At 36.6% G+C, this 125,967-nt stretch overlaps 5 protein-coding genes across 6 annotated transcripts; 3 read left to right on the forward strand and 2 right to left on the reverse strand.

The window, feature by feature from the left end:
- Window positions 1-24,895: 24,895 nt before the first annotated feature.
- On the reverse strand, window positions 24,896-42,179 carry LOC125178260 (collagen alpha-1(VIII) chain-like). The gene is made up of 4 exons (XM_047881598.1): window positions 42,174-42,179; window positions 40,028-40,144; window positions 39,058-39,233; window positions 24,896-25,400 (listed from the first exon to the last, which is right to left on the reverse strand). The coding sequence occupies exons 1-4, from the start codon at window positions 42,177-42,179 to the stop codon at window positions 24,896-24,898; spliced, it is 804 nt and encodes a 267-aa protein (XP_047737554.1).
- A 2,788-nt stretch (window positions 42,180-44,967) lies between these two features.
- LOC108672980 (ceramide synthase 6-like) lies at window positions 44,968-61,264 on the forward strand. Its single transcript, XM_018160748.2, has 3 exons — window positions 44,968-45,082; window positions 57,092-57,276; window positions 57,541-61,264. Exon 3 carries the CDS (start codon window positions 57,996-57,998, stop codon window positions 59,082-59,084), a length of 1,089 nt encoding a protein of 362 aa, XP_018016237.1. The 5' UTR covers window positions 44,968-45,082; window positions 57,092-57,276; window positions 57,541-57,995; the 3' UTR covers window positions 59,085-61,264.
- A 2,175-nt stretch (window positions 61,265-63,439) lies between these two features.
- On the forward strand, window positions 63,440-69,264 carry LOC108672974. The gene is made up of 6 exons (XM_018160743.2): window positions 63,440-63,696; window positions 65,757-66,494; window positions 66,810-67,111; window positions 67,582-67,722; window positions 68,211-68,306; window positions 69,106-69,264. The coding sequence occupies exons 1-6, from the start codon at window positions 63,621-63,623 to the stop codon at window positions 69,247-69,249; spliced, it is 1,497 nt and encodes a 498-aa protein (XP_018016232.1). The 5' UTR covers window positions 63,440-63,620; the 3' UTR covers window positions 69,250-69,264.
- A 2,733-nt stretch (window positions 69,265-71,997) lies between these two features.
- Window positions 71,998-95,929, forward strand: LOC108672971 (serine/threonine-protein kinase PLK1). The gene is made up of 10 exons (XM_018160740.2): window positions 71,998-72,171; window positions 78,000-78,224; window positions 79,248-79,406; window positions 80,128-80,253; window positions 81,337-81,565; window positions 83,011-83,122; window positions 87,807-87,885; window positions 88,807-88,974; window positions 90,570-90,683; window positions 90,922-95,929. The coding sequence occupies exons 1-10, from the start codon at window positions 72,070-72,072 to the stop codon at window positions 91,090-91,092; spliced, it is 1,485 nt and encodes a 494-aa protein (XP_018016229.1). The 5' UTR covers window positions 71,998-72,069; the 3' UTR covers window positions 91,093-95,929.
- Window positions 95,930-113,240: 17,311 nt separating this feature from the next.
- Window positions 113,241-124,601, reverse strand: LOC108672969 (dyslexia-associated protein KIAA0319-like protein). Of its 2 annotated transcripts, none has more exons than XM_047881606.1 (9): window positions 124,291-124,601; window positions 123,137-123,301; window positions 121,980-122,061; window positions 120,302-121,143; window positions 118,235-120,043; window positions 117,498-117,599; window positions 116,257-116,511; window positions 114,540-114,720; window positions 113,241-113,395 (listed from the first exon to the last, which is right to left on the reverse strand). In XM_047881606.1, exons 1-8 carry the CDS (start codon window positions 124,565-124,567, stop codon window positions 114,557-114,559), a joined length of 3,696 nt encoding a protein of 1,231 aa, XP_047737562.1. In that variant the 5' UTR covers window positions 124,568-124,601; the 3' UTR covers window positions 113,241-113,395; window positions 114,540-114,556. The 2 variants fall into 2 exon arrangements, with proteins under 2 accessions (XP_047737562.1, XP_018016227.2); XM_018160738.2 differs by having other exon boundaries at window positions 113,241-113,396; window positions 114,533-114,720.
- Between the last annotated feature and the right edge of the window lie 1,366 nt (window positions 124,602-125,967).

Genomic DNA, 125,967 nt, shown 5'->3' on the forward strand with positions numbered 1-125,967 from the left:
AGAAAGGAACGAAGATTCAAGGAAAAATATAAATTATATATTTTGAGGAGAAAACGAAATATTTCCCATAAAAGTAATCGATTATTTACAAGTAACTAACAATTCTTCATGGAAGTGATCAAGTGATCCCATTAAATGCCAATTACTAAAGTAACTTAACCATTAAAGGTTTCGTAGACATAAACAAGAATTTGCATACACACTTGAACAATCATCCTAGAAACTTGCACATTAATTAGTCTCCAATAAATTATAAATCAAAATGCAACAAACTCAATATATCATTTCCAAAGAATTGACGTATGTCTAATCTAAAAAGATATTAAACCTAAAAATTTTCGAGAACGAACCGATTATATTCGCGCCATTTTTAAATGAATTCCGGGATAATTCAGCGTCGTAATCTTACACAAACTTAGCGCTGTCTCATCCGCCGATCGCAAAATAACGGAAAAGAAACGGAGATCCACGCTTCACGGGAGGCTGGTCCGGTAAATTGCACAAATTGAGCCCGCTTTGCGGACTTCGCCGTCTTGCAACGGAGGAAAAAAGTGTTATAGCTGCGTCGGGAAAAATCGACATCATTTATCGAAAATGAACTATTCAGTAAATAACTCCTATATATAAGTAAGCAAATTATGTGTTATTTTTATAGATAAGCTATTGTCTAAATGTTCTAAAGATATTTATTAACATACATTTGTATTCATTTTATTGACTAAATACTAAACAAATTTTGTTTGGATTTTTAGCAGGAAAAAAGCGTTAGCTGCGGCGGAAAAAATCGACATCATTTATTGAAAATGAACGATTCAGTAGTTAACCCTCATGTGAAAAAATTGTGTTTATTTATGATAAATAAGCTATTATCTAAATGATCTTAAGATATATATTATAATACATTTGTATTCATTTCACCATCAACTGAATACTTAACGAATTATCAAGGAAAAAGTGTTGGCTGCGGCGGGAAAAATCGACATCATTTATTGAAAATGAACTATTCAGTAGATAACTCCTAAGTGAGCAAATTAAGTGTGTATTTTTATAAATAAGTTGTTATCTAAATGATCTAAAGATATATATTAACATTTATTTGTATTCATTTCATCGACTGAATACTAAACAAATATTGCTTGGATTTTTAAACGTGAGAATAAACGAATAAAAATTACCACCAGCATGAATATGATGCGAACATGGATTACCTGTTAACAGTAAGATCAGCATCATCAGTATATATCACTATAAGAACATATCAGTAGCAGGATATATCATCAGCAGTATATATCATTAGCAAAACACTAAATTATTAGGAATACACTATATCATTAGGAATATACTATATCATTAGGAATAAACTATATCATTAGGAATATATTATATCATTAGGAATATACTATATCATTAGGGATATACTATATCATCAGCAGCATACATATCAAGAACGTCAACAACAGCGGTTAAAAGAAGTAACATCGCCAGCCGCGGCCGTGCTAGCGAATTGACATAACTGATATAGCGATGCAACAGGAGCAACAGCAATACAACAGGAGCAACAGCAATGCAACAGGAGCAACAGCAATGCAACAGGAGCAACAGCAACAGCAGTGCAACCGGATCGACATCAACAGCAGTGCAACAGGAGCAACATCAACAGCAATGCAACAGGAGCAACAGCAATGAACAGGAAGGACATCAACACCAGACTCATCATCAACAGGAGCGACATCAACACCAGTCTCATCAAAGCAAATTCCCAAATCAGCAGCAAAATCATCACCCTACTCACCGCGTCATTAAACATGGCAGTGAAGGTGTCGGGTTACGTAATTACAGCTCACGATGTGTCATCAAATCCGCCGCAGTTTTCAGATCTACGGATCAGGGGCCATACTTTCATCGCTAAGTGAACGTAAGTACTTACGCTCAATTTTCTTGTCTATGATTGGTGGATTTTGCTTGAAAGGCCGGCAATGATTGGCTGATGAACTTACGATCTCTTAACTTTTTTTTGAAAGTATGGGCCCATGCGTCGTTAATTTTCTACGTACAATGAAAGTAAGTGTACACGCTTGAGAAATACACGTGATCTAAACCTTTGCACGTCTCTGTCTAACCTTTGGAAAAACCGAGCGTGAAACTTAACCGTGCGGAACGGTTGGAGAAGTTCGTTTTGGTAGAAATTTAGCCTCTTGTTGGAATTTGGTCTAAATTGCAGAAATTTAGTGTAACTTTCGACGGGTTCGCTAGTGCAAACTATCCAAAGAGTTGATAATTTCTTACTCGAATATTAGAAGTTTTTTCATAACCAAAGCCAACAACTAAAATTCTATAATACCGATCCAAGTTACATAATTATCTCAGTCAGTTTACTTTGCTTTGCGGCCAATAAAAATTAAACGTAATCGCATCACGTATATAGTAATCAAAACCGAAATAATTCATATTTTACGGAAACGGCAATAAAATTGCTAAAGAATATAACACAGAAGTGCTTCCGTAAATTAGAAATCTAAGGAAATATGAGTGAAAAAAGTTCAATTAATGGTAGTACAAAAACAGCTTTTAGTAGATTTTGATAGCTCCCTAGTACAACTATAAAGAATTTGTTAATATAAATTTGTTTTTAGTGTCTTTGCTTTAGACGTAGTCAAGAATCGCTCAATGAATCACGCGCTGATATGTAATCGCGTTAACAGGTTCCCATGCCTTCGTCTTGAGGTCACAACCTGTTGATTAACTTGATATTAAATTTGTCATCTATAATTACCTCTCAAAACGCGTCCACCAGCAACCGAGCGTCGAACGCCATCAGGGATCATCAAATGCTGCGCACGCTTCAATGGCGCTAATTGGTTCCCATGCATTCGTCATATAGGTTTACAAACTGACGACTAACTTGAAATTCAGGTTTAAAAAATATAACTCAGTACTCACTGCAGTGATTGACAGAGAGCGCATTTTCTCGTCGACGAAAACGTGAAGTCACGGACGGACGGACGGACGGACGGACGGACAGACAGACGGACGGACGGACGGACATGACGAGTACAATAGCTCCTTTTTTGCCATAAATTAGAAAATGCGCTAAAAAAATACCTTTCCAAAACACGTCCATCGCGCAGTAAAGATTTAAACGCAGGCGAGAAAAGCTCAGGGTTTTTAAAAGGTTCCCATGACTTCATCTTTAGGGTCACAGCCTCACGAATAATTGAAGATCGACTGCAAATAGAGTAATTACGTTAAAATACAGGCCTAACAAGCAGACATAAGCATTGAATAATGCGCATTGCAATAACGTTAGAGGTTCCGGGCATGTTTTCAGGTTAAATTATGACTATAATTGCTAAATTAAGGACTATAATTGCTTCAGGTTAGGGTAGTTAAGGACTAATTGCTTCAGGTTAGGGTAGTTAAGGACTAATTGCTTCAGGTTAGGGTAGTTAAGGACTAATTGCTTGAGGTTAGGGTAGTTAAGGACTAATTGCTTCAGGTTAGAGTAGTTAAGGACTAATTGCTCCAGGTTAGGGTAGTTATGGATTAATTGCTTCAGGTTAGGGTAGTAAGGACTAATTGCTCCAGGTTAGAGTAATTAAGGTCTAATTGTCTCAGGTTAGGGTAATTAAGGTCTAATTGCTTCAGGTTACGGTAGTTAAGAACTAATTGAAGTTCCAGTATAATAAGTAGAATAATTAACAACAAAGAACAGCACGAATTTCGACATATGAGACAGGTTTTTAATAATAGCTAAATAACATCGTTTCAATGTACATTGTGAAACACTTTCAAGTTACAAATATTTATAATTTTTTCGAAAATTACCTAAAATTAAGGTCCTTCGTTTATGAGCTAGGAAAAATTGGTAAATAATATAATATATATAACAAAGACATTTTTAACTCAAGTTCATATACTATAAAGCTTGTCATTTTTGTTTTTAATTCGTGTTTGAGTCAAGATGCTCCGTATTTGAATTAATTTCAATTCTCCTTGCCACTATTGGACCCTTACCACTATTGACCATTTTTTTTCAGACCATCGTCAAAAAAAGATATAATGTCGATATGAAATTACTCGTATTAATCTTAAGTCCTCGTTCAATAAATAATAACTATAATATAACAATGATCGTGTATTATCCGCACCAGCGCTCTGTTTCGCGGACGCAACCAACCGCGTCCAGTTCCGCTTTCTTTCCTTCTCTTGCGGAGGAAAAACAACAGGAGTCCCTCCAACTGACACCCAGACAAATGAGTGAGACTTTGTCTAAATATCGATGCACTTTTTGCCATTGTCTGTGTTATCCCGACCCAGTTTGGAACGATAAAAAGACGGATATGTTACATACGGAGCATGGATATGTTACGTACGTGGCATGGATAAGTTACGTACGTGGCATGGATATGTTACGTACGTAGCATGGATATGTTACGTACGTAGCATGGATATGTTACGTACGTAGCATGAAGCATGGATATGTTATCGTACGTAGCATGGATATGTTACGTACGCAGCATGGATATGTTATCGTACGTAGCATGGATATGTTACGTACGTAGCATAGATACGCTAAGTACGAAGCATGGATATGTTGCGTACGTGGCATGGATACGCTAAGTACGTAGCATGGATACGCTAAGTACGTAGCATGGATACGCTAAGTACGTAGCATGGATATGTTATGTACGTAGCATGGATACGTGTTGCATCACATGCCTAAATTTGGGAATACGTGAACATTTTACTTGTGAATTTGTAAAAAAAAGTAAAATGACAGTTTTTATTATTCGTGAAAATTTGAGAGCAGGAGTAAAATCCTGGATGGTATTATGCACTAATAAAATCCGAAAACAAACATGTTTTTCGCCCACTCTAAAGTATTCACAAGAAACGAGAGTTTACAAGAAAAACAGAGCACTTTTATATCCTAGTTTAAACGTGGTAGTTATTTTACCGCAATTCCCAAGCATTTTACGTATAGTAAACCAAGCGAAACGAAGCTGAAAGATTGGACGCAAACAACAATAAAGCTTCCTTAATGAAAAAATACCGTCTGTCTTTTAAACTACAATGTACTTTTTACAGTGTTACACTCGTGACACAGCACACCTTGATTCTGGCGAAGTAATCGCACACATAAGATATTGTATAGACAAAGGGTAAAAGAATCGGCAATACAAATACAAAAATACCTAATACTTAAGGTTAATCATAATAAGCTTTATTAGTTTGCACAAAGCTTAAACCCGATCAAACTAATATTTTATTTTGTTCACAGGAACTGCGCGTTGCATTCCAAGATATCTTGGAACAAATCTCTTTCTGTGCGTCCAATGATGCATTAAAATGGATGCATAAATACCCCATACATTTATGTGAATTGGGATTGACGTTAAAATCATTCGTGACTGTTCTTGCAACCCTTTACATAAAACATTTCTGCTGGCGCTCGTGGAAACGCTAAAGGTAGCTATATAAAAAAAGTTTTTTTGTGCTGGCGACCATCCACTCGCGATAAGATGTCATCTTTTGGGCGAGATAATAGATGTCCACTCACCAAGATGTCCACTCACCAAGATGTCCACTCACCAAGATATCCACTCACCAAGATGTCTACTCACCAAGATGTCTACTCACCAAGATGTCCACTCACCAAGATGTCCACTCACCAAGATGTCCTTTACACGACAACAATAATGTTGGTACTAACAATGTCCCTACAGTTGTTTTCGGACGCGCGATAACAGTAGAAAATTGGCTCATCAAAAACTGGGGGGCTACGACATCGTCAGAGAACAAAGGCCCAAAGATACAAGAACTTTTTGCTTGTGCAACATTGCCGCACAGTCATTCGCAGGGAAACAATTACGTTATATTTTCTTGTGTTATGTTTTACTCATAATAAGAATATCGTCAAGTGCTAATGTTATATTATAAGACAAAAATGTATGGTGCTATCGATCAAAAGTATCGAATAAAAAAAGCGTTTAGGTGAATTTGATAGCCACCTGCCCTTTTTCAAAAAATCGGCATAGCAATATGTGGATATTGGAAAACTTCGACAAAACGAACGGTGACACAGCACCGGGCCAATAAATTAACGGGAAGAAATAGTGAAGGACTTCCATTCATAAAAATTAGAACTTCGATTTAAAGAATTGAGCTATATACAGGGGCCAAAGCAGCATCGGTAACACATTTAGAAAGTACTTATTACATTGACACTACTGGAAGAAAATCGGAAATTATTTGTGAAACTAAAATTAATAAAAAGTACGATGACGTACTTTACATTTCAACATAAATTGATAACTGTAACAGAATGCAGTCGCTTAGCCAAATCATCTTTATTAAATCAAATATTTAACGTACCTCATATTTTAACATTGATCGCAGTAAAAACACCATATATATGCCGGGGCAGACAAAAAAAAAATAAGGTACGAAACGAGGTCGAATATCTGCTTCTTTGCTAATACAAATAAAAACCCGTTATAATCGTAGGTCTTTGCACGAGACCCTGCCATACTGGGACAAACATATAGCAAGATATCTGTAAAACAAACAGTTATCAAGACCCACAAGCTTTGTAGACAGCAATCATTGCTGTCTGCAATGATTGTCTGTCTTGCAGAGAACGATTGCGTAATTATTGCATCATGGTAAAACAGGACGCGCGCCTGAGAAGCCAACGGCTGCTAAACCTGAGGCGTATTGTACAGCAAGAACATAAATTATTATTTTTGCTGATAATTCACATGATTCTATACAAATGTGTTAATTTTCGTAAGGAAAAGGATTTATGAAACTAAGCGAGTATTCCACTTGATAGGTTGTTGTGTTAAGACTCATTATTTTAAAAGAGTGCGGAAAGTGAGTTAGTAAAATTAATAAACTATAAGCGTGAAAACAGCATTGCGTCATTACATACAAGATAATAACTCAATAATATTCCAAGCCAAGCAACGCCGAATGGGAACTAGTTTGCGTACAAGATTGGAGAAAAATTCAATCACAATTTGTCGCGTTAGCTTATCACTAAATAATCACTAATTACTTTTTCATCATCGTACCGGTCATACTCATGCACCTGTCTCGATCTACAATTTCACTAGAAAATTCAGAAAATTCCGTTTAAATAATCACGAATGTGACTACAGGTATACACGATATAAAAACCGGTCTCGATCCACAATTTTACAAAATTCTCGTCCGGGTAAATAGAAATGAAAATAATGCACTCGAAAACCCGTTTAAATAATCACGCATGAGACTGCAGGTATTCACGATATAACAACCGGTCTCGATTCGCAATTATACAAAATTCTCATCCGGGTAAGTAGAAAGGAAAATAATGCACTCGGAAACTGGTTCAAATATTCACGAATTCGTGTGCAGGCAATCTGCGCATGGATAACTCGATTCGTTTTGCGTAAGTTGGATGTCAGCCACGCAAGATCGGCCAGAAGCAGCGGAGCAGAAGAAGAAAGGCAGCCGAAACGAAACTGCATTCGGTTTGGCGCTCCAAGTATGAACGCGTTCAAGAACAGACTAGATAAAGCTATGGAAAAATATATGTTCAGATTTGAAATGCCTAGCACCATATCGAACCCGGTGGAAGTCTAGTAGCTACTTCAAACTATCGTCAGTCATGAAAATATCCGGTCAAATGACACGATTTTAGATCTTCTGTGAACAAGGCACGAAAAAGAAAAGAATCGGCGACAGGTCACATCAGGCCTACACTGCAGCGCCGACATCACTATGTTATGTTATGTTATGTTAAAGCCAACGCGCGGTGGAACAATGCATCACGCTTCATGGAATTGACCGAGACATTGAGGGATCTATACCACTATCAGTTCTGAACCCGGATTTACCTCTGCAATTCATAAATAGATTTCAAAAAATTGGAATACGTGTCAAGATAGCGAAAAAAAAAGTTTGACGATATTAACCGAAATTTTGAGAAAATTATTTCACTATCCTGATTTATTTTATTTGTGCACGCGGGAAATTTTTTAATTGGGCAAGCATACGAGTGAATATTGTGAATAGAAAGAGTTCGATTATATTAAATGAATAATCAATATGAAGAGGTGAAACGTTTTTGCTCGTACAGGATAAGTATACAAATGATACGAATTTCACAACCATGTATAAAAGACATAGCAAGCATGGCTGTGCATAAAATGCACAGTATGCCCGCATGCGAGTACAGCTGTCACGACTGTTCATAGAATGCATACCAAGCTTAGCTGTTACGACTGTGCATAGAAAGCATACCAAGCATAGCTTTTACGACTGTGCATAGAAAGCATACCAAGCATAGCTTTTACGACTGTGCATAGAATGCATACCGAGTATAGCTTTTACGACTGTGCATAGAATGCACAAAGAGTGCCTGTAAGCGAGCACAGCTGAAAGAATTGTGCCTAAAAGGCACAGTATGCCTGTATTTAGGCACAGTTATCACGACTGTGCATAGAATGCATAGGTACCAATCTTAGCTGTCACGACTGTGCATAGAATACACGAAGTATGCCTATATCCAGCACAGCTGGCATGACTGCATGAAATGCACGGTATGCTCACACATGCAAGCATAGGTATGCACAGAATGCACGCATGTCGTGCAATGCTAGGTTCGCATGGTCGTTCAGACGCCCCTCTAAGCTGATAAGAAAAGATAACTTAACTGCCTCTGGCATATGCATGGCCTGTTGGGCGACGCTGCTAGTGACGAGACGGTGGTGCGAAACCAACGTTTTTTCACGAAAATTATAACTTGCTAATTCATAATCACTTTAATTACTTAGATCACTCATTTCAAGTCTGAGCTGAATATGAAACTAAATGAAGTAGTAATAAATTGAAGATCATTCAACAAAGGTATACGGGCATCGTATGTGTCCGTAAATATACAGGTAGGTATCGAATAACATGCAGGTATCGTAAATAACAAGTATCGTAAATAACAGGTATCGTATAGATCAATTTCGTCCATAAAAAAAACCTGCAACAGACTATTACAGCGAGGGTTTTTATCAGTGGGATGACAGGACAATATTTACCTTCATACCCAAACTGCATCATGGAACAAAAGCACGTTTAATTTAAATGCAATTTAAACATGCGATACCAAACTAGTTTCACCGAGTTTATTGAAACACGGGCTTCTATATCTCGCTCGAGTGTGCGCTTATATAGACCAAAAAAATATAACTCAGTAAGTACTCACTGAAGTGAGTGACAGAGAGCGCATTTTCTCGTCGACGAAAACGTGAAGTCACGGACAAACGGACGGACAGACGGACGGACATGACGAGCACAATAGCGCCTTTTTTCCATAAATGAGAAAATGCGCTAAAAAGTAAGTCTTCTTGCTCTACGAAACTAAAATTGGATTTTTGCCATAACCCGAAACTTCACCGGCCAAACACCAACAACTTTAACCAAAAAAATAACACAAGACTAACAAATGCTTTTTCTAATACAAGTTAGAACCTGAGCGAACGCGTACGAAAACAATTCTGATTTCTTCATCAGACGGACTTAATGTCGCTGGAATATTCATGAAACTTATTAAGCTTGCATGAACAGCCAGCCAGGAATACGATTGAATTATAAAATCACTGCGCTATTATTTAAGCTCGGAGAGCAGAAACAAGAACGAACCTAATCAGCTCGAAATGAACGAGAAAATTTTTCAACATTTCTCGAAATAACAAAAATTTGACAACGATTCACAAAAGAAAAATCAAACTAAATTGCAAAAGTTTGAAGCTTCATAAAATATTGTATAATATGAATAACATTCAGTGATGTATCAAAAATGAAAAATACTTCATTTCCGCGGGAGAAAAATTGTTTCTGTACGCCGGAAACCACTTCAGTTTCTCGCTCATCGATATTTTTCACAATTAATTAAGCACGGTAAAAATTATGGAAGAAAATAAGAAAAAATTACGAATTAGAATATATAAAATTACTCGTTAAAAACACGCATTTTATGCCCCCGTCACACCATTTCTACAATAAATCAAAAAGAAATCCAGAGAAGATTTGCCTGAAGAAATAATTCAGGTAAATCATTGCTGTACGCTTCGCCGACGGCTAATTGACAATTATATCGCGGTCAATTAATATTATATCTGACACCGCTATAACGGCCGCGTCAGATCAGAGGCAACCTATAGCCTGCCTATATAGTATATAGAACCTCCTAAGCCGCACGTTCAACGGCGTTTCACAAGGAAAAAATTTACTGTATTTATGATATTCCTTACTTTTAATGCAAATTTTGCCTTCACGAGTTCACAAACAAAAAAAATTTCAAAAATTTTTTATGACAGTCTTTGATTTAAATTTCTGCTACTAGCATCCATAAGCAAAATTTTCAGAATTTTATAATAGTCTTTGATTTAAATTTCTAATTTTAGCATCCACAAGCAAAATCTTCAGAATTTTACTATATATAGTCTCTGATTTAAATTTCTACTTCTAGCACCCACAAGCAAACTCTTTAGAATTTTATAATAGTCTTTGATTTAAATTTTTACTTCCAGCATCCACAGCAAAATCGTCATAATTTTACGATAGTCTTTGATTTAAATTTCTACTTTTAGCATCCACAAACACAATCTTCAGAATTTTATAATAGTCCTTGATTTGAATTTCTACTTCCAGCATCCACAAGTAAAATCTTTAGAATTTCATGAAATTCTTCAATTTAATGTTCCGCTTCAGGTCTTCAACAAGAAATAATGCTTCGGAATTCAAAATTTTCTCAGCGCTATAACTTTGAATTGGGGTCATTTTAATACACACTCGCAGCAGCGGTATTTACGACCACAGAGTTACATATTGATCCAGCAGGATAAGTGCGAATGTAGCTTTCGAGACTCAATAATGAAAGCTATAATCTCGATTACTGCAGCTTCTGGTACGCTTGTAGCAGCTTAACGCGATTATGAGAACTTTATTAATGATTATAGCAGGTTTACGCCGCATCTTATACTAAAAAAACGCTCAATAAACGAGAATGAAAGCTATAATGCCGACTGTTATTACTGCTACTCGATCGTCGCGTCAAGCCGCTCTACATCTCAATAATATCTTATTACCATGCATTATGTTTTCATTATATATAAATCTTCCTACAATGCATTGTTTTCATTATATACAAATCTTCCTACCAATGTCTTCGTTATATTTAGATATGATCGAGTAACACTTTCGGGGCCCATTCGATAAATAAATAATAAGTAAATAAAGCCGTCATGTGGCCCAAGACACTGCAGAAATACAGCACCGATGACATAACATAAATAAATGAATAATATAAATAACACTAAAATAACCACGACTAAAAGAACCACGTACCTTTCTTTCCATGTAGAATTGCCAGCCGGCAATTCAGATTAGTGGAATCACTTATCAGAATAAGTATTACGGATTCCTAATAGAGGTCTTGTCAAAAGTGGCCATTAAAAACCTTAATGAAAAATACTAATCTAATATTTACAAGAACATCGCATGTCCTCAAATACGTGTGTAAATACACTGTTAGAAAAATTCCCGTTAACGGTATTACCGGCGTTTCAGTGGCCGATCGGTACGTGAAAAGAAACACCGTGTCACCGTTTTTATTCCAATTTTACACTAAAAATCCGTAAAACATCTGATAAAAACGGCGAAACAGTTTATTTTCACTGAACGACCGGCCACTAAAATGCCGGTGGGACCGTTTTTTCACCGTTTTTTCTAACAGTGTACTCGATTATTATTGTATATGTCAGCATGACTGTGTGCATACATGTGTAGCAGTGAATGTGCATACACGAGTGTGTATACATGTGTAGCAGTGAAATCTGAAGCGGCGTGTGGGTAATGTGGCAAGCAAAGCCAAGTCCTAGCTAGCAAGGTCCAGGGTAATATAGGATTGCTCTGCTGCTAACTTAATTTGAATTTTAGATGCAAGAGCACGCAGCAAAGTAATGTAAGCTGCTTTTCAGACGTACAATGCGAGACACGCGAACAGACCATAGCTAATTTCACTTTTTTAAATAATTTCGATAAGCTTTTCTACTAACAATTCGTCCCATGTAGATTTTTCTCGCAGATATGTTTTTTTCTATTTTCTTTTTACTGGGAAATGCCGTGGCAAATTAATCGTTAAGTTTTCGAAGCCCTAATTCGAGTTAGTCGAGTCGAAACCTTCAAATGAAAAATTTACAAACGGAAACGACATATAAAATTAACGCAACGAGAACGACATAAAACCGCGACTCATGAAGGAAAAATATACAAAAAAAAATACATTTTCCGTTTTAACGCCAGTTGTTTCCCGTCAATAACCACTGAAACCTTTCATGGGTCCTGATAATGTTAGTCAAAGTGTTCGTGCGAATAATACCCATTAATTGTTGTTTACTTGCATGAGAAAGAAGCCATTGATATCTGCGTCTAAAAAATGCATGTAGGTCAAGCTGGAATTTGCTGACTACGGTAGCGTTCCGCCAACTGCTTCAAGATATTGCTTGGCACGATAGGCTTGATGACAGCCACTTGATGGTCCGATTACATCAAGCCACTTGATGGTCCGACACGAAGGCAGCCACTTGATGGTGCGGCTTGAAGGCAGCTACTTGATGGTCCGATGACATCAAGCCACTTGATGGTCCGATGACATCAAGCCACTTGATAGTCCGGCTTGAAGGCAGCAACTTGATAGTCCGGCAATTGAAGGCGGCCACTTGATGGTCCGGCTTGAAGGCAGCCACTTGATGGTGCGGCTTGAAGGCAGCCACTTGATGGTCCGGCTTGAAGGCGGCCACTTGATGGTCCGGCTTGAAGGCAGCCACTTGATGGTCCGGCTTGAAGGCGGCCACTTGATGGTGCGGCTTGAAGACAACCACTTGATGGCATTTTTTGCAACTATAGAGGAATTTGTAGAATCTATCACAGTCGAAAGTATGAGTTAGCAAACGTCATGTCATTAAGTGCAAGCGTCAATAACAAATCGGTTTCAAAATATAATTCATGTGAATACACTCGAGATGATTACACATTCGCCATATGTATTACAGAGGCTATTGTCATCATTGTGCGACCACGAATATCCGTTAAAAATATTCTGGCTCTTAAATATTATAGAATATGAAAGAAAGTAAACGGATCATATAAACATATCCTCTCATCACAAAATCTATTTTAAAAAGATTTTAGAGCCTTTTTTCAAGTATTTCACCAGCGAAAAACATAATATCATTTCAAAAATAGAGTTAGAAGTTTAAGTGCGAAAAAAATGCATAAATTTGCAAACAAATTTCGATACAAATCGAAAACAAAAATTCTTAAACTTCAAACAAATATTCTGAAGTCTCAACGACCATGGTCACCGGATTTACAATCCATTTCTAAACTGCCCCAAATAAATCGGAGCCATGACAGCGATATTCACCACCCTTATAAAGTTGAACAAATGTTTTCATGCGTTCCGTGGGTTCATTTCTTAACTGCCTCCCAATAAATTTAAGCAAGAATACTAATACCTGCCTCCCTAATAAACATTAACCTATATTTTCAGTATTTCAAGGATTCATTTCTTAACCGACTCTTAATAAATCGAAGCCAGAATATCAATACCTGCTACCCTAATAAACATTACCCCATATTTTCAGTATTTCAAGGATCCAAGTCTGCGTATTACGACAGGAAGTTCGTATGGAAGAGGTAGCGTGGAGGGCGGAACTTGTATTTGCCCTTGAAATACTTGAGCGCACGTGGCGACCGAGCAAGACTGTGGTGCTAGGGCGGCTAAATTGGAACAGAAAGACGTTTGAATAGCCAAAACTGCAATTAGAAAAACGAATGGGTCATATTGTCCAAATAGTGACGCAACTTCTTACGCAAATTCCCGAATAGCTACGCATATTCTCACGCAAATTCCCGAATAGCTACGCACCTTCTTACGCAAATTCTTTAATAGTTACGCACCTTCTTACGCAAATTCTCGAATAGTTACGCACCTTCTTACGCAAATTCTCGAATAGCTACGCACCTTCTTACGCAAATTCTCGAATAGTTACGCACCTTCTTACGCAAATTCCCGAATAGCTACGCACCTTCTTACGCAAATTCTCGAATAGCTACGCACCTTCTCACGCAAATTTCCGAATAGCGACGCATTTTCTCACGCAAATTCCCGAATAGCTACGCACCTTCTTACGCAAATTCTTTAATAGTTACGCACTTTCTTACGCAAATTCTCGAATAGCTACGCACTTTTTACGCGAATTCCGGAATAGCTACGCATTTTTTTACCCAAATTAAGGAATAATGATGCACTTCCATATACGCAAAAAACGGTACAAAACAGACTGCAAAATGGCCTACACTATAGGATTAAAAGTGCATTACTACTTGGACAATAAACGTCTTATTTCTCTGAGTGTTAGATACAATCGAGGGTCGAGACAAATTCATTATTATCGTCATTTTTATAAAAAAACAATTTAAATACGGGATTAGATTACAAATTACTGTAAACGATCCACAGAAAGATTTTCGCGTGAAGTAAAGTAAATCAAGAAGTGAAGTAAGATCATGAAGTGAAGTAAGATCACGAAGTAAAGTATGATGATGAAGTAAAGTAAGACATGAAGTTAATTAGATCATGAAGTAAAGTAAGATCATGAAGTAAAGTAAGATCATGAAGTGAAGTAATATCATGAAGTGAAGTAATATCATGAAGTAAAGTAATATCATGAAGTAAAGTAATATCATGAAGTAAAGTAAGATCATGAAGTAACGTAAAATATGTAAGCGAAGTAAGATTATGAACTAAACTAAGATTTTTTTCTCTCATTAAACACAGCCAATATACGTAGTAGCAATATTTCATCAGCATTAATGGCTGATGAGATATCGCATCGCAGTCAGGCTGATGTTTAAGCACCGATATGCATTTTACGAACACAATAAGCGCTTGGATTCTGCCAACGCCCTCATGGCGTGCAATCGATGCGTATACGCGCGCCGACGAGAGGGTTACGCTGGTCGATCGGCGAGGGATATTGACAACGCAACACTGCAAGGCAGCAACAAAATGTGCGGGATATTGACAACGCAACACTGCAACAAAATGCGAGGGATATTGACAACGCAACACTGCAACACAGCAACAAAATGTGAGGGATATTGACAACGCAACACTGCAACACAGCAACAAAATGCGCGGGATATTGACAACGCAACACTGCAACACAGCAACAAAATGCGCGGGATATTGACAACACAACACTGTAACAAGAGGACAAACCAATATACGTAAAAACTTTGGCGACAATACTTTGTTTAGTGAAATAAATTCGAGTTTATTTTTGGAGACGCTTCATTTTAAAAGAAATTTCATAACAAACCGAACATACGGTAATCAATTAATTGTGGCAAATAATAATACTTGCGATAATAATATAATAAAATAATAATAATAATGATAATAATCAATAAGTTGCGACAAATAATAATAAAAAAATTCATTAAAGTCTGAAAGTAATCAATAAGTTGCGACAAATAATAATTAAAAATTAATAAAAGTCTGAAAGTAATCAATATGTTGCTGCATATAGTAATCAATAAACTGGTGCACGAAGAGACGATATCAAGCGAGGTGTATATGGCGTTCGGTAATCCGTGTCGATTATACGGTTGCTTAGCAACCATGCGTTGAACGTCGATGAATTAACGTTGATTCAATAAAACAAAGGTTCAATTCAAAGTCCGATGTATGGTGGATACCGGCGTGTAATAGGATTGAATAGCGATCAAACTAAGTTGTTTACAAATATATAAAGATATAAAAAAAATTACTGTAGTTTCATACAAAGATTTTTTCGTGATATGCGCTTGTTAGCGAAGTATTCAAATTTAAATAACCTCGCACAACGATTTCTGTACGAAAATTTAATATATAAATATTCTGAATAGCAACATAGGAAAATTTTCTACCGGCATAAGATTGAAAGATAATCACTTCAATAATCTTGCACAACGATCATTTATAAGTCCATGTAGAAACGAGCTTACAAGTAAATGATTATCTAAGATTATAAATGCCGCACCATACAATATTTTAAGTTAGAAATATTTTTGTTTCCTCGAGAAAAGGTCCACTTAATATTGAGTTTTACCATGCTCAATTTTCAGGGAAGATTTAAATTATATTATTTTGTACTTGCTAAGACCACTGTAAGTTCTCTGTACGTTGAAATAGAAAACGTTTATCATTAAAACGACCACGTTATTAAGTTCGGTCGTGGATATGGTTTCGTAATCCCATAATGAAAAAAATATAACTCAGTACTCACTGCAGTGAGTGACAGAGAGCGCATTTTCTCGTCGACGAAAACTTGAGGTCACGAACAGACGGACGGACAGACGGACAGACAGACAGACGGACGGACGGACATGGCGAGCACAATAGTGCATTTCTTCCATAAATGAGAAAATGCGCTAAAAAGACAAGTCGCATTAGTGATTACACAGCCACACACTCGGGCCGAGTTATTAATGTGTCTGTGTGGGAGACCATACATGTATTAGCAGCCTACAAGATGAGATAGGCCGGAAGGCATGCACCTACTTAGGCCTATAAGCCTAAAGCCGAAACCATGGGTCTCCCAGAGATGCCAAAGGTCTCTTTAATTATTAAATGCCCATAGAAAAAAACGGTAATGGATCGTGGCAAAAAATTACAAGACATCTGTAACATTAATATGTAAATAAATTTTTAAACAGAACAACGAAAATCGTGCAAGATAATAAATAAATATAATTCATTGAATAAATTCATTGTAATTGAATGGTATAATGAAAGCCGAAATATATTCGATAACTAATAGAACAACTGAGCCCAACTGACAAAACGTGGCATTCAAAGACTATAAAGTTGTTAAATGAATCACGAATAGAAGCGGTTTTAATACTAAAATTATGTTATTAATGAATAAACATTGTAGGTATATTAAGGTTTAACTAACACAATAAAGTATAGGAGCTGAGAATACGGAATGAGCATCGAATAAATAAGTTGTAAAAATATCAAAATATTAGGAATGTGGCTGAAGCAACCGTAGACAAGAAAAATGTGGTATGGGCCTATATATTTTATAAATACGTCATAGGCCTAAATAAAGGCCAAGATGAATTATAGCTAAGCCATCTTATAACACAAACGCCATTACAAAAAACAAGAGCTTTATGATCGAACAGCATCTACTCAGAGCAACGAAGTTAATCATATTAATCAGATATTAATTTATATTATTAATCAGATAATATTAATTAATCAGATATTAATCAGAAAATTTAGTGAGACTTTGTTCAAGTGGCGATGCGTTCTTTCTTTTCTGTGGGTATCAATATAAAGACTAGGAAAAGTGCGCAAAAATTTAGTCAGCTTTTTCATGAAAAATGCGCAGAATAATAGCTAGCTTTTTACAGACACAGAACGAGGTAGACGTAGAACGCAGCAGAAGTAGAACGAAGCAGACGTAGAGCGAAGTAGGCGTAGAGCTAAGTAGACGTAGAACGAAGTAGACATAGAACTAAGTAAACGTAGAACTAAGTAGACGTAGAACTAAGTAAATATGGAACCAAGTAAACGTAGAACTAAGTAGACGTAGAACGAAGTAGACGTAGAGCAAAGTAGGCGTAGAGCGAAGTAGGCGTAGAGCGAAGTAGGCGTAGAGCGAAGTAGACGTAGAGCGAAGTAGACGTAGAGCGAAGTAGACGTAGGACGAAATAGACGTAGAACGGAGTATACGTAGAACGAAGTAGATGTAGAACCAAGTAGACGTAGAACCAGGTATACGTAGAACGAAGTAGCCGTAAAACGAAGTAGACGTAGAACGAAGTAAACGTAGAACGGAGTAGACGTAGAAGTAAGTAGACGTAGAACTAAGTAGACGTAGAACTAAGTAGACGTTGAACTAAGTAGACGCAGAGCGAAGTAGACGTAGAACGAAGTGGACGTAGAGCGAAGTAGACGTGGAACAAAGCAAAGGTAAAACGAAAAAAAAACATACCGGTAATGAAATAGGCATATAACGAAATAGGCATAGAAGGAAAAAATTATATCAGTACTTACTGCAGTGAGTGACAGAAAAGCGCAATTTCTCGTCCGTCCGTCCGTGGAGTCACGGACGGACGGACGGAAATGACGAGCACAATGGCGCCTTTTTTCCATAAATGATAAAATGCGCTAAAAATGTAAAGCAGCGCGGGAAAATAATTGATGTTGCAGTCTAAATTTCCTACGGATTTGCGGTCACAAGACGTATTATGAATGATAAATTCAACGATAATGAGTGTCTGGTGGCAAGCCACTCGCTTGGTGTGGCAATTGCCACGGAGTGCCTGCCACGAGGTGGGGCTGGGTCAGTGGCAAGTGGCAGTTGCCACGGAATGCCTGCCACGAGGTAGGCTGGGTGAGTGGCAAGTGGCAGTTGCCACGGAGTGTCTGCCACGAGGTGGGCTGGGTGAGTGGCAAGTGGCAGTTGCCACGGAGTGCCTACCACGAGGTGGGCTGGGTGAGTGGCAAGTGGCAGCTGACACGGAGTGCCTGCCACGAGGTCGGCTGGGTGAGTGGCAAGTGGCAGCTGCCACGGAGTGCCTGCCACGAGGTCGGCTGGGTGAGTGGCAAGTGGCAGTTGCCACGGACTGCCGGCCACGAGGTAGGCTGGGTGAGTGGCAAGTGGCAGTTGCCATGGAGTGTCAGCCACGAGGTAGGCTGGGTGAGTGGCAAGTGGCAGCTGCCACTAGGTCGGCTGGGTGAGTGGCAAGTGGCAGCTGCCACGAGGTGGGCTGGGTGAGTGGCAAGTGGCAGTTGCCACTGAGTTGGGCTGGGTGAGTGGCAAGAGGCAGCTGCCACGAGGTCGGCTGGGTGAGTGGCAAGTGGCAGCTGCCACGAGGTCGGCTGGGTGAGTGGCAAGTGGCAGTTGCCACTGAGTTGGGTGTGGCAGGAAGGTCGGCGGTCAAGTAATTTTTCTGCCTTCAGGACCGCTTTTAATAATCCATGTAGGAAAGCCTGCCTTCCATATGACCGATGCTATAATGCCTACATAATAATGATAACGCTTGTAAAAATACTAAGTAATAACGCCATTACAATGAAAAAATATCCAATCAATTAAACTTATCCATCTACAGTGGGGTTAGGCACGACTGAAATTAAAAACAATCAGGCAAACTAAACTTATTGAATTTCGTTTCATATTCAAATTAAATTAATGGTACCTATTCAAATTAAAATAAACTTATTATGATATTCAATTAAAAAATAAATGCTAAAATCGCACCATATTTAGATGAGTAAGCAACAAGCGCATAAGCACACAATGTTTATATTCAACACAGAGAAGCATGTGCCATGTTTTATACACGAGCATCCGTTCACACAGGGGGACCATGCAGCAACTAAGCAAAGTAAACACTTCATTGTTCATAATATTGATCGTAAAGTAATTATGGTAGATGTATTTCTTGCTGTAAAACATGGCCACGCTTATGCCGTCAAAAAAAAGTTTGTGTTATATGGAAGTAATCAAGCTTATTCTCACGTAACTTTCACACGCTGTAACTTTCTACCAGCAATCACAGCCAAAAGAAACATAAGTCCTTTAAACTCTATTATCTACATTTATTACAGGGTGCACGTGATTCTACATTTTATTTATCGCAAAATAAAGAAATTTATCAAGTTAATAGCCCCTATACACACAATTTGGGCCGTAGCATTTTTTTAGAGCCCGGCATGTTAGTTTGCAGTTCCACAGCGTAAGCAAGTAAGATGTAAGAAAAGTTCTTAGTAAGCGTAAAGCAAGTTTATGATTGCCCAAACGTTTATTGTGCGTCAGAGACCGCGAAATACGTTTCCCGACGTTAGCGACAATGAAGCACGTTTTTAAGGTTATTTTATCATACAGAAACGTTTTTAGTCACGTAAGTTGTCATAAAACACACTTTCCATTTGCGTTCGTTTCTGTAAAATGCTTCTTTAAACCCAAACGCTGCGTTCTGAAAAAAGGAGCTGTCAAATTCTAAGTTCTTACATGAACATTCTTTAATAAATTTTTCCGCTTGATGCGCATGCACGTGTCGTACGCAACTTATAGTTGCGTACGACGTATAACGTATATAGTTATAGTTATATAACTGATAGTTATATACCTATAATGATGTGATAGTTGACGTATAGTATATAATTATAGTTATAACTATAACTATAAGATATAGTTATAGTAGATTTTAATAAACATTAATTTAATCTAATCTACGTGTTAGATTTAGTTCGATGCTGGCACTCGACTTGCCTGGTTGAAGGGAATATTCGGTACGTGTTTAGTTAGGAAGCTCGATCTAAATATTTACACTTGCTTCAAGTTTTTGGTGTGTTTTTATTCGAAATAAAGTATATAACTTATCTTATTTGCGCTATGTGCAGTACTAATTTATGAGCAATTATATTTATATCGTAGTATGTTTATTTTGCAGATTTTTTTCAAGTTCAAGAAAACTCGCGATTTCAATCCCTTCGTGAACCAATAAACTTTACAGGAGCCGTATGTTATATCATATAATATGATCAAATTATATAATATAATGTATTAGAGTAATATGAAGTTAAAAATTAATAATTACTGTCCGTTAAAGTAATATGTCAAGATTACATTTCCTTCAGTTGCTCTCAACTAAAACGCGAACGTTTCAACTTTCGCGAACATTTGCTTTTGTTGAAATTAAGGAGCAAATCTGAAGAGGTTGGACAGTCTCGCGCTATCTCCCATCACCGGAAAACGTGACCAGCTACACTGCCTCATTTAGACTTAATTAAAGCGTGTTAACACGTTGACTACGATTGCTTCATCTTCATCATTATTTCATTTTTTTGTACGTACTGTTTTTAAACAGGGTTGCCAGACGGTCATTTTTTTCCGGACAAATTCCGTGATTTAGTTTTTCTCAATTGCGTTGGCCGGCTAAAATTTATGATAGGGGTACTTCCTAATTAAATTTTAAATACTGCAAAAAGAAAATGAATGGAATTTTTATAGTGGAACCTACAAAAAAAAAAACTAGTATATTTTGAGTCATCGGCCTTTTTTGGCCTTTTTTGTTCTCGGATTTGGCCAATTTTAGGCAACCTGAATTATATACCACTACGTCCTGGAGAAATACATTTCGTGGTACGTATATGTACCACTTCGTAGTCAACGTGTTTGCTAATATGCTAAACGATACGTTATAATTAAGAAATTTATGGAACAAATTGAAAATCAATTTTAGAATTTATTTTGTTTTAAACGCTGCAGGGAGGAAGCTTATAAATAATATTTTGTATGTGGTACGTCATTTCTGAATTTTCAGAAGATGGGTAAAAATTTTAATAAAATAGTGATCGCTTGTGAGAAGGAAATTACCAAATAAGGTTCAAATTACATCTATTTTATTCGGGGTTGAAAATGGTTCGATCTTTAGACAAGGGACGACTGCGCGAGATATACGAAGAAACTGTTACTGATGTTTCACGAAACGCATTAAATTATTCAATTTTTGCACTGATAAAGCCTATACTCGATAGGCTCAGAACATTATTGTGTTTGTAAAACAACGTTCACGCGTTTCCGGATTATGAACATCAAACAAATTGCACGTGTATCAAAATCACCAATGCAATATAATGTATGCGCGTATAACGATTATTAACAAAATAAAATGGGAGAGTATCCTGATATTATGAATGTTGAACAAAATGTACGCGTATCAGGATTATGAATGTGAAACAACGTGCACACGAATCAAGATTAGGAATGTGAAACAACGTGCATACGAATTAAGATTAGGGATTTCTAACTGCGGATAGGGATTATGAATGTGTAAATCAGGATTATGAATGTGGAAATCAGGATTATGAATGTGGAAATCAGGATTTGAATGTGGAAATCAGGATTATGAATGTGAAACTACTTGTATGAGAATCCGGATTATGAATGTAGAAATCAGGATTGTGTACGCGATAAAACGTATCAAGACAAATCATGTTTTTCCCGCGCGATTCCCAAACCCAGGATGTAGATAGGGGATGTGAGGGAACATTACAATTAAAGCTACAAGCGTCGTATCGTCGGCCGGTGAATGACCGTAAACTGGCCGTAGAAAACCCGCCTAAAATTTGCGGTCACATACCACGGCAAGGAAATTCTCCCCGACAAAAGCCATGTGTAATTGAGAAGCGGGAGGCCAAAGCGATGCAAGTGCTGTGAATAAGCATTGAAGTTACCCGACTTTAGGTAAAGACATCCTTGAATTGAGGTCCACTCAGCAATAGGACGGGAGTGAGTAACATGATCGATGGTGCATATATATAGGTTATCCTTATATTTATAAGGGTACATTCATAGGTCTTCGATGGTGCATATACATAGGTTCTCCTTATATTTATAAGGGTACATTCATAGGTCTTCGATTGTGCATATACATAGGTTCTACTTATATTTACACGGGTACATTCATAAGTCTTGCTTATATTTCTATGAGCAGATCGATGGTGCATATACATAGGTTCTCCTTATATTTATATGGGTACATTCATAGGTTTTGCTTATATTTCTATGGGCATAAACGAGGAACTACTTATATTTATATGGTTATATTAATAATTATACGCCTTACATATCTATGGGTATGGTAATAAGTTGTATTTTGATTTCTATTGGTATATTTATAGAAACTAATTACTTTTTATGTGTATATACAGAGGTACTACCTACATTTCAATGGATATATTCCTAGGTACTGATTACATTTTTATGCGTATATAAGTATAGTTTACTACTTATATTTCTATGAGTATATACGTAGTTACTTCTTATATTGCTATGCGTATATACGTAAATACTACTTGTATTCCTACGGGTATATACGTAGTTAATACTTATATTTCTATGGGTACATACGTAAATACTACTTATATTCCTACGGGCATATACGTAGTTACTACTTATATTTCTATGGGTACATACGTAAATACTACTTATATTCCTATGGGCATATACGTAGTTACTACTTATATTCCTACGGGCATATACGTAGTTACTACTTATATTTCTATGGGTATATACGTAGTTATTACTTATATTTCTACGGGTATATACATCATAAATACGTCTTCAGAGCCCCAAACACGAACTCGTTTTCTGAACAAGAAGCCTTCACAGAACGACATCGAGAGAGACCATCTTACCATAGATGAAATATCACAGTCTAGACATCATAATTACTTTAAAATTATATACAACACAGTTTGGGCTTCATATTCAACGATCCTATACGATAACTACCGGACATATATTACATCATGTCTCTGACGAGGAGTGAGAAGACTCTTCTCATTAGACAGTTAAGCAGGAAGAAATTTAAGAGATTTATTTTAAAGAAATTATGATAATGTTAATGAGGAACTGCAGGATATAAGACATTACTTGTATAATGGCAATAACAGAATGTCCATGGAAATTCTTTTGCTCCATCTAAATACAACTTAAAACGAGCACAACGCCTTTAAATGAAACAATTTTTTTTATTTTGGTGCACTGCTTCCGAAATTCATAACAATCACAGCTGAGATATACAACAATATAAGAGATCGCAACTCGGAACTCCTATCTTGAAAAAGGTTAGTATTGTGTAAAGATACACTACAAGGTTAGTATTGCATAAAGATATGTAAAAAGGTGAGTATTGCATAAAGATATACAACAAGATGAGTATTGTATAAAATATGCAAGATGGGTATTGTATAAAGTATGAAACAAGGTGAGTATTGTATCAAGATTTATGTAAAAAGTATTGTATAAAGATAAGCGACAATTTATTCTCTCACAAGGAAGAGTGCCTAGATCGTACAACTATTTTGCATACGCATTGTAAACCTTAAATTTATCAAAGTGTACTGCAAATTTTGTCCAATACTGCCGAATTGGAAGGAATATCACGTAATTAATTAGTAATAACCTCCCTACGAAAATAAAATAACAGTTCTACATAGTATAATTTCTCTACAGTAAACAACAATTATTCTTAATAAAGGAAGCGCATCAGATATTCTAATATACGTTAAGTTAGAACGAAGAAAATTAACGTGAAGTTAATTGTAGTTAATAGTTAATAATAGTTAAAATATAATTGTAATAGTACAATAATATTAATAATAGCACAATAGTTAATTGTATAGTAATAGTAATAACGAAAACGCGAAGTCACGGTCGGACAGACGGACATAACGAGCACAATAGCGCCTTTTTTCCATAAATGAAAAAATGCGCTAAAAAGCTAAGTAAATCAAGAATAGTTCGGAAATAATAACCATTTCTCCCAAGTATGACTTTGAGTGCCGTACATTTGCTAGGAAACAAGTAAATGATTTCTGTGCTCAGTGCTGAGGCAGACCTACGGGTCTACGAGGGTCTACGAGGGGCTTGGGAAGAAGGGTCTGCGAGACCCAAGCTGCCGGGAGGGTCTACGAGACCCAAGCTGCCGGGAGGATCTACGAGACCCAAGCTGCCGGGAGGGTCTGCGAGACCCAAGCTGCCGGGAGGGTCTGCGAGACCCAAGCTGCCGGGAAGGGTCTGCGAGACCCAAGGTGCCGGGAGGGTCTGCGAGACCCAAGCTGCCGGGAAGGGTCTGCGAGACCCAAGCTGACGGGAGGGTCTACGAGACCCTAGCTGACGGGAGGGTCTACGAGACCCAAGCAGCCGGGAGGGTCTGCTAGACCCAAGCTGCCGGTAGGGTCTACGAGACCCAAACTGACGGTAGGGTCTACGAGACCCTAGCTGACGGGAGGGTCTGCTAGACCCAAGCAGCCGGGAGGGTCTACGAGACCCAAGCTGCCGGGAGGGTCTACGAGACCCAAACTGCCGGGAAGGTCTACTAGACTCAAGCTGCCGGGAGGGTCTACGAGACCCAAGCTGCCGGGAGGGTCTACGAGACCCAAGCTGCCGGGAAGGTCTACTAGACCCAAGCTGCCGGGAGGGTCTGCGAGACCCAAGCTGACGGGAGGGTCTGCGAGGCCCAAGCTGCCGGGAGGGTCTGCGAGACCCAAGCTGCCGGGAGGGTCTGCTAGACCCAAGCAGCCGGTAGGGTCTGCGAGACCCAAGCAGCCGTGAGGATCTGCGAGACCCAAGCAGCCGGGAGGGTCTACTAGACCCAAGCAGCCGGGAGGGTCTGCTAGACCCAAGCTGACGGTAGGGTCTGCAAGACCCAAGCTGCCGGGAGGATCTGCGAGACCCAAGCTGCCGGGAGGGTCTACTAGACCCAAGCAGCCGGTAGGGTCTCTTTAAAACATGCAAGGATGGAGCGGCGACATCCACGCACTCGCTCTAGATCTCACCTTCAAAGCCAGCAATATGGAGGGCAATGAATAGAAGGTATTTTTAATACGTTTTTCTTAGCTTAGCTTCGCGTTTATTTGTTTGTTTGTTTATTTGTTTGTTTGTTTGTTTGTTTGTTGTTAACATTGGCAACGAAAATTAGCCCACTTCTGATTGTTCTAGAGATCTGAAATTCGGCATGCAGGCTATTTTCGCCTAACAATTTCAGATACAATCATAAAAACTAGTAATTAGAGACCGAAATTTGTTTAATTGAGTAAAGTATATATATAGTATATATATATAGTATGACGTGCGGGCGCTCACGTTATAGACGAGCAGGCGCTAACGCTGCGTATCATCGATACGTACCTCAAGTCATACTTAATCAAGTCCTAATCGTTTTTCTTGTGGACTAAAAAGTAGAAAATAAAATACTTGAAAAAACTTTTTAAAAAACCACGTTTTTCTTGTGGACTAAAAAGTAGAAAATAAAATACTTAAAAATACTTTTTAAAAAACACGTTTTTCATGTGGACTAAAAAGTAGAAAATAAATTATGGCTCGTCCCAAAAAACGTGGGTCGGGCAGATTTATGATTAAAGCGAAAAGCACACAACACACGAATTTTGGAAATTTGATGGTGAACGTACAGCCCGACCCACGTTTTTTGGGACGAGCCATAATTTATTTTCTACTTTTTAGTCCACATGAAAAACGTGTTTTTTAAAAAGTATTTTTAAGTATTTTATTTTTGTAAAATACCGTCACTACATTATTGACAGGAATAATATTATAATATTGATATTATAATATTAAGAAAGGAGGGGATACCTCACGAACAGGAGGAATACTATGCCAGGAATGAGTCAGTCAGGAGTTTTTCTTTTAAATCAAATCTTAAATCTTTTAAATCTTCCAACATATCTTATTAAAAGAAAAAATAATGAAACGGCATAGAGTTACGCATTACTAACTAAATATTGCTAGCAAACCCCATAAACTCAGTTGCACGTCATATACAACACTCAAGATCAGTAACTATTGACTATTAGAGGTCGGTGAAAGTGACAAACAATGGTTGAGAATGCCGAGTTGATCTTTTGTCGCCGATTTTGAGACTGTTAATAACATTTAAATTTTTCAAACGTCCTTGAAGTTTCAACAGCCGCGACGATGTCGTTTAAATGCATGGATATCCCTACATAGTTCAAGTGGAACAAATATGTCATTATAAATGCAGGGAAGTTTGGACCAATACCATCAGTTTGAACTTTCCTGGCTGGCATTGGTTACAAAGTAGAGCAATTACTGCAGGCTTGATACCAGCAAGTTGATAAAATAAATATATTAAAATAAATAATATTAAAATATAAAAAAATATAAATATAGAAAATATAGAAAGACTAGAAGGGCAGTTCTAGTCTTCTACCTACGACGCAAGTTGTCGAAATTGCACAGAGCATCCAACACGAAAAGAAATAATTTTATTCAATATAAAATTATATTTAAAAATATAGAAAAGGTTTGGGGGCAATGAAATGTTCCGGGAGCAAGCAAGCAGCAAGATGTTTCTGGAGTACCTACATGAAAATCGTGTATAAAATTTAATTTGATGTTTGACAATGGAACTTCTCATTTGACGCACATAATTCCAAAATAGTTAAATAGTAACATAATTTTAACGTTCTGGTCTCGTGAGATGAAAATCGTGTTTCAATTTCAAGCTGATGTTCAGAATAAACATTCGTATTTGCTGCACATGAAATTCCGATATAGTTCCAAATAGTACCGAAATTTGACCATTCTATCAAAAACCTAAAGCGAGGAAAAAATTTGCCTATTCATTTATTTTATTCATATTTATAATTAAATTTATTTATTTTATTTATATTTATCGTCTGACCAAATATTGTGTTGTGTGCCTCCTTACTTTAAATTGTGCTTCCAAAGAGCACGGTTACTTAGAGGGAACGATGCAGAAAAAGATTTTAGCACTCAGAGACATTCACTATATTTCACACCAAATAGTATTTTAAATTAATACATTCGGGAGTTCAGTTCGAAATCAGGTCGCCCGTTCTAGAATACGGGACCGGCGATTTTGCCTTGTAGAAAAAATTTACATCTTGAAGATTTATACAAAATGTTAGCAATATTTTTAAGAAATTAATGATATAAAGAAGTAAATCTTCTAGGCCATGCCAGAAAACCATTAATTTCAAGAAGTGCAGCGATCAAAGAAGGCTCCAATTAAGATGTTATCGTAAAATAGGTACGGTCCCGACCATAGCGATCCAATCTGATGTCAGGATAGATAAGCCCTGAAGTAATTAAGATGTCCGAGAAGTGCTTGTCTTTTGTCAAACATTAATCTGTCTCCTTATCTTCGCGTACTGGCATTTCAGAATAAAAATAATCCATAGACTGGGACATAAATATAAAAGGTGCACTTGAGCATGGGATATAGAAATAAAAAATGCTACATAAATATAGATTTAGAAAAAAATATGCACCTGAGCAAGGGACGTCGAAACTATTAACTATATAAAAAGTATAACCGACTATTTAACGTTTAGCAAACAATGTCGTCTCTAGTCTCAAAATTTCCAAGAAATTGCTAGGTTTGTTAATAAAAGATACATACAGAGCTGTTTCAACCAAATTAACATCTAGACGAGATGGAAGCTTATGAGGTACTGTACAAATTACATAGATTGAAACTGAAGGGGAGAGACAAGGCGAAGTTCGTGAACTATGTTGGCCTTGATTCTATATATACTAATGAAAAAAAAACATTGCATTGGAAAACCGAACTGGATGAGAGACGGAAAATTAATGTAATTAAGTTTCCATGTGATTAATGTCAATTGTTTAAATAAAAACAAATTCCTGTTACAAGCTGGTTCAGAAGAGGAGACCGAAAATTTTAATAAGCTTTAAATTCTGAAAAGCTACTTACAAGTTACATTTCGGATTGATAGGTAAAATGTCCATACAATATATTTTTGTAACATAAACTTAAATGGAGCGTATACTACCTTATAGCCTATGATGAACACTGCAGGCTTGGTAAGCAACATCTATACATATAGGGCGGACTGGTTATTATAACATATAACCGTCATTATAGGGAAAGCAACATATATAACCGCTATTATAGGGAAAGCAACATATATAGGGCGGACTGGTGGTATAACATATAACCGTCATTATAGGGAAAGCAACATATATAGGGCGGTGCGTAACATCTACAATGTTGTAGGAGGAATGGTTAACATTGAAAATGAATTATAACCTTTTTCACAAACGTATAGCTTTGATAATCGAGGGATCAAGCTAAACACAAAATTTGCGATAAATTTATTGAACGGCGCAGTTTCGAATTCAAAATTTCGAACGGCGAAATATTTTGAACGGCGGAGTTCCAAAACATCAAGATTGAGCAACGAAAGTATATTTTTAATAGCGTTGTAGCAAATAAATTCAAATACATGCAACTTCTTTCCAGTCGGAAACTTATTTATACTTCTCAGTGTTACAAATTATACTTTTACCAACTTCGTTGCCCAAAAAGTATAAATTTTTAGCAAATTTGTTACTCCGTAACGTAAAGAGAAATAAATAAAACAATAGTTAATTAAATAAGTGTTTTTAAGAGTAAGAAAAACGTTAAACGAAACAATATGATTTAAGAAGTGTTTTTATTATAGTCCCTCGACTCCTTGCCTGCGTTCGGGTTCCCAAGTCGACGTTTCAAGTTTTCATTGAAAACTCGAATCTACAGGCGCTCAATAAAATTCACTGAAGTATGCCGGAGAGGTTTAGCACCCCATCCACATTTACATAAGACATCGAGTCGCCATGATAAGATTAAAGCATTTCAGCTGGGCTAGGGACCGTCCGACACGGTGAACATGAGCTCTTAGAAGCCTGCCCGCAAAAATCGATAGAGCCGATCCAGAAATCTTACTCCAGCTGGAATAGTATTTCTAGTTAGTTCAAACAGTGGGTTTCTACGTAAAAATCGTAATTTTTAACAAGTATAGTAGAGAAATAGTAAAAATAAATAACTGTGAATAACATCAGGTTAATATATAAAACTTTTCAGCCAATAACAGCAAGATAAACCCACCTCTAGTAGTCAGTGGCAGAGACAAACGCTACTCGGCTACACACATCCTCACCTCACCAGACTCATATCACTACTGAGCGCTGTTCTAGAATTGCGGACCCCGAAGACTCAAATCAGCCGCTCTCCTCCCGCGCAAAATTTCAGTTTCAGGGCTAAACTACTGCGCACTTTTATTAGTAGTATATTAATAATTTAATAGTATATCCTTACAACGTGGGAAACAGAACTAACAACCTGTGGTATAATTCATGTATTTTATCCTGTTTTTGTGATCGTGAATAAAAGGAAAATATAGTTACACAGAATTTGCAGATTTAGCTTCCCAGTTATAAATAAGATCGCTTACGAACATTTGACGGCGCAGTTCTGTTTAATTATTTTATATATTCAGATTTTTTTTATCTATAACTTATATATCAATACGTTTGATTATTCATCGCAATGGATCACTTCAACTATATATGGACTAAGATCGACTGCAGCTGATGAGTGGTGTAAAAATATTACCCTAATTATTACGCTGAATTGGTTGCATTGATTTCATTTTGCACACAATTTACAATTCTGTTAAAAATATACGATTAGATGACTGAATTTCTACATATGAAACTTTTTATTTTATATGTTTTTTTAAAATACAGGAAATTATTTTAATCTGATTTGCAGGGATAAACACGTAGTTAAACTATGAATAGATAAGTAAACCATGAATCCTGGCGAAACAATCGACACGTGAAGAAGCTTCCACGCCCGGCGCCCACGCATGGCTCGTCTGTAATCTTGCTTGCTTGTTTCCTTCAATAATTTGTTCTAGTAATCTTTATCCCGCGTCAATACTTACAAATTAATCTCATTTTATTTTATGTTAAAACGTTCATACTTAATTTTCTTTACCCAGCTTGCTTGTTTCCTTCAATAATTTGTATTGTTCTAGTAATCTTTATCCCGCGTCAATACCTACAAATTAATCTCATTATATTGTATGTCAATACGTCCTAACTTATTTCTTTTTACTACGTTTTTAGGTTTTTTATGACTTTTTCTCGTTCTTGCATTTATATCAAGGTTTTTAGGGGTGTCGGGAGTTAACGCTAAACCTACACTCGGGTAAATGATTAGGTCATGTTGTCCGAATAATGAAATACTCTCTACGTATCTTTGATACGACGTTTTGTCTGGGTGAGGATGACCGACAGAGGACAAAAGGTGCATCGGTATTTGGACAAAGTTCCTCTAATTCCTCTGAGTGAGGCTAAAGGCACGATGAAGTATTTTAATTATCAGGAGATGAATCACTACGGCTTTTGAAAAGGTCCTATCAAAATAAGATTCATATCCAATGCAAACATAAGATATTAGGATATTAATCTTTTGGTTATAATTTTCCTTAACGTAGTTTTTCTATAGTTATGGTTAAGGCTTGTGGTAACAAATGCACCAACCAGGGGGCCATACTTTCAAAACTGGCTAAGTGAACGTAAGTACTTACGCTCTATTTTCTTGTCTATGATTGGTGGATTTTGCTTGAGAGGCCGTCAATGATTGGCTGATGAACTTACGATCTCTTAACTTTTTTTAGAAGTATAGGCCAGTCTGTCAGAACTTTATCGTGATGCTCGTTTGTTCGTAAGAGTTGCTTCAGATAAACACAATCACGGATGGTAACCGATGTAAATAAAAAAAATTAATTCCGTATTTCGTTTCAGATTATTCGGGTAAAATTGAAAAACTGTTTTTTCAATCGTAGAAATAACCGGTAACCGATGTTAATGAAAAAATTTTATTTTTATGACAGTCACGTCATCACTTAGGTTGAATATATCATTATTATTATTATCATAGTAGTGTCTCGCGTTCAAATCATCCATATAAGACAGGCGTTCACATCATGCATATAAGACAGGCGTTCACATCATGCATATAAGACAGGCGTTCACATCATGCATATAAGACAGGCGTCGACTCAGTCACGATGCACAACAAAGGATCAAAGTCACTGCAGGATCACGTATACGTAATATAGTGAGCGTATAAAGTATCATGCATATACTACATTAATATATTACATTAATATATATTACATTAATATAATCTAATACTATTAATATATTACATTAATATTACAGCATCACATATTACATCATCATTAATATAAAAACGTAATATAAAGCATCATATAGCATGATATAGGACACGTGGGTGCCTGCTATGCATATAACTTGTAGGTGACATCATCGCAGCGTCGGGAAACTGCTCTCGCAACATGGCTTTGAACACAAAGAGGTTGTACATATTGTATGTCTGCCGCAAGTATACCTTCAATATATAACTATACCCTCAATAATACCATAAACATATAAGTATACCCTCAATAATACCATAAACAGACGAAGCTATGCAGGAGCATATGTTCAGTCTTAAAAGGAACAGACTAGACGAAGCTATGCAGGAGCATATGTTCAGTCTTAAAATGCCTAGCAAATTACGGACCAGGCAATAAGTCCAGCAGCTATCTCAATCAATCGTCAGCTATAGAAAGATCGGGTTCCAAAGGCCGGATCCCTTGTGAATCAAGTCTCGAAAAGTTCAAGAATCGGCAACAGGCCATGGGCCTATTTCTTCAGTGCCGACACTTCTATCCTATTCTATTCTACACTCAATTTATAAGTATACCCTCAATATATAAGTATACCCTCAGTTTATAAGTATACCCTCAATATATAAGTATGGCCTCAATACATAATTATACTCTCAATATATAAGTATGGCCTCAATATATAAGTATACACTCAATATATAATTACACCCTCAAGAAGAAATTATTCCATAACAATTTTTTGCAAAACCTCTGTGATGAATAGGCCCCAATTACAGTGCGTAATGTGTACAAATGGAAATTGTTCACTACAATGACTGATTACTAAATAATATGCGTTTAAAAATTACTTTTTAAATACAGCACTTCTAAAGAATCCAGTGTCTCTGATGTTGCACATGGACAATGAATTTCTAATTTTATTATCAAGTTTAAAAAAATTAATTTTTCAATTTTATTTTTAGAATAATTTTTTTTTCAAAATTTTCAAAATTATTTATTCTGTCAATTGATTCATGCATTGTCTCCGACTTTACGCAAGTGTGCAAAATTTCAGATCGATTGGACAGGTAGAAGTGTGTTAAATATCGATTACAAGATTTGTAACAGACAAACAAACAAGAAGTGAAGTTAAAGAGAAGTGTTGTAAAAACAACGTATTTTTATGGCTATGAATATAAATCAGAGAATTGAAAGTAGGAGGCAAGTACAGTAGTAATTCATTGTTCAATGGAAATTTATTTGTAAAAAGAATCAAGTAAACCCAATGTATTTTTATTGCGATGAATTTAAATCTGAAATATAAAGTGTGTCATTTGTGTATAATTCGTGTAAGATTCTGTGCAAAATAAGTCTATAGAATATTTTATTGAAGACATAATTTACGAAGAAAAACAATGCAATTTTTCGTTTAATTACCAATAGTTTACTTATTTTTTTATTAGTGTAGTTAGGCAGAAGTTCTTCATTTATACAGGTTTGATTGAAGACCAGAGCGTACTTTTTATTAACAATTTTCTTATTGTTTTTTTTTTTCGATGAGCCGAACGAAATTTCTTGCAGGTGCTTGGATATCAAAAAGCAGTTTACCAAATGACATTTTACTGGATTTATTTATTATTTATTATTAATTTTTTTATATATACTGACGCACTATAATTAACGACAGTACTTGCATCCTCAAAAATTGAGGATGAACGACCAAGATTCGCAAGTAGTTTATTTTCTTTCGAAGTTTTAACAAGTTTAATGAAAATGGAATTTTTAAATGTGCATGAATTTGTGAACATAAATATGTGAACATAAAATGAGCATAAATATGTGAACATAAAATGAGCATAAATATGTGAAAATAAAAGGAGCATAAATATGTGAACATAAATGAACATAAATGTGTGAACATAAAATGAGCATAAATATGTGAACATAAAATGAACATAGATGTGTGAACATAAAATGAACATAAATGTGCGAGCCTAAAATGAACATATATATGTGAACATAAAAGGAGCATAAATATGTGAACATAAAAGGAGCATAAATATGTGAACATAAAAGGAGCATAAATATGTGAACATAAAAGGAGCATAAATATGTGAACATAAAAGGAGCATAAATATGTGAACATAAAAGGAGCATAAATGTGTGAACATAATTTCATTCTGCGCATTCACGGGTGTAGGTGGAAGGTCAAAGTTCACGAAGCTTAGGAGACGAGATATCAGTTGACGTCGTTTGAGTTTCGTAGGAAATTCAGTGTATAAACTGTTAACATTAATTGAGAAACCTAAAATATTATGTACTTTTCTATAAATGCATGTTTTTTTTCGTTTATATAAATGTTTGTAGCCTGCATGGCACCAGAAATGTATAGGAGCCATTGGGATGCATATTAAAGATACTTTAATAAGGTCCGCGTCGGGACATTATTAGGACCTGAAATTTTATTCAAAAGTGGAGAACAGGAAAAAATTGGAGGAAAAACAGGAAAAAATTGCATAAAATATTGAAATTTGCTGTACCTGGCAAATGTACGTTCAATTTGAAAAACGCAAAAATAATCTTTTTTCGTACTCTGAATTAATAGTCATAGAGTTTTGTGTAAAATCTGGGTTTGAACTGGTTTTGTCTTCAGTTCGCTGACATTAGCTATATTATTTTTCATGGGATTAAGATTATTTTTTTCTTTTCATAGACTTTTAACAGGAAACCTTAACACTAAAAATTATGCAGTTTACCGGAAATTTTTTAGACATAGAAAATGCGGGAAAATATAGACTAAAAGAATTGCAAACAAAATTTTGCCTTTCATCTCGATTACTTCAATCAATTGTTCTGAGATTTGCCATTAAGATTGTAGAGACCGATAGCTAATGCAGGATCGGAAGCTGCCAAAATACACAGCGATTAAGGAGAAGCTAGATTTTTTATTCGGGTGTGAACCAAATTTTATTATTTTCGGTTATAGAGTTGGTGATGAAATGTCATAGGAGCAAATTTTTCTGACAAGGTTTACGCGGAACACGAGCTATTTCTTCCGTAGATTCATTTAAGAATGATGGTTGCTAGCCAGGATGCTACATATATACATCACTTCCCCACCCAGCGGAGCTGAGATATTATGTTTCAATAGTAGATAAAGTCTTTATCTTTTTAACGCATTTTCTCATTTATGTAAAAAATATATAACTCAGGACTCACTGCAGTGAGTGACAGAGAGCGCATTTTTTCGTCGACGAAAACTTGAGGTCACGGACGGACGGACAGACAGACAGACAGACGGACATGGCGAGCACAATAGTGCATTTTTCCATAAATGAGAAAATGCGCTAAAAATGCGCTATTGTGCTCATGTCCGTCCGTCGGTGACCTCACGGATTGGCGGACGGACGAGAAAATGCGCTCTCTGTCACTCACTGCAGTGAGTACTGATCTAATTTTTTGAAAGTGATTTTCCGTCCACTTCGAGAGTAGTGTTCTTGGTTGGTTGAAGGACTCTGTTCGCTAGACCAGTGTAAGGCGTTTCCAATTAAGGCACGTCTCACTCGGTCGCCCCGTATCCAAACGTAACTTGAAGCATCGAGTTCAGCCAGAATGAAGAATTTTGGGGTGGAGTTGATTTGGCAGCCGGGCAATTAGTAAAAATCAATTCTAGACATTTGTAAAGCTAACTTACGAATAGAGTAACTACTGCACATGGAATTACCAGTAGATACTTAAGGATCGGGTAAAAATGAGGATATTCCGGTAACAGTAACAGCGGGGAAAATCCTGAATCATTTGGAAAATTTTTAATGCTTAGCTCTACAACTGGCACTGCGTTTAACTAATTCTATTGCCGAGCCATGATAGCCGTTTTGATTATTCTATGGACACGTTTTACCATGTAGTTTGTTCGTGGTAAGCTGTCGTCCGAAATCTCTCAAATCCAACTAATGAAGAAAGTTCACTTAACAGTTCTGATTCAAATTGGCTAACCCTTTCTGATCCAATTCAGATTGTCTAACCCTATCTGTTACAATATTTATCGGTACACCAGAGCAAGATATTGAAAATTTTAAAGAAGAAGCAGTGAAGCTTCTTCTGTAGCAGTGAAGAAAGTTCTTCTGTAGCAGTGGCTATACAGAAGAAGCAGAGAAGGCAACAAGGGGTATGGCTTCATTCCATCTTGTAGATCTATCTATACATGTTGGCAATTATCGGTAATAAAACTAGGATACATTTCATTTTCGGGTACAACCAAAGGCAAAGTACCAACAATTTATACATGCACAGTTTTAAATCTTTCAGATAATTGATCAAAGGTTTTAACATTAGATTTTGTATGCCTAAGAATTTTGTTTTGCTGACAAGAATGACATATTCGCGCACCCAAGCTCTAATGTTTCTATCCATGTCCGGCCACTAAAATCTCAATATAATTTTACTGAAGGTAGATTTAATACTAGGGTGCCGAAGACTATGTAACAATTAAAAAATTGAAAACCGGGACTGTTTAGCCACATATAGGCAGCGAAGCTGGTAAAGATGTATCGCACCAAATGGCAGTTTAGATTAGAATAGAAGTGCCGGCATTCAGGAAATAGGCCCATGGCCTGTTGCCGATCTTGAACTTTTCGTGACTTGATTCACAAAGGATCCGGCCTTTGGAACTTGATCTTTTCATAACTGACGATTGATTGAGATAGCTGCTGGACTTATTGCGTCCGTAATTTGCTACGCATTTTAAGACTAAACATATGCTCCTGCATAGCTTCGTCTAGTCTGTTCTTCAAGGCGTTCATACTCGGAGCGTCAACGATGCTATCAAGGAGGCTGTTCCACATGTCGGTGACTTGAAGCGAGAAGAAATGTTGTCGCATCGATGTGTTCCAACGCTGTTGTTTAGTTTATACCCGTGGCCCCTGGTGTTGGCTCTTGTTTCAAATTCTAGTAATCCTTCTGGGACCTTGTATAAGCCAAGAGTATATTTGTATGCTTCAATGAGTTCCCCACGCAGACGTCGATAACTGAGGCTTGGAAGCTTCATAATCTTTAATCTTTCCTCATAAGACTTGTCTTTCAAGCCCGGAACTATCCTTGTTGCGCGTCTTTGAACACTATCTACTAAATTTTTGTCCTTTTCAAATTTCGGTGAGCACACGACGTTTTCAAACTCTAGGTTCGGGCGCACGACAGCAACAAACAACTGCTTTATCGCTTCTGCATCTAGGAACTCGAAAGAGCGACTATTTCAGTTTCGTTTATTGGCTTTATTAACTTGACCTTCAATATGCTTACGAAATTTCAACTCATTGTCGATATTAACTCCTAAATCTTTTTCCATTGTAGACTTCGGCATCATCACTCTGTCGTTGCAACCGTGTCTTCTCAAACTGTAATCTTGCTGTTCATTATTCTTGCCAAGGTTGATAACTTTACATTTGTCAGCGTTAAAACGCAGCTGCCACTTATCAGCCCAGTCAACCAGCCTTTCTAGATCACCTTGCAACTGTACTTTTTGCGCCGTATTCTTCACTGTATTATAAATTTTTGTGTCGTCAGCATACATCGAGCACACGCTAGACACAGCTTCTGGCAGATCTTTTATAAACGCAACGAATAAAACAGGCCCGAGAACGCTTCCTTGTGGCACGCCACTGCGCACTGGAGCCCAGTCTGATAAGGACCCATTAATACTGACACGTTGTCGCCTCCCTACTAGAAAATCTCTGTTCCATTTGAGTACATTACTCTCAATTCCAAAAGACATCAATTTACGCAACAGCCGCTCATGTGGGACACTGTCAAATGCCTTGGCATAATCGAGGTACACTGCATCTACTGGCTCCCTTTCGTCCTGCAGGCGGGTACATTCGTTCAGAGTAGACAAGAGAACGCTTGGCAGGATCAAGAGAGAATTTGGTGCAGGATCTCCCGGCAATAAAGCCATGTTGACAGTCTGATAGGAGATTATTAGCAGTCAAATGATCTATCAATCGATCCCTCACAACAGATTCCATTACCTTGCAAACGACACTTGTCAAACTGACAGGGCGATAGTTGCCCGGGCAGCTTTTGTCACCTTTTTTGAACAATTGTGTCACTTCAGCTTCTTTCCAGTCAGCCGGCAACATTCCTTCGTTCAAAGTTTTTCGAAAAAATGACGTCAGAGGGTCATTTCGGCCGCTAGGACAGTTGCTACCTCTTTGAGTAATCTGGGGTGGAAGCCGTCTGGTCCACATGACTTGTTTGGATTTACAGCGATAATGCGCTTGAGAACCTCTTCTTCTTGTATTTGAAAGCTTGTTAATTTAGAGCCGACTGGGCGCTCCTCAATAGCTGGAATACTGTTGAAGTCCTCTTCAGTGAATATGCTACTGAAAAAATGATTAAGTACGTTAGCTTTGCCCTCATCAGAGGATATCTTTCGTTGATCTACTCTCAAATCAGAAATACCGTCCTTCATCTTGCACTTCGAGCTAGCGTACAAAAAGAAGGCTTTCGGGTTATTTTTTGCATTTTTAGCAATACTTTTTTTCTAGGGTTTTTACTGCGGTGCGACAGCTTTCTTTAGCTTGATTTCGAGCTCTTGCGTATAGGTTATTGTCAGCATCGCTACGAGTCTATAAATAACGCTGGTATGCTTCCTCCTTTGTTTTCAGCTATGCTAAAACTGTACTGTTCATCCACAGAGTTTTTTGGCACCACCAAGCTTAATTGTAGGTACACACGCATCAACTGCAGACATAACCGTGTCCCTGAGAAATGATTAATACGTTACTACGTAAACGTTTGATTACTAGTATTAAACGGTTTAAGTTTACTTTTAAATGACGTAATTTCATCGTCCTGTCTGTTGCATTGAAAAAGCATTTAAACAATCTGCAACGACATTTTGGCTACCTATTATATATCCGTTACAAATTCGGTTATCAGCGACACGTAACGTTGCTGTTCATCAGTTTTGAGAGGCGTTTGTTTTTGAAATGCATGGGACTAAGGTTTATTATCAGTAAAAATGGTTACACATCTTCCCCCAATTTGAGCTGTGAAATTAATGACGGCAAGGTAACAGGCAAATAACTCCCTGTCGAAAGTTAAGAACTTTCGTTGCGCTTCGGTTTATTTCCTCTAGAAGAAGCCAATTGGTATCGACTCTGAATTAACCATCTGATGCACTGCGGCACCTACAGCTGATAAGAAATTCAGACCTACCAACCTTAGTTCAGAGAAGCTGGAAAATTCCAATTATGGTCTAGTCTAGAGTTAGTTCAGCCATAGAATCTACTGTGAACGCACCAACGCAACCGGGCCTCGTCACGGGATGCAATTCGAAACACGTAAAACTTACTTAGCATTTAATAAACAATATGAATTGAGGAAGGAAAAGTAGAAGGAAGCCGGGTTACAGGTGTCCTGTAACAGCAGGGGTAGAGAGATCGCCGGGGTTGCAAGGTCCCACCGGGTTACCTGTACTGCGACTGACTTCAGAGCTTATGGCGCTAGGGTAGGAGGATGAAGAGCCAATATGTGTTGCTCGTGGTTGAGCAACCCCCTTTGTGGACAGTAAGGGGGTATACTGTATCTGCAGCAGGGAGCGCGGGGTTAACAATCACCGTTAACCCCGCCCCCTGAAGTCCGATGTAATGCTTCCACGTAATAAAGGGGATCCACGAGCTGTCTTAAGAGTATCTTGCGCACGCTTTCTGTGTTTTGCTAACAAAGTATTGGAACAAGTGATCACTCAGTCTGGGCCAAAGTACACGGCAACTCCCACCCACCTCTATTGAAATCCGACATCGATAGTGCCCGTCCGCTCTGAAATTCCACAGCAAAATGAATGATAACACGGCTGCCCCTGCAGTCAGGGCGGACGGTTTTCCTGCCCTTGCACCTGTTGACCTGTGTCCAGAGTGCGAAAGGGCATTTGCATCAGCCCGTGGTCTTGCTACGCACCGTCGTGGGGCTCATGCAAGTGAGTACCACGCGGAGGCGACCTTGGCTCATAGATCACGTGGTTCGGTAAATTGGACTGAGGAAGAGAAAGCCATGCTGTCGTGATGAGCAGACCATTGTTGCCACTGTCGTGATGAGCAGATTATGGAGCATATATTCAACTGCTCAATATTAGGTTATTAATTAAATTCCATAGAATAATTTCCATCAAACTTCTGTATAATTTAATCATCTTTTGAAAAAACTGGAATTCCTAATCCATATCGCATTTATTACATTATTAGAGATTGGTGAATTTCTTTTTTGCAATCCATCGGAATCCTTTCCAGCATTCTTTCCGCACGGCGGACTATTGCAGCACTAGCAGGTGATTTGCATGCGAGAGACAGTGTCTCAGTACTTCTGTCTAACCATGGCACATACCCGAAAAGTTGCCAATACGACACCCTTCAGGTTACGCAGGGCGTGCTTGGCAACTTCTGGGTGAGCGAGGCGTGGGTATTGGGCACCAGAGTTTGTCCTGGCATTGAAGAGCTTGTCCTAACCAAAGGGGACCTATTCATTATAGTGAATGGCGATCTAAATCTTAACATGGACTGAAGGCATGCACAGGGCCTGGACTCTTCCAAGGTCGAAGGGGCCCGCCAGGCTGATTATGGTAATTTGCCACACTAACAATTGCTGGCGCTGACCTAGTACGGCCTCCGGGCTGAAGCCAGCGCATTCAAGAATGGGCATTTATTTCTCTCAGCTCTTGACGTTGTTTCAATTGGAAGAATTAACTCTTACGCCTACGCTCAACAACTATGCTCACTCAGATATTTGATTATCCCCTCCTAACAGAGGATTCTACAATATCTCAGGTGTCTGCAGTCCTCCAAAGCATTTGCTGTACCCTTCTTGCCAAGAGTGCAACAAACAAATTTGAGTAAAATCGTAGAGGACACAGAGTGCCCAGCGGCTCAATACAGGCTGCTTGCAATCATTGTGTCCATGAAGGCACCGAAATCTGAGGGTGCCAAAAAGAAGAATAATTGCCAACAAAAAGCTCCATTAGGAGTGGCGGGATCAACACTCTGACTGGCGCCGTGACCGGTGGCCAGGGAGACCCCCGGAGAAGGTACGCCAGCCCGTGTGCCCTACTTCCCTATCCCTACACATTGCTCGTGCGAGGATGCGCCAATCATAAGACCCGGGGCGGGTGGACTTTTAACAAAGCCTTCGCGAGCATGTCACCTGAGGCATCTCCTTGCTGTGGCTTACCAGTAAATGGAAGCAAAAGGTCCGTGTTCCACCTCCCACCAGTTCCACTGAGATAATGTATGATAGAATCTATACGTCTACTAATTAGCTACGTAACTGACGTGGCGCAGCGGAGCAATGAAAGTTTAACGCTGTTGTGCTTGTCGTTTGCCTCAATTGTCGTTTGCCGCTGTCGACAGTCTGCCGCTCCACTATAGTCGTGCCTATCCAATTGTGGATTGGATATTCACATTTAGAGAGATATACGCAGGTTATGGTCAGCAAGAATTTTGAGTACGAATTCTAAACTTCAATAATTTTGCTCAGGGCTGGACGAAAATTCACGTAGGTCATCTAAATATAAAAAAGACAGTCACATTGAATGAAGAAACTTACCTATTTCGCATTAAAATGTGGCACCAGCATTCCGTAGTCCAAGCTACATTTTTTAGGACTTCATATTTACCGAAAGGAGTGGTTACTGCGGTTTAGCAAAAATAGTCACGGTGAATAGGAATTTGATGGTAGGCCTGAACTAAGTCTATTTTAGAAAAAAATAGATTAACATTCTAGGTTTGCTTGAAATGGTATAGATGTGTGGCACTGGGTACCCATGGTTGAACTATACAAAGTAGACCAAGAGGATTTCCGCTTTCAGTTCAGCTTTGTTACGTCACTGATATCGAGAAACGTAAACAATCTTGTCATTCCCATGACGGATTGGTTGACTGGTTTGATCGCTTATCAGTGATTGGTTAATGCCCGAGACATCACCGAGATCAGTGACCTCACTGGCGAACAACGGACCACATCCGTAAAAATGTAGCTTCTCATGGGTTAACCTTGTGCTAGTAGCTAGTTCAACCTTGCGGGTCCCTGTCGAGCACGGTCAGCACGGTGAGGGTCCGGTAGTCCCCACAGATGCGATGTACGCCAGGTCTGCTTTGGGTACGAGGTGAATGGGGTTGGACCAAGGGTGTCAAGGAAATTCATCAAGCATGGCTATCCATAGGTCGCTGAGCCACGTCATCGGCTACCTAGCTAATTAGGTATCGACTATTATGGACGATAGGTACCTAACCTAACCTGCCTCAAACGTCGTTGAAATATGTCCAGTCAGACGAGCACTTACTATAGTAGTTCACTTTTGATTGCCTCGAGCTTCTCTTCTCATGCCTACAATTTAAACTCTTAATATGTTCCAAACGGCGATTGCTAACCTCGTGCATTCTACGACAGATGGATCCACTGACTGGCCAGTCCAGAGGGCTACTCAGCCACGAGTAACATGCACTGGCTCCTCTTCCTACTTGGCCGGTCGCCTCACCTGCATCCCGGAGCCATACCTACATCTCGGTGGCAAGGCCTTCCCTATGTCGTCTCAATTTAGTTCCGTAACATTAAAAACATCTCTAAGACTCCATCGAGTTTCCGTCGCATCCCTTGGCAAGGTTCTATTGCGTTCGAGCGGAGGTGGGCCCATTGGCTGGACTAACTCTGCAACCGTAAATGGCATTTTTCAAGCTACACTTGGATCACTAGTTCTGGTCCTAATTCCTTCACAAAGGGGAATTAGACAATCTCACGTTTCCCGACGACTGTAGATTGTATATAAGGTGCTTGTACACAGGGATAGTGCAGACGGCTAGTAAATCTGGCTAGTGTCGGTCGCTTGGTGACTATCCGGCTAGTAAGCCTGTACACACGAGGAGAGTATAAGGTGCCCCTATCTTCTCGTTCGCGCCCGCCAGTGAGTCGTTAGAAGCCGTCGAGTGAGGGAGGTATGGGAAGATGGATAGTGTGATCACCTTCAACAACTCGAGTCTGTACGTCTTTTTAAAACGTTTTTCTTAGCTTAGCTTCGCGTTTGTTTGTTTGTTGTTAAAATTGACAACGAAAATTAACCCACTTCTGATTGCTCTAGAGATCTGAAATTCGGCATGCAGGCTATTTTCGCCTAACAATTTCAGATACAATCATAAAAACTAGCAATTAGAGAAATCTGCCCGACACACGTTTTTTGGGGCGAGCCATAATTTATTTTCTACTTTTTAGTCCACAAGAAAAACGTGGTTTTTTAAAAAGTTTTTTTTAAGTATTTTATTTTCTACTTTTTAGTCCACAAGAAAAACGTGGTTTTTTAAAAAGTTTTTTTTAAGTATTTTATTTATACTCCATATTCTAGCCCTTAAAAATACAGCGTCGGGAACAACTAAACCCTGATTAATAAGGTCTTCTTTCAGTTTCAAAATACTCGTTTCTCTCTTCATTTTGTTGGAGTAACCATCATTAAAAACATTATACTTTATTTCATATTTTTGGACTATTTCAAAGAATAATTGAATATCGTCTGGAATCCACTTTGTTGGATTCCTCTTAGAAACATTATCGTTCAAACAAGCCATGATTTACGTGACCCAAGATACTTCACAGGAGCGGCACAGATGCTCTCTCCATGGCTTCATCAACGCTACTAGCCACTTCTCCTGCCAAGATATCAACACATCGTTGTCTCTCTCGGCCGCGCCTCGAGCACTTGCCGGCGCATGCCTCTGAAGCGGCTGAACCCCTTATACACGAGGCTAGTAGCGTGGATAGATCAAGCGCCGGATTAACTAGCGGTTAGTACTATCCCTGTGTACAGGCACCTTATGCTTTCTTAGCAACTGGATACTTTCCAGTCGAACGTTGTCGTGGTTAGCAAAATGCGGGCGCAGAGCTTCCGGTATAGATGCGGTGGAGATCGCGTCAGGCAACATAAAAAATATTTTTCTAGCATCATCAAAAGATGAAGAATTAGTTCTTTATATAATTGATCTTCATAACGAATGATATCTCATATGGAACCATTATACCCAGTTATTATTGCGCTCACGAGTTTCGCGATCGGCAACAGGGCTTATGACGGCTATGTCCAGGAGTGCCAACTGCCTCTAAGCCAGCAGAAGGACTGGGAATCAAAATTCAAATTACTTCTCCACGGTACGACCTACGTCGCATAAATTTTCCAAGTAATAGTTTTACAAAATTATTTACAGATGCATAAATACTAGCAGACAATTTCCTCATGGGTCAAATTGGAAGACCACATCCGCACCACCCAACAGGACTATTCCAACACCGCGTGGGTGCTTGCAGGATGCATCAGGCCTCCATAACCTCTCACAGAGCAATACATTCGTGTTCAATCTACCCCAGAATATCAGAGCAACGACCAGTAGCTAATACTGGATAGGAAGCGGTGGGTTTAAACAGAGGTAAGGGAGAAACTAAACTTGAAACACGTGTGATTCAAATTTGAACGTTTTCGGTTGGAGAGCTGGTGATGAACTGTCATGCGTGCAAATTTATCTGACCAAATGACACGGCACATGAGCTATTTCTTTAGTGGATTAATTTGAGAAGTACGGATGGTTGCTAGCTAGGATGCTACAGATATCATGTTATGGAAATTAACAATTTAAATGCATTCTTACAATATGAATTGAGTTCGCTATCATTTAAAAACTAACATTAACGTTCATTTAAGCTTCAACGGGAGCAACTCACCAACTTGATAAACAAGTAATATTAGAATCCAGAGACACTCCACAGTCAATGATACCTACTGCCTAGTCTGACGAGTCGCACGAGAAGTTGTTTTCCTACTGAGCTCTAATTAGATATGAAAATTCCGAATACCCACGTTATTAATTACGAGTATAATTGTATTCATATTACGTTTTATAAATCTATTACTTTTTCATGAAGCCGGAAAAGTGTTTGCGTAAAAAGATTCATTGAATTTTAAACCGTTGCAATGAATAAAATTCTTTGATGAAGGTTACAAAAGTCTGTAAACAGCAATCAAGGTTTGCAAGAGTTTATTGATTGTTAATTCAAATCTAAAACAATCTATTCTGCAAGAAATTTTATCAGCTTCCTTAAACTCACACTAACTAAATTATAGATTCAATTGTAAATATCTTCATGTAAAGGCTTCTTGTTGTATGTAACTGAGTAACGCCGATGGCCTGATTTCGTGGAAAGGAATATTTATCTCAGTCTCCGCTCGCGTGACTCGTGCCGCATGGATTCTCGTTCTCTAGTCCCGACCCGCTGCAGCCGCAGTGAAGCTCCAGTCGTGGTCTGAGTTGGTGGTGCAGTGTTGGGCGCTAGAAATTCTATGTAAACAAACTCCAAAGACCGAGCAATAACCTCGGAATCTGAAGTGTCAGGTGTCGATAAATATCACAGGTAAATATTTCTAATTGCCTAATTATTGCTATTCGGATGAAATTACTTACTTTGCCCTCGCGGCTCGCCCAGTACTCAAGTAGCCACTTGCGCTTCGAGGGTTGATCTGGATAATTGATGAACCCTCTAACTAAATTTAGAAAAGGGCCATAACGCCCTTTAATGCTACTTGATGACAACTGTAATTTAAAATTTGCTACACTCTAGTAACACGATAACGTGCCGTGTTGAAGATTAGGATCGGTAAATAAATCCGATTGAGCTTGTCTGAATCATCTGTGTTCCAGCGTCATGGACCATCGTGTAGCGATTCTGACAACTAATTTTGGATTACTACAATACAGTATTCAGTGAATACAGAGCAAAATGTTTTTAAACTGCTTTACTGCAATGTTTGCGTGATTTGGTATTTCAGTCCCTAATTTTAATCTTTTAGGTTAAACGTTCGCTAGAACATTCGTTGTTATTTTACCAATTTGAATTCTTCGAACTAGAGGTGCGTTAGAACTTCACCTTTTAGCATTTCTCCTAGATTAGATTATGACCGTTAATTAATCTGATTGTAAATTTATAAAATACCATTTGGATACTGATATATCTATACTTCTGTATGTATTAGTGTAGGCAGGCAGAATTTCTTCTCTTAAGCAAGTTAATTAGTTTTATTTATTCGCTTCTTGTTAGTTTTTTTAATAAAAAAATTCCCATACATACTTCTGTATGTATGGGAATTTCTCATGCATTTCTTTGAAGATACTCCGTTTTTACGCGTGCGATATGTAAGTATATTTTTGAAGCATTAAAATTACCGCTATGGTCAAATGCTAAACTAGCCTAACCTCCATTGAGCTACGCTCGACATCGCCGCAGCTATACTTTCAGAAAAAAGTTAAGAGATCGTAAGTTCATCAGTCAATCATTGACGGCCTTTCAAGCAAAATCCACCAATCATAGACAAGAAAATAGAGCATAAGTACTTACGTTCACTTAGCGAGTTTTGAAAGTATGGCCCCAGGTCGGTTATCATTACATGTGTTCGGACGCGTCCGTTAATGTTAGGATTGATATGAATTCTTGGATTAAGATAAATTTTGACGGCAAATGAATTACTTTTAATTAAAATCAGCGCTGGCAGTACATGAATAACTTTTTTTATAAGCTTTTCCTCGACCGATATTGCAATATAGGAATCTACTACGAGTAACTAATGTTTATCTCTAAAAACTTCGCAAAGAATGGCTTTAGTTCTCCCTGATAAGAGAATAGCTAACAAGCGTAAGGCTGAGATTGATCTTGTTGTTTCAGGAAGAAATGAATTGCTAATCCTGGCAAAGTAAGGTTTGTAAACGTGTCAGAGAATTTATTAAAGATGAATGGGAGTGTAGTATAAAGCAGCTTTATTTGTTGAGAGAGCCAAACCTCCTCTGAAGGAAGTTCTATAAATAGCGCCCTATTCGAAGTCTTTTTCGAAGTGCGCCTCAATTAAATATTTTAATTATATTTATATGTTTTCTGCAACTGTAAAACCATAAATCTTTGATTCAAGAATTTCATCCTGCTTTATCATCATATTAAATATTATTTCTGACAATATGTTGCTGCCTAATCCAAAATTCTATGTTGAACATCATTAGTCATGAAATTTACGCCAATAAGAAAAATATATCTTAAGTTTATAAATTTCACTTATACGTTAACAAGAAAATGCAAGTAAAATTATCATCAGATAAGTACGGTAATCATAGGCAAACGATAGATAACGCCATCTCCAATGCCTAATAGCGCCATACGGGCTCTGATTCCTTTTCCAATTCTGAGACCGTGCTATCAGAAATAGATAAGAGTTTGTTACTCCGTACGCCAATCACTGATGGCTCCTCAAGCTAAACCCACCAATCACAGACTAGAGACCGGCCGCTACGTGTACTTAGGCCGCTACGTGTACTTGAGCGAGTTATGATAATACGCCCTCGTTTCTTACGATGCTTGCAGGAAATACCATATATAATAATGTTACGACTTGTTACATGGACTTCGTGTTACTATTAAATATTGTTACTATTAAATATATTATTTAATAAGTGATGCAGTCAACATGCAACCTCAGATCTAGTATGTCGTTGTGTGCCAATAATAACCTAATTAATTACCTAATTCAATAACCAATATGAGCCTAATTAATTACTTTTGATTACATAATTAAAGAACCAATAAGAACCTAATTAATTACCTTTAATTACTTAATTAAAGAACCAATAATAACCTAATTAATTGCATTTAATTACCTATTTAAAGAACCAATAATGACCTAATTAATAACCTTTATTTACCTAATTGAAGAACCAATAATAACCTTATTAATTACCTTAAATCGCCTAATTAAAGAACCAATAATAACCTAACAAACTACCTATAATTGCATAATTAAAGAACCAATAAAAACCTAATTAATTACCTTTAATTGCCTAATTAATTAATTAATTAGGTTATTGTTGTAATTAAGCGCCTCTAAAAGACATAGCTTTATTAAGCCTAATTAAGCTATGAACCGCTTCTGAAAAATACATCTGTGGCTAGTAATGCACTCTTGAGAGCAAATCTTCAAACGAAAGTTGAATGTTTCACTACATCTATACGTAAACAACGAGCGAGTATAAGCTGGTGTGTGTCAACATTGTGTGAATACAATACAATGTTCGTCAACAATGGGCAAGTAAAATTCCACGTACGTTATAATAGTGTGCAAATAAAAGCTAAAACTCATGAACGTAGGTGCTTCATAAGCATGTGATTGCATATACATGACGATGTATGGATATCTTACATGCATTTGCACATTTTCATTAATTCGGTATGTCATTTCGTGAAGCTGTTATAATTGACTCCCATTCCTATAATTAATTTTAAAAAACGACGCTTATATTGTGCTTCAATAAAGTATAGAAAAGTTCATTGTATTTCTCTCCCCCTTAATAAAATTTAGCCACATGTCTGGGCTAATAAATTGAAATTAAATTCATGTATATCTTTTTCGCCCCCTTTTGTTCCTCAACGTTCCCATAACACCAGGGGCGTTCGATTAAACTTAACAACGGTTCGTTTAGAAATAGAAAAAAACGGTACCGTTTTTAATTGTGTCAAATATTTTAATGAATTGCCAGATGAGTTCAAAGAAGATTGCTTCAAAGTATTTTTGAAAATAGAATTACGTGATTTTATCCTTAATTAACCAGTATTAATTTGATTTAGACTATCCTGTAATTTTTAAGCACTTTGGCTACATGTTTTTAGTTGTACCGTGTTTTACTCAGTGTAATGTTAGTATTGCCTCTTTTATGCTGATGTTTTTTTTTATTATGACATGTGGTTATCAGTTTTCTTACGGCTTTTGTCAATGGGTGTGATTATTTTTAAAAAATGTCACTTATTTGTTCTCATCGTCATCTTATTATCATTAGAATAGAGTTTTATACCTATTATATTGCCGGCGAAGCTTTCTTTAGCTTATATGGGCATTCACTTGGAAGCCTTGCTATTTTATTTCACGTTTCTTATATATTTCATTGTAACGTGTTTCCCAGTGTGAATAAATAAATCAAATCAATAAATCAATTCAGAAATGAACGAGATGGAACTTCGAACTACTCATGACTTATACAAGGTCCCAGAAGGATTACTAGAATTTGAAACAAGAACCAACACCAGGGGCCACGGCTATAAACTAAAAAAACAGCGTTGTAACACATCCACGCGACAACATTTCTTCTCGCTGCGAGTCACCGACATGTGGAACAGCCTCCCCGATAGCATCGTTGAAGCTCCGAGTATGAACATCTTCAAAAACAGACTAGACGAAGCTATGCAGGAGCATATGTTCAGTCTTAAAATGCCTAGCAAATTACGGACCAGGCAATAATTAAGTCCAGCAGCTATCTCAATCAATCGTCAGCTATGGAAAGATCGGGTTCCAAAGGCCGGATCCCTTGTGAATCAAGTCACGAAAAGTTCAAGAATCGGCAAGAGGCCATGGGCCTATTTCTTCAGCGCCGACACTTCTATTCTATTCTAACTGTTAAAGCTAAGGATAATACTATTCGATAAGACTACAGCGCATTCAAATTATCAGTATATGTGACAATATATAAAGGGAAAAGTAACAACTTTCTACTAAAACATTTTAAAGAAGCTTCTACTCCATGTAAGAAAGTATTCATTGCAATTGAGCTTGAAACAAAAATTAAAATTGTAAAACACCGGTATATCTGTCGCAGTCTATCGTACGGAAATTCAAATACCATATTAATCATTAATTGCAAAATAAGGAACTGGAATTCTCTCGAAACATGAAAATGAATTACTAAATGTACCACGAGGAAAGTACTGTAGCTTTCGGTCTGATTCGAAAAGTACATCGGAATCAAGTCACGAAAAGTCACGAAGTTTACTTGTGAATCAAGTCACGAAAAGTACAAAAATCGGCAACAGGCCATGGGCCTATTTCTTCCGTGCCGACAATTCTATTCTATTTTATTCTGTTATATTCTATTGTATTGTATTCTATTCTAGTCTATTCTATTCTATTTTATACTATTCTATTTTATTCTATTCTATTTTATTCTACTCTATTCTATTTTATTTCTATTTCCATTCCGTTCCATTCTATTCCATTGTATTATATTCTAACAGAAGAAAAAAGAACGAAAGCACAGCCACAGCGTACGCGAGTCGGTGATGCTCCGTTTGCTGGTCCAGCTCGTACGGTGACGCCGCGTGTGGTGGCCCGCTATGCTGGTAATTTGCCTGTGCATGTGCCGTGACTAGCTGCCGTGGAGCATTTAACGTGTGTCCTTACTTAATGTTATACTCCTTACCCAACGCTGTACTACTTACCCAACGCTGTACTACTTACCCAACGCTGTACTACTTTCTCAACGTCAAACGGCATTACCCAACGCTGTATTTCTTACTCGACGTTATACGGCATTACCGAACGCTATCTTGCTTACCCATTTTTTATACGTCTTATCCTACGTTATACGTCTTATCCTACGTTATACATCTTATCCTACGTTATACGTCTTATCCTACGTTATACGTCTTATCCTACGTTAGACGTCTTTTCCCAACGTTATAGTCCTTGCTACACGTTGTACGTCTTTACACCAAAGCTGTGCGTCCGTTCTCAACGTTGTATGCCCTTTCTCGGCCCTGTACCTCCTTGCTCAACGTTGTATGCCTCTAGAACGTTACTCGCCGGTCGAACGTTGTACGCCTTAAACCGTTACTATCTTCCACAACATTGTACAACGCTAGAATGTTGCTTGTCTCTAGATCGCTGCGCATTTCTAGAACGTACGTTGCGCGCCTCTTTAACTCGATACGTACCGCCTGACATGAGTAACCGGAGCAATATTAGTAGTATATTAATATTACTAATACAATATAATAATTTTAGTATTATTTATAATATTAGTAACCTGAGCAATATTGTCACGCGCCTACTTCCCAAAAAGGAGACGTTCTAGTGAGCGCAAAATGACTTGCACTGATGGTTGCCGCCACGTACGACAACTTTAAAATGTTCTCTGTTGCGTACAAACGTCCTCAGGTTGCTACACGCAATAGTTTACGTATAATTTGCCGCCACGTACGACAACTTTAAAATGTTCTCTGTTGCGTACAAACGTCCTCAGGTTGCTACACTCAATAGTTTACGTATAATTTGCCGCCACGTACGACAACTTTAAAATGTTCTCTGTTGCGTACAAACGTCCTCAGGTTGCTACACTCGATAGTTTACGTATAATTTAAGTTGAAAGTTACTTTAAAATGTTCTCTGTTGCGTACAAACGTCCTCAGGTTGCTACATTCAATAGTTTACGTATAATTTAAGTTGAAACTTATGTATCCGGAGAGTGACATACGGCTTTAGAGGGATAACGTTGCGCTGCTCCAGAACGTGTCTCTTTTCGTCTCGTTTTCCGAAATGACTTGCATGCTTTCAGTTAAGGTGTAATTTCCCATACATTAACTTGCGCAGCATATAAATGCTCCCCTTGTGCACTATTTAAATGGTCGCCTTGTACACTATTTAAATGGTCACCTTGCGCACTATTTAAATGATCGCTTGGGCACTATTTGAATGACCGCTTTCCACACTATTTAAATGTCTGTCTTACGCCTATTTAAGTGGCCTTCTTACAAACTGTTTTATGTAGCGCTGGCAAATAAAAAAAATTTCAGTTTTTTTAATTTATTTGGAGCTCAGTAAACACCGTGTCTTGATTTAGAAGCTTCACTGGTGCAAAAAATCTGCTTGCATAAAGTTAGCTCTTTTGTTCTATTATTGAGCTGAAGTGCCTTTTGCCAGCAGCAACCTTTAAGTTGATTGATTATATTGATTGAATCTTTATTTATCATTCCTCGTTATCAACGTTCCACTTCGATTCAATATTTAATCCTGCACCACAGTAAGAATGTGAATAAACAATAAAGTTCACTACTTATCTCAACTTTAAATCTTTCACTAAAAAGAGTCTATTTCAGATCATAACTGCCGAAACTCAAGCAAACTTTTCGATAAACTTATTTTCCTTTGTTTTCTAACCTGTAAATTTTGTTGTTATTTAGCATTCAAGCCAACAAAATAGGCCAATAGATTTAGATAGAAATTTGTATTTGGTCGCTTAAGATCAATTAATTGAACTCTAATTAAAGGCATTTTAGGTCTATGTATTTGACTTGTGCACTTATAAAATTAATGGATAATATTATACATTATAGCGACAAAGTTTTATACCACAACACTAGCTTATAGTGCTGACGTAGCACTGATATGCTCCTGACAGGTCAGGATGACTCACACGAAGGAAAAAAGTACATAGAAATTTAGACAGAGTCACACTCATTTCTCTGACTGGTGTCTAGGGAGAGGTTCTCAGCCAGGCGCTGGTCTGGGTCTAATTGAAGACATTTGGGTCTATGTGGCTGACTGATGTCTAGGGAGAGGTTCTCAGCCAGGCGTTGGTCTGGGTCCAATTGAAGACCCTTGGGTCTACGTGGCTGACTGATGTATAAGGAGAGGTTCTCAGCCAGGCGCTGGTCTAGGTCTAATTGAAGACATTTGGGTCTATGTGGCTGACTGATGTCTAGGGAGAGGTTCTTAGCCAGGCGCTGGTCTGGGTCTAATTGAAGACATTTGGGTCTATGTGGCTGACTGATAACTAGGGAGAGGTTCTTAGCCAGGCGCTGGTCTGGGTCTAATTGAAGACATTTGGGTCTATGTGGCTGACTGATGTCTATGGAGAAGTTCTCAGCCAGACGCTGGTCTGGGTCTAATTGAAGACATTTGGGTCTATGTGGCTGACTGATGTATAGGGAGAGGTTCTCAGCCAGGCGCTGGTCTGGGTCTAATTATTGAATAAGACCCTTGGGTCTATGTGGCTGAATGCTTCAGTAATTCCCTCATTGTACGCGTTAAAGCCCTCACGAGGGCAGACGTTCGCATATGCACGCATGAGTAGCTCTTGTGTTTGTATAAAAAACTTTATTCATGATTAATAATAAGCTTTTTTTATGATTCATGATGAGCTTTTTTCATGATTCATGATGAGCTTTTTTCATGATTCATGATGAGCTTTTTTCATGATTCATGAAAAGCTTTTTCATGATTCATGAAACGCTTTTTCATGATTCATGAAAAGCTTTTTTCATGATTTAGATTTTAATTTTTATTATTGCGTATTACAATTTCATTTCGATCCTGGATCTATAAGGCATCATCAAACCTAGAAACCAAGGTATCATTTTGGTTGAAACTTTAAAATCTTTTTAAATGATCGAAAACTTAATTTGGGCCTCTTAAGATTTATCTGATCACTCAAATTGCACTTTAATCACCACTAATTTTACTTCAGTCACGAATTGCATCACTAATCTTGCCTCAGTCACGAATTACATCACTAATCTTACCTCAGTCAAGAATTACATCACTAATCTTACCTCAGTAAAGAATTACATCACTAATCTTACCTCAGTAAAGAATTACATCACTAATCTTACCTCAGTCAAAAATTACATCAATAATCTTACCTCAGTCAAGAATTACATCACTAATCTTGCTTCAGTCAAGAATTACATCACTAATCTTGCCTCAGTCAAGAATTACATCACTAATCTTGCCTCAGTCAAGAATTCTATCACTAATCTTACCTCAGTCAAGAATTACATCACTAATCTTACCTCAGTCAAGAATTACATCACTAATCTTGCCTCAGTCAAGAATTATAATTTGATTTTTAACTTTTTTTATGTTAGTCGTTAAGCAACAATCGATGTCATAGACAAGTTATGTACGCTAATGTTGGTTAAGTATGTGTATGGTGTGTAGTCACTGTGTTGGCATCTGTGTCGAGTGTGTGGTTGTGTTCGTATCGACTGTGCAATGTGTGAATTTTTCCTTATTGAGCAGTTATTATTTATTCAGTTAATTTGATGTTTATATTAATTCAGTTAATATAATGTTATTGTTATTCAGTTATTGTCAATTCAGTAATTCCCTTATTGTACGCGCTAAAGCCCTCCCGTGTTAATATAATAAATAATCATTAAAGATTAATAATTAACATAATAATATTATGTCTAATTATGAAGCTGTGCGTGACATTAAACTATGAAACTGAAATAACATGTCTGATTTATTTCTACCACATGCTTATTCTTAGATTATCCATTCATAGCATATGGACCTTCAACGCTGCATAATTCAGGGGATTCAATTTATCGTATTTCATGATCCATTTTAACCTCAATCAAACGAAGCCTAAAATCGGTGTGGCGCGAACGCTGTACAGATTTTCACTTACCGAATAGTACCTTTATTTTTCGTATCCTTTTTTTAGCAATTAGTTGTTACAATATTAGTGCTCACGTCGTTCTGAAAAATTTCCCGTTTTTTTAACAAAAGTACTGAAAGAAAAATCGTCAATCATATATGTAGCGATCGTGTCAATCAATACCTAGCGACCATGTCAATATGTAGCGACCGTGTCAATCAAAATGTAGCGACAGTGTCAATCACTATGTAGTGACAGTTTCAATCTATATGTAGCGACCGCGTCAATCAAAATGTAGTGACAGTGTCAATCAATATGTAGCGACAGTGTCAATCAATATGTAGCGACAGTGTCAATCAAATGTAGCGACAGTGTCAATCAATATGTAGCGACAGTGTCAATCAATATGTAGTGAGAGTGTCAATCAATATGTAGCGACAGTGTCAATCAATATGTAGCGACCGTGTCAATCACTATGTAGCGACAGTGTCAATCAATATGTAGCGAGAGTGTCAATCAATATGTAGCGACCGTGTCAATCAATATGTAGTGACAGTGTCAATCAATATGCAGCTACATTAAATGTAGATTACATATATATGTAAATTATAGCTACATAATATGTAGCTACAGATATGTGTCAAAATGTAGCGACAGTGTCAATCAATAAGCAGTGACAGTGTCCATCAATATGTAGCGTCAGTAGCGACCGTGTTAATCAATCTGTAGCTACAGTGTCAATCAATATGTAGCGTCAGTAGCGACCGTATCAATCAATGTGTAGTGACAGTGACAAGCGTATTAGCATAACTTCCGTACCCACACGTTTAACTTAGCATACAAAAATGCTCCTAAATATAGTCCAGCATGTGGGGGGGGGTGTCGTAGGAGAGGGGGGCGTGTCGCCGTGCATATTATTTCTGACCTCACCCAGAAAAATCAATGAGACTTTGAACAAATAGCGATGCATTATTGCCCTTATGTCGGTCATCAGCACCCAGTTCAGCCCAAGAGAAGGACGTATCAGTGTTACACGCAGCAAGTGTTTTTTTTTTGACAATTTGACCCATCAGGTTTTGTGAGTGCGTGGCCCAGCAATTTATTTCTGACCTCACCTGCTGCATCGACCGTCCGCTGATCGATTACTTAGTGTGCTGTGCATGTGGTTGATATGGGGCGTGGCATGTAGTGAAATATGGTGCATGTAGTGCAACATGGTACACCGTTCTTAATTATATATGTGTGTGTAGGTACAGGTAATTAACATAACATAACATAGTGCTGTCGGCGCTGAAGTGTAGGCCTGATGTGGCCTGTCGCCGATACTTTTACTTTTCGTGCCTTGTTCACAGAAGATCTAAAATCGTGTCATTTGACAGGATCTTTTCAGGACTGACGATAGTTTGAAATTGCTACTAGACTTCCACCGGGTTCGATATGGTGCTAGGCATTTCAAATCTGAACATATATTTTCCCATAGCTTTATCTAGTCTGTTCTTGAAAGCGTTCATGTATACTTCGAGCGCCAACGATGTAATCGGGGAGGCTATTCCACATGTCGGTGACTCGAAGCGAGAAGAAATGTTGTCGCATGGATGTGTTACAACGCAGTTTTTTTAGATTACAGCCGTGGCCCCTGGTGTTGGTTCTTGTTTTAAATTCTACTAATCCTTCTGGGACCTTGTATAAGCCATGAGTATATTTGTATACTTCAATGAGTTCCCCACGCAGACGTCGATAACTGAGGCTTGGAAGCTTCATAATCTTTAATCTTTCCTCATACTGTAGGACCTGCCTTTCAAGCCTGGAATTATCCTTGTTGCACGTACCTTCACATAAACAGTACTCTGAAAATTTTATGTATTTTAAAACCATGCGCTTAAATGAACATGCGCATGAAATAATGCTGACCAACTCCATGCGTTCCCATGAGCGAGACGAGATGCTCTCGAACAGTCATACGAGATAGTGGAGAGATAACGAGCGTTTATCTCACAATCAATCACCAGCGTAATCGTTGTGCAGTCACTTCGTTACAATGCTGAGCGCTCTTACATAGATGCTTCTCAAGTGTTTACTTTAGTATGTCTTTCATTTATTTTTAGTTAGTGCATTTGTACTAACAATATTATTTATTAGTTTTACGAATCATTTTTGGATTTTGTACTGAAACATTTCTTATGGAGCTTATATTTTTGGATTGTATGGTAAGTTGAGAAATGGTACGGGCGGTTCCATACGTGGAGCTTACAAAATTATATATTGCTTGTCTCTAAAGACAGCGTATCAGGAATTTATCCTATAATGTGAAACGTAAAATATGTGTCTGTAATATTTAAGATGTAGGGAGATTTTTCTATGGTCCTCTGAACCTAAATTGTCTGGCTTCTCAACTTAATATCTTAAACGGTGCCGTCTGCTAATAAAGCTTCTTTTGAATTGACGTTTCACGATTTAATCGTTGAATTATTCTACGAATGGCGTTTATCTTTAAGTTGAATCGTGTTGTAATTCGAAAGCATAACTGCTTACATTTATTTAGAAATATTTGTTATAACTCTTCAATTGATATTACATATATTTACTGATATTACAGATATTGTATAGGTAGCTGATATTCCAGTGACTCTTAATGAAATTAGTTTAATGACTCGTGCAATAAAATGATTTATGACTTATAATGTTATAATATGATTACAACATATATAATTTAATATTAATATTACATTAATATTATTATTATTATTATTATTAATTATAACTATTATTAAATATTATTAATATAACACATATAATGTTATAAAATGAGTTTAATGAATTATTGCAATTAGTTTAATAGTTTACTACCTCAGATAAATAAATAGTAACCTGTCACTACAATGGGCGGAGGCGGTTTAAAGATTTTTAACTATTCTGCTAATTATTCTTATCGCAATGAAATTCACTGTAATATTATGTTGAAAACTAAAAATATTTTCTCATAATATTCTGCTCACAATATTTTGCGTAATGCCGATCTTGATTCAATTATTCATTCTTCTCAAAAACCTATATTAATCGCCTCTAAATTCGACTCATGATAACGTTTCTATCATTCCGGTTGTAGTTCAATTCATATTTCCACTCGTGGTTTTATTCATAAAGCAACACTAACTTTAATATTGTTTTTTCGCAGGATCTTGTGTGATTGTAAACCACGTCATTTATCAACTCCTGCAAAACTTCAATTCAACTTCAATTGTTGCGCTGCCACACTCGCTTCAGAAGACTTACTCCAACCGTGTCATCACTCACAAGATCTGAATTTAATATGAACTTGAATTCCGTATTTCCATGAAGAATTTTCACTGAAAATTTTGAGTAAGTGTAAGCCCTGGATGGTATCCATTATTTTAGTTATAAAAATTCAATGCATTCAATTTACGTCTTGATATTTCTCCGTCTAACGTTCTCTGTTTATTGTCATGAAGAGGCATATAATGATGAAAATCTTTGTAATTCCAAATAGAAATTTTACCAATTATCTGCCATAATATTAATAGAAACTACTTGTATTTCTGTTATTTGTACACAAAAATCACAATTCCATTCAATGCATTTGACTTTCGTTATTTTTGTCCTCAGATGCTTTTAATGCGGCAAATTTTTCGGCGTCTGTCAGCTTCGAAGGATGACGACTTCTCCTATCTAGCCTTCCACACATCTGGAAATTTTATTCTTTCATGACAGACTCCATTGATCATAGCGGGAAACCTTCAATAGAAGCTTAAATCAAGACTAATGAAGATGAAAACTTAATGGTGAACTAACTTGCTTACTACATCGTCGAAGAAGATATTTGACAGAAGTGTTCGTAAAATACTGTTGTACAATTATTTTATTTGTAGATACCAATCAATTTCTCGTCACTTCCTCTCGTGACTTAATGCTTAGCTTAAAATTTTATTAGGCCGTCACGACTATTTTGGAGTTTTTCTCAAGAACACATATTCAGAACATTGTTTTAATTACCTTGAAGAACATATTTCTGGGTTTTGGTATTGCTGGTCGCTTCTGGCGACACTACACATTCAATCATCATGGATCTTTACATCGCATTTTGGGATAAAAACTTTTGGCTTCCTACAGGTTATTCATGGGACGACCTTGACCCTCAGAAAACCAACAAACCTTTTCCAAACTCTGGAGATCTGTGGGTATATCCTTTTATTTTCGCTGGATTTTGCGTGTTTCTAAAATATTGTATTTTGATTCCGTTTGTCTTCGTACCCTTAGGGAAGAGACTTAAAATTCGTTCTCAGCCTTACAGACATCCTCCTCACAACTCAATCCTAGACCAAGTCTACAAGAAGTTCAGGTCTAGGGCTCCTCATCCTGTCATCGAAGAGCACGCCAAAAAGCTAGGCTGGACCAATCGCCAAGTAGACCGTTGGCTGCGCCAGAAAACCGTATCCCAACAGGCAACTACCATGGAAAAGTACATCGACTGTGCCTGGCAGCTCGTATACTACGTAGGCTTTTGCATTACTGGCATCGTGGTACTACACGATAAACCGTGGCTCTATGATGTCAGACATTGTTGGTACAGTTTTCCGATGCAGTTTCCACAATCGGAACTGTGGTGGTATTACATGGTCGCCTTAGGCTTCTATTGGTGTCAGACAGCAACGCACTTCATGCAACCTCGCAGACACGACTCTGCGCATATGCTTTGTCATCACATCGTTACAATTCTGCTAACATCTTTGTCTTGGGTTTGTAATTTCGTGAGGATAGGCTCGCTAATTCTCTTTTTGCACGAGTGCGCTGATATTCCATTGCTGATTGCAAAAATCTGCGGCTATTGCAAGAGACCTTCTCTCATGGACAAGTGGTTTGTCGTATTTGTCATCTTATGGATCGTCACAAGGTTAGGTATTTTCCCACTACGTCTCATACGCAGCACGTTATTTGAAGCTCACGTGCAAGAAGACAAGTTTTATCCCGTCTACTATTTGTTCAACGGCTTGATATTGTCGATATTTTTTATGCATCTCATTTGGACGTACAACATCCTGCAGGTTATAGCTAGAAAGTTTTCATCCGACCACATTTCGGACGTGAGGTCATCAGCTAGCGAGATATCCAGCGATGATGTTGCTTATCCTGCGACCAAGAAAAAAGAGTGACGCGACTCTAGCTTGTCTCAAGTTTTATTATGTGCCTGTTTAACAAATTTTTATGTTTTTTGCCTACACTGCTGCTAGTTACTCATTTAAAGTGCCTATGGATGTTTATATTTAGAATGTCAAATTTTTCGCGTTTTAGTTGCTTTTCTTATGCCTCATATCCATTTTTAAGATGCAAGTGTTTTCCTAGTGAAGAATCTATGATGGCGACTTTCAATATCTTAGGGATTTTGAATAAGGAAATATTAAGGTGGACTCAAATCACTCAATGTTAGAATAATTAATTTCACTCATGCTGGCCACATCACAATTGATAAATTTTTCTTATTGAACTCATTCTTGGTGCTTCTAATAAGCCAGATTTCAAGAGCGATTTGAAGTATCACAAGATTAATATATTCTTATTGTGTAACCAAGATGATGCAGACCCGCAAAATAGTGTTATAATAGTGGTGGAAAGTTCGAAAATCTGGTACCAGGATATTCGTTTTGATAACAGATTAGTTGTTGAGATTTTATAACCCTAAAAGAACTGCTACGGTCACTATCGTTGGAAAGTCAGGAAATTTTGTAATAGTGTATCATGTTGACCTATAAGATATACGTTAAATCAACACAGAGGGAAAGTTTAGAAGTCTTCGTAACACGTTGCAGCTGCTGTATGAAACGGTCGAATTCCGTCCACTGTCGACGTAATCCCGTTGCTCTTTTCACATTAGTACTGTATTGATTGTTTCATTCATTATTACATAATTGTATTAAAATGAATGAATACAATTACTCGACAGGATTGTCGAACTGTAGCATGTATGTATGTAGTCTATTTAATTCACCTCTAATTTTTATCATTTAAGTGAACACTCAAATACTTTTAACTTAGTAGGCCTATAACGTTCTGCCTTACGTGATCCCAAAGCGATTCCTGTACTCGACATTCCACAGCAACCATGATAAACATACTACCCGGATGATATAAATGATATACGTTCATTGATTATTCTTGATTTTTATTGCTTTTAAGCGGTATTAAATTTACACCTGATGCTGGCCAGGAATTTCAACCCTGAGATTCTTTTAGATCCTCGTGTAGCTTTTATTGTCACTTGAAATTTGTTTATTGCAAAAATTTTTTTGAATCTATCATTTTCCCATAATATTAGGTAGATTGTGCCTGCTTTTATCACTTTGATTATTGAGGTAAACCACTGCAATTTAAATTGGTCTGATGTCAACCATGGAGTAGTTGACCACCATTGAGGCTCGTATAGGTATTCTTTGCACCATTTTCTTCGTTCACTGCTACCATTAAAAGTGATTTCGATGTTCACTATATATTACGGTTGTTGAATTTGGTACACTCTTCGATCCCTGATGGTCGACACAACATGTGCGTTATTTTAAAAATAAGGTTGCCTTCTAAAATTTTCACGTAAATTGTAACCATTGTATTTAATTCAGAAAAAACGCAATATTTTGAGACCTCGTAATATTGGTCAATTTAAAATAACAATTCAATGCAGCTGCGCTCTAAAAGCCATTTTTATAACAAATAATTTTTAACGTTTATTGATTTAGCTGTTGATAAATCGAATGACGAATTTTAACGCACAACGGAATATACATCATATTTAACGTAAAGCGCAACGAATTCGAATTAATATTTTGTATATTTTGGTTTACCGTAATTTCAACCAAACTTTGTTTTCACGCTACAGAATAGACAATTTGTTCCGTTAAAAGTTGAAGTTTTAGCTTATATGAGTCGTTAGCTAATGTTTCAGTTCAGTGTAAAGGATATGTTACTGAAATGGTTGTGCTAGGTTAGTGGTTTATTGGTTTCATTTGAACTTGACACCTTTCGGTTTTGCATTAATAATAATTGTGGAAAATTTCGAGCTTTCATATAAAAACAATAATAATTTTATTTCTATGCAGATATAATGTTTTTTTATTTCTATGCAATTTCAAGGTTTTGAGATCATTTAAGAACTATGACAATGTATGGATCTACTGTTGGTATTTTAGAAAGAAGCCTGCAAACCCGGTAGTTTTAATTCATCAACTGAGCTCGTCGCAACGCTTTATTTATATTTTTTTAATGGTGCCTTATTTCACTTTTACCGGTTGTTTTTGAAAATTTTGTGTACTGCAGAACGCTTAATAAATATTGTGTCACAATATATATATATTTTATTAACATTTTCATTTTTTTGTACACCGATTAGGTATAGTAATATTTTCAGAAATGGCCATCGTTAATGTCATTTGACCTTAAGAAATTACGCGTCTCACTCGATTGGTCAATTAAAATTGTGTAGCTACACTTTTGATAAAAATAATTGAATGTTCCTCGCATGTTCACGGTTTGCTCAGAAGTTCATTGTCGGTACCAAGTAATAATACAAACGTAGGTAGTAATAAATTTATGATCGTAGAGCTCAGGAATTTTATAATTATTCGGATAACAAAAAAAATATATAACTCGGTACTCACTGCACAGTGAGTGACAGAGAGTGCATTTTTCCGTCGACGAAAACGTGAAGTCACGGACAGACGGACGGACATGACAAGCACAATAGGGCATTTGTTCCATAAATGAACTAGAAAGCGTTTTGCATACCTTGTATAAGAAAGAAGCTACGTGGTGAATGGCGAGAAGATAAACTCGCTCAGTCCTGTGTGACTGAGAACGACGCAGGAAATCCGTTTCCGTTACTTTGGTTCCTTTCGTCTAAAATGACCAGCTTAATCAATTTTGGCCAACGCATTGTGGAATGTGGCTACTTCTTCTGGAATGTTATCGCTTGTAATGATGGTGAGCTGGAAAAACTAGAGGTTGAACAAAAAAATATAACTGGTACTCACTGCCGTGAGTGACTGAGCGCGCATTTTCTCGTCGACGAAAACGTAGAGTCACGGACGGACGGACATGACGCGCACAATAGCGCCTTTTCTTTACATAAATGAGAAAATGCGCTAAAAATATCCAAACTGGCAATTGGAGCCCCCTAATGGATTGCAGTGTTGGCTTTGAGAAGAGATATGGGATGGAGCACGTTTACAGAGAGAACGATGAAAGCAACATTGAGATACAACAGTGAATGGATGATGAATTTTGGCGCGCGAAAGATGTACCTGTGAAACATGTGAAGGATAAGCAAATGGGACTTATGGGAGCGTTTACAACTCAATGCACAACAGACTAAGTGATGAATGATTATATTGACTATGGATATTAGAATGCATCACAATTAACAGGCCATAGGGCTTAACTGGGATAGTATCGGATGTTGAAGAGTGGAACAAAGAAATAGAGAAGAGAGTTAAATGTGTTGTTTGAGAGCAAGAAAGCAAGGAATAAAAAGAAATTATACAAATACATTTACAGACGCTTGACAAGTTCAATTTTCTTTCAAAAACATGTTTATTATGACCAACGACTGTTTAGAATATAGTGAACGCGACAAATATCGATTGTTTGCGTTTCCACTAACTACCAGTTAAAAGGCAAACTCTTCTGCATGCGTTTGTCAAAATTTGCTGAGGGTACGTCGAAGTTCGAAACTTCGAACTCGAAGGCTCAATTTACAACTACACGTGAAACGAAGGGTATCTCCGTTCTCAGCTATAAAACAGTACATTCATCAATTCAAAACCTGCGATTTTATGAATGATTGTATGAGAATTGAAAATTTGTAGTAGCAACCTAGCTAGTTTCATATAATATTAATAGCACCACGTACTCTGGGAATCGGGAGGCCGGAGTTCCCAGTACCTATTTTAACACGTTTTTCTTAGCTTAGCTTCGCGTTTGTTTGTTTGTTTGTTTGTTTGTTTGTTTGTTTGTTTGTTTGTTGTTAACATTGACAACGAAAATGAGCCCACTTCTGATTGCTCTAGAGATCTGAAATTTGGCATGCAGGCTATTTTCGTCTAACAATTTCAGATAGAATCATAAAAACTAGCAATTAGAGGCCTAAATTAGCTTAATTGATCAAAGTATAAATATATATATATTGTTATTAGATGGCAGGATTTACTTATTTACACACGTGCGATTGATGACCAGAGAATTCGTTGGTTTCTATTATCAGGGAGCGGAACTTTTCTTCAAATGACGGTAGATAAAAAGGCAAGTTTCAGGAAGTAGTTTTTCTTTATTAACGACGTTTCGAATGCAACAAACATTCATTTTCAAGTTGGAAGAAGCATTAAACATTGAAATTTTGGTGGAAATAAATAATAATATGAAACTTGCCTTTTTATCTACCGTCATTTGAAGAAAAGTTCCGCTCCCTGACACGTTTTTTGGGGCGAGCCATAATTTATTTTGTACTTTTTAGTCCACAAGAAAAACGTGTTTTTTTTAAAGTTTTTTAAGTAATTTATTTATTTTTAGCATTAGAGACATTAGAGACCACAGCAAACTAGCTTCATTCATTCTAGTTTTGATTTTGAAATCAAAGCTATTGTCAAGTGCCTTGACTCTGGAGTTGACTCTTGAATTGAATTGATTTTATTTGGAAGATTAACAGCATGGCTTCAGCAGATGCTTTTAATGAGGCAAGAGAATATTTGCTCAAGGCTTTTTTCAGTGCTCCAAAACCCCCAGGTAATGACCGTAAATTTAATCTATATAAAATAAATTGAGATTAGTTTAGCATATCTAATTTCAAATTGTCAATGCTATTATTATTTTTAAACTAGTAAAAATAAGAATGACACAGTGAGAAATTACTACTGCAGTCAGTGCAGAGGCAGTCTGCATTTACCTAAACTTGAACTTAACACACTAGCTGTGCCTGTACCTAGGTACAGCCGTACAGGTAGGTAGGCTGTAGGGCGTAGGCTATGATGGACTGATGGTGTTTGGTGTCAGGTGTGTAATGACAAAATTGACAAGTAATGTAGATGCCTGGATGATCAATGCAGAAAGTCATCATAATAATCATATTGACAATTTGACATCATTTCCCATGCATGCAGCACACCTAACCTACTGACTACTGAGACTCTTTATTCTTTAATGCATACTCATAGTCATACTGTAGCCTATTAGGTACTGTAGTGTAGGATGTAGCTAGGTAGCTAGGCGTAGGCCTACGTATTCCCGTATTCCTACATGTGGAATAAATTTCTTCCCAATATTAATGAAAGTGTGTACCAGTTAGAAGTCAAAAAACAATGTACAAGTACAACTTAACAAGTATCTTGTAAATGTAAAAGTACATGAAGAAAGAAATTAATTACAAAAATTTTTGTTGTCTGGACAGTCTATTGAAGTTGTCCAGAAACTGGACCAATGTTATTGTTGGGTGATGGGCATTCATGCAGCTCTTTGTCAAATTGTCTTCCCATTTGCAGCAATTTGTTAAATGTTGATATTGAGAACATAAAATGTGTTCTTAATCATCATGATCCTCTCTTCTAAGATAAGCAGATTTTTACATAAGCCTTAGGATCAAACAATTGATGAAATCATGAAAATGTATTTGTTTAGATGTTGAAATGATTTTGGTTTTTAAGTTTTTAACTATACACAGTGATTGCATTTTGGTATACCATGTTAATGTATATGATTTGGATCCAAGTTCCAACTTGTTACCTTAGCTTAGGACTAGGTTACAATGAAATGAGAGTGCAAAATATATAATTGTATTTTGTATTTAGGACTTATAGGTAACTTACCTTCCTATAAGTCCTAAATACAATTATATATTTGCGCTCTCATTTCATTGTTCTACTATAACCAGGCTACAAAAATATCCTACCAGTGGCAAATGAATTTTTTATATCTGTTGATTTTTAATTTTCTGATCTAGTTTAAAATTTTATTAAATATCTTTGTGTTCAAAAATAAAGTTGGTATCCATGATATGAACTGGTCTACTCATAGGACTCAAAATTGAAGAATCTAAACAACTCATATTCACATTTATATTGAAAAAGTCAACTTGCACCTTTGTTTTCCACTATGAAGAAGTTGCTGTTGTGCAGCTGATGTTATTTTGCACAATTTAATTAAGGACTCGTTCGTCAGTCATATGACCGCTGTTCATTTGATTTTGATAGTAGATTCTGGTGACGCAACCTCTTGATGTGGATTCATCTGTTCGGATTTGACTTGCTCTGATATTTGAAATTTCTTTGTCAATTGTTTTGTTTGCATACCCGTTGTTGACAAGAATTTGAAAGAGCTGAAAGTAACAGTGTAATTATTACACTGTTACTTTCAGCTCTAGCATGGATTGGAACCCCAAATTTATTTTTAGATTCTAATTTAGTCATCTCATTTCAGAAAACAAGTTAGAACAACTGTTGATAGTGAAAAGTTTTATGATTTTTTTCAGATGACAGCAATTTTTTTTTTACAAATGACACCATGATTTTAAACAATTAGACACAGTTGATAATATATATACATATCTTGCCATATTAATTGTACATGTTTAAAAACAATCCTGCCATCTAATACTAATCTTGCCATTTGTGTGAATATGGTTTTTGATGAGTTTTCTAGCTAGAAAAGTGTTGATTTTGATACAATTTACTACTGTAAATATTGAAATATTCAGGAGAGTAAGCATATCAATTACAGTAGTATAATTGTTATTAATAAAATCAAATTGATGTCATAGAAAATTAATTTATTAATATTCACTTCTATTGCAGATTTGCCCAAGAAAAAAACCAAGGAGCAATCCAGCCATTTACAACAAAAATCACAGAACAAGAAAGGCGATGAAAAGAAGATGACGAGTGATGGCTTCAAAATAATTTCTGAAGAAGACCTTGCAGATGATGATTCCGATATTAGTGATGCATTCGAGTCTGACATTGAGCCTGACGGAGAAGAATCAACCTCGGAAATAGATGAACCTCCTAATTCTAATGCTACAAAAGATGATAAATACACAGATGATGGTTTTAAAATAGTATCCTCTATTCCTGAGGATGACACTGATGTATCTGATGCCTTTGATGAAAGTGACATCTCAGATGAAGAGGAAAGTATACCTTCAGAGAATGAAAACAGTCAAACATTCAAATCGCTTGTAAACATTAAAGCCAATTCTTTTTCTTCAGATAAACAAAATCTAATTTCTAAACAAAATCTTAATGTGAAATCAACAGAATCTAATGTAAAAACAATGTCCAACAAGTCAACAATCGAGAAGAAATCAGAGGGAAATTGCATTGAAAATTCTAGTCATAATAACAAGAAAAGAAAAAGAGGAAGCAAGAAGAAAAATACTGGCAATATAAAGTCACCATATGCTCAGGAGTCTTCATCATGTGCTCCAAAGAAGAAAAAATCTAAGAAAGAAGAAACAAATTTATCTTCTGAAGATATAGAAATTATCAAATCTCGCTATCCTGCACATGTACATAAAATTGTAGAAAAATTAGGTAAAAGCTTCCTCAACTTTTTTATAATAAGTATTAATTGCTATGTTTTCTGGAGAGCCTTCCTGTAATTAGTCCTTTCCTGGCTATCATTCAAATAATGAAAATTTTATAGTTATATTATTGAACTCTGGACTCTGTAGCCATCAACTAATTTATGAATAACTCATGGCATATATAATCGAGTAAAGTGAGCAATTACGTATGTCTTGCATCTATCTTCATCATTTTCATTTTATTTATTGAGAATATTTAAAAATTTACTCCAGAAGGTTTACACATCATGTTTCAATATTAAAACTTCACTATTTTTTTCAGATCTGAACTGGGCGGACTTGGAGAGCAAAAAGATGCGTGATAAGAGGGAACTTGCAAAACTGCCTCAACCAAAACCTATTCCCAATTGCCAAGTGTACCTCAAGAAATGTCCAGGCAGTGATAAAGTACTCACAGTTTATGATTATTCTGAAAAACGTGTAGCCATTCCTTCATCCATAGAGAAACCTATTAACAAGAAAGAAAATAAGAAAAGTAAGCAGCTTAAAACTGTTCTCAAAGATGGGGAAAAGGCTTTAACACCAGAAGAAGAAGCAAAGATTCAACTGAGGCGTGAAATGAAGGCAAGTGCTTTAAAATTGTTGATTTTTACCTTCTCGTCATTCCTGGCATGTTTTGTATTGTATCTTTCTCTTTCAACTTGCCAATAATTCTAATAGCAATGATAAAAGTTAAAAAAATGTTATGGAATGAATGGACACAATATTTACTTTTTATATATATGCTTTCTCCATGATTCCATAAAAGTTATTTCCACTTTGTCACAAAATTGCCATCTAACATGCTCATATTTGCATACTTTCCTCACTTCTCCACCAAAAAGCTTCATTCTAGATATTTACGTCTTAAACTTGTTTCTAATTAAATGGCTGTCAGCCATAGCAGCTTAGAATTGATATTATTCTTAATGGTCGTTATAGAAGTTACATTATTTTTGTTGTTATATCTCATATTATTCTTAAGACTTAGACGGTTGTTATAGAAGTTATATTATCCTTGTTGTTATATCCATTCTATTACCTTGTACCACCAGGAACAACACCTGGAAGAACTGCGCAGCATCAAGCGTCGGCTCAACACGGAGGTGATCAGCAAGACTCTCGACCCTGCCACTCGAACGCTCAACATGCTCAAGAAAATAGAGAAGCTGGGCGGATCTAAAGTAAAGAAACCGGTGAGTTTATTTGCTCGATAGGAGGAAGACAATCAAAGGATAGATTGACGGCAATAACTCCATATGCTTAAGAAAATAGAGAAGCTGGGGGGATCTAAAGTAAAGAAACCGGTGAGTTTATTTGCTCGATAGGAGGAAGACAATCAAAGGATAGATTGACGGCAATCAACCGGTTCGTGTTGTCTTATCATGAGGGATTGAGTAGAATGAAGTTTGATTGCTAATCGAGGGCGGCTAGGACTGTGAATGTGTATATATGTGTTGTATGGATATATATACCATATAGGTTTCAGTATATATATATGTTTTGATTAGACTGGATAGTTGAATTATTACATCAAAAATTTGTTCACTTCTGTTTGGAAAGCGTTAGTGATACAAATCAAAAAGAGACTTGGTAGTATTTTGGAACGCAATTTTATCCTGTTTTTGCAAAGTGGTGGTTTATCATCTTTCAATTAGGATAATAACTTTTTGTGCTTCCCCAGTTTGTGAACTACAAGTTATACATGGAACAAAAGAAGAGCGAGAAGGCGTCTGAGCAAGAGAAGAAACAAACGCTACTTGATACCGGCATGCGAGATGTGAGTTTTTATTTACAACCATTTGAGTCCTGCTCTGTCACATAAATTCTTGGGAAATATCACTATTTATTTTAGGCTTACCAGCATTCTATCCTCATTATACAGATTTTTCAATTAGTTTACTCGAATCAACTTGGAATTACTATCACCAAATTATGATGCAATAAAAGATATGGGATTAACCAAGAAGAAAATTTTTGCTACAGTGCATTCTCTTGTCTCAAACTTGCATTAAAGAACAACTTTTGCCTAACTGTATCGGAAGCAAGATATTCAAACATTGTTGATAAATGTTCTATTTCATGCATGTATTCATATTCCCATTTACAATACTGTTTCTCACTCATGGTCCTTGATGTGGATGCATTGATGAGTATTTTGTGCATTTGTTTATCTTTCTATTTGCTCATCTATGTAAAATTCTGAAACTATGCTTTTGATATACGTCTGTGTAGAAGATGCACTTCCTACTATCGGCTAATCTTTCTTATACATTTTGTACAAGTATGTACTCACTGCAATACGTACTATAGACTCTTCTTTTCTATACAGAATGTATTCTCGTACACATTGCAATACGTACTATAGACTCTTCTTTTCTATACAGAATGTATTCTCGTACCCATTGCAATACGTACTATAGACTCTTCTTTTCTATACAGAATGTATTCTCGTACTCATTGCAATAGTAATATAGACTCTTATTATCTATACAGAATGCATTTACCAAATGCATTACAAATTTAAATTTAACGTCCTCGCTGAATTTATAATTAATAAACACTTGTCTCGACGACAGCTGGTGAAGAAGAAGCGCCGCGTTCGTCGCAAGCGCGACGCCAACGACGTGCCAGGCTGGGGCTCCCTAGGGGGGAGGTTCAACAAGGAGGGCGTGCGAGTCATCGGCAGAAAGGACAAGGCTTCCCTCGACCTCAAACAATAAACTACTTTGTGTGTCTTTTTTATTTTATTTGTCTTTTTTAATTTATGAGTATCGCGTGGATAGCTCAGGATTGTTTGCCGCGTGGTCAGGCGATCACTTTAAATTTTGAGTAACAAACTCGTAAGAAAAATGGAACTCTGTCGTACTATGAGGCATAAGTTTATAATTCGAACTTTAACGGTTGATTTTTTTTTCTCATGGTTAGGACGGTAGAACTTGGTCTTGCCATGGAGCACTGGGAAGTTAAAAATGCTAAACGGCTGCATTTTCGGTTTTCGCCAAATTCACGGCGGTTTGAGCTTGGCAACCTTCTATAGGCAGTGCCGGCAAGATTCGGTTTCCACATTTAGCAGTGCGTTTGTGAAAATAATGTAGTCCAAATAATTCTATCCTTTCTACTCTTTATGGTCCTCCAGGCCAATTAATTTTGAACTACGTTGTCAAAATTAAGCTAATTTTGACTAGTATTTCAAAAAATTACTAGTAAAATTAAAAAAAAAGATAAATCAACGTCAGATGTTTGATGGAGGCATGGTTGAACTAGTTTGGGTGGGATGTACCTCTGTTGCGAAGCCAGCATTTTAAGTAAGGCCTCTTTATATGAAAGAAGCAAGCGTCACTGATTATGAAATTTTATTTTAAAATAAAGTTTGTCGAACCTTATGCAGCAGTTTCAAGTAAAAATCGACAATTTATCGTGTAATTCTTGCTAGCAGTATATGAAAGAGATTATTATCATCGAAACCTTGGAATGAAAAAATTATAAATGTATGTAACGTGAATTCCTTTCAAAAGAATTTGAGTACACGCTGTGTGGTCTTTCCCTGTAAAAATTGATATCTGCTAATATCACATCTATATAAAATCTCCACATAAGATTATTATTTCACAAAGGAATACAGCTAAGCGGAATCGTTTATTTCGAACAAATATTGGGACACATAATCCCGTGAAAATATTAAAATCGTAATTTAAATTTTAAAACACGTGCCAAATATATCCATTAACAGGTTAGTCGAGCGCCAGAATCGAAATCGAGAAAAACAACAGCAGATGAACTGCGTATGACAACCATGCAGCTAGAAAATAATATACTCTACACAAGTACTTTAGGAACTTAGAATTTTACAAATTATGTGATATGATCTTTACATGCATCGCAGCTGCTTGGTGTGGATGATATGTGGCATTTGGATTAAATTACTGTCAATAATTCTTGAGCCAGTTTATATTTATTGAGACGTGTGTATGAGTGCGACAGCCAGACGTGTGCATGGTTGAACTATTAAGCGCATTGATTATAATAGTATAACCAATAAGCAGTACACTCAATAATAATGGTTGAATAAATAAGTATAATCATTCAACCATGGACGAGTGTGTGTGCATCAGACGCTGTTCCCCACTCCCGCCTAACTTGCGTGTAGTTTTGCAACTTGCAAGTGATGCACCATGGACTCGTTGGGACAGCTCGAGTACTGTGGGATGTTCTTGTGTTTCCTCTTCCTAAGATTTTGATATTGAACGTTCATAATTGTTTCATATTAATCTAGGTAATCATTTACAGCATTCACGCGAACGTCATCGACGTAATAAATATGATAGTGTATATATTATTCCATTGGCACTAATGTTCGCGCCTTGCATTCTCGCAAGCGTTTCAGTTAAACGAAATAGTGAAGTATTGAAACGTGTATTCATTTTGTTTCCAGGAGAGTTCGAAGTATTTTTTTAGTTATGAAAAGTTTTACAGTCTATAGGCGGAAAAAGTGTATAAATGTCTAAAAAAAAATTCCACCCAGAAAATTAATCGTACCATTTACATTTCTTTGGGTTTAAGTTATATGGGCGAAATTGGTTCGGTATAGGCTATAGCTACAATAACGATAAGTATAGGAGCCGCTATCTTGGTAAAGAGTAAGCACTGAAATAACATTTGTGTAAAATAGTTGAAAACCGGAATAATAAAAAGTAGACGGATTATTGAAATTACACATACTCATTACTCAATGTGGAGTTATTGATACCGATCTAGCGATCATAGAGTATCATTAACAGAGTTTATTTTTAATTCATTTGCATCGGATAATCATCGTATCTGTAATATTTTACAAGACCGCAACGGCAGCAACGCGCCTTTGGAATTAACATTTCTTTATATGTCTTCCTCTTATCGATCATGTCTTTGTGTGAATCAGAAACTTGGTATTAGAGAAGCAACAAACAACTAAATTATATATTGAACCAAAATACCTAAGTCATTAGGTAAATCGTCTGTATCGCGAAATTTTTTATGTGGTTGGCTGCATAATTGTGCGAGTGTTCGCCAAGGCATTGAAAATAAATTCTGGTACCATGAACCAGACCTAGATTATATTAACAAATCCTTAACAGACCCGAGAATGTTATAAGTTACCCTGGTAGATATAATTATCACCACAAGTTTAATAGTGCTCACATACGCAAAAGTGTTGAAGTTATTCTAAATGACGACGTCCCTGCAACCGAAGTTGTGCTGGCGAAAATAGGTCATCCCATAACAGAATCTTGAAGTAATTTAAGCTTAAAAGTAATATCAATAGTAAATTTAAATCTTTATTTAAAAAAATATCGGTAAAAAATTTCCTGTAAAAAGTAGACTTTGAAAATTTTACGTAATTGCTTCATCTATTTCTGAGATGAATTAAAACCCTTGATTTTAGGGGATTATTCGCAGCATCGGGGCAACATGCAAACCCTTCCCTCCCAAGTTCAAACTCCCAGGGATGTTTAGTGTGCAAATGGTTGTTCTAGCAATAACGTTTAGAAAATAATTTCAAAATGTCTTCGCATGGTAAAGAAGAACCAAAAAAAGAATTACCTCAAATTATAACTGATACTACTTCTGGTAGAACTTATTATCGTGGAAAGTTTCTCGGAAAGGTAAGCTGGCGCTTATTTTGAGACGAAGTAATCAATCATAACCTCAACTGTTCAACCGACTTGACAGACCATCACGGCATCACCATTTCTGGGTTCAAATTGGGACAAAATTTTTGTGCCCTGCTCAGCTTATAAATTTTGGTAGGTACACTGATGCAAAATCTCTGTTCATCAGTGTTCATTTGAATTGATTCCTTCACCTTCAGCAATTATGTTTATTTTTTAAATAGGAAAATTACTCAAATTAAAAAACAAACCTTTGATTTCCTTAGGTGATTGATTGAGTTATTGAGCTTGAATAGAATGAGGCTAAATCAAGAATATCAAACAAAATTAAGAAAATATGGGTACAAAATATTGTTTTATTTGTGGTTTTCAAAAATTGCAAAATAAAATTGGGTGTTGTGAATTTAAACAGGACTGGAATTTTCCTAGGCTAACTTGTTTTTGAAATCTTGTGGCTCCAATGTAGTGAATTTTTAATACAATTAAAATCTTGGGACCTGATTGTGCACTTACTGCACTAGGGACTAGGGTCATAGGGTGCGTACCAATCATGGAAAATCTGGAATGTCCTGGAAGGCTGGAATATAATTTTTCATTTTCCAGGTCTAAAAAGTAGGGTAAACGCCATGGTGGCAGGGAATTATTGTGAGTACTTATGCGTTTGCAAGAGCATCGACCGGTCCGGCTCAGCGGGGGGGGGGGGGAAGGGAATAACGAAAGTCTCATTTACGACTGGACTAACCCATTGAGCAACATTTTCTCAGTTATGGTCTCATAACAACTCAATTTTAAAATATGTACAGTTTCGAAGTTGATATAAGTAAATAANTTGAATTAGAACACTAACGAATATTGAACACTACTTAATTACGTTTTAATTAACAGCTATTAGGCTTTTAATTAAGCAAATTTCAATTTTTGTACAAAGCTTGGAACGATCTGTGTGTGTCCAATTCAAGTTGTGTCGGATTTAGTTTTGATGGGTCTAAATCCATCACTCAACTTAATCATCTATTAATTTATTTACGACTTGAAATCAGCAAATACAAGTTTACTTAAAGGATTCCTAATATATTCACAGAGACAGAGACATATTTAAAAGTCTCAAACCATAATATTCTTCCTATAAAAACAGTTATTCACTATTTGGTAGAGCAAGGTCAACTGTCAAATTTGACACATTTTTCGATGATCTCACCAGGTGGCATGCATTGTCTCTCTTTGGATCTCAATATTTTCCCACTAGATGGCCAAGACCTAGTGTTTTTGCAGTATTTTGACACGCAAATGTATGACGTCACCATTTCAACCAACAATGAACGCATGGAACTAAAACAAAGCTTAATATAAAGGAAAAACTAGAGAAGTGATGGAATTACCTACAATGTCGGAATATACCGCGTTTACCCTACTGGAATTTCATTTCAGATTATGGAAAATATTGGAATTTGCATTAAACCAGGGTGGAATTCTAAAATTAGTGGTTCACTTTAAAAAAAAGTGTTCCACCTTGAAAAAACGTTTCAGGCAACTAGAAACAGTCTCAGGTTTGTAGGCTGTCAGAAATCGGCCTCGGAAATTGGCATGAAGGTTATGTCAAGAAACACAGTGAATGTCCCAAGATTGTTAATTGTGCGCATTACTCACGGGTAAGCAAGAGGGATCTACAGAAGGAAATGCTATTTACTCTTGTGTCTTGTCATTTGATTAGTATAGGAGAATATAACTATAACCATTGAAGATTTTGTTGCAAGTAATCGCGACGAAGGAGATAGCTGGGAGATCCGTACCGAATATTGTGAGCCTCGAAGTACTGTTCAGAAGAGAATATTTTTAACACGCCGTTTACCGAATATTGTGAACCTCGAAGTATTGTTCAGAAGAGACTATTCTAGCACGCCGTTTTTTCTAATTGACAAAGTCCTGCTCAGGGGAGCTATCTGAGCACTACGTTATCGACGAGGATAGTTATTCCTGAAGAAGAATAACCGACCGGCGAAGAGATCCACCAGAGTGGTCAAATAAACGGAGCTACGACTAAACGGCTGCTAAGAAAGTATCTGGAAGCCGGCCTACAAACTACAGAGAACTACCACGATCTGGCCGTCAGCAGCTATATTATAGCCATACGCAACTTTGAGGGTCGTCATTGAGGAACACTACGGGAGCACTGTGGAGAACTGGGTTCACGCCGGACTTCACCGCCAGATTCGTAATGGACTGGGTCGCTTCTACAGATCTTGGTGATGTACATCTGTGAAAATTTGAGATACTAGCAGGGCCGTTTAGCCACCTTTGTTTACATCGCTGATTTAGTTTCAATTTATAATTCTGGGTCTGTTAGTAATATTGTCTAATTCTGTTGTCTCATGAACAGCTTGTTATAGAATAGGATCTCTTTCGACAAGTAAACCTGTGTACTCGTATTCTCACCGTTCCTAGCTCTGTATCTAGGCGTAGGGTACTTCTTTTTTTTAGTATATGAGGTCGGAGATAAATGTGTGTGTCATTCTCCTTGCCAAGTCATAGCTGCCAGTATAGAGAACCTTCCATCGCAACCTATTGACCACTCGGACAATGTCCAGAAATTACCAACCTGACAGTAAATAGCTTATTAAAACTCTATCGAGAGAAAAGTTCACTCATGCGATTGATGAGATCAAATTAGGTATTGAAATAACCGGTTGTATTGAAATAAATATAAATACTTGTCGTCATAACCCCCTATATCGATAAGCATAGTTTTGGTTGCAATCACTACATTGAGACTAAAAAGAAAAGTAGAAAAGAAAATTAACGGAACGTCATTCTAATCACGTTCAAAGTACATCCAATTTTACTGTACTTTTGCTGTATTGCCTAACATCCAGGCTACCAGGTTCTTGGTCTGCCTAACATCCTGGCTACTGGGATGCCTCAGTAAACTGGCGCTCACTGTAGTAGGAGAGACAATCAAGAGTCCTTGCAGGTTAGGTTTAACATAATGGTTTCAAATTAAATATAAAAAACATTTATTGCACCTATTCTTTACATCAGCTTTCAAATCGAGGATAAACTCATCGGCAATCGGAGAAACTTCTTGAAGAAAAGGCAATACATGACACTTGACTCAGTTGACTGATTAAAATGGAGTCCTGCAATCAACAATTTAGCATTCAAACCTTTAGATTCTGTGAACCTTGTGATTTCTTGATTATTAAAACTTTAGAAGGCTCACAATATATCATGTAAAGTTTTCACGCAATTATCGTCTCAAAGTTTGGGAGCTTTATCTGCAGTTAATGCAGATACCTCACGCACTGATTGCGTACCATCAACCGGGGCTACTCGGGACGGGCGGGGTAACTCGGGACAGTCCTCCGACATGGCGTAAAACTGTTTTAGTAGCAAAACTAATTGGAATATTGCAAAACTAAATATAGTGGTGTAAACGTCAACATTTTTCCTATCTATGTAGTATAAAGGAAGTTCAAAAATACTACATTCACTAGCTTTGAAAAATTCCTGAAAAAAATGGTAAAAAACAATATTTTGAAAAGTTACTTATGCTAAGGTCTGTAGTAAAAAAATATTCACTGTATTAAAAAATTTTACTTACATAAAAGTTGCACCCAGGTGTTGGCTTGAAAACGTATTTGAAAGATTTTGCCTATCTCATTCAAAAAAAAAAAATGGCGGTCATTTCCGCACAGCAGGGCTACTCAGGACACCCCCCAGGGGCTATTCAGGACACCCCCAAAAGCACATTTACAGTAGAACCTCAGTTAGCAAAGGCTCCAGTTAAGAAAAAAATTTATTAAAAACAAAGAATATTGATTACACATTTACCTTGCTGAGCGAAAAAAAGTTCACTTATCGAAAAATTAGTGCATCATCGGTCATCACAAAATTGTGCATAGAATGTCATATTTAGAATTGTGCACCAGGCATCATAGAATGAAAAGTAATTGACCTAAACCATGATTTATTTCTCCAAAACTTATGATGGTTGTCGCTAAAACATTCCTTTCTGTTTCAGGTATGTTTTTCATGATCTTTTTAGCGCATTTTCTCATTTATGGACATGTCCGTCTGTCCGTCCGTCCGTGACCTCAAGTTTTCGTCGACAAGAAAATGCGCTCTCTGTCACTCACTGCAGTGAGTACTGAGTTATATTTTTTTTATAGTAAATTCACTTAACCCAATTAAAATGGTGTGAAATTACAAGCCGTCCTGTAAGCTTACAGATACAGAAAAAATGCTATAAGGCTGCTGATATGAAGCTTGCAGTGGACAAGGTTGTTGTAAATGCTCAATGGCATGTTCATGGATATGGTAATATCTCATCAATAATACAGATCAGTTATATGGTACTGTCAACTGGGGTGACTTCAGCAGTGTTTCTGATTTTGTTTTGCAAACAAAAGCTGGGTCATAAATGATGGCCAAAGTCACTCTGGCGTTTATGACCTCATTTACGACCCTGGCATTTATGACCCCGTTTTTGTTTGCAAAACAAAATCAAAAACACACCAAAGTCTGGGGTGACTTTGGCTTTTTTAGAGAATGAGCTAAGGTGCTAGCAATGTACAATGTATTGCAACACTTGATGCCTCTACCAAAAAATTACAATTTATTGGAACCTATTACACACTAAAGGCAAAAAGTTTAAATACCAATTTGTCATTCATAGTACTTTTATTCTAAACCATGAATAACAATACCTCAAAATAAATTAAAGACTGCCACTCAATATATTTAAATATATAAAAAAAATAGAAAAAAATAAAAAATCATAATTTTTTTATAAAAAATAAAGTGATTTCATCATTTGGATTTAATCATTGCCAACCCTGATTATGATCCACATACCTACTGTTATTGTTAGTAGGCTAATTGCAACATAAAAAATAACCTTTCAAAAAGACAAAAAACTGAAAAAATAAAAAAAATCAAATAAATAGAAAAATCATGAAAAATCAAATAAGTAATTGATTTTTGAATTTTGATTAAAAAAAAAGAAAAAAATCACCAACCCTGCTTCCATTGCATTGCTTCTGGCTTGCTGTCACATGTACACTCTGCATGAGTTCTGTAAAATATTGGAAAACTTTTTTTATTCGTCCATGTTTTCTAATGCCAGAGAAATTTTTCATGTAAAACTGATGACTTTGTAAGATGATTTATCATCATTGCTTGGATAGTCTGAGACTATAAAATAAAATACTTAAAAAAAACTTTTTAAAAAACCACATTTTTCTTGTGGACTAAAAAGTAGAAAATAAATTGTGGCTCGCCCCAAAAAACGTGTGTCGGGCAGATTTATGATTAAAGCGAAAAGCACACAACACACGAATTTTGGAAATTTGATGGTGAACGTACAGCCCGACCCACGTTTTTTGGGGCGANCCATACCAATTCAATTGTTCCATTGAACCTATAAAGCTTAAGTCTTGGCAAATGTTGTAATTAATATTTATTGTAATAACATTATCCATTTACCCATTACTGTGTATGGCCAAGCTTCAATATAATTTTAAATTTTTGCATTTTGACTCAGAATTTTGTATTTTACTTGTAATTTTGATTCTGAATTTGGTATTTTACTTTTAATTTTGTCTCCAAATTTTGTATTTTTCTTGTAATTTTGACTCTGAATTTTGCATTTTACTTGTAATTTTGACTCCAAATTTTGTATTCTACTTGTAATTTTGACTCTGAATTTTTTATTTTACTTGTAATTTTGACTCCAAATTTTGTATTTTACTTGTAATTTTGACTCCAAATTTTGTATTCTACTTGTAATTTTGACTCCAACTTAACCAACTTGTGTTTTATTGCAGGGAGGCTTCGCAAAATGTTACGAGCTCACAGAATCCGTGTCCAAGACAGTTTATGCGGGCAAGATTGTATCAAAGTCTTTGTTGCTCAAGCCCCACCAAAAAGAGAAAATGAGTCAGGAGATTGCCATCCATCGCAGTCTCAATCACCAGCACATTGTGGGCTTTCATTGCTTCTTTGAAGACCAAGATAACGTTTATGTTATTCTGGAACTCTGCAAGAGAAGAGTAAGTTGGTTATGACTGTTGACTAATATTGTATTTATCCCAACTGGAGGGGATAAGGTTGAAAAACTTGTTTCTTAATGGTTTTAGAGGACTGGCGAGTAAGTTTGTTGGTTATGACTGTTGACTAATATTGTATTTATCCCCCCTGGAGGGGATAAGGTTGAAAAACTTGTTTCTTAATGGTTTTAGAGGACTGGCGAGTAAGTTTGTTGGTTATGACTGTTGACTAATATTGTATTTATCCCCCCTGGAGGTGATAAGGTTGAAAAACTTGTTTTTTAATGTCTCCTACAGGACTGGCATTTCTTGAAAGAATTATTTCTATTTACATGCGTGATTAAGTTAATACAAAAGTTTCATATATTTGCCAGAAAAAATGCAATTATTGATGTGTGCTACAGCCCCTTAATTAAATATGATAACTTTTGATTGATGTCCCTTAATTAGATAACTTTAACCAAGTTGATAAATTTTTACTAATTTAAAAGTGAAAACATTAATGCTGTTACTGCTGAAAATTATCTTGAGATATTATCTATGTCTAAGTTGATATCTATAATGTATTGTATGTCTATAGATATTATTTTATGAAGATTACCCATCTTAATCTATACATATATCATAGATCACTAACCTGGATAGATGCTCTTACTATGTAATTAGTCTAAGAAACTAAACATTTTTTTTTCATTATTTCAGTCACTGATGGAACTGCACAAGCTTTGTAATATCAAAAATCACTTTCTTAGGTGCTCTTACTACATAATTATAATAGATAAACCAAACATTTTTCTCATTATTTCAGTCACTGATGTAACTGTACAAGCTTCGTAATATAAAAAATCACTAGCCTAAATGCTCTTATTTCATAATTAGACTAGATAAGAAAACCATAGATTTTTTCTGATTATTTCAGTCACTGATGGAAATGCACATGCTTTGTAATATCAAAGATCCCTACCCTAGATGCTCTTATTTCATAGACTAGAAAAGAAACTAAACATTTTTTTCATTTTATTTCAGTCACTGATGGAACTGCACAAGCGTCGCAAGGCACTCACAGAGCCTGAGACCCGATACTTTATGCGTCACCTGCTGCACGGCGTGAAACACTTGCATGACAAGCGTGTCATACACAGGGACCTCAAGCTTGGCAATCTCTTCCTTAATGATGACATGCAGGTATGTTAATTGATGGCAATATCTACAATTAACTGATGACAATATCTATAATGTGATACTACATGCAGGTAAATTAACTGATAGCAATATCTATAATGTGATACTATGACTCTAGAACTTCGAGTGACAAATTTAATTATAATTTGGTTGATAATAACACTGGAAATTAATGATAAACAGTTCTCAACCATCAAACCTAATTGTGGTTGGTTTGTAAAAACCACATCCTAAGAATCAGTATTATTCTCAAGTCCAGGAATAATTTTGCATTGAACAATGGTATACCTAACTTGAAATTTGAGGGAATGGAAAATGTTTGGAAATGCTTATTTGGGAAAAAATTTATCAAATGAATTTGATTTGTACCCATTATTGAATGATACATTTACAATTCAATCAATAAGGGCATATATACACATTAATTTGACATTGAAAGAATGCATTCTGAAATTATGTTGTTCTGTAGATTAAATTATTTATTGCAGCCATTGTACTACTTTCCTTATTCTTCATTACTGATAGTGTGATTTTATTTATTGGTTGAAATGTTCAGCATTAAAAAGTCACCAAATATGGGATGTTTAATTTATTTGTCAAGCTTATTTTTCCTCATGTGATGCCGGGTTTTTTAAATTTTTGTGATATAAAGTGTAATGCAAGCTTCAATGCGTTAAAATTCAAACTTGTAGTCTTAATCTATAATATTTTTTTGTTACGTCAGGTAAAAATAGGAGATTTTGGCCTGGCGACTCGAGTTGACTTTGACGGTGAGCGCAAGAAGACGCTGTGTGGCACGCCAAACTACATCGCTCCTGAGATCCTTAATAAGAAGGGCCACAGCTTTGAGGTGACTTGATAGAACTCAGGATAATTTTGATGTGATAGCAGAATAATTGTTGTTCACTTTTATTATTGTAAGATGTTATGCTTGTAACAAGATTAAATAATATAATATGTTAGAATAACGGACAATTATTCAGCGAAGGGTGATAACTGTAGATACTGTTGGTGTGAAAGCAGAATATTTGTTTTTCATTTTTATTTATTATTGTAAGATGTTATGTTTGTAACATAACTATATAATATAATAAGTTAGAATATGAGGCAATTATTCAGCAAAGGGTGATTACTGATGATACGGTTGGTGCGATAACAGAATAATTGTTGTTCACTTTTATTTAATATTGTAAGATGTTATGCTTGTAACATAACTAGATATATAATATAATAAGTTAGAATAAGAAACAATAATTCAGCATAGGGTGATTACTGATGATACTGTTGGTGGGATAGCAGAATATTTGCTATTCATTTTTATTTAGTATTGTAAGATGGTATGCTTGTAGCGCATAACTATATAATATACTGAGTTAGTATAAGAGGCAAGCAAATGGTTATGTTTGCAATAAACATAAGATGCTAGCTAGCTTGTCCTATCGCATTTGCTCCATGGACTGTATACTGTACACACATTACCAGTATTTATTTTTATTGCCTGCAGGTCGACATTTGGTCCATGGGCTGTATACTGTACACACTTTATTTTTATTGCCTGCAGGTCGACATTTGGTCCATGGGCTGTATACTGAAAACACATTATTTATTGCCTCCAGGACGACATTTGGTCCATGGGCTGTATACTGAAAACACATTATTTATTGCCCGCAGGTCGACATTTGGTCCATGGGCTGTATACTGTACCCACATTACCAGTATTTATTTTTATTGCCTGCAGGTCGACATATGGTCCATTGGCTGTATACTGTACACACATTACCAGTATTTATTTTTGTTGTCTGCAGGTGGACATTTGGTCCATGGGCTGTATACTGTACACACATTACCAGTATTTATTGACTAAAGGTCGACATTTGGTCCATGGGCTGTATACTGCACACACATTACCAGTATTTATTTTTATTGACTGCAGGTCGACATATGGTCCATGGGCTGTATACTGTATACACTGCTGGTCGGCAAGCCCCCGTTCGAGACACAGACACTGAAGGATACGTACCAGCGTATCAAGAAGAACGAGTACCACGTACCGTCTCGTGTCTCGCCCTCCGCTAAGAGTCTCATACAGAGATTGCTGCATGCCGACCCAAGCCTCAGACCTTCTGCCCAACAGATCCTTGATGATGAATTTATGGTCTCAGGTACGTGGATTGACAATTTAATATAGTACCTATATTTTACAAGTATTTTTACTATTGCTCATTATATAACAAACTCCTTGATGACGAATTTATGGTCTCAGGTACGTGGATTGAAAGTACTTATTTTACAAGTGTATTTACAATTGTTCATTATTAATCAAACTGACACACCAGCCTCAGCCTTAGATCTTCTGCACAACAGATCCTTGATGATGAATTTATGGTCTCAGGTACGTGGATTGACAGTTTATTACTTATTTTACAAGTGTCTTTACAATTGCTAATTATTTATCAAACTGACACACCAGCCTCAGCCTTGGATCTTCTGCACAACAGATCCTTGATGATGAATTTATGGTCTCAGGTACGTGGATTGACAGTTTATTATATATTTTACAAATTACAAGTGTATTTACAATTGTTCATTATTAATCAAACTGACACCCAAGCCTCAGACCTTCTGCCCAACAGATCCTTGATGATGAATTTATGGTCTTAGGTACGTCGATTGACAGTTTATTACTTATTTTACAAATTACAAGTGTATTTACAATTGTTCATTATTAATCAAACTGACACATCCGCCTCAGACCTTCTGCCCAACAGATCCTTGATGATGAATTTATGGTCTTAGGTCAGTGGATTGACAGTTTATTACTTATTTTCCAAGTGTATTTACAATTGTTAATTACTTATCAAACTGACACACCAGCCTCAGACCTTCTGCCCAGCAGATCCTTGATGACGAGTTTATGGTCTCAGGTCAGTGGACTTACAATTTATTATATATTTTACAAGTATATTTACAATTGCTCATTATATAACAAACTCCTTGACGAGTTTATGGTCTCAGGTACGTGGATTGCATATTTATTATAGTATATTTTACAAATATTTTTACAATTGCTCATTATATAACAAACTCCTTGATGACGAGTTTATGGTCTCAGGTACGTGGATTGACAGTTTATTTTATATTTTACAAGTGTCTTTACAATTGCTCATTATTTAATTCAAACTGATACATCATAGGACTACAACCAAATCCTACCCTATGATGTATGGGTTAGCTATGAGCTACCAATACATTCCAATATGATTGAACTGCAAATCTGTGTAGTGATATTTTTGTCATTAATCAAGATATGCATGTATGATAGCTGTATCAACGTATACATGTATGCTAGATGTATCAACATATCTAAACTGGATGCATCAACATATGTAAGCTAGATGTATCAACATATGTAAGCTAGACGTATCAACATTTGTAAGCTAGATTTATCAACATATGTATGCTAGGACATATCAACATATGTATGCTAGACATATCAACATATGTATGCTAGACGTATCAACATACATGTATGCCGTACGTAACAACATTTGTCTGCTAAACTATTCAAAATGCAATAATCATAACCTTGTACACTATCTCTGTCCAGGCTACATTCCTACGCGCCTGCCCACGTCTTGCCTGACGATGGCTCCTCGGTTTGACGCGCGCCATAACGTGCCTACGAGGAAGCCTCTCATCGAGCTCAACACTAAAGGTAGGTACTTCCCTTCCTCCTCTCTTGCTCTACTAATAAAATAAAATAAGTTCGTGCGGTGGCAGTAGGACATGCAGCGGCAAACCATAGAATAAGGGTTTTTCGGGGTTTTGAAACCAAACCCATGGTTTTAAAACCATAGAATAAGGGCGGCATAAGTGCCCGCAGTGGCATAAGTACACGCAGATTTGGTATAAGTACACGTAGTGGCCTTACAAGTTCGTATAAACATGTTCAGAAATTCTATTTAATTTAAAGCATGAAGCTGGCAACGTGACTATAGCATCATTCACCAGCTTGAAAATTGTAGTGGCTTTAGCACACGTATTGGCATTAAATACACGTAGAGGTCTTAGCACACATATTGGCATAAGTACACGTAGTGGCCTATGAACGAGTAGCGGACAATTTCCCGCCTGTGATTGGTGGGTTTAGCTTGAAAAGCCGCTAGTAATCGGCTGACGGAGTTACAAACTTGCAACTATTATTGAAATAACGGACCCTGGTTTGCTCTCTATTATTCTCACCTTGAAATTTTCGTCTAGTGGTATGAACTAATGTTAGAGTATAACACGAATAACGCCGACAACGGTCTAAGTGATCCGTTCGTTACTGGCTTTTGGAAACGAATAGTATCGACGAATAGTACCTATCGACGACGAATAGTACCTACCGACAACGAATAGTACCTACCGACAACGAATAGTACCTACCGACAACGAATATTATCAACGACCAATAGTATCGACAATGAACAGTATTAACGACCAATAGCATCGACAACGAATAGTATCGACGAATAGTACCTATCGACAATGAATAGTACCTATCGACAACGAATTTATCAACGACCAATAGTATCAACAACGAATAGTATCAACAACGAATAGTATCAACAACGAATAGTATCGACAACGAATAGTATCAACAACGAATAGTATACAACGAATAGTATCGGCAACGAATAGTATCGGCAACGAATAGTATCGACAACGAATAGTATCGACAACGAATAGTATCGACAACGAATAGTATCGACAACGAATAGTATCGACAACGAATAGTATCGACAATGAATAGGATCAGCAATGAATAGTATCGACAATGAATAGTATCAGCAATGAATAGTATCAGCAATGAATAGTATCGGCAATGAATAGTATCGGCAATGAATAGTATCAGCAATGAATAGTATCGACAATGAATAGTATCAACAACGGTTTATGCATCCGTGGACATAGAGGTCAGAAAGTTTGACCAACAATTAAACTATGTTAAAGGGCTTCGATTATCATGCGCTTCTAAATAACTATTTGATTTTATGATCTCTTCTTCCGTAAGCAAGTTATGCCGTATCTTTTATCAAAACATTAAAGTTCATATTTTATCGTAAGGTGCTTAGTCCACATTATTCATTCATAATTTTTATTTAATTTAAAGCATGAAGCTGCCAACGCTCCTAGCATCTTTCTTCAATGACGTAATACGTTACAATTATTCTTATTAACATCTCGCGAACTAACATTTCACGTAACGTTATGAGAATTGAACAAGTCGAAAATTTTGTAAATGAAATAATGTCGTTATAAATCACAATAGGTAAATAAAACAAGTGAATATTTGATGTTAGAAGTGACTTGTAATAAAGTTATTGTTATTTCGTGTTTTTTGCCTGTAGCTGGCGATCGATGTACAGGATAAGGTAAGTCTGGTTATGGTTGATAATAATTATTCAATTCGTCTGCTAATTTTTATTTCATTTTGGTTTACTGCGTTGAGCCTTGACTTTTGGAACTTTAGTCAGCGATTTTTGTTGTCTTATTGCCCCCTTTTTCATGTGCTCGCGGCAAAATGAAAAAAAAAAACGATAATAATACGGTAAAATTTACATTTCCCCTATTTGAATTTGTATTCATTTTCTTATTTTCTGTTATGAAGCTACAATGAATTCGTTGCATTTGTAAAATAGTCTAGTATTATTTCGTTTTAGTTTGTTAGTCTAGTAGTTTGTTTTGTTTCGGTAGTCATATTATCGCTAAGCATGGAATTTATATATTTTCGTATTGCTTACACTCGTTTCTTTTTGGGCGATCTATATACTTTGAAAATATACCCGTGTTCTTCGTAATTAATTTCAGAAACTACACCGTTAAACACTCGTTAATAAATGAGTCCAGGGGCCATACTTTCAAAACTTGCTAAGAGAACGTAAGTACTTACGCTCTATTTTCTTGTCTATGATTGGTGGATTTTGCTTGAAAGGACGTCAATGATTGGCTGATGAACTTACGATCTCTTAACTTTTTTGAAAGTATGGCCCCAGGTTCGAAGGTTCCACGGCGTGCACAATGAGATCACGCTTGAGCTATCAGTAATATATAGGTATATACTCGCTCTTGAAGCTGTTCTATTTTGACACAAGTCTACGGGGCGAGCGCGAGACATTTCAGTGTCGCGTTAGCGGCGGTCGAGGTAGGTGGCTGCGTGCCGTTGCGGACGAAGCGTCTCGAGTCTTATCAGACTCTCCGGGGATTCGTTAGACGCTATTTTCCGCTCCTGTGAGACTCGTCGAAATGTTTCCGTGTTGCGGTCTACAATTTAGACCAATAAATGGTGTCCGTGGCTCGAGCTGTACAGTGTTACCTGCTGGTTTAAAATTAGAGTTATTTTACAGCTAAACTTGTGCCTGTTGAGAATTTTTGGATAAATTTTTGACTATTCCGGAATTAGAAAGATTTTGATTTTGATCAAAAAGCTCCCGTATCAAAATGTGTCAAAATGATAGGAAATAGGTATTGATAATAATTTTTGCTATTGTGGATGTAATACTACGTTATTGCCGATATGCTCTCAAGGATAACATAAAATTCGTGATCACATGCTATCCATTTTTATATCTAATGATATAAAATTCGTGATCACATGCTTTTCATTAAGATATTCATGATCCATAATTAAAATCCATGATGTTCGATTGATTGCCTATACAGCTTACTTATGCAAAACTTTCGAATTCAATGTAATGGAAACATGATATTCATTTGATGAGTGCGCTTTTCGAGTTCAGAACGCTTGTATTCAGAATTTGATGATAAATCTCACTCAACTACTTACAAAACAGCATTTGTGACGTATAAGTACATGGTTTCTAAAACACCCATAAACATTTATGGTAGATTTATTTAGTCTTTCATTTTAATTTAATTTAAATTGAAAGACTTGTGCTATCATTCAACTTCTGTTTATTCCCCGATCTACACTATTCACGCATTTATTTACGTGAATATCCGAAATCGTTTGTTTTGTCACGTCTACTACCAATATGTTCATTGGCTGGAAAAGTTTTTGAATATTTTTCTTTTACTCGCAACGGTACAATTATTTTCGTTAATCTGAAATCTGAACTTGATTGAAATCTTGAGTAAGCTTTTTATGACCGATCGGACATAATTTTATTACTTTATACTCGCATCATTTAAAGCAGTGGCCATCGATCTTGTGTTTTTAATATCAACCCTCTTAGGAAGACAGTCAAGAAGTATAAGTAAATTCTCCATAGCCCACCGGCTATTTAAGCGCTGGTTAGAGCCGAATTTCAGCAAGAAAGCGGGCTTGTAAGCGAGTCATGTGCTATAAGTGCCGTTTTAGGGCAGCGCTGTGCCCATTTAAAGCTGCTCTAGCCGCACCAAGCTGCCTTGTTAAAGATGATCACTCGCATGTATTGTTACGTAGTTCAGCTGATGAATTGCCTGTAATGTTTCCTTCCGTGCAGCTGATGAATTGCCTGCGTTGTTTCCTTCCGTGCAGCTGATGAATTGCCTGCGTTGTTTCCTTCCGTGCAGCTGATGAATTGCCCTGTCTCTTATACACATCTTTGTGTGTTTCTGTATTGCTGTTTTGTGTGTTTCTGTATTGCTGTTTTGTGTGTTTCTGTATTGCTGTTTTGTGTGTTTCTGTATTGCTGTTTTATGAGTTTGTGTATTGCTGTTTAGTGTTGTTGTTTGGTGTTGTCCGGTGTCAATCAGACGTCTCATTACATTCATTATAATTATATTGTATGATTAGATCACTGCCTAATGGAGAGTATGTTTTGTGTGTTTCTGTATTGCTGTATTGTGTTGTTGTTTGATGTTGTCCGGTGTCAATCTGGCGTCTCCGTACATTCATTATAATTATATTATATGATTAGATCACATGTGATTGAGACGTAAATGATAATGATACGCGCTCCTCGAGCTACATCGCGGAGTGCGTATCAACTACTGCAGGGGCTCTGCCCTTTTATAGACTTCGGCTTCCGCCCACAACTAAGGTCTTGATCGCGTAATCTATCACGTGATGTCATCCAGACGATGTCTAATACTTTTCTATCAATCTATCATGTCAAGTGAATAATACGTCTTAACTACATCTGATCTAATCATATAATTATAATGAATGTAATGAGACGCCAGATAGTGTTGTTTTTCAGCGCTGCAAGGCCGCGTGTTGCTGTGAAGACGCTTGGTACGGTATGAGACGCATTCTAGGCCAACAAATGATTTGCAATCCATTTGAGAAATGAATTTTTAATTACAATTGATGCAATGAATGTTAGTGTAAATTATAAAAAATCCACCGTAAGTGAACTTGCAAGTATACTAACCCTGATTAATATACTGAACTTGAACTTAATTAATTATGTACAGGAACATCCACTACATTGAGCGGAACTTGACGGAACACTACCACACTCTCACCGTCTTCCCGCAATCCCTCTACAAAAAGGTGCGTTACGAAAGTCACTTTTATTAATCAATTAAAAGTAGTTTATTAAAAAATAAATTCTCTGGTTGCCATGATAGGTACAAGGAAAAAAGTTGTGATGAACTGCAAGGAAAAGTTTGTTATTTTAAACTGTCGTTATAGAAATATGATGGATTACTAGAGTTACGTGTTCTTTTTAGCGCATTTTCTCATTTATGGAAAAAATGCACTATTGTGCTCGCTCTGTCCGTCCGTCTGTTTGTTCGTCCGTCCGTGACCTCAAGTTTTCGTCGACGAGAAAATGCGCTCTCTGTCACTCACTGCAGTGAGTACTGAGTTATATTTTTTTAGGAGTTTAACGTGACTGCAAATGATCGATTGTAAACGTTCATCATATAACAATTAATAAAACTCCATTAATAAAGGCTTTTCATTACTCTTCAAACTGCTTCCAAAGGAATCTGGCTCATTCTCAGAAATCAGTAAATTTAAACAAAAAATACATTCATTTGAACGAAGTTACCATAATGATAAACTTCTCTAATATATAATTTATGATATTGTTTTTTTTTCTATTTCCACTTCCCATGTGTAGGTACTATATTTGTGATATTTGATTTAGAAATTTGTATAAATCTGTAACCACACGTCCATCATTCGTTAAAGTTCTTACATACTCAGTTATTTTGATTAATATTAGAATAGCTTGGGCGTTCCTTCTTTTTTCTAATAGTCTCTTTCATTTGATGAATATATACCTACACTTATATATTCAAATATTCAACATATACAATATACACTCGTATATTTTCAAGTTTAGAAGCTGCTGATGCGTTTTCTTATACGTTCCTATACATTTTCAATTTTTGAAGGTGACGATACGTTTTATTGCACGTTTATATGTTTCCAAGTTTTGGACAATGATGATGGTTTTTTTTCCAGGTAACTCTGCTGCGGTATTTCCGTAACTACATGAACGAGCATCTACTGAAGGCGGGCGCTGCGATGTGTCCTCGTGAGGGCGACGAGCTCGCCAGGATCCCCTCTCTCAGGACCTACTTCAGGACACGCTCCGCCATCGTCCTGCATCTCACCAACGGCACCTTACAGGTCAAATGTTAACAACATCACTCGTCTCTTGCTATGTATTATCCTAACTTGTCCATCTCAAGACATTAACACCTAAGATGGCTATACTGGAAGCACACTTATCTCTCCTATCAAAATTTTTAGCTGGTGGCGACCCTGAATTAGGAACTGCCTAGGACTCGGACAGAACGAAATCAGCTTCTCTATGTCCGCTTTTTTGGTGTACATTCCGGTCCCCGAATCAGACAGCTATCAGAGCCTGGTGAGGGGACTGAAGGGATTCTGCCAACTCTTGCCCTACTCTCAGGAGACCATAAAGCCGGCCAGGAGGTTCTGACTAGTCGCTGATTGCGATCAGTTGGCCAACTGACCCAGAATAACTAACGCGAACATAGCAACTCTGGGGCAGAGGCTGAAGCATACCCTGAATTTTGTTAGGGTCTTGCTTTGTACTATCCTAACTTGTTCATCTCAAGACCTAAGGCCATGCATGGTTGAACTAGTATAAGGTTGACCCATGAGAAGCTCATTTTCGCTGACGTAGTTCGTTGTTCGCCTGTGACGTCACAGATCTCAGTGACGTCACGGGCATTAACCAATCACCGGAATGCGATCAAACCAGTCGGCAGTCAACCAATCCGTCATGGGAATGACGGGTTTCTTTACGTTTCTTGATCTCAGTGGCTTAACAAGAAAGCTGAACTGAAAGACGGAACTTCTCGTGGGTCAACCTTATATTGTTCAACCATGGCTGGAAGCACCACCTTTTGAAGTAGATGAAGCATTGCTCGCCAGCGACATCGAGAAATGAGCTGAGCTTCCCGAGGCTCGAACCCACGACTAGCTCCTGTTATCTCGGTGCCGCTACCACTGCGCTACAGTGGTCTACTACCAATCACTAACCAAAGACCAAAGATTATCACTAACTCGTCATTGTGTCGCATGGAGCGAGGGTGATGTGCCACTAACCAAAACACAGCTAACGATCATTGAATGCTTGGTGCAGGTGGTGACGTCATAGTTTTCTGTCCAAACTCCTCGGTCATCATTATTTGCATCATATTTCCTTATTGTTGGTGAGAGTTGACCATATGTACACCAGAGAGAAATATTGATAATGTTGGCACTTTTTGAAATGTCCATAAGCGATGAATGTCTATGAGTTTATATGATTCCCTTACCGTGTATTTAAATGACGAACAAGTTCTATCAGAAACGCCGCAGTGATCACGGTATCCTATTTTAGCTAATTGAGCCAGTCTCTCTACTAATATTTATGGAAGAGTAATTAATATTTTGGAGCAAAATGATCAATTTACGACGTAAACAATGAAATGATCATAATACATGGCTCTTTGATCTTCGAGCTCATTATATATTTTATTATAATTGGTCTGCAATACTCAACGTGACCTTTGAAGTTAGATTTCTCACCTGGAAGTAATATTGACAACTAAATTAATGATTTCTCATCAATTATTTTATTAGTCTTCATTAAACGTGTTGGCTTGCAAGCTATACGTTATTGTTAATATTGAATAAAATGTTCTCTCAGCTGCCACCCCACCTAATTAATGGTATTAATGACTCAAATAATAATGGTAATATTTCTGCAGATGAACTTCTTCGAGGACCACACCAAAATCATCCTGTGTCCTCTGATGGGAGCCGTCACCTACATTGATCAACAGCGCAACTTCCGTACCTTCAAACTAGCCCTCATTCAAGAGGTAATTATCTCCCTACTTATGTTATATTGGCTTGCATTCAATCAGTCTTTTGGTGAAAGTAACTGAAATTCTTTGATAAGCTCCAGAACTGCACCGATGCTCAAGTCTGATTGATCTAGCAACTAAATAATATAAAATTTATATTCCACTAACCTTTTGGTATTAAATTTCAGCCAGGCCAGTAAAGTTCTGGTTTCTCATTTTGTTTCATATCTATAAGATTGGTGTTACATTTCAGCACGGCTGCAGTGCAGACCTTGCCAGTCGCCTGAAGTATGCGCGCAACATGATCCAGAAGATGGTCACCTCGCGCTCCCATGCAGACTCGGCAGCCAGCAGTGCTGCTGCTGCCGCTGCTGCATCTGCCAGTGCAAGCAGGAGTGTCAAGAGCACTGGACCTATGGCATGAGCAGTACTTATCTCTTGTCTTAGCAGGGCTTGTCTGGCGTCTCTGTTGTGGTGGCAGTACTTGTCTGGCGTCTCAGCAGTGGTGGGAGGGCTAGTCTCGTCTCTGCAGTGGTGGCAGGGCTTGCCTAGCCTCCTAGTAGTGGTGACAGGGCTTCTCTAGCGTCCTAGCAGTGGTGGCAGGACCATTATGTCGTTTTTGCAGTGGTGGCAGGGCTTGTCTGTCGTCTCGGCAGTGGTGGCAGGGCTTGTCTGTCGTCTCTGCAGTGGTGGCAATGATTGTTTGTCGTCTCGGCAGTGGTGGCAGGGCTTGTCTGTCGTCTCGGCAGTGGTGTCAGGGCTTGTCTGTCGTCTCTGCAGTGGTGATGAAGCTGGTCTGTCGTGTTAGAAGTGTAGACTGTGCTGGTCTGTCTTAGCAGGAGCAGCAGTGCTGGTCTGTCTTAGCAGCAGTGCTGGTCTGTCATTTTGATAGTGACAGCTGTCACTGTCATCTTAAACCGTGACGACAGTGCTAGTCTGTAATATTCGCCCCTGACGACAGTTCAGGTCCGTCAGCTTTGAGGTATCATTATTGTCATCATTGAGAGAAATGTCCTTTTGTTGGCATTGTCGTTTTTTAAGTACTATCTCTGAACAATATTTTCTGACGAAGATAAAGACTGGAATAGATTAGTTTTGTTTGATCGAAATTGGCATTCTAAAAAATTTAGATTTTATGACGTCAAGGATGGGAAAGTATTTTGATCCGTCATGGTTAATGTAAAGTCGTTGGTGTGGGGCGGTTCATGGAACCTAAGGCTTCATAATATTTGATTCAGTTGCATTGGCCATGTTTTCCATTATAGGATAGAGCATTTTTTTGTCACTTTTTGTTGCAGCTACGTTTACTTGCACTGTGTAGCCTGTAGTGACAGTGCCGGGCAATTGGCTGGATTTTTTTGCCAAATTGTCGTGTTATATTTTGTTCGAATTGTCGCAATTATAGCTGTTGGAAAACACATCATGTGCTGACAGCGTTGCTACATACAATCAGCTTAGTACACCTTCAGCATGCTGCATAGAACAGCATGTTTTGCAGTGGGAATTGGGTGAGTTGTAACTCAGTTGCAGATGTTCAAACGTCAAATAATAATATAACGTCAAAAAATAATAACCATGGCTCGAAGGCCAATAGCTTTTCTAAGGAACTGTGGTATTTGTACACGTCATAAAAATACGTGAGAAAGAAGAACATTACTGTGGGGGGCGTTCATTCTTTTTCGTTAACTAGTGAATAGGCAGGTAACATGTGCTATATTTCCGAGTACTTAAAAGCCGAATGTTGTTATGCTCTAAAATCTATTTCACTGTTCGATGTCAAAGGTATTGATGGTTCTTCAACGTGTTTGAATCTTTTTCACCGTGATTTGTCAATGTGACGCGATTTCTTCGAAACCAATTATTTATTACTGTACTTTCTCCATTTTAACTGCAGAAAGTCCGTCGCCTTGCTCCTTTTATATTCTAATTCTCAATCAGTCACTCCAGCTCGGTCAGGAAAAAAAATTACTCCAGTTTTTCTGTGGTTAAAGGCTTTTTTCATTTCGTGTAATCTAGGTTTGTCTGATAACAGCAGTGTGATGCATTTTAAAATGATTTCCACGCAAAACTTTAGTAAATTTAATGCCACTGACTTTGGCCTCAAATTGTGAACTACCGGACAAGATCTTTAATATACTTGCTGTGATTGTAATAACAGGGTTGAAGTCCATTTATGGTGTACCTCATGATAGTTATCTTTCGAAAATGTTCTTCCTGACTTGATGAACGAAGTAAGTTGAATTTGAATGAAAGCGAAGTTGGAATTTTCGAGTTGCCAGCTAAGCTTTACCCCAGAGTTTCAATCGTATTTTTTTTTACTTTCCACGGCGCGATTGCTCTTATGTTAGATGGTCAAACATGCCTAAGTATGTCTTATGTCGTATAAAATGAGCATATCTACGTATAAATCGTTGCCAATAAATATGATGCATCTATTCACATGCTGCGCGACGACGCTCTTACTACTGTATTTTGGAGCTGCAGTGCAGCTCGTGTTTTTTCCTTGCCTCATTCTGTTTTTATGCCTGCCATGAACTGTAGATATTGACATGCACCCTTTAATTCATTCGTACACCATAATAATATTCATTTTAGTAAAATTTGTCTTGTGTTTCTTTCGTATAGGCGAGCAAGCTTCTGGTGTAGAGGTCTTTGACTTTTATAGCAAGATTTTGGATGGCGTAAGTAAGGCGACATTATTGTCATTCCTAATCAAAGGCGAGACTAACCTTGTTTTTCCGTATTATCTCTTGATTTTTGTTCTGATTTGTGTTTATTTGTCCGTAGAATATAAGTTTGCCATTACATCTTGCTGTGAGCTGTGCTGGAATTGATGTTGTGCTTGCTGTTGTCAATTAATTTCTGGCCTGCAATTGATTAATCCGAAGCCGCTGATGTTTCACTATTGGTTCATTCTTTAGCTCTTCATAATTGATCAATCATTAGATAGTCTAGGTCACAGGTCACGATAAATAGACATCGTTTTTTACAAAGATGTCATTTTTACATTCAGAGTAAGTTACTAATTCTTTAATTTTGTCGTTTGTCAAACAGAAAATTCACTCGACAGGTTTCGTTTCTTGCACTTGTGTTCAATTTGCTAGGTTGTTTTTAGCCAACTTATATTAGTCATCTTCTGTTTGCACAACTTGTACATAAATGTTTTTCAGTTGGAGATGTCGTACAAATATTGTGGAGGGAATGGAATTTTTGTAGGAAATCAAAAATAGACTTGGTAAGGACTTACCTGAATATTCATCCAATTCTCCGTGTGTATCGTGTGTGAATCAAGCCTTCCTGCTCTACATCTTAATCTCAAGCCGCATCAATAATCCCTTCAGATATAAGGTACATTCCAGAGTATAGGGCGTTCATTTGTTCTATGTTACTAGTAAATGAATTTCATTAGTAATTACTAGTGGGAGTGATTACGTGGTTTCTTTACACAAGTAAAGGCATCGCCAGATCTCTGGACAATGTTTCCAATTAGACTTGCTACCATAATCTTTCAATAAGATTATTAAAATATGACTGGAATTATGGTTAGATTTTAATCCTATCGCAGATTATCCATTTTAACCAGTGACTGCATTTTTGAATTCTTACGATGGTCGGATGAACTAGAATGATCATTAATTATAATCAGAGTATAATTAATGAATATTTGCGTGCTATGATCTTGGTATTCTTGGATGAATTTAACTTGATACATCAAACTTTGAATAGTAACGAAAGAAAATAATTAATTCTGCCCATATTGCCTGACATATCATAAACCCTATTCATAGTTTCATGTTAATCTACTGATTATGAACTGTATTGTTTCCAACCTCGCGTAATTTTGTGTCGAGCAATTTTATAATTAATCGTTCTCGGCTAATAAAGACTGAATATCAGTATTAACAGAATATTATACGAGGCCTTTGACTCGCGTCATCTTCTTCGTGGACACGCTCACCTTAAATTTTCTGTTCGCATAAAACTCGAATTTTGGACAGGATCTCATTATGTTGTCTCTTTTGTTTTCGACTCGTTAAGCTAAAAATGTTCTTTTTCTTCAGTTGCTTTTGCTGTTTTGGGAAACAAATTTTAATTCTTCAAGCCCATTGCAATAAAACGCTCTTATTTTTGAACAAAGCGCAAAACCCACAACCTTGCCTATCAAATGCCGTAATATAAATACCCATTATTTTGACCGACTAACCGTCTCTATCAACACTATTAACACTTAGATTTTGTCAACTTGACTGTTTTTTGGTAGATATTTTTAGTTCGATACCTCTGAGGAATATCACAAATTGGATCTCCGTATGAACCTTAATGCATATAACATATTCATTATATGATTCTTCAGAAGATTGTTCATAAACTTGTATTCCATCATGCACGATTCCATTTTTTTCATTTTTAGTTCGATACCTTCGAGGAATAACACAATTGGATCTCAGTATGAACCTTAATGCATACCGGTATAACATATTCATTATATGATTCTGTAGAAGATTGTTCATAAACATGTATTCCATCTTGCACGATTCCATATTTTTCTTAGGTTTTATTTGTTCAGTAGAATCGAAGTAAGGCATTGTACCAGTGAATGTGTGTGTAGAGAAAGACGTATTTCCACGCTGCTACTGCAGATCTAATTGAAATATTTAATGAAATGTAATATTTCTGTTATTTCTCACGGATTCTCACACACAATAACACTATCTCGAAAATACCTAGCTTTGGAACTCTGGTCATTGCACAACCAACCAATTTCTTCGTGGTAATATGAACAAGAATATTGCTTCTAATGACTGACGTCGCACTCCTGAATTTGTTAAAGAAGATTGTTCTAAGCTGACGTTATTTCACATGCTGGTTTATTGTGGATGAATGTAGCGAGCTGCATTGTATCTTAATCGTACGGTAAATAGTTTGGAAAGAATACTGTGAACTACATCCCTACACATCTCCATCGCTTCTGGAATTTATGTGCGTTTGTTCATTGAAAAAAGAAAACCTACGTACAAGGTCATAAGCAGTGATTGGGGCATGAAAATTATTTTTCTGAGATTTCTTTTCTATTGAGTTTCAAGGCTTGATTTTAGTTATTAATCACGTATAACGCTAACAATGGGTTGAAATTTTAGCACAGCTCTCCTCTCTGTAGTGTTTGGAACTGCTCGTTTTTTTTTTTTATTGCGCCATGTATCTTACTTTACGGTTAGCCTATTGTATCATATCCTCTTGAAATATAGATGGAGCCTTTTTTATTTATTTTTATTATTTTCCTCTTTATTTCAGTTGAATTTTTTTTATTTGAAGTTAGTTGTTGAACTTGACATATAGGTTTTTCTCTTATTTCAAATCGTTGGCGTTCTACATTTTACAAAAATTTCTGATGTTGGTTAAAAAAATTAAAAGCCACGAAAAAAGAAACTTGGAAAAAATCTCAGCTCGATTTTTTGGTAGCCGTCCCGATTTGAAAGTGAAGGACGATTTCTATGAATATTTAGTTAGCTATTGCATTGAAAATAAATAAATACGATTTGATTATTTCGCACACGAGTGAAAAACTTCGTTTTAATTTCAATTTTTAAAGCGCATTTCAAGACTTCTCGTGTCGTGGAAAATGAGTAAACCTTCTCTTAAAGCTATCGCTTGACGTTATAAATATTGAACATAATTTTATTTGTACTTCAACTAATAAATAATTATATGTTTGTCCCTGTCAGAATAACAATTCTGTAGACAAAGATACGAGCTCTCTCTCCATACTCTACCATTCATATCAGTCAGAATCCTATTGAATGAAGTGACCTATTTTCGAATTCAGTTTACACAGAATAAAAGAATTTTCCAACATCTAGCCGCTTGGAAAAAAACGTTAGTTTGTACAGAAAAAGTAGATACGCTTCCTGCCCTACTTAGGTTACAATTCACCGGTCACCGAAGAGCTTCCAAGCATAGTAAAAATGTTCGTAGTGAGCTAGCCTGTGTCTAGAATTTAGCTTCGAATAGCCAACTTTAACTGTGCTTGTATGTGTTATAGGTACGGAACTGCAGCTACTGTTCCTGAGTAAAGTTACTATGAAAGAAATGCCAGATATTTGACATTGTTGTCGAAGTAAATAGTGACGTGTCCCGTTTTGTATGTATTGTGTGAAAAACTCAAACTTCCCGTTGTCGAAACCTGCAGAATATTCATATTATGTCAACATAACGTAAGCTTAAAAACTAGTAAGATTCAGCCCGAGTTGGTTATCGTGGGGGTTATTTGGTATAACCTAACTTTTTATAATATGAATGAAAACTTCCGTTAAAATTACTATATTGATATCTGTAATGTCGTTCGAAATTTGTGTTTGAAGTTTTTAATATTCGATGCTCTGCAACTTAGGTTTGACATGTTCAAAACAAACCAAGGGGTGCTATGCAATGTTCGAAATTCTTTCAGGGTTACCGAATTGAGACTTGTTACGTTCCAAAAATTTTATATAGCTTTATATTAGACCACGCTGTGATTCTGTAAAAAGTGGAAAGTTGTGTAACTTTTATATGAATTTTTCCAGTGATAAAATTTATGTTTCATTGGCTCGTGCAATGAACTTAAAGAGTTATGAATAATACAAAAAAAGTTCAACATATTGAAGAGTATTGCTTTCTTGTGAATTTCGAAAATGTTCAAGGAAAGTTTTAATAATCAAAATTTGATACGTTTCTAATTTAATTTATTGTGGCTCAAAAGACAGAAAATTTTGTGTGTGAGGAGGCAGTAGCTTGTATTGGAATGTGTTGCTGTTGTACCCCTTTAAAAAACGTTCTATTTGACTAAAATAATTTCTACAATATACTATAGAGTAACAATTCGTGACCGATTTTGTTCATCGATCTTTCTAAAACCTCCTTGAAATCAAACGAAACATTTCTAAGTTTTAAAGCCAGTTTACTATGAATTATTATTGAATAACAATAAATCATTATTACAATGAATCGTGAAAATTTAATATTGATGATAGTTATGCTCACTGCGTGCAGAAAAGAAGTATTAAAGACATAATAGCCTGCCAGCCTATATATATACAGTGGGGGGAAATAAATATTCGTACACTTGAAAAATCGTATTTTAATGTATGTAAGTACACAAACTTAACAGGAAAAGTGATTTAAATTATGTAAATTTAAATCACTTTTCCTGTTAAGTTTGTGTACTTACATACATTAAAATACGATTTTTCAAGTGTACGAATATTTATTTCCCCCCACTGTATATGGGTTCAGGACGAATTTCGGTGTTTCTTCGTGCTCTGTGTATAATTAGATCGCAAACTGAATATAAATTAGTTAGAGAATGTGTCTGATGAATATATTCATCTCTTGGTCGAGCTTGATTATTTCAGGTTAAACTTACTCTATGTTTTGATTTATAAGTAATGATTCAGTTGCTCGCTGTTTATAGCTCGAAGTAGTCGAAGCTTTTTTTTATTAATGGTGTGTAATCATATAATATTGTTCGATAATATTTTTTTTCGGACATTCTTTTGTAATGAGAAAAAAATCTGTGTAGAGCTCGAGCGGATTCGATTATCATGCATATTAGAACGGCGCTTAAAGGGATTATATTGATTAATTTTGCGTAGTTTAGGGAGAGCAAATAACAAATACATTTACATTATTCCGTTTTTCATTTTCCGTCGGACAATATATTTACCAATATTGGTCTAATCCTCCATCACTGCATCCCAAAGGCTTTACAATGAGTTTGCAACGTCTGGAAACGTTATAAATATTGATAATAATAATAATATAATAATGATGTAATAATATCATTATTAATATATCAATAATGATAATAATAATATAATAATAATAATAATAATGATAATACCGCATTGTAATTATTATAATTATGATATTTGATCCTAAAGATCAAAATTATTGTATGAACTACTATGGTAGAAAGAGCGTGGTAGCGTTGAATACGCTATTTAAGCCTATCGCAGATTCTCAACCACCCAACGACCTTGTCGATTTCGACCAGAATTTTCACAACTAATTTCAGGCTTTGAAATTCCTTGCTACTCTAAATGGAGTGATCTTAACCACTCGGCCTTGGCTTCATTATTAAATTATGCAGGGGCTTCTTAGGTAATAATAATATTAATAATTAATTATTATTAATTATTAATAATATTAAGTAATAATTATTAGGTTAATATTGCTTCGAAGCATTGCGGGGACGTTGCATAGCTTCTGGTCGCGAGATGTACAGAGCATGACACTTGAACGTATGAGGAATAAACATATGAACATGACACAGAATAAACGTTGGGATCCTGTAATTCCGACTGTCTCCTAAGACTGACATGCCTCCTCATCAGTCGATTTCATACAACAAACACTGGCTGGTGAGAGTGTGCGCTAGAAATTAAACTGTGAAACGACGAGTGGCAATAGGAAAAAGGCCCAGATAAAAATCGAGTTCTGCTTAGATTCGGAGGCGTGATTTCTTCATACCCGAAGTCTTAAAATCAATTATGAAAAAAATTTGTCGATTTCCTTGCTTCTGTTTGAATTTGCAGGCAGTTACCTCTCCCCAAGAAGTACCATATCACTGATTCTAGCGAGTCATAAATACTGTTACCTAATTACTCAAGCTCACTTCGACAGCCCAACGAATCCAAGTCGTACTTTAAAATTCAGCTACGCATTGTAAGCATTCCAGCCTCATCCTCCTGTAGGCTGGATGCAGATCACTGCGCGACTTTGGGCTTCAAGAAAACCAATTATTATTGGTGTTCTTGAAGAAAAGAAACCCATAGAAGAATATAAAATCAAGAAAACAAATTACAATTAGAAAACACCAATAATTATTGTTCTTCACTCAGCACTTAGACAACATCCACATTTGTACTGTTTGTAACATTTGTAACCACTGTTTTTTTTTTGTAACCACTAAGGGCATGTTCCGTAAGTCCTAAGACTACTCAAGGATCAAGGTACATATTTTATTCTTGGTTCAACCTTTTTCCATTCATTGATGCATTAGCTATGGCAGTAATTTGCGCTACCGCGGATCGAGCGACTTTCGTGAAGATTTCCGACACAGATTGCCGGTTACGCTGCAGTTTGTGAGAGAAGAGCGCAGCTATCGGCTGAGTTTTGTGTGATATTTTCTCAAACACTCTCTGTTTCTGCTTGAGTGCCCCCAAGTCCCTTGCCAAGGAAGGTATTTGAACTTCAAGATCTTGTATAGCTGTCACTTCCGACGTAGAAAGATCCAACGTCTTATGTTCAAAAGAGTTTTTGTCGGTGTTCGTTAGAAGGCTGTCAAAATTACGGGTGATTACGGGCCTTAACTGGAGCGGGCTTAGCGGATCTTCAACCTTCGATAAAGTACCTTCGCTTTGTTTCACAGGAACGTTGCCGTTTATTTGTAACGAAGGAACATTTGAAGCTGGTATTACACGTCTCACGGCAGATGGATGTTGATGCTTGGAATCAAGTTGTAATTGAAATTCTTGTGGATTAGTTTGATCCAGATTTTGGGAAATTCCTCCAGCTTTAGAAGTGTTTCCTTCCGATAGAAAGTAATGCGGGAATTCAATTCTTCTGTTATAGCTATTATTTAGAAGTTCTCCCACTTTAGACAATAGGCCTTTGATGGGGTAATATTTTGACGTTGAAACAGGTAAATTATCTGATTGTACATTCCAGTAGGGCCTTTTAGCTCGAGATATCGGCGTCTTTTCAAGCTCTCCATCAGCCACATCGACCTTAAATTGGCGTCCATGGCCGATCATAAACTATGGCTCAGGCAGCCATGACCGACCATAAACTATAGATTGCATGATCAGCCCCGCTGTCACCGCGCCCATCTTCAGCTTGAGATCAATACGGCGCATCGGCCATATCGATCGTAAATCGTGATTTATGGAGAAGCATAATTGGCGACCGGCGTCCAGTGGTGTCCAGTGGCATCCTGCTCGGCGTCTTTGGTGCATGAAATCGGCGTCCTCGACCTATGTTGTGCCATGCTCTACAGTCTGGTTCCAGGGTTGCAACGTAGTGCTGTAGCTTTTCTTTGAGTTTATAAACGTATTCAACTTCAACAGCAATGGAGACTGAGATGATTTGTTTTGCTTTGCTTCAAGATCATGTGGATGAGGCTCATGAGGGTTCTTGCCTGTTTGTGTTATAGGAGAACTAGGCTGAGAGCTGTGAAATGTTCCAACATCGTTCTGTACAGGTTGGTTATTTCTAGTTAAATTTTCAGGCAACGTCTGCATTTTTTCGTTTTCGTTTTCTATATTGGGCTCAGTCAGTTCCATGACATGCCCAAAACTTTTTGTCTGGTGCTCCCATTGCGCTGAACGATTTTTCAAGCTTTCGGATGAAATATTTCGACGGTTGAACGTAGTACGATATTCATTAGGAAAGTTTGAAAGACTTATTAGGCGTTTAATATCTTTTAGTGAGGGATTTAGATAGTGTCCTATTTCGTAAGCTAAACGTTCACTGCTAATCACATCGGATCTGTTGAGATGTGAAGGAAAAACCGAGTATGCCACCCATCGGAAAGGGCGAGTCTTGTTCTGTGGATCTAAATGCTTGTCTGCTTTAAAACTGAACATCTCTTTGTAATTTTTGACTTTGGGGAAAATGCTTACAGAAAATTGTTGTTTTTCACTAGATAAATTTCTTTCGTGGTCTTTCAATAGGTTTGTATTGTTCAATTCTAATTCTCGTGCATAGGGCGAGGAAGATGTTTTAATAGAGACTGCACCATGCGCAGAAATGGAACTGGAATTTAATCCTGGAATAGTAGGTGAAATCTTGTACATCATTTCATAGTCAGGATCGTAATGAGGGAAACTTGGCTTGGTTAATGCTGCAGAAATTTCGTCGAAATTAGTTGCAATAATTTTTTCATTGTTCGATGCCATTCGCGTATCGAATTCCAAAAGCGGCGATGCGTAATTCGCAGAGTTGACAAGCTTACGTGGATCGTTGTACAAGTTACTTAAAGAGGATACATAACTTTCATTGAAATTTTGCCGCAAATTTTGATGCCAACGATGCAATGTCGCCGGAATTTCATGTAATTTATTCAAGCTTATGTTTCTTTTGTCAGCTGGGAGATTCTTTGCCATCTCTATAATTTCCGAAAACTTAATTCCGCGATTAAAGGGCATAGTATTTATTTTTGACGACGTTGTTACGAAAAACATACTCACATTTTGCTTCAAGGTTCCTGTTTTTGAGTTTAAAATAGTTTCATCTTCTGTTTTTGAGTCAAAAGTTTGAGGGGTTGTCTCCAAATCAGAATTTCCCGCACCAAATAGAAATGCGGGAGATGAATTATCATCGTTATTAATAATTGAAGGAGTGTACACGTGTACTGGAAATTTATTTGACCTTATTAGCGAATCATCGGTAACCAGATTTTCGTTCGCTTGCTTGTTTTTCTTTCTGAGCCGAGCTTCCTTTAGACGACTGACAGCTTTTTGACGAGTTGGTAAAAGCAGATGTTGGAAGCGATCCTTCCTCATTAGTGTACTAATCTCTTTCTGTGGTCTTTCCGCTTGTTTTAGATCTTCTGAGTAAGGAAAATTTGTTAACGAAGTTTCTTTGTTGTCCAGTATATCTTCAACTATATTTTCGTATTTGAGAGTTAAAGGCTCTACTTTTTTTCACATGGAACGCTTGCTTTTGGAGATTGCGCTTCAATCTTAGTTTTGGGATGTTGAACGGAAAACTTGCCATTTCAGATCGTTGAGTGACACTTCTGTTCAAATCGAGCGATGGCAATTCATATACTTTAAATTGAAAACGCCATTCATTTTTCTTTTTTATGTTCATATTTTCATCTTTCGTCGTGTTTGCTCCATCATACATTCTTTGTTTGATATGGTATATTTTCCGTCCCATTTTTCCATAGTGTTCTTCTGGAAATGAACATGCATCGTCGCCAGTTGCTAGGCGCCAAATTTTGCTCTTGTGTTCAAATAATCTGTTATTGGTCTCGAAAAGATTGTTCTCGAAATTAGTACGCTCCATTTCCGAATAATTCTGCCGATTACTAATTGTAGCGCGTCTGATTTCATTCGTATTTTCTTTAACAAATTTGTTCTCAAATAAGCGGGGCCTAATTCCGTATTTTGTCCAGTTGGCCGAACTCAGCTGCAACGCGTTAGTTCGATCCAAATCCAAGTTTTCGTTGTTCATCCAGTGACGCCCGGCGCTATCACTTCGTGCTCTTGAACTTTCTTTACCTGACGCAACCGGTGTATTTGCAACGCTGAAGTTTTCTAAGAAATAACGATGCCTTTTGTTCTGAACTTTACCTCTGATCTTGGTCGTGATTTTTTCGTCCTTTTCGTTGTCTGAACTCAGTGCGATTAAACTTAGATTTTCTGGTCGAATATTGTTGCCTTGAATTTTGTTGTCGTCTCGTATGTTTTCGTTAGAATCAAGCTCTGGGCTTAAAATTTTCTCATGAATTTCTTTATTTGTCTTTGTCGATATTGACGATCTCTTTGTCCGTTTCTGTCTAAATTTACTGAGGACTAAACGCAAATATTGGTTGCGATTTGGTGTGGTCTGAAACGGTCGGATGAAGCCATCAGGCGGTCTCTGAAAATTGTCTGCAAAATTATCCTTTTTATCGAATATAATTCCATATTTTACCGAGGCATCAACTAAAGGCTGGTGAGTCGATCCTTCTGCGGACTCCTTTTTGCTTCTTCCTCTCTGTAAGAACAATTAAGAGATGATAAAAAAATTGTAGACGATACGAATTACAATAACTTGGATGATGATTTTCGAATCATCTCGAGTTCAATACTTCCAAATAAACTAATTTGCATAATTGTTAAACAAAATATATGAAAAACTTTCATTGGTATATATCATACGATAATCGAGATTCACGGTTGAGCATATCGTTCCCAAAGTAGCATGTTCAATTTGGGCATTTAAAATGAAAATATACGTGCCAGTCATAATCATCATTGGCTACATGGAATAAAATATTAAGTGCCTGCTTCATGGAACAATTTTATTCAAAAGATTACATTTCAATTTACCCAAATATGTAGAAAAATCACCTATTCATGTAAAATGGTACATGTAAAATTGCCAATGTATAAATGTTTGTATCGGTGTAAAACATTCGTACTCTACTGAAATTATTAATAGGAAATTTAAAGTTTGGCCAGTTAATAAAAAAAATCTCTATCAAAATTTGTAAAAACTATGTTTTATAAATTGCTTGTTACAGTTTGAAATATTTCATTCAACAAACCTGTGGACACTTATTGTTTTATATACTTACTGGTAACTGTACCTGATAGCTTCCATGTCCATGGAGTTGCTGGTTCAACGGAATTGAGTTTACATTTTCAATTAAAATTTTTAGCGCCTGAATGTTTTTTTCGTGTCTGGAACTCGGCAATTTACAGTCTTTGATAAACGCTGCATAAGTACTAATTGTATCCGTTAAAAATGTGCAAAATGTTGAGAAGATGAAAACCTTAAAACAAATCATTATTGTATTCATAATATTTTCCGAAGAAATATTTTCTACGATGTCTATGAAAATACTTCAACTAAGTAGAAGTCTTGTTCTGAAAAAAAAATAATAATTTGAAATTTATGACAATTTTTTAGTAAATATATGGGAGGAAATGTAGAATTAGATGAAAGTTTGACGGATAAAAGTTACTTGAATTTTACAAGTTTTCATTTTCTGTCTGTTTAACAAAAGTCTGAATCCCAGACATTTGAAAAGTCTGAATCCTAGACTCACTGTAAAAATTGCCTTTTCTACACCAATTGCCTGACTTCCCTGGACTGGCTTGCGCGATCGCCCTTGGATTGCGACAGTGGCAGGGAAATGGTAGGTATAATTTTAACCATTATGAAAGGATTTAAAGCTCTTAGTTTCAGGAGCAATCACGACATTCTGAGCGACGTTTTCCATTTCAGAAGGAAATCAGTAAAAATTAAGCTAAATGAAATGTGTCGATCAAAAAAAATTGGAAATCATGCATACATTGTATTATGTAAATTGTCATTTTCTCTTCAGTTTCGATTGTTTATGGTACGAGTGTTCAGACTCTTGCTGCCATATTCATTAACTATCTATGATTTCTATTATCCAAATTTCGTTCATGTATTTAAAACTCATACTTTAAAATTTGTAATTTGTTTAAAATGACAGTTTAATTTCTGTGTGAGTCTATTTTTTCATTAATTTATTTAAATCTAATGTGTTATTTTTTGTTTAGCTATGCATGCTAGTAGATTTGAAAAAAGTAAAGCTTCCTGTCTGAAAGCTAAACGTTGAGTATTATCTACAAGTTTTAAGTAGAACATTTTTATAATAATTAGATGTTCCGCAGTTTTTGTTCCACTTTCAACTGTTCGCTATTAAACGAACTAATTTCTAGTTGCTATGCAATTGGTTTCATTTATAATCGCAGAAGTCCGGTTAATTCTTACTCAGGTAGGAATAGCATTGCACTGAATTATTAATTCGTCCCATTAGGCGATATTTCGAGAGATAACATCCACTCTGCACGATACAAAGTTGCGTTATGTACGCTCGATGCGTTAACGAAAGGTCACCGCAATCTCGGTTCATGTTTATGGACGCACTCTTTCAGGTCGCTGGGCCAAATACGAACTTTACGTTTACATGCGCAAGTTCACGCGGAATTATACATTTTTCAACGTTTATAGATATGTGAATGAGATTGAATGTCATGAGTTCTGTATTGATGATTTCATAAACAAACGATTTCAATAGTTAAGAAAAGTTTTTTGATATTACATATTAGTTATATTGATATATGGTACGAGTAACCGCAGTTTCATTCCAGTAAGGTCACCAAGAATTTAAAAGCAGAGAAAATGTTACGCAAGTTCGCCAAATCTTCTTAGAAAACATTCCGGAGACCAACTTTAATATCAGTTGAAAAATTGGAATACACAATCGATGATAAATTGCCGTTTGCTTAGGTGATTAGCTATGTATTGAGCACTTGTATTAGTTATATACAAATAATATACGCAGAGTAAGGTCATTTCGTGTGTTATCGATCATATTATCCCTCTACCGCCTGACATGAGTAACCGGAGCAATATTAGTAGTATATTAATATTAGTAACCGGAGTAATATTGTTAAGCACCTACTTCCCAAAAAGGATACGTTATAGTGAGCGCAAAATGACTTGCACTGATGGTTGCCGCCACGTACGACAACTGTAAAATGTTCTCTGTTGCGTACAAACGTCCTCAGGTTGATACACTCAATAGTTTACGTATAATTTGCCGCCACGTACGACAACTTTAAAATGTTCTCTGTTGCGTACAAACGTCCTCAGGTTGATACACTCAATAGTTTACGTATAATTTAGGTCGAAAGTTATGTTCCCGGGGAGTGACATACGGCGGTAGAGGGCTAACAATCAAATTTTTTGTCCTGAGCTCGTCTTCAGTCTTTACTCTGTTGCGTACAAACGTCCTCAGGTTGCTACACTCAATAGTTTACGTATAATTTAAGTTGAAAGTTATGTTCCCGGAGAGTGACATACGGCGGCAGAGGGTTAATTTTGTCTACATGGCGAAGCATTGCACCTGTAACACTATCATCTGAAGAATTATAAAGTTAGAAGTTTCATGATGTGGGAGTAGTTTTTGCGACGTGTACTTTACTGAACTATACAAGTATGTTATTGATATCGTGTTGAAAATGTCTCTATAAGATCCAATGTTTTGATTTTCCCAATTCATAACTAAAGATTAAATTATAAACATTTGTACTTTTGTTCACATAGTCCTGAGGTTTAAATGTATTTTGTATTACCATTGTGGTTTTGTGTGTTAAACAATGCTAAACAGTGATTACTGAAATTAAGGTGAACTGTATAGAACTGAATACTGTGGGAAAAATTTGGTTATTATGTATGTATGTTACAGATAGTTAATAACTCGTTTTATTTTTTAAAACGAAACGTACGGTAATTAATACAGGTATTAAAATCATTTTCTCCAGATAGTATGAAATTAAGTTCATTTGAATTTGAGCAAATGACGTTTCTAAAAATTTCATTGCTAAAAATGTTTTTGTCGAATTCTTTCCAAGAAACGTTCATTTTTTACGCATTTAAGTTAATTTAGGCATTCATATTTCTCAATATTATTTATTATTTACCTGCGCTCTGTGTATGAACAATAATGAAATAATAAATAATTTCGTTGTGGAATAATAATTAAACCGCCGCAATCTTATAATATTGTCTGCCCATTAGAAAAAATGTAAAAGAAATTTGGATAATTTTAGGATGATATCAAACACCGAAATTTCTAACACGATAGACGACGATTCCGTTTCATCAAATCAAACTTACTTCTCCACAAAGACACAGTAATCGAAATGTGTTCCGTTGTAACGAAGCAAAGTCAGTGAAGAAATAAATCATTATTCTGGCTACAATAGGACGGCATCATCTCGTAATCTACATTGTTTCAAGAGTATCAAGTAGTAATCTTTGTTGTTTTAACTGAATCAACAAGTAATTTAGTCTGTTTCAACTAAGTCATCTCGAAATGTACGTTGCTCCAATGAAATTAATTAGTGATCTACGTTCTTTCAACGGAATTATCTCACAATCTACGTTGTTTCAACAAAACCATCTCGTAATGTACGTAGTCGAATGAAGTCATCTCATAATGTACGTTGTTTCAACGAAATCATCTCTTAATGTACGTTTTTTCAGCCCAATCAATAATATACGTTTTTTTACGGAATCAATAATATACGCAATTTCTACGCGATTTGCCTAGTGGAATGAAGTGTACACGACCCCGCAAAACTTAAGGGGCAACGCTCGAAGAAACTAAACTGGACATTTCGAGGCTTCCACGTGCACCTGCTTGCGCGACGCTTGCCCAAACTCGAGTGAGCGCTCAACCTCATCCACTTTGAAGATAGAAGGTTACACCCTGAAAATGAAATGCAAATTGTTACTGTTCTTTTGGCGACTATTTTTATTCTACTTTTCTATTCATTGTATTTTATATATCCCCATTCTATGTTTCCAATTGCTTGTAAATTTTTAGGTGCCCCAGTTTAAGGTACTATAGCGGAATAAATAGCGTATCGGAATAAATAGCGTATTGCTAATTTCTACATTGAAATTTTCGATATTTTTATTGCCGGTAAAATTAAGGTTATCGGGGGTTTTCGGGAAATCTATGATCAACTTTGCAAAATAATAACCAACTTGATTTACCTCGCATTAGCTTGAACGAAGAATTTTGTACGAATTGTATAAAATTTTGTATGAATGCCACCTCATAGCTAGGGGACTTCTGACGCGTGTCTGTGCGCGTCAGAAGTCCTATGGGATTTCGCGCTCCTAGGGGGATTGTTCCTGAGCGCCCCACCGCTGAGCTCGCGGTGTCTGACTGTAAGTCTCAGTTGTGGGGTTAAGTTATTATTTGGGTAGGATTCCTTACATTTCCCTTCTCTGTCTCTCTCGTGCGGGCGGCCGACGTCCCGTGTAAGCGACCTCTTGTTCGAGTGTCTTCGTTTCTATTGCTTTTCACCTGTCCCTCCTTGGCACCTGTTCCTCCTTGTCACTTGTCCCTCCTTTTCACCTGTCCTTCCTTGTCACCTGTCCCTCCATCACTTGTCCCTCCTTGTCACCTGTCCCTCCTTGTCACCTGTCCCTCCTTGTCACTTCGTCTCTTTGAGATGCTAACGCTAGTTCTTCCAAGCCAGCTTCAGCGGGCTGGACAATTGAGACCTTCTGCTCCTTGTGGGTGATGAACAACTTTTTATTTGAAAAACTTTTCGATAACTGAGACCTTCCTCCTCTTTGGTGATGAATGATTTTTCGATTTAAGAAACTTTCAATAATTTAGACCTTCCACCTCTTTGGTGATGTTCATCTCGACTTTCGGTGCGAGATAGCTAAATAGCTGAAACGCTAGTAAACATTTGGCCACCAAACAAACTAATTTATACGAATGCAGTATGCTTTTTATATAAATTAAATGTTCATTAAATGCTCCGTGTTCAAAATTTGTTCTTTGCTCAATACAAGCTCAATGTCTAGTAAATGTTGTGTCTTTAAGATGTATTCTCTTTTTATAATAAGTTCAAAGCACAATACATGTTCACTGTTCAATATGTGCTCTGGGTTAAGGATATTTTCATGTTAAAGAATCACGGCGAATTTGTCTAAAAACTCGAAGTGAGAACAATAGCAACATGTCAAGATAGGGAAATTCAAATTCTAGCATTATTCCAACTCGAAAAGAAGTTGTGAAGCGGCTTGAAAGAAAACAAATGCCTCACTTCAAAATAAGAACAATTTTGAACAATTTCAAACGTTTAGGGCAAATTTTTAAATTTTCAGCAATTTTCGTCGGAAAGCTAGATTAACTATGCAACTTATTAACAGGAATTATTTACTGTAGACAATATTGAACAAGTTGATTAGTTGCTACCGTATTGTAATTTGTGTACGTGAAACAAACAAAAAAAAATGTACGTATACATTCAGAGATGTTCGGAATTTCGTTTCCTAAGAAATAATATTCGTGCATAGGCCGCATGAATTGGTGAATGAACATTGATCTCGAAGCTGAATTAATGAGCTTTATTTGTTCGCATAGAGGATATTTAATTACGTCCGTTTTGGATTATAATCAATTGAATGTATTATTATCGATATATTATTCAGTAAGCAATACTTGTTTGAAAATATAGATTCCAGACAAGATAAAATATAATAAACGTTGATTGACTGCATATATAAACAACATTTTACAAAAATATTCAATGAATTCTACGCAGAAATGACTAACAAAAGATGTTCCAAACTGTTCCAAAAAGATGTAAACAAAATGAAACGTACACGGAGCGTGCATTACATAATATATGATAAGTACAAGCAGTGTACATTATATTATATGTACTGTAAACAAATCACACACAAAGTACTGCTCCTGAGTAGTTCACTGGATACACTCAGCAAAATGAGTGCTACTTTGTCTGAAAATTTATGTACTGTTTGCCCTAAAGTGGGTCAACCTGACCCACTTCGGTCCAGCTAAAGAGACGTATCAGTGCTACGTCCGCCCTTTACTCGCGCAAATTATTTGGACAAGATAACCCCTTCATTTTTCTGACTGAACATTAATCATAGACACCAATAATTGTATTATCATCAGAAAAAATATAACTCAGTACTCACTGCAGTGAGTAACAGAGAGCGCATTTTCTCGCCGACGAAAACTTGAGGTCACGGACAGACAGACGGACGGACATGGCGAGCACAAGTGCATTTTTCCATAAATGAGAAAATGCGCTAAAAATAAAGGGATAAATTGTTCAAATATTGACATTATTTGCGCGTTGCACTGATGCGCCCTTTCATCGGACAGAACTTTATAAGGATTAATCGAAAAAAAGGCGAAAAATGCATTGATATTTGGACAGTCTCATTTATTTTACTGTGTGTAGTATCCCGATCAGAGAGCACTTTAATATAAAGTTAAAGCTAGTGTCATGGCCGCCGGTCTAAAGCATTTATTAATAATACTTAACAAATTCTTTTATAACTCCCAAAGCAATCCACAAGCAAATTAACAATGGAACGTAAATATTGACTAGGATTCTATGAATATAAGCTGCCTTACAGGCAAGAGGTATCTTATAACAGCAATGAAATGTCTTATGAACAAATAAAAACAAATTTTAAATACAATAAAACATCACGAGTGTAACTTTAAGGCAAAAGCCCCAAAAATAAAAATGAATATGACAAATGATTTTTTTTAGCTCGCAGACACAAAAAATACCAAGCGTGAAAAGTTTGCTTTAGAGAAGAAAGTACAATAAATTTTATTCATTCTCAACAGGGAGCATACGTTTCTAAATTATGAATGAGCAAGAGTGGTGTTTACTTTGAACTCAAGTTGAACGTTAAGAAGTGAAAATCGAAACCATGGTAATATAGTTCTAATTTCAGACGTTAGAACATAGATAAACTTTCAAAATAACTTCTAACTTAGCATTCTGGAATGAAAATTTAAATTTTCGTGATTCTAAATATATTTTCGGACTTGAGACGTAAGAGAAGATACAAATCGTAATTAGCATTAATAATCCATTTGAAAACCTGTAAGAAATTAATTATTAATAAAATTAATTAATTAATAAAATTAATTCATTTTTCTTGGAATGGTGAGTGCGGGAGGAAAAAATTGAATTCATAGAATTCAATTGAATTGAAAGAATTGAATTCATGACAATTAAAAAAAAAACGGTAAGAAATTGTCATAGGCGCAATATGTTTCACGAAAAAATTTACAATGGAATCATATTCTATCAACGGCAATTATGCAGTAATGAATAACATGAGCATAAAATAGGAACAAATTGTCATAAAAAAATAGGAACAAATTCATAATAAAATTAATAAAAAACTAAAAAAAATTAATAAAAAACTAAAAATTCATAATAAAATTAATAATAGTAAACAATGAGAATTGTCATTAGAGTGAGTAGAATGTAAACAATGAGAGAATTGTCATTAGAGTGTGGAGAATGTAAACAATGAGAGAATTGTCATTAGAGCTGTCTCTTATACACATCTAGATGTGTATAAGAGACAGCCTCTTTGGTGATGAATGATTTTTCGATTTAAGAAACTTNAATCTTTAAATGAATCGAAATAATATGATCAAAACACAACTAGCAACAAGACTTATATAAGCGAATTCACTATTAAGTAAAATCTTTAAATGAATCGAAATAATATGATCAAAACACAACTAGCAACAAGACTTATATAAGCGAATTCACTATTAAGTAAAATCTTTAAATGAATCGAAATAATATGATCAAAACACAACTAGCAACAAGACTTATATAAGCGAATTCACTATGAAATGAAATTTTTAAATGAATTACAATAATAATATTATAGTCCAGAATAAGTTAGTAGTCTTTGCTTTATGACCCGACAGGTATCGGCACAAAACATGATATCAATTAAGAAATTGAAGCACATATACCTTTAAATAAATAGATAACACGTTTTTTTCCGTTAACGTGTTACTTTCGTCTCATTCAAAATGGCAAATAACGACGTAAGCATTTCATTAACAAGAATAATTAGCAAATTATAATACATTCACACTCTTAAATACTTTTCAGAAATCAAGAGAAAAAACTAAATTAATTGAAACAATACATAAATCAAAATACACACAGATTTATTTACGTTATAAACGACTTATATCGAAATTCATTAAGTACGAGAACCTCTGACGCTGGAAACTTTTGGACGTAACAGACTGGAATCGATGAGCAGAGACTGTTACGAATATAGCATTTACCGGCCAACTTATTTATCACATTGACCCACAAGCGCTGCCATTTGGCCTAAAAACGGCCTGCCATTTGGCCTAAAAACGGCCAAGTCCACGGATAAAAAGGCCTATAATTCAAAATATGCTAGTAAATTTGTAGCTTCCGGTGCAAAAATAAAAATTTATTTTTTCCATACGGTACTTTCTGAAATTTAATGCAATAGTCCGGCCATCAGAAATTTTTGTCGACAGGAGCAATTGAAAAATAAAAACGAAATCACGAACTTTATTCGAAAAAAAAGACCTGCATCCCACCGGTCGGTGGTGTCGCACTCAACGTGTTAAGATAATTTCAGTGATTGAAAGGTTTGAAATTAAGCAAAAAAAAAAAAATAATGATAATAATAATAAACACACCAAAACACAGACAAAAAAAATTAACTCAGTACTCACTGCAGTGAGCGACAGAGAGCGCATTTTCTCGTCGACGAAAACGTGGAGTCACGGACAGACAGACAGACGGACGGACATGGCGAGCACAATAGTGCATTTTTTCCATAAATGAGAAAATGCGCTAAAAACCCTTGTCCTTGTTAAAAATTGCAGCACCAGCAAAAAGCAGGTCTTATACGAGGCTCTCCGTTGCATGGGAAGAATGCAAGGAAGTAGGTTTCATCAAAATATATAAATAGTATATATACGCTCAGATGTTTGTACTGGCATAAATAGCATCAAGAAATAATAAGAATTTAGATGATACAGGATTATAGAAAAAAAGACATAGAAATATTTTGTACGAGTCATTTACGCACGTGATAAATACGTGATTTATGGGAAATTTTGAATCTAACAATAATTCAAAACTATACAGCACGGTTATTTAAAAAAATAATGACCACTAACAGCCGAACCTGTAAAAAGTATGCGTGTGGAGGCAAAAACTCATCTTTAACTGACAACACATAATGAGTTTTGTTTGCTCTTGTAATATGAATATTCAAATATTAATAATATTCATTTCAGGCAATAAAATTTGGTTTAGTTAATAGCTCATATTTTATAGTGGCTTAATGGGAAAAAATATAACTCAGTACTCACTGCAGTGAGTGACAGAGCGCGCATTTTCTCGTCGCCGAAAACTTGAAATCACGGACGGACAGACGGACATGACGAGCACAATAGCGCCTTTTTTCCATAAATGAGAAAATGCACTAACAAGGCGTTTATAAATAACATTCATAATATGCATCAGCGTAGTTTGTTATGCAGAGTTTGAAAGTTGTTCGTAGGAATATAAGAAGCTCTTTGGTGCTTTGCCAAGCTGCGCGTGCAGTAGAAACGCAACCTGTAACGGAAAAAATTTGTGAGAAACCTGGAATTTGTAAATTAAATCATATTTTCTTAATTTCAGATTGACAATCTATTTATTTCTTACATATGTTTTGAGGAAAACAGTACATGGAGCCCAGGCATGATGAACCTGGATACTTAAAAAAATTCTAATAAAGTTGTTAGTCTTCAATTAGCTTACTTTCTTCACTGGATAAAATATATTATTTAAAAATTATAATTTATCATTTAAAAAGTTTATTAAATTAAAAACATTTTAATTGAAATAAATTGTTAACTAAAAATTTTGATTCATTAGACATCAGCATTAAAAAAAACAGTCACTAGAATAAATTGATGTGCTATGGAAGATTTAATTAACACTTGGAAAGGTGATTTATACAAGATAAGTGTTGATGAATTGTCATGTCTTAAAAAACTTTAATTCAACTACAGCTTTTTTTCAACGATGTGGACCAACTAGTTTCGGCATTGAAGCTTCCTTTTTAATGTATAAAAGCTATTGTAATTTTATAGATCGGTCTCTATAAGATAATCATATTTTAATTTTAAAAATACCTAGTCCTTTGAGTTAATTGATTTACAATTGAAGGTTTCAGTAACACTAGAATAGAACTTCTGGAGTGTTATTTTTTTTTTAAATTGATTATTCTAACATATTGATCAGAATTTAAAATTATATTGCCTGAGCGCTGATGCATTAAAATGGATGTATAAACTACTCACTGAACTCGACCACTCACTGAACTCGACCACTCACTGAGCTTGACTACTCACTGAACTCGACTACTCACTGAACTCTACTACTCACTGAACTCGACTACTCACTGGACTCGACTACTCACTGAACTCGACTACTCACTGAACTCGACTACTCACTGATTGACCACTCACTGAACTCGACCACTCACTGAACTCGATTACTCACTGAACTCTACTACTCACTGAACTCTACTACTCACTGAAATCAACTACTCACTGAACTCAACTACTCACTGAATTCAACACGAAACTTAGGCCCGGAGTCTTGAAGGGGCAGTTTTGAGCAGGCCGTTTTTGCGCTTTTTGCCGCCCTGACTGGCACTCACTGAACTTGACTACTCACTGAAGTTGACCACTCACTAAACTCGACCACTCACTGAATTCAACACGAAACTTAGGCCCGGAGTCTTGAAGGGGCGGTTTTCAGCAGGCCATTCTTGCGCTTCTCGCCGCCCAAACTCGCGCTCTTGTGCCGCGGTTTGGCGCGCGAGTCGAAGAGAATCTCTGCGTCGCTGCCGGACTCGCTGCTCGACTCCAGCAGGCTGCTGCGAACGCGCACTGTCAAACAGCGCACGTAAGAATACTTATTTACGCGCGTAAAAATACTTATTAATAATTAAATTAATTAATTAATTAATTACAGCGCGCGTAGAAATACTACTGATAATCAACTATATATATAAAGGCCAGGGTGCGAACTCGCACTGTGAAACAACGCGTGTAAGAAAATTTATTTATGCTTTAAATTCTTCAGTTGATACAAAGAATTTAAGGTGAGGGAATAGTTCATTTAAATAAGGGATATAATTGATAAATCACTTGCTGAATGCAGACAACAAATGTAGGGACATGATATGTACCAGCATTGTAAAGAATTTAGAAGTGAAGATTGAATATATAAGAATAATGTTTTACGCACTTAAATTATTAACAAGTACCTATCAGAGGTGATTTATGAAATTGTCACCCATTTACCGTAATCAGTCTACACTAAAACTACAGAACGAAATTGGAAGGTGTCGAACATATAGCAACAATTTCATCATTGAATTTATCATTACTACTGGAATCTTAAATTTTCATAAATAAAACTACATATACGCCAACACTCAGACAAATGAATGAGGTCATTTGCCCAAATAGTGACGTACCTTCAAACTTGGTCCAGAAGACACACACAAGAGGGGAAAAGAACTGCATCACTATATGGATCAATCTCACTCATTTCATATTATTAATTAATTTTAAAATTGACACAATCAATTTTATAGGCACAACAAATAATACACCGTATAAATACAATTACCTTACAAATAATAAAAGTACAACATACAAATAAATAAAAAACACAAAATAAATAAATATATTCAGTATAAATTAAACTAGTCCATATAAACAAAAATACAACATAAAAATACAATAACCTTACAAATATTAAAATTACAACATATAAATAAATAAATAAAAAACACCAATTAGATAAAAATATTCAGTATAAATTAAACTAGTCCGTACAAACAAAAATACAATATATAAATACAATTACCTCACAAATAATAAAAGTACAGCATACAAATAAATAAAAAACTCTAAATAAATAAAAATATTCAGTATAAATTAAAATATTCCGTACAAACAAAACACACAACATATAAATAAAAGAGTACTCACTCTTGAGTCCTTCATTTAAATTAGTCCGTACATAAAAAAAACATAAATAAAAGACTGCTCACTCTTGAGTCCTTCTCTTATACACATCTAGATGTGTATAAGAGACAGNCTCTTGAGCCCTTCATTTAAATTAGTCCGTACATAAAAAAACATATAAATAAAAGAGTACTCACTCTTGAGTCCTTCGTGTTAATTAGTCCGTACATAAAAAAATAAAACATATAAATACAAGAGTACTCACTCTTGAGCCCTTCATTTAAATTAGTCCGTACATAAAAAAACATATAAATAAAAGAGTACTCACTCTTGAGCCCTTCATTTAAATTAATCCGTACAAAAAACATAAATAAAAGAGTATTCACTCTTGAGCCCTTTATTTAAATTAGTCCGTACATAAAAAAAAACAAATAAAAACATACTCACTCTTGAGCCCTTCGTCATCAAGAAGCGTGTAGCGACTACCACCCCCAGTCCCTCCTCTTCGTCGGTGCCCTCCACCAGACGACGACAGGCCCTCCGCTCCCCAACACCCAAACATTGAAGAGCTTTTGCCCCGCCTTGACTCCTGCCCCAGGGCGGCCCTGCGTCGGGAGAGCAACGTAGCGAGCACCCACACACCGATGACTAGCAGCGAGCCAATCGCCACGCTCGACACGAACACGTATATCACACTCCAATCTGTGGGATAAATGTATTGGGCATGAAAAAACTATTGAAACGCTCGATACGAACACGTATATCACGCTCCAGTCTGAGAAATAAATGAATTGGCATGAAAAAACTATTGAACCAATCGCCACGCTCGACACGAACACGTATATTACGCTCCAGTCTGTGGGGATGAATGTATTGGGCATGAAAAAACTATTGAACCGCTCGATACGAACACGTATATCACGCTCCAGTCTGAGAAATAAATGAATTGGCATGAAAAAACTATTGAACCAATCGCCACGCTCGATACGAACACGTATATAACGCTCCAGTCTGAGAAATAAATGTATTGGGCATGAAAAAACTATTGAAAGTTATATATATGATATATAATATTATATTTTATTTCAGTTACCCTTTAAGAGCGTTACGATCGTATTTATCCGTGCATGCCATTTTTAATCATTCACTGAAATTAATAATTTACGGCTTTAATTAGAGTGCCATTTTAAACAAATTTAGGATATTAGATAATGTTTCTCTGGCTAAATTTATCATTTTTATAGCTACAACTGACGCACAAACGTTGGTCACATGAGTAGTTTTTCTATAACATTCAAAGGCAGTAACTAACCTATAAGGTAGTTGGTACAATCAAGCGATTAACAATAATTGTTAAATTATTGCTAAATTCAATTCACCTAATAGGATTACAAACATCAATAGATCAAGAATTATCCATCAATATCAGGACTTTTATCTCGTAATTAAACACGGCGTAGTTTTGGAAGGCAATTCGTTTAGCAAAGTTTGGAGTTTCGACTGCAAATTTAACACAAGAACTTGATTAAAAAACCAGTAGTTACGCTGTTACTTGACTTACCACAATTAAGTGACAAATTCACCACAATTGGGTGACACATCACCACAACTGAACAACTCACCACAATTGAACAACTCACCACAACTGAACAACTCANAAACTCACCACAATTAGGTGACAAACTCACCACAATTAGGTGATGAATCACCGAAGTGTCGGCGCCAGAAGGACTCCATCCACCAGCTCTGACACACGCACTCTCTCCTGGCCTGATCACACTCGCCGTGACCTGTTGAATTGTTGATAAGTCAACGTCTATAAATTCATGTCATTCCAACATTTTGATAAACGTCAATAGAAGTCATGTCATTCCAACATTTTGATAAATGTCAATAGAACTCATGTTATTCCATCAATATTTTGAAAAACGTCAATAGAACTCATGTCATTCCATCAATATTTTGAAAAACGTCAATAGAACTCATGTCATTCCATCAATATTTTGATAATAGTGAAAAGCATACACATATTACATAAAGATGATCACAATAGATGTGAAAATTGAAATTATCGGAGAAAAAATCAAGATGTAAAAATCTGTAAAGTGGTAGTATTGAAACAAATTGTTTCTATTAAAACAGGAAAAATATCTATTTTAATTCTTAAACAACTAGAGTTGTTGCTTTGGTGGATGACAGTGTGACTAAAATTGAATAACATGTGACAGGGTTAAATACTATAGTAGGTAGGTACTTTTTTCAAGTACCTACCTACTACCTTAGTACCTACCTAGGTAGGTACTGCCTAGGTAGGTAGGTAGGTAGGTAGGTACTACCTAGGTACCTTAGTACCTACCTAGGTAGGTACTAAGTACCTACCTACTAACAAAGATAACAATTTTTCAAGATTTAATTTAGAGCAAACCTGAGCAGTTATTCTGGCAGATGACCGTGTGAATAGAAATGATGGGAATCTCGAAGAGGTTTCCAGAACTCGCGATAGCAGCTTTGACGCCAGACTGCAACATGGCGGCGAGTCGTGTACCTTCTACAACTTCTCCTGAGTATGAAGTAGCACCGATGATATTAGAGGCAGCCCCAGGCTGCGGGGCTACTGAGTCTTCCCCAGACATTGTACTTGCATTGTAACCGAGGATCACCGCAGAACATTCCCCAGCATGAGGTACCCCTGTGAAATCGATGAGCTGGAGGGAAAAGGTGGCAGGAAGAACCACTTTGAAAGCCTTGAGTAGGTTAGTGAGCTGGGCATGAGAGACGCTTTCTATGCCGGCACCCAAGACGATAGCGACAAGATCCCGGTTGTGAGGTCCTGGTTTTACTATGAAAGAAACGGTGTCAGAATCTGAGACTCCTTGGTCGTCCCATACCGTGAGTTTCCACTGATATTGACCCTCCACCAAGCCAGTCAACATCAGCACTGGAGACGTGGCAGATTGCCCCAGGACTAAGCCAGCTGCTAATGAAATAGGAAGGCGTTCCCAAAGCCATTTTACTATACCAACGTCGTCTGACGAGGCCGACCCGTTGACCTGAACTAACGAGACTGGCAACGTGACTGAGAAGTCACCGCCACCGTTTGCTTTAGGTTGCAGGTTCTGCTCCTGTTTGACGGTGATAGTGACTGTATCTGCTGTGGTCCGAACGTTATCCTGACTCGTAAGTTGCAGCTGGAATATATAAGAACCACGCGTGAGACCAGTAACATTTACACGGAGCCTATCATCAGGAAACGGGACGAACTTGGGCGTCGAAGGACCGCTTATCAATGTCCAAGACACGTTAGTACTCTCAAGAACCCCTCTAGAACCTGACCCATCCAACATTGCGTCAACTAATGGCAGTGAGATTGTAATGTCAGCTCCAGCATCTGCTACCAATGCTGCAGCGTCAGGCGTGTGAACATAAACGTTTACGACCGAAGAGTCTGATTGTCGGGAACTGTCGACGACTTTCAGGACGAACTGGTAGTGGCCTTCTTGAAGCCCTGACAGCTTGAGGACGGGAGTTCTGGTGTCCTGCATGTCCACAGGATGGCCGTCGTCGTCACTGCCTTTTGTCCATTCCCATTCAACGATGCCGTGGTCATCCGCACTAGCATTTCCGTAAACCAGGGTCTGAGTTTGCGGTAAATAAATAATTTGGTCGCCGCCTGCGTTCGCAACGGGAGGGTAGTCTTTCTCCTGAACAACTTCCACAAAAGCAGTGGAGTTTCCTTCAAGTCCTTCGGAATCTTTGACCCTGAGCATTATGGTATAGTTGCCTGGAAATAGGTTTTGTAACGTGAGAGTCTGGCCTATCTCTTGTTCGAGACTGTAATCCAGTGGTCCCGTGACAATCTCCCACTTAAACTCAAGTTTTGATGCCTCGGTATTATCATCAGATGACCCCGAGCCATCCAATATAACAGCAGTGGTAGGTAAGCTGACCTTCTGCTTTGCAGGAACAATGACAACCTCAGGACGTTTGTTCACTTGATGGGCTTTCAAAACTGTGAGGTTGGCAACGGTAGAGCCCACCGCTGCCGGTTGAATGATCCCTGAAGAGTCGCTGGAGTCTCCAGGTTGAGTAACTCTCACCGAGAAGAGGTAGGTGCCGGCCACGAGGTGGGCAAGGGTTACAGTTGGGCTGTGGGGCTCAGTGAGTGACCCTGCCGAGTCTGAGCTTGTTTCTGGACGCTGGATTAGTGTCCATTCATACTGACAATCACGACAACCTGTAAACCAAACTTTTATTATTATTTATTATAGGGAGATTAGAGACTCTATATGTATATAGGCAGAAAGTGTATACCTCAAATTAGGTAGAAAATGATTAAGTAGAATCAATTTTTCATCAACCTGAAATTTAAAGTACGTGAGTTAGAAAAGACTTGAAATATATCAAATTAAACTTGTATCCAGCACAGCAACACATTAAGTTATTTTTAATCCGGAACAAAACACATGGTATCAATGATAGACAATTAACCTACCTCCAATAACATAAGAAGACAACGTAACGCTTTGTTCATAGATGTTCTTGTCAGCAGGAAGCCAAACTGTTTTGTTATTAACAGTAACATCGAGCGTGCGAGGAGTGTATGGAGTCGTAGTCACTATGGGAACAGGTGCAGAAGTAGATCCCAAGCTAACATTTGCAAGTGATGTAATGCCTGCTATGGAGATATTACCAGCTGGAGTGGATACACGTTCACAGGTTCCTGTATCTGTGTTACGTGTAAATCCTTCTAAGCACTTGCATAATCCATCACGTCTTCGGTCGCCGATCGCCTCGCAGAACTCATTGGCTTTACAGTCTGACATGCCTAATTCACACGTTAATAGAGTGTATTTTGGACTAACATCTTCCATGCGAAAGACAGGCTTAGAAATAGAAGCAACAAGTTGGTCAACGTGGTTTGTATGAGATGATATATCTTCAGACTTTGACTGAGGAGCTGTTGAAAGATTTTTCTGAATAATAGCTGGATGTGTAGAATTGTTGTTGTGGGAGTTGATCAATTTTTGACTGGCACTTACTTTCGGACTGCTGCTTAGTGCTTCAAATTTTGGTTTCTCAATGTGATTTGCAGTTGGTGTATTGACATTGACTTTGTTATTCATCACAAATGTTTTTCCAGGTTTATTTAATTGAGCGTTGGTATGGAAACTCGAACTTGAAACTTGACCACCACTATCACTTTTTATATTACTGCTGCTTGAAGAAGATGGAAGTTTAGATGGATGAGAGGGAGAATTCGCCAGATTTGTTGATCGCTTGAATCTCCAATGGCGGTTTGATTGAATACCAAACCTCTGGGAGGATCTTGTGGATCTGGTAAAAATTACAAAGTTAAAACAATAATTGCCAAAGGAGTTCATAATAAATATGAAGGTAAACCACCACATTTATGCAGTTCAAATTGCATTGGTAAGTCATTTGCTGATTTCAGTGGAATACAACAGATTTTAATTGATGCATACATATTTTGGTCAAAAATCACAAAACTCATCAATGTGGAAAAAGTTTTTTAGCCGCTATTAAACATTGAGACACATGAAGACAACAGCTTGGTTATGAATTCAAATACCTCATTGCAAAGCTGTAAATTTTACTAATTTTCATTAAAAAAATGAAAAAAGTTTGTAAAAAGCAGTCACAGCCCTAACTATACATGATTAGTGTCACCACATCATATGGTGATTTATTGACATTTTGTGGCACTTAATAAATAAGGGAAATATTGCGATTTTTACTTGCTAGTGTTGAACCAAAGCAACTGTACATTCACCACCCAAATAACTGTAAACAACAAGCAAGCATCTTCTAAATTACCATATCTTGCAACATCACAATAATCACATATAATGGAGCTAAAATGTTGATGGGGTTAGTTTGTGGATGAGCTACAGGAAAAGGATGAATTTTTCCTTATCATTTGTTTTGATTTTAGAGCAAAATGTATTTTATAAGCTAAAAGAGTATATAATCACAGTAATATATAAACTTTCAGGTCCTTGACTACTCATTCATAAAACTATAATGGCAACACATACTCTAAAGCATCTTTTACATGTTAATTTAATGCAGTATTAAGTTTATTAGAGCAATAGTTACTTGAATTAGGTATATAATAAGAATCAACATTGATGTGATCATATTTACAATACCTGTTTAGTGCTGAACTCTGAACAAAGGCTTGATTGGATGACACCGGCAGCAATACCACTTGCATACCTGCTGACATTTGGCCTGCAATAGAAATGAAAAAAAAAACAACTTAAAACAACTCTGACATTTGGCCTACTATAGAAATGAAAAAACAACTCAGTACTCACTGCATTGAGTGACAGAGAGCGCATTTTCTAGTCGATGAAAACGTGAAGTCACGGACGGACAGACAGACGGACGGATGGACAGACGGACAGGCAGACGGACGGACGGACAGACAGACGGACGGACAGACGGACAGACAGACAGACGATGTTACTTGTGATCTCAATTTATGATGCACTTTTTACCTATTGTGGTTCATCCGCACCCAGTTTGACACTTTAAAAGGGCCTATTTCGTCCAATCTCGATACGCGATGTGGATGATAAAGGGTTGCCACTTTTTGAACAATATAGCAATTTCTTTTTATTGGTGTAAGAACTACAAGCCATTAGATCATTAGTTCTTGTTCACGCTCAGAAAAATATATGGTCATTTTGTTTTAATAGAGACGCACTTTCATCTCCACAGAACAAGCGCCCTCTCGCCGGGCCAAATTTGGTCAGAATGACCCAAGCAGGAAGTTGAAAAAATACAACTCAGTACTCACTGCAGTGAGTGACAGAGCACGCATTTTCTCGTCGACGAAAACGTGAAGTCATGGACAGCAAACAGACGGACAGACGGACATGGCGAGCACAATAGCGTATTTTTTCCATAAATGAGAAAATGCACTAAAAATTAAAAATAATGAGCGTTTTTATCAGAGAATGCAGAGGCTTTTTAGTGGCATGAATAACTGATATTTTTTATTGGAAAGACATACAACAAAAATAGTGACATAAATAACTAAAAATACTTAGTGGTAAGACATACGACAAAAAGAAATATTATTATAAAACAGCCGCAATTCATCTTAAAGTTCTGCTCTCGCGCTTGCAGGTGTACAGCGGCCGCAAGACCAACAATAGCATATAATACCAAGATAAATTGTGAGTAAGCTAGATAATGGTTTAACTCTTATATAACTAATTAGAACTCATTATTAAAACAAAAAATTTGAAATCTTCAGACTTCAGAGGAATGATGAAAGGATGAAGTAGATAAATCCCACCTTGAGGTAGAAGATAGCAGGGGTTGTCTGGACTGCAGGATACAGCCTCACACACAAGACTGTCAAAGTTATACAGAGCCAAACTGCACACTTCAGGCGCAGCACTACAGCACTTAGCAGCACAGTCTTGACCATTTTGACTGGCATCAAGACTCTTTCTGGCACCTAAAATAAACAAACATCAGCTTTAATTTCAATTTAACTTATGAATTGGCATCAAGATGCTTTCTGGCACCTAAAATGAACATACATCAGCTTTAATTTTAATTTAACCTGAGAGTTAGACAGGCCATAAATAACTCTCAAACTAACTAACTTAATTTGAGAAAGGCTAAAACTTGAGAGTTCTTTTAATTGAGATTGACAAGTAACAATGTGGTATTTCCATACCATTTCAATATTTACATTTGGCATCTAAAATTAACATAAATCAGCTTTAATTTCAATTTAAGTTATGAATTGGAATTGGGGTGCGTAGTGACCTTTAAATTGGTCATACACACTGCCTAAAAACTTTAACTAGCATCAATTAAAAGTTCACACTCCTTTAAAGACAGGCTAAAACTTTAGAGTTCTTTTAATTGAGATTGAAAAGTTACAATGTGGCCTCTCCATACCATTTCAATATTTACATTTAGTGCTGTCCTCTAAGAAAACAATTTATATTTTTCTCATAACTTTTGAAGAAATAGACACAATACCATGAAATTTCTACCCAAATTTTATTCTAGTAGTTTTGGATATGTATGTTTCAAGAACTTCTGGCTTAAGTAACTTGTAGCATTTAGCATGTAAGAGAAATCATGAAAAATTAGAAACGAAAACATTTAAATAACATTCCATTTATAAGGTGTTATAATAATAAATTGTTACTCAACATCTTTGCAATGCTTATTTTGTAAGAAACAAATGATGTGATAGAAGTAACCAAAAGTTGATAACATTTTTTTTAATATAAAACATGAAATGGTTTTTTGAATGTAGAAGATAGTAGGTACCCGTAGGTTATATTATACTTTGCTGATTCTCCATTTAGATTACAGTATAATTGTACTGGTATGTATGTCACTTGAACTGTATTTATAAATAATTACTTCTTTGCATAGCAGACACATTTATCAAAATTATCCAAGTTATCAATATCTATTACATACCTCTGTCTATTTGATATTGATGTAGCTGAAGTATCACATGTTGATTATCATCACAGGCCGTGAATGTTGTAGCTATATTTCTTCTTATGCTAGGAACTTGAATGGACGAGTCTATGTCAACTTGACTAGTGATACTTATGAATTCAACAGTTTTGATAAAGTGTGGTGAAACAGGATCACCTTCTTCAAAGACATTATCTAATTTCATGCTATTGCTCAATATGAGCATGGAATAAGATATCAATATTGTTATTGATGACTTTAAAACCTTATCCATTGCAGTAACTCATGCATCTATGAAATATAATACAAAAATGTATAACCTTCTAGAGAGAGAAAAGTACAAAATTAAGTTAATTTACATCAACATTACATTAGTCATTACATTAAACAATAACCTTCATGGGTCCATTATTCTAACATTTTTATAATTTTTTGATTGGCATATTAAAATAGAATAACAATGGCAATATGTGCAGTATGATCCTGAGGCAAATGTTTATAGTAAAGAATCCCAATTTGTGCTAATGGGGCAATTTTTTTTGCAAGGTTACCATGCATTTCACCTAACTAGCATTACACTTCGACAGGTTGCCTTCTACAAACTAAGAAAATATAGAATTATTTTGCTATCAAATAAGTCATTCTGAAAAAATGTATTGTATGTATTAACAATTTGTCTCCTAATCAAAGATAACAAATTAACATTTATGAATTCATAACAAATCATGCCACCAATAATAGTTTAACATGATGCTTACCACGTAAGCAATTTGATGGAGCAAGCTCACATTGTAATGAAATCAAGTGTACAATGTATGAAATTCATACAATGTATGTTATGTAATGAAATCACGTGTACAACTGTGCACACTTCTGTTCTTTCTTTGGTGGGTTAACAGAATTCCAGTTGTCAATAAAGAAGACATTTCAATACACACTTGCTAACTATCTCATATTAAAAACTGCATATTCAGTTCAATTTAATTAACATTTGCATAATTTCTGAGTAAGGTTTGAAATATACTTGGACTTTTATGCCAAGAAACAATTTTTTTCTTATGAATCTTTTGAAAGTCTCACTCTTCTAAATATTTTAAATAGCTAGCTGCAGGCCGCCACTAGTGGCCGGCCACCTACCTATGTTAATAAGTTATATTGTTTATTTTTTAAAAGTGAAAATAATACAGTTCACAACTATTTCTTATGAATAAAGTTCATAGCCTTTGGGATGTCTGGATGACAATTTTACCATTGTTCCTCTGATGAGCATTTTTACCAGCTGCAGCTATATAATTAAATTAAATTAAAAAATATCAACTAAAAATTTTAGTTAAAAATTTTAATTAAAAATTAAATGTTATTAAATTAAATTATTTAATGCCCCCTTTATGGTACATGCCTAAACGCTCAATGATTTATTTAGTGCAATAATTACCACTTCTAAACAACAAACATTTTCTAAGACTACCGGTAGCGATGGGAGATGGAATCATTCAGAATCTGAAGTGAAGTTATTAAGACAATATTGACACTATAGGGCAAAAACATGAAAAAATTCATACCTGGATTCATGTCAAACAGTTTTTAAATTTTGAAACATCTTTTCAACACTCAAATCTTAGTGTGAAATGTGGATCAAATTTATTTATTGTGAAATCAAACTTTACATTACTG

The sequence above is a fragment of the Hyalella azteca genome, unplaced genomic scaffold, assembly GCF_000764305.2.
Source record: "Hyalella azteca isolate HAZT.00-mixed unplaced genomic scaffold, Hazt_2.0.2 contig8360, whole genome shotgun sequence".
NCBI lineage: Eukaryota > Metazoa > Arthropoda > Malacostraca > Amphipoda > Hyalellidae > Hyalella > Hyalella azteca.

What these genes read in the sequence shown, in the direction of transcription:
- LOC108672969 (XM_047881606.1), bottom strand. Translation starts at nt 124,567, where the DNA reads ATGGATAAGGTTTTAAAGTCATCAATAACAATATTGATATCTTATTCC. An exon ending in CAGAGTTCAGCACTAAACAG is followed by an intron (nt 121,144 to 121,979) that starts GTATTGTAAATA and finishes AATTTTTACCAG; the next exon opens with ATCCACAAGATCCTCCCAGA. An exon ending in TGATGACGAAGGGCTCAAGA is followed by an intron (nt 114,721 to 116,256) that starts GTGAGTATGTTT and finishes GCTGTTTGACAG; the next exon opens with TGCGCGTTCGCAGCAGCCTG.
- LOC108672971 (XM_018160740.2), top strand. Translation starts at nt 72,070, where the DNA reads ATGTCTTCGCATGGTAAAGAAGAACCAAAAAAAGAATTACCTCAAATT. An exon ending in GTGGAAAGTTTCTCGGAAAG is followed by an intron (nt 72,172 to 77,999) that starts GTAAGCTGGCGC and finishes GTTTTATTGCAG; the next exon opens with GGAGGCTTCGCAAAATGTTA. An exon ending in GAGCTCAACACTAAAGGTAG is followed by an intron (nt 83,123 to 87,806) that starts GTACTTCCCTTC and finishes AATTATGTACAG; the next exon opens with GAACATCCACTACATTGAGC.
- LOC108672980 (XM_018160748.2), top strand. Translation starts at nt 57,996, where the DNA reads ATGGATCTTTACATCGCATTTTGGGATAAAAACTTTTGGCTTCCTACA.
- LOC125178260 (XM_047881598.1), bottom strand. An exon ending in TCGTATTGGCAACTTTTCGG is followed by an intron (nt 39,234 to 40,027) that starts GTATGTGCCATG and finishes TCCCTGCTGCAG; the next exon opens with ATACAGTATACCCCCTTACT. An exon ending in CCTGCTGTTACAGGACACCT is followed by an intron (nt 25,401 to 39,057) that starts GTAACCCGGCTT and finishes CATGTTTTAAAG; the next exon opens with AGACCCTACCGGCTGCTTGG.
- LOC108672974 (XM_018160743.2), top strand. Translation starts at nt 63,621, where the DNA reads ATGGCTTCAGCAGATGCTTTTAATGAGGCAAGAGAATATTTGCTCAAG. An exon ending in CAGTGCTCCAAAACCCCCAG is followed by an intron (nt 63,697 to 65,756) that starts GTAATGACCGTA and finishes CTTCTATTGCAG; the next exon opens with ATTTGCCCAAGAAAAAAACC. An exon ending in GATCTAAAGTAAAGAAACCG is followed by an intron (nt 67,723 to 68,210) that starts GTGAGTTTATTT and finishes GTGCTTCCCCAG; the next exon opens with TTTGTGAACTACAAGTTATA.